We start from the raw sequence: 106,879 nt of genomic DNA, 5'->3' as shown, positions 1-106,879 counted from the left end.
AAATATCAAATTAGAGAGGGAAGAAAACAAAAGGTGGTAAACTCGGTAAATATTTATACTAACCCTATGAACTAGAACGTTTGAAAGATTAGAACATATCTTGAGTAAACAAATCAATCAAAACGCTTCCTGACATCCGTTGTTCTTGCTTTTTTGTCTTGACCTGTCTTATTGTGTCTCACTTCCATGTGTGCAGAGCGGAGTACAAATAAACATGGGTTTAATTGGTCCTATACCTATTTATGTACATTTCTATATTATTAAAATTGAGATACATTTTTGTACTGTTTGAAAACATTAATAATAGTATAAATAGAAATTGTTCCGGAAACATCTATATTATTAAAATTGAATTAACTTTGGTACTTTTTAAAAATATAAAATAATAATATATATGAGAATTATTTGGAAATATGAATAGCAAACTAAATATTTTATTTTATTTACACATTTAACCATTGCATTTATAATAATTTAAATATATTTTTTATTTTTATTTTTATTTACAGATTATGCTATTATAGTTAAAATCAATTTAAATTAATTAATTATAAGGGTTATTGTTTCTTTGTGATAAAAATAAAAACACAAACTGAAATATATAGTATAACTAGTGGTATTTCCGCGTTTCGGCGCGGGGTATTAGTTTAGACTTGTGGTGTGTTAGTAATTTTTGTTCTGTCGGTAATGTCATGCCCGATGCCTTTATTATGTGTTCATAAAGCAGTGATTGTTATTAGGGTTTCCATTTAAGGATCGCTAGCACCACTGCCATGAGTTCACATCCGTAGACAGGTTTGAGCTGTTCCCTTGGTGTCAGCCCATGACTGAAGTACGTAATAGGACAGTAATTCACTCGGTTTGGATGGACGTAATTATTTTTCTCATATTTTGGCCTACCCTCGTGCTAATAGTATTCACGGTACATGACTGCTTGATTTCGACCCGTCAATTTGTTTTTTCTTTCATGGCTAGGGATAGACTGGCTGTGTCTCTTGTTCCTATACAAGGTTGTCATTGGTTGCGTCTGTTATTTATATTTGAGTGTAGTATATGTCTAGGTGGGCTGTAATTTAAATTGTCTTATGTGTTATTTATATTTGAGTGTAGTATATGTCTAGGTGGGTTGTAATTTAAATTGTCTTACGTGCAGTCATTGCTCATCTAGTTCTGAAAAAGTCTTAGCACTGTCTTGAAATTTAAAACCTTTGCATTTAACTAATTTTCTTTTTCTTTTTAATGCTGAAACTGGTGGTACTATCTTATTCTCCACTACTCTGTCAATTGGAGTTCTAAATGTATCAGTTCTTGTAGCATAGGTGTTTCAGGGTGTTCTCTCATCAAGGTCATCGTACGTCCATCTAAGGCTGCTAGCAATTTAAAGGTTCTCAGACACGGAACTCCTCATCATTGTTCCACATGTTTTTGAAAATCTCTACATGTTTAAAGACTATAATGAGTGCAAAGTATGATACACAACTATATGTACCATGTTAGAGTATCATCAACTTTTTGCTAATACCTGGTTAGAACCGAGGCTTTACATAGCTGCTCAGTATCCTGTAAAGGTGTTTCACTAACTCGGCTTGAATCATCTATGTACTTGATGAAATGTTTGTTCTGCACCTGAAATATGCCCAACCCGGGAAGTTATGCTGAGTTCTTATTAAAACGATACCAATATATTCTAGCAGCCACCTATAGATAGTGGCCAAGTGTGAATCATTAGCTTTCTGAAGCTTTAGGTAAGCACATGTTACGGCAATTTGTAGACTATAGAATTGTATACTGACAGAAAATAAGCTGAAGACAATAGTACTAAAAACTTAAGAGTCTAAGGTTTCACCTCCAACTAACTTTGGGTTAACATTGGTGGCTAATAACACCTTAGGTTTCTACACCAGAGGCATACGAATTTTCATCCAAGAGCTTGGCTAAATAGATTACAACTGGAGCGTCATGAAGCTTTGGCTGCATCATGTAACATCAAAAACGCTGAACTCATATACGGAGCCTTCTTTTAGGATATGTTTGAAAGTGTTCAAACGGTGAATATTGATTGACCCCTGGGTGAACTTTGACTGAGGAGAAATCAGAAAATTGACAACATGAAAAGCTCTATGCGTTGAAGTAATAATTGGAATAAGCAAACGTCGAACCTTCCCATCAATGATCTTTACTAATTTCTTGTTATCATAATCTCTAAATCACAATCCTAAATCTACTATCTATCTATATATATAAAGAAGAGTTGTTTCTCTCCTGTTCCTGTTGACACGTCACACGCCATGTCACAAATTCGGTCGCTGAGCATCTGACACGTGTCCAGATTAATGAAACGCGGAGTAATGGGTTTTGTCTTTTGGACTTGGGTCACGCTTAGAAAATACCCTGGAGTCGGCGTACACAGCGCATCTTCGTGTTCTTCACTCTCTTCGGATCGGAGGACTCGACGATTCCGATTCTGTAACGGTATGAGGTGTGATTTATTCGTCTTAAATCGTAAGCGCAGTACGAAACCTTCGATTGCCATTCCCGTAGGGGAATAAATATGATACAATCCCTCCGTGAAATTATCAGTTCTCATCGTTCTCATATGTTTGACGATGTTGTTGTTATTACGATTAGGGATGTTCATTGTTGATCGAAGCTTAAAGAAGTTTGTTCATTTTTAATCTCAACACTTTCCTCTGTTATGTTCAGTGTATATCTCTTTTTGCTTCTTTTTAATTCACTCATGTGTGCATAAAAAGACTTTCTCATGTTCACGATTCTTGATGTTAATACTTGATTTTCTCTTTTGAATTCGACGGAACCAAAAGGTGGTGGTGGCGGAATGGTCGGTGTTGGTGGAACTACTTCCTCCTCCGCCGCCGGGTACGCTTCTCCAAACGACGCCGTTGGCTACTACCTCAAGTCCCGCGGCTTCAACAGCCTCTTCTCTCAGATCTGAGTTCCTTTTTTATTACCTTCTTCTTCTTTTTTGAAACCAAGATTTGAATTCTCAAACTTCCATTGTTTTGTTTCTTCGCTTGCTCGCAGTTATCGTTCTCTGTTTCCAATTTACGAGACCGCGACTTGATGTCAAAGGTTCGTTCTACTAAATGGTCATAGCTTTGATTGAAGGATCTTTCTTGAAACCTTATTATGTACTTTTGGTTGGGTGATATGATGTAGAGCGATGAAATGGTTGTTGTGTATACTAAAAAAGAAAGAGATGGAACACTTTCTGAACTCTTCCGCAGTGAAGTTGTTTTGAATTCTCTGAATCATAAATGGATAAAGCTCACACTCTCTTATCAGTTCGAGATTTTCCAGACATTGCTGTAAGTTGCTTTTAAAAACATCAACCTTAATATAAATTTTCTCACTTTATGACCATTCCTCTTCTCTCTGCGCAGGTTTCGTGTGTATGATATTGACACTCAGTTTTAAAACTTAAGGGATGAGGTATATTCAGATTATCTCATTATGTGTTCTCATGTTCCATTCTCCTACTTATAAAATGTGTTACAAATTCATGATTGGGGGAGTTTCATTTCAGATACTTAAGCTCGATGAGCAGCAGTTCCTCGGCGAGGCAACATGTACATTGTCTGAGGTATCTATCTATTTATTCACTGCTGAACATGTACATTGATAAACTGAACTGTGTCCTTATTATGTTTGAACATATTTTATAATAATAAATATTGTTTGCTCTCCATTTCTCACAGGTGCAACTACAAAATGCTTCTTAACCTTCTCATTGAAGTGACTTTACATGTTATATACAGGCTCATCGATCTCTTATAATTTGCTTGGACCCTCACAAACAGAGGTTCAAGTCTTTATGTATATTCCTAGAATTGTTAGATCTCAACTGCATTATCAGCTGCGAGGGAATGGCAAAACGGTCAAGTAACACTCCCACAAAAACAGAGGACTGTATCTGTGCCACCGGTAAGTTTATATAACGTTACCGTGATGAGATCTGATGCCTCTTGGAAGGAGAACCGCAATATTGCAGGTTTGGGATGGGTCATCTACAGAGAATATGGACCGATGAAGTTCTCAGTAGTGGAAGAGCATGTCTCCACGTCTTTGATGGCAGAGAGTATAGCAATGAGAGGAGCACTCGCCAACTGCAAGGAATTCGCCGTGTCAGATGTGAAGCAGACCCTAAACAGCTTATTGCATGCATCATGAAGGAATAACCAGTTCCAGAGGTTTATGGAATTGCATCAGATATTGTAGTTTAAGCTTCAGATTTGAGGCCATCTCTTTTGGATGGATCTCCCGTTTGGAAAATTTTGTTGCAGACTGTTTTGCTTGACAAGGCATTGTAGTAAATGAAGATGTTAATTCTCTCACCTAAAGCTAGGTATTAATGATGTTTGTTGTTTGTTTTCAAAAAAAAATTTAAGTCATAGCAAAGTTATTATACTCCGCTCCGAAATTTCTAAATCCTAACCATAGATTAATTTGGTTAGCAGTTAATTTAATTATAAATAGTTACCGTAAGTCTAACCACAATTATATATAGAGATATAACCAATGTAAAAAAACTTATACTACGAAAGGAAATAAAGATAATAATATAATCACTAATTATACCTTGAATACTAAACAATAATATTTTTTATAAATAATTCTTAAAGGATAATATGGTTTATTTGATCATTTATAAAAATAGATACATATATCTTTAAATAGTAATGTGGTAAGTAATCAAGTTAAAAATGATAGTTAAATTGTACGTTTTGCATAATTAAAAAAACAAATTTCACAGAAAATGTGTAACATATATTCAGAAAAAAAAATTATATTTGAGAAAAAATTATGTGATTCAGTTGAATCACAACTGAAAATCTGAATAATTTTATTATATCTATTATTATAATAGACCAGTATTGAAAATTTAAAATAATTGCATGATTACAATGAAAATTTTCTTATTAGTTAGATAAAACTATAATATTAAATAATAATAAAAAATGGGGGAATATATAATAAAATATCACTTTCAATTGAGAATAAACGAAATATTATTTTATTTCTTCATTTTTAGTTATGTTTTGCTTCACTGTAACTTCTTCTAATAAATTATTTGATATGAAGTGGTATGTACCTAAAGTAAAAATCTGCTACAGAATAATACTATTCATTGATATATAAAATGCTATTCTAAAACAGTATTTCAAAATATCATGAGAAAATTTTCTAACAAATAATTTTGTTACGAAACACAGTTCAACATAACTATAGTAAGTTACGAACATAACGAAACACAGTTCAACAAAACTAAAATAACTTTATCTATTTTAAACATTTACTTTTGACTATTTGCATATATTTTTCGAGTATTTTGGAAAATTTAAAGGTATATTATATATTTTTAATATACATTATATATAAAAGATATATATATTTAAGTATATAAATTTATTTCGGATACATTCGGGTACCCAAAATACTTCGGTTCAGATCGGGTTCGGTTTCGGTTTTTTAAATACCAAAATTTTGAACCCGTTCGGATGTAATCAATTTTGGTTCGGGTTTGGTGCTACTTTTTCGGATCGGGTTCGGTTCGATTTTTCGGATTCGGATTTTTTGCCCAGCCCTAAACATAACCAGTAAAACACTAAAGTTTCACTAATATTTCATTGCAGACATAATTATTATCTGTAACAAATATATTCTAAAACATCATTTTCTGTTAAATTAGAAAACATTAATTATTATTAGTGATGTTATTAAAATATATATATAGAGTTTTTTTAAATTGAGATTTAATTATTTTATCAATTATCTTATATTTTAAATAATTTAGTTTCGAGATATACTAATTTATTATCATGAAAGAAATAATTTGTGTAAAAGTTTTCTAAACTTAAATATTCTTAAAAAAAATTAGTATTACTTATTTAAACTATACATTTTACTATGTCAAATTGAAATATAAATAATAATAATAATATAAATTATAATAATATAGATCTTATTAAAAAATTTGAATTATTTTTTGCTAATTTTATATTCTCTAAAAAATAGAAAATAGCGACAGTAACGAAGGTCATTGTCATTTTAATTCAAACCAAAAATATTACAACAATATGATCTCAGAATTATTTTTATTATTTTTTCGTCTATGATATCATTTTAAATCTAAAATAATTATATCAAACTTATTGATTTAACTCCCGAATACTTATCAAGTCACCAGAAAAATACAATAATATTAAAACAAAATGAATATTATGCATATAGATTATTGCTATAAATTATTTCAAAAAATCACATCCTGCCCGTAGGGCGGGCCGGTACTAGTATTTCTCTATAAAATGAAAAATTTCCAAATAACTGTTTTTCAAAAAAATGCAACCTATTGATGAAAATTTCTGAAAGAGTACTCATCTGTCAACAAAAATTCATGTTATCCTAATTTTTAAATCACAATCCTAAATCTACAATATTTCTCTTAAAAAAAAATTTACAAAAATAACAGTTTTTCAAAAAAAAAAAAAAAAAATACAACCTAGTGATGAAAAATTCTGAAAGAATACTCATTTTTCAACAAAAATTCATGTTATCATTATTTTTAAATCACAATCCCAAATCTGCAATAGTTATCAACAAAATAAAAACTTTCCAAAAATAGCAGTTTTTTCAAAATAATATTTAAAAATACAACATATTGATGAAAAATTCTGAATGAATATTTATATCTCAACAAAAATTCCTGTTATCATAATCTCTCAATCAAAATTCTAAATCTACTATATTTCTCTTTAAAATGCAGATTTTCAAAAATAGCAGATTTTCAAAAAAATAGCAGATTTTCAAAACAATATTTAAAAATATAACTTATTGATGAAAAATTCTGAAAGAATAGTTATCTATCAACAAAAATTATTGTTATCATAATCTTAAATCACAATCCTAAATCTACTATATTTCTCTATAAAATAAAAACTTTCCAAAAATATCAGTTTTCCAAAAACAATATTTAAAAAATACAACTTGTTGATGAAAATTATGAAAGAATACTCATCTATCAACAAAAATTCATGTTTTCCTAATTTTAAATCACAATATCAAATCTACTATATTTCTCTATAAAATGAAAAATTTCCAAAATAGCAGTTTTTCAGAAAAAATATTTAAAAATACAACATAGTGATGAAAAATTCTGAAAGAATATTCATCTTTCAACGAAAATTCATGTTATCATTATTTTTAAATCAAAATCCTAAATCTACAATAGTTATCTATAAAATAAAAAAATTCCAAAAATAGCAAATTTTTCAAAACAATATTTAAAAATATAACCTATTGATGAAAAATTATGAATGAATACTAATTTGTCAACAAAAATTCTTGTTATCATAATCTCTAAATCAAAATCCCAAATCTACTATATTTCTCTTTAAAATGAAAACTTTCAAAAAATAACAGTTTTTCAAAAAAATATTTAAAAATATAACTATTGATGAAAAATTCTGAAAGAATAGTTATCTATCAACAAAAATTTTTGTTATCATAATCTTAAATCACAATCCTAAATCTACTATATTTCTCTATAAAATAAAAACTTTCCAAAAATAGCAGTTTTCCAAAACAATATTTAAAAATACAACTTGTCGATGAAAAAATCTGAAAGAATACTCATATATCAACAAAATTCATGTTTTCCTAATTTTTAAATCACAATATCAAATCTACTATATTTCTCTATAAAATGAAAACTTTACAAAATAGCAGTTTTTCAAAAAAAATATTTAAAAATACAACCTATTGATGAAAAATTCTGAAAGAATGCTCATCTATCAACAAAAATTCATATTATCCTAATTTTTAAATCACAATTCTAAAACTACAATATTGATGAAAAATTCTGAACTAATACTCAATTATCAAAAAAAAAAATTTGTTATCATAATCTCTAAATCACAATCCTAATTGTCCTATATTTCTCGACAAAATGAAAACTTTCCGAAAATAGCATTTACTTAAAAACTATTCAAAAATACAACCCATTCATGAAACTATCAACAAAAAATTCATGTTATCATATCTAAATCACAATCCTAAATATACTATATTTCACTATAAAATTAAAACTTTCAAAACATAGTAGTTTTAAAAATTATTTAAAAATACAACATATTGATGAAAAATTCTAAATGAATATTTATCTGTCAACAAAATTCTTGTTATCATAATCTCTAAATCACAATCCTAATTCTACTATATTTCTCTTGAAAATGAAAACTTTCCAAAAATAGCAGTTTTTGAAAAAAATATTAAAAAATATAACCTATTGATGAAAAATTCTGAAAGAATAGTTATCTATCAACAAAAATTCTTGTTATCATAATCTCAAACCACAATCCTAAATCTACTATATTTCTCTATAAAATGAAAACTTTCCAAAAACAGAAGTTTTCCAAACAATATTTAAAAATACAACTTGTTGATGAAAAATTCTGAAAGAATACTCATCCATCAACAAAATTCATGTTTTCCTAATTTTTAAATCACAATATCAAATATACTATATTTCTCTATAAAATGAAAACTTTCCAAAAATAGCAGTTTAAAAAAAAAAGTTTAAAAATACAACTCATTGATGAAAAATTCCAAAAGAATACTCATATATCAACAAAAATTCATGTTATCCTAATTTTTAAATCACAATTCTAAAACTACAATATTTCTCTATAAAATGATTATTTCAAAAAAAGCAGTTTAAAAAAAATTATAAATACAACATATTGATAAACAATTCTGACTTAAAACTATTTAAAAATACAACCTATTCATGAAACTATCAACAAAAATTCATGTTATCATAATCTCTAAATCACAATCCTAAATCTATTATATTTCACTATAAAATTAAAACTTTTAAAAAATAGTAGATTTAAAAATTATTTAAAAATACAACACATTGATGAAAATTTCTGAATGAATATTTATCTGTCAACAAAAATTCTTGTTATCATAATCTCTAAATCACAATCCTAAATCTACTATATTTCTCTTTAAAATAAAAATTTTCCAAAATGACGGTTTTTCAAAAAAATATTTAAAAATATAACCTATTGATGAAAATTTATGAAAGAATAGTTATCTATCAACAAAATTTTTTGTTATCATAATCTTAAATCACAATCTTAAATCTACTATATTTATCAATAAAATGAAAACTTTCCAAAAATAGCAGTTTTCCAAAACAACATTTAAAAATACAACTTATTGATGAAAAATTCTGAAAAATACTCGTTTATCAACAAAAATTCATGTTTCCTAATTTTGAAATCACAATATCAAATCTACTATATTTCTCTATAAAATGAAAACTTTCCAAAAAATAGCAGTTTTTCAGAAAAAAAATATTTTAAAATACAAACTAGTGATGAAAAATTCTGAAAAAAATACTCATCTTCCAACAAAAATTCATGTTATCATTATTTTTAAATCACAATCCCAAATCTACAATAGTTATCTTTAAAATAAAAACTTTCCAAAAATAACAGTTTTTTTCAAAACAATATTTAAAAATACAACATATTAATGAAAAATTCTGAATGAATATTTATCTGTCAACAAAAATTCTTGTTATCAAAATCTCAAATCACAATCCTAGATCTACTATATTTCTCTAAAAATGAAAACTTTCCAAAACAGAAGTTTTCCAAAACAATATTTAAAAATACAGCTTGTTGATGAAAAATTCTAAAAGAATAATCATCTATCAACAAAAATTCATGTTTCCTAATTTTTAAATCACAATATCAAATATACTATATTTCTCTATAAAATAAAAACTTCCAAAATAGCAGTTTTTCAGAAAAAATATTTAAAAATAATACAAACTAGTGATGAAAAATTCTGAAAGAATACTCATCTTCCAACAAAAATTCATGTTATCATTATTTTTAAACCACAATCCCAAATCTACAATAGTTATTTATACAATAAAAAATTTCCAAAAATAGCAGTTTTTTCAAAACAATATTTAAAAATACAACATATTGATGAAAAATTATGAATGAATGCTTATCTGTCAAAAGAATTCTTGTTATCATAATCTCTAAATCACAATCCTAAATCTACTATGTTTCTCTTTAAAATGAAAACTTTCCAAAATAGCATTTTTCAAAAAAAATATTTAAAAATAAATTATTGACGAAAAATTCTGAAAGAATAGTATCTATCAACAAAAATTCTTGTTATCATAATCTTAAATCACAATCCTAAATCTACTATATTTCATCTATCAACAAAAATTCATGTTTCTTAATTTTTAAATCATAATATCAAATCTACTATATTTCTCTATAAAATGAAAACTTTCCAAAAATAGCAGTTTTCCAAAAAAATATATTTAAAAATACAACTTATTGATGAAAAATTTTCAAAGAATACTCATATTTCAACAAAAATTCATGTTATCGTAGTTTTAAAATCACAATCCCAAATCTACAATAGTTATCTATAAAATAAAAGCGTTCCAAAAAAATAGCAGTCTTTTCAAAAAGTTATTCACAAATACAACTTATTGATAAAAAATTCTAAATGAATATTTATCTGTCACCAAAAATTCTTGTTATCATAATCTCTAAATCACAATCCCAAATCTAATATAATTTCTATAAAAGGAAAACTTTTCAAAATAGCAGTTTTTACAAAAATATATATTTTAAAATACAACCTATTGATGAAAATTTCTGAAAGAATACTCATCTATCAACAAAAATTGTTGTTATCATAATATCTAAATCACAAACCTAAATCTACTATATTTCACTATAAAATTAAAACTTCCAAAAATAGTAGTTTTAAAAAAATATTTAAAAATACAACATATTGATAAAAATTCTGAAAGAATACTTATCTATCAACAAAAATTCTTGTTATCATAATCTCTAAATCACAATTCCAAATCTACTATATTTCTCTATAAAATGAAAACTTTCCAATAATAGCATTTTTTTAGAAAAATATTTAAAAATACAACTTATTGATGAAAAATTCTGAAAGAATACTCATATTTTAACAAAAATTCATGTTATCCTAGTTTTCAAATCACAATCCCAAATCTACAATAGTTATCTATAAAAAAAAAAACTTTCCAAAAATAGAAGTTTTTCAAAAAGTTATTTAAAAATACAACCTATTGATGAAAATCTTGAAAGAATATTTATCTATCAAACACAATTCTTTTTTCATAATCTCTAAATCAAAATCCTAAATCTACTATATTTCTCTATAAAATGAAAATTTTCCAAAAATAGCAGTATTTTCAAAAAATATTTAAAAATACAACCTATTGATGAAAAATTCTGAAAGAATACTCATCTTGTGTTTCAAAAAAAAGAAAGAATACTCATCTATCAACATAAATTCTTGTTATCATAATCTATAAATCACAATCCTAAATCTACTATATTTCTCTATAAAATGAAACTTTCCAATAATAGCAGTTTTTCAGGAAAATATTTTAAAATACAACATATTGATGAAAAAATATGAAAAAATACTAATCTATCAACAAAAATTCTTGTTATCATAATTTCTAAATCACAGTCCAAAATCTACTATATTTCTCTATAAAATGAAAACTTTCCCAAATAGCAGTTTTAAAAAAATATATTTAAAAATACAACATATTGATGAAAAATTCTGAAAGAATGCTCATCTATCAACAAAAGTTCTTGTCATCATAATCTCTAAATCAAAATCCTAAATCCACTATAATTCTCTATTAAAATGAAAACTTTCCAAAAATAGAAGTTTTTCAAAAAATATATTTTAAAATATAACATATTGATGAAAAATTCTGAAAGAATACTCATCTCTCAACTAAAATTCATGTTATCTTAACTTTTAAATCACAATCCCAAATCTACAATAGTTATCTATAAAATAAAAACTTTTCAAAAATAGTAGTTTTTTCAAAAAAATATTTAAAAATACAACCTATTGATGAAAAATTCTGAATGAATATTTATCTATCAACAAAAATTATTGTCATCATAATCTCTAAATCACAATCCTAAATATACTATATTTTCTATAAAATGAAAAACTTTCCAAAAATAACAGTTTTTCAAAAAAAAATAAAAATACAACCTATTCATGAAAAATTCTGAAAGAATAGACTATGCAATTACTTGCAGATAAAGCTAGGTTTCAAGTTCCGGAAAGAGCGGTTTATTAAACAATTATGTAGACTACGGAAAAAATGTTTACAAGAGATCAACAACATGTTGCAAGTTAATCTCGTCAGGCGTGGATCTTCGTAGGATGGCTCAGATGATGCAGTTAGGCGTAGATCTCACTAGGCAAGTAGTATTGTCGGTTGTCTAATCGTCTATGTAATCTTTCTCATATCATAATTGTAATATCATAATAAATCAGCGTTAAAAAACCACTTTTAACTTCAAATATAGAGTTTTAGAAACTTCATAATAGAGTGTCTTTTTAGATGAATAAATAGCTTAGAGCATCTGCAAAAAGATTTTCTATTTTAGAGTTTGTAAAAGTCTAAATTTGAAGTTACAAAATGTTCTTTTCCAAAAACAAAACTTTAAATTTAACTTCAAAATTATTTATATTTTACACTACGATACTTATATTTGTTATAGTTAATATAAATTCATAAAACATTTTAAATAACTAACACATACAAAAATATTACACTAATATTAATTAATAAAATCTTACATTAAATACATAAAATTATAAATGGAACTACATAATCAAATATTAAACTATAAATAAAATACCACATTATTCCCTAAAATTATTTTCATAATGCTTCATTTTTGGTTATACAAAAAATATTTGGACAGTATTTTAGAAATTTTGGAGGTTCGAGAGAAAATTTATAGACTGTTAGTGTTGGTGTAGTATTTAATTTTTTATAATAGTTATGTCTTCATATGTCTTATTGAAGAGTTTTATTAGGTTTCTTTTGTAATATTCTTGTTTTCTAATTATATTCTTAAAATATTATAAATATTATTTTAAAATTGCATTAATTTTATGTGTAAAATTTAAATTTATAAAACTAAATTTGAAATATTTATGATATATAAAATTTTTAAGGATTAAAATGATAAATGAGAAAAATACTTGATGTGTAATTAATTATGTGGATCAAAATGAAAATAAAAAGATGAAACTCCAAATTTGAAGTTTTGATTAATGAAACTTTAGTTTCATTACTCAAAACTCTAAATTTGAAGTTTTAAATTTTCTTTTTAAGAGTAAAAAAAATTTATATTTAACATTATAGAATTTTTGTTGGAGATTCATGTCCTCGTCACCACTATGGTTTTCCTTTTCTAAAATCATTCTTTCTGATTTTTTGTTTATTGGACCGAGAATTTTAGTTCCATCACTAATAGCAACTTTTATATAAAATTCCCTAGACATTGTCTGAGAAGTGATTTGCCACATGTCTTCTCTACAATCGTTTTCACAAAAATAATTGTGATGTGACTATTAAGATTGATGACATGTCATATGGTTAAATATGACATGGACAATTACATTTAATGCTGATATATATTTTTGGAAATCTTTTTAGAATATGGCAATAACTCATATATTACATTTAATATTGATTTATATTTTTGGTAAACTTTGTATAATATGGTAATAACTCATAAATCATCACTAAAATAAATATATTTAAATAAGACATTTTGAATTTCGAAATATTATATAATTTTACTTTTATAATTATAAGATTTTTATTATCTAAAATTTTCTAAATTTTCTGAATTTAAAAAAAAAATTAAATTGTAATATCATTAGTTTCTTTTAGATATCTACAAATTATATAAATATTATTTAGTTTTAATTTTTGATAACTATACAATTTATATGACTTTTAGTAATTTTGTTCAAGTTGATTTAATACATTTAACCAAATGAAATAAATAATTTTCTATCTAAGATTTTAACTTTATATATATACATATATATTCTTAAATATAATTTAAAATAAAAAAAATATTTTCTCTTAATTTTATGCTTAATTAATTATATTTATATTAATTATTGGTCAAAATAATAAAATATATAATATTAATAAATTATATTTTAAAATATAAAATTTAACTTTTAAAAAATTTATCACTACACATGGTGCAGGAAAACACCTAGATTAATAATTGTGACATGTCTATTAAAATTGATAACATGTCTTATAGATTAATATGACATGAACAATTATATTTAATGTTAATTTATATTTTTGGTAAATATTTTAAATATGGTTATAATTCATATATTATATTTATTGTCGATTTATATTTTTGGACTTTTAAAAATATGGTAATAAATCATAAATCATCATTAAAATAAATATATTCAATTATGCATTTCAAATTTTGAAATATCATCTAAATTAAAAATATTTCAAAATATATACATATTTTTAGAAAATTATAAAATTAAATCATAAAATCAAATTAAATCGTAAAATCATTAGTTTCTTATATATATCTACAGATTTTATAAATATTATTTAATTTTAATTTTTGACAATTATGCAATTTTACATATTTATTTAATATATTTAATTAAAATAAATAGATAGAAAAATATACCTAAGATTATAATTTTAAATATATACATGCACATTCTTAAATATAATTCAAAATAAACAAAATTATTTTTATCTTAATTTTAATGTTCAGTTAAATCAAATTTATATTAAAATATTGATAAGAAGAAAGAAAATTTATAATATTAATAAAAAATTAATATAATTTATATTTTTGGTAAACTTTTTAAAATATGGTAATAAGTAATAACTCATATATTATATTTATTGTCGATTTATATTTTGGACTTTTAAAAATTTGGAAATAACTCATAAATCATCATTAAAATAAATATATATATTCAATTATGGCATTTCAAATTTCGAAATATCATTTAAATTAAAAATATTTCAAAAATATATACATATTTTTAGAAAAATTATAAAATTAAATCATATAATCAAATTAAATCGTAAAATCATTAGTTTCTTATATATATCTACAGATTTTATAAATATCGTTTAATTTTAATTTTTGACAATTATGAATTTTTACATATTTATTTAATATATTTAATTAAACTAAATAGATAGAAAAATCTACTTAAGATTATAATTTTAAATATATACATGACATTCTTAAATATAATTCAAAATAAACAAAATTATTTTTATTTTAATTTTAGTATTCAATTAAACCAAATTTATATTAAAATATTGATAAGTAAAAGAAAATTTATAATATTAATAAAAAATTAAGTATATTTTATATTTATCTATTAAAAATATTTTAGAACTTTTTTACTGCACCTGGTGCAGAAAAACACCTAGTAGCAAGATAAAAAGATATATGGTAATGTATTTTATATTTATGTATATTGATAATTATGTTATATGAAACTTGTCCGGCTTCAAAGTTCAAACCACTTAGTAAAAAAAAAGTTAAACCTAGGATTCGTTTCTTCTCTGTTGCGTAAACCTCGCTAGGATACAAAGCGCGCGCAGTCAAAATCGCCATGGTAAACAAAAACATGGTGAAACAGAGGAGGCTCAATGAGCTACCAGATGAGGTGGTCTTGAAGATACTCTCAATGATTCCCCCGTTTAAACAGAGTGTTGCGAAGGGTCTCATATCAAAACAACGCGAGGATCCTTATAAACTTGTGCCGGACGTCACGTTCGAAGATGATAATGAGGAGAGTCTCGTGACTTTCATGAGTTTTATATACGGATCTTTATTGTCTGACGGTGATCAGAGCCTACAAAGATTGCATCTCAAGCTTGTCCGATACTATTCGGCTTCAAAAATAAACTTTTGGGTTCAAGTCGCTGTTAATAGATCTGTAAGAAAGCTGAAATTCGACGTGTATCACGAAACCCTAGAATTGCCGAGGTGCTTGAGTAGTTGCACAACCCTAAAATCATTGATACTCCGTGATGTTTATCTCGATTATGTTCCGCTAGAGTTTTCTTTGCCATCTCTCAAAAGTCTCCACCTTTTCTCCGTTGGCTTCTCCCACCAGAACCCTATTGCAAGGCTGTTACTAAGTTGCCCGAATCTTGAATATTTGGTTATATACAAAACCTATTATTACTATGCGGAGAATGTTTGCTTGTGGTTGTGGTCACTCAAAAGTCTGCACCTTTTATCGGCTTGGAGTACAACCTGTACTACTCTTACACGTCTTCTACAAAGTTGCCCAGCTCTTGAATATCTGGTCGTAAGTAAAACCCAACTGCCAATGTACAGTCTTGTCCCACCTGAATCTTGTTGTCATCAATCAAAAGTCTTCACCTTTCATCGGTTCAATTCTGGGAGGATGAATATGTTGCAAGGCTTTTGAAAAGGTGTGCAGCTCTTGAAGATTTGGTTATAACCGTACGGTAGAGGACAATGTGAGCTTATATAATATCAATGTGCCTACTTTGAAGAGTTTAACTATCAATAACTCAATCGAGACACGCGCCGCTGCCGACAACAAGGAGAATCATGGGTTTTGGATAAATGCTCCTGCTTTGGAGACATTGAACATTAAGGATACAGTCAGTAACTTTCTAACGCTTGAATTTATGCCAGAGGTGACTAAGGCCAATATCCAGGTTACTTGTGACCAATCTGAGAAGTTCATTGGATCTCTTACCTCAATCAAACATCTGTCTCTATGTTCTCCAACTTCCGAGGTAGGAAAACTTTGTTACCCCCAGTATTGTTTCTTCTATGTTTGGTTATATAACATACTTTATTTGCAGACTCCATATCGAAGTGGCTTTGTCTTTCCCTATCTTGAACATCTAGAGCTATGTACATGTTCTCCGGAATGGGCCAATCTTCTTGCTTCTATACTCAATGGCGCTCCAAGACTCCAATCTCTCAAGCTTAAGTCGGTATGTAGTATTCACTAGTTACATTTATAAGGATAGACATACATGAATGCAAAGAAAACTAGTTAGAAGAATGAAATTGGCAGCTAGTTCTTACAAAGGACTGGACTAATGATAAACACTAATGCACGTAATGTTTTTTTTTTTACTTTTGGTCTCAGAATCATAGTGCTCCTTCTAATGATCCGAAGAAATTTTGGGAAACACCAGCAGTTGTTCCGGAATGTTTATTGACGCATCTAGAGATCTTTGAATGGAGACAATATGAAGACACAGTGCAGCATAGGAAAGTGGCTGCGTATATACTAGCAAACGCTACTTGTCTAAAGATGGCTACATTTTCAACAAGAAGTAGAGACAAAGATCAGCTCATGCCCATGCAGATAAAGACACTGAACAGAACTTCAGAGACATGTCAGTTAGTTTTTGAGTAAACTCTTTATGTAATGGTGTATGTCTCTAGAAGACAGACAAGTTTCTTAGGTTTCTTCTTCCTTTTTTTCTTCCTTGACTCTACTTTTGATATTTGTGTGTTTCTTTCCTGTATCTTCTTTATATTGTGAAAACTTTAAAACGGGCACACTCTTTTTGCATCTCATGAAGATACTCAGAACAAAGATATTTGCAGAAGTAAAATTATAAAATAGATGGGGGCTTTTCCAGATTGTAGGAAATATGAAATATTTATCCATGACTCATCTCCTTGGATAGGATCTATCAAGTTCTCATGTCAAGACTATATGTTATATAGTTAGCCTTTGATTTAGTCTTTATGAAAAGGTCATAATTCTGGAAAACAAATATAAGTGTTACAATTTAGGATTTAGTTTCAGTCCTTCCCGGAGAGAGAGAAAAGCGATAGAGAGAGAAAAGCGAAAGTGAGATCTGTAAATCCGGCCGACGGTGGGGCTTCCACAGTCGCCGTCGGTCCGGCCCTTGATCTATACCATCCTTCAGTCCCTGTAAGCTATTTCCGTAAGTTTCCGGCGTCGCACCAAACTCGCGGTGGGTGTTCGGCTTTTGCTCCCGGCGCCGCATCATTCAAGCGGTGGACGTTCGGCTTTTGTTTCCGGCGTGGTTTTTTCCGTTAAAAGAGAACGGCCGGCTCTAGCGTTTGTGCCGTTTAGTCCTACTATAGTCAACGGCGGTTGTATTAGGTTTTGGTTATTTTCTTTCTTTTTATGGATCTGTGTGTTTGGGAGTTCGATGGCTTTGGGTGGTGTGAGATCTCGAGAGACCTTCGATGAAGCTCTCCGCTAAAGCTCAGACGAAGCAAATATGATTGTAGCTACGGCCTCCGACGTTATCCGAGAAGAAGATCAGGCGTGCGCCGACGAACAAGAGGTTCCGGCGCGGCTGTTTGACGGTGAGGCGTAGTGGTGTTGATCGGGATGGCGAGGGCGTGACGCGTGTCTCCGCGATGCGGGAGATTGAAACGCGTGGACGACTCGCCTCGATTGTGTCGGTAATGGAGTGGGCCTGGAAGTATGGGCTTTAGGTCCATCTTTGTTGTTTGTATTTTTAGCCCTTTTGTTTATTGGGCTTGCGGATTTAGAGATGTAATGGTTTATGGCCTTTGGGCTTTGATGGGAAAAAAAAAGTGTTACAATTTACTCGGTCTACTGAATCACGTATTCAACCAAACCCTGAATATTGGATCATATTAAAGAAGACAATCAATAATAAAATCTCATTCGATATTTGTTCATTAAGTAATAATAATCTTTCCGCAGACTCGGACACATTTCACATCATGTATCTTACACCATATCATACACCAAATGCAGAAGAAGAAAAGAGGACTTGCTTATCTAAGGCAGTTAACAGGTGGTTCCAGAGTGCCAACAAGTATCCCGAGATCAATATCCATGTCCTCAAACTTTTTTATGAATGGGTGACTCTGGCAGCATTAACAAAAACCGAACGTTTCATCAAAGATCTTCTTAAATGTTGTTACCAAGAGAAAAAAAAAGAGAGTCGTGAGTAAGAATTACTTACCAATAGGTCCAATGACGATGCTCTTGCTGGAGGATCCTTTTGTAAGCTGTTTGAAACGTAAAGAAGAACCCATTTTAACCAGTACGATATTGCAAAGTATACAAAAAAAAAAGCATATAATGAGTTACCACTAACCAGGCTGATACAAAGGAGCAGAATTCAGGTGAGAACTGATCAGAAGGAGCAGTTGGTGGTGGACTCTCCACGATTGCTGCCAAAAGCTCATAAAAGCTGGGCGGGTTTTGCTGATCTTCAGATTCCAAGTATGGGAATCTTCCTATTGCACATTCTAACACTGACATCCCCAAACTCCAAATGTCGCTGCTGTAGTCGTATGTGCTTCCACTGATCCTCTCAGGCTGTGCAGTGAAGAAGTAAAAAAAAAAAGTATACATGGTTATGTATGTTAACAAACAAGAGCTACTAGACAATGGAATGGAAGGAATTTGTATAGGGAACGTTTTCGTACCGACATATAGTTGTAGGTTCCAACGAACGTGTCTCTCTGTCCGATGGAGCTAGCAAGACTTGCACTGACACCAAAATCAGAGATTTTCACTTCTCCTTTATGGTTCACAAGAAGGTTTGATGGTTTAATGTCTCTGTGTATGACATGTCTTTCGTTGTGGAGGTACACAAGGCCCTGCAAAACCTGTTTACAAGAGGAAACAACTTAAGATCCATAAACTCTTTTAGGAATGGTTTGAATCAATTGATGGAGAGAGTAGAGGAAGTTTCAGTGGACCTGTTTACAGACAACAGCAAGGTAAGGCTCGAGAATAGTCTTCACTTGTCTAATCACATCGACAAGAGATCCACGGTCCATGTATTCGAGCACAAGGGAAAATGCACCGTTGTGATAGAAAGAATGGTAACAGACAACAACATGTGGACACTGAGACGATGCTTGGTTTATTTTGAGCTCCTGGACAATTTGCTTGCGGATTTCTTCTTGTATGTTCATCTGTATGACCTGTAACTCATAAAAAAAATGAACAAACTAAAACCCCAGATGCTCTTACACAACAATAACCAATTACATGTGGATCTTTTAATCAGTTGGTAGCAAAGAGCAAAACTTGTTCTACTTGCTATGTTATGAATCAATGAGGGCTAAAATAATGCCACATACATTGCAAACTCTTGCAGATTCAAAGAAGAGAACAATTACTAATCTATTAATCCAAAAAGGTACCTTCATAGCAAATAACTTGCCAACCCATTTGTGTCGAACCAATTGTACAACTCCACCGCTGCCTTTACCGATGACTCTCACAGTCTCTAAGTCTTCAGCAGTGATTTCGAAATCAAGCTCTTTGCTATCAGAAGGCTATAATAACCAAAGACAAACACAAAAACATTGATTCTTCTCTATAACATTGATTGGTCTCTTAATAAAGGATTAGGGTAAGTGAAATTACCCTTGATTGCTTCTCATCTGACGTCAGCTTTAGCCCCTTCTGGTTTAAAAGAAAATCTCCATCGTGAAACGTTCCACTTGCAGTCCTGTACGCATTTACCAATTTAACCCCAAACACGTTTACACTAATGAGATCAAAGACTGATTTCAAATCGATTTATCAGATGCAGGACTCATTCGAATCCAAGAAAACGGTTCATAATCAAATTAACCTTTGTTCGCAAATCAGAAATTCAGAATCCAATAGATCCTCGAGGGAAGTGATAAACAATAAGAGATGTGTGCGAGATTGAGAATCGGAGGCGGAAACTTACAAGAAGGAAGAGATTGGGGTTTGTTGAGCTGGAACGGAGAGCTTAAGCTGCTTCAAGTTCGATTTCAGCTTCATCCTTTTTTGGGCCTATCTTGGGATTATCGCTCTTCTCTCTCTCTTTCAATAAGGGTTTCTAAATAAACAAAACTTTTAAGAAAGAGAAGACGACGATTCTCTCAGTGGTAACGGACATAATTTTGAACGCGTAAGACCGGGAAAAAATAATTATTATATTAATTAATAAAATGAATGTAATGGGCTGTTAAAATAAGATTTAAATGGGCCCTGAGTCGGCTCATTGCCAATGAGTCATTGGTGTGAAGACGGTCGAAATAATTCCCTATGCCACTTCATCGGTTATCTCCGCCCGGTATGTTGGATAGCTGGTGAATAATTGATGTATTTGCTTTTTTTTTTTTTTTTTTTTGGAAATCGAAAGAAAAGTTAGTTGTAATCTTACATTTATGGAATATTTTTCTGCAAGATAAGCATATATTTATGATCGAATTTATCATCTTATTTCGAGAGCGTATAAAACATAAATTGTACATGGGACCGGTCTCTTTTTCTTTCTGGGTCATAAGGGACCGGTTTTGCTTTATAATGGGGTTGTTTTTTGAGAATACACAAATAATGGGGGAGAGAAACAAAAAAGTTGTGGAATACTCTCAAAGCTAAGCTAAGCGGATTCGAGAGAACTCTATCAAATCGAGTTTATTTTACAGCCTGGGGCCCGGTTTTGTTTCCGACCAGAGTTCATCTTCTGACAAGAAAAAAACAATATAGAAAAAAAACTTAACTTAGTTTTCTACTCTCGGCGGAGAGAGAGAGACAGCTATTTGTAGAGAGAGAAAAAGCTTTAAACTAAACTTTATTCACAAAAGATAGAAGAAGCTCGAAGAAGAAGAAGAAGAAGCTTCCTTGTTTCGAGGAAAGGAAGCAAGATTGTGCATTTGTTCACCAATGGGGAAGCTCATCTTCTCCATTTCTCTCCTGCTTCTGCTTCTGGGTTTGCCTCTCTCTCTCCCTCTACTATTCACTTAGCCATTGAACCAAATGATTCTCCACTTCATTGAACTTTATAATACTTGTTCTGCTACATGTTCATTAGTTTCCAGAGCTTCGATTCACATTAAGTAAAAAAAAAAAATTGATAGATTCCATTATTTTCTTGCCATCTACTGTAAAACCTTGAGCAGCTTTTGTACACAATTGCAGTTCTTGGAACATTCGTTAATCGAGTCTCAAATACAAATTTGGTCGGAGAAAAAAAAATCAGTTGACTCTGTCTTTACTTTCCACGATTGTTTTTTTATTTCCTGGCAGACTGTTGCCACGGTGGCAAGGTCGGAGTATGTTACGGAAGAAGCGCCGACGATCTCCCGACACCATCAAAAGTAGTCCAGCTGATAAAACAGCACAACATCAAATACGTCAGAATCTACGACTACAACTCCCAAGTCCTCAAAGCATTCGCCAACACAACCATCGAGCTCATTATCGGAGTCCCAAACTCCGACCTCAAACCTTTCACCCAATCCCAATCAAACGCAGACACGTGGCTAAAGAACAGCGTCTTGCCATTCTATCCAACCACCAAGATCACTCACATAACAGTCGGAGCCGAATCCACCGACGATCCACACACCACCAACGCCTCGTCTCTCGTCGTCCCGGCGATGCAGAACGTGTTAACCGCTCTCAAGAAAGTCGGCTTGAGCAGAAGGATCAAAGTCTCCACGACTCTCTCCCTCGGCGTCCTCTCTAGATCTTTCCCTCCTTCAGCCGGAGCCTTCAACAGCAGCTACGCGTATTTCTTGAGACCCATGCTCGAGTTCTTGGCGGAGAATCAGTCTCCCTTCATGGTCGATCTCTATCCTTACTACGCTTACAGAGATTCCCCCAGCAACGTGTCTTTGGACTACGTTCTGTTCGAGTCCTCCTCCGAAGTGATTGATCCCAACACCGGTTTGCTCTACAAGAACATGTTCGACGCTCAAGTAGACGCGCTCTATTACGCGCTCACAGCTCTAAACTTCAGGACGATCAAGATCATGGTCACCGAGACCGGATGGCCGACCAAAGGCTCGCCAAAGGAGAAAGGTGCTGCGTCTCCTGACAACGCGGAGACGTATAACGCTAACATTATACGCCACGCGGTTACAAACCAAGGCACACCTTCAAAGCCAGGAGAGGCCGTGGACGTTTATATATTCTCGTTGTTCAACGAGAACAGGAAAACTGGTTTGGACTCGGAGAGGAACTGGGGGCTGTTCTATCCCGACCAGACGAGTGTTTACCAGCTGGATTTCACGGGGAAGAACGGCGGGTTTAGGTCGAATTCGAGCGGTGGGAACTCGAGAGGGAGGAGTGAGAGCTGGTGCATCGCTTCTTCTAAAGCTTCGGAGATAGAGCTGAGAGGTGCTCTGGACTGGGCGTGTGGTCCTGGGAACGTTGATTGCACGGCTATTCAACCGAGCCAGCCTTGTTTCCAGCCGGATACTTTGGTTTCTCATGCTTCTTTTGTGTTCAATAGCTACTTCCAGCAGAACGGAGGTACGGATGTTGCTTGTAGCTTTGGAGGAGTTGGTGTTAAGGTCAACAAAGACCCTAGTAAGTTAAACAAAAGTTCGTTTCTGCAGAATCACGAATCAACAGTCTTGGTTTAACGTTAAATCTGGTTTAATGTTGTTGCAGGTTATGACAAATGCATATATATAACCGCAGGAGGGTATGTCACTAAAGAGAAACTTTGTTTTTAGATTTGCAAACAATGCATACACATTCTTACTCATGTTCTTTAAAAATTTCTACAGGAACAACACCAAGGCAAGGAATGCATCTGCATTGAGTTCCTCTGCTTCAACTTCACATGGAAACGAGTCTCTAGTGTGGATTTTGAGTCTCTGGCTCGTGATCTCTTTGTTGTTCAGTTTGCAAACTATGAATTTGCTGGCATTGTAACCCAGAATCTGAAAGAGAAGTGAGTCATTGTTCTAGCGGGAATGTAGCAATAGTAAGAAAATGTAAGATTTGGTTTGGTCTAGGAATTGTTACCATCTAAGATTTTGTCCATCTTCCTGAAGTGGAATTTGTTTGTATAGACATTTTATCGGAAAATGTGTAATGCAATCTATGATTATGTGATCTGAATCTATCTTTGTTCCAATTCACAAAAATTTCAATCTCAACCAATCATAAAACACCAAACAAGTTATGGTACCACACTTTCATTCACTAAAAACTTTTAAGTCAACCACAAATGAAGACAATACCATATTGTATTATAATCAAACAACCCCAAGATCCATCACATGGTAGGTAATACACAGTTGGACATAAAGTGATTGATCACATTTGATATATAAATAGTTTTCCTCTCAGAATTGAGACAACATGGAGCATAGCAAACAGCTTGGATTTCAGAGCCCTGATTCAATAAGGTAGTCACCGAGCCTCTCAACAACCATATTGCACTGTCCAGGAGTCATTGGTTCTTCATAGATACCAAAGACCAAGGCTTGGGTGGTCTTCTTGATGGTAACACCACCAGCTCCCTGCAATGTAAACCAAAAAGTAGCACTGGTTCATAAAACTAAACTGTTTTGGGAGAAAAAGAAAAGATTCATGGAAACAAAAAGTAAAGTTACCTTCTTCCCACGAATGACAGCATTAGGCTCTCCTTGGATGACCATGTACTTTGTGCCACCGATGAACAATCCCGTTGGGGCAAGCGTTCCAGGCTCCGCAAAATCGTTGTTGATGCCAGTGATCTCCTCAGGCTTCAACTAAAACAAAAGCCAACACTAAAAGGTAATGCAAACTACAAACCAGATAATCAACACTAATACCAGTGAACACTTCACTCACATAAAACCCCATGAACATGTGAATCAAGAAACAAAGCTCAAACACTTGCCCAGTTCCGAAGTCAAAAACTTTGTGCTTAGAAAGAAAAAAAGCTATAAACTTGTGAATTCGAACTTCTTCTCCTAAATCAAACACCATATGAACCAGACAACCAAAATCACGATAACGTATATCAAGAGGGCCCAGAAAGGGGATAGAGGTATCTAACACAGATCGAACTAGAAACATCAAAGTCTGGAATAATCAAACGCGCGCGTAGCTAATAAGAATGAGCTCTGGGTGATGAAGTATAAGTAAACCCTAACCTGAGGGAAATTAGCGCTCTGAGCCCAGACGCTACCGTCTTGACCGAGAATTGCGGCGGCGGTGAGGCGGCTGCCTTCGACGTCGCACATCAAGTGATCGTCAACATAAGTCTGCCACGACATCTTCTTCCTCGGCTCTGCTTCTTCAGTGCTTAATCGGAATGTTCTAGAGATAGCGTCGAAGTGTAGCAGCAGTGGCATGTACGCAAATATATATACAGAGAGAGAGAGAGAGAGAGAGATACCGTGAACGACACGTGCCGGTATGTTGTTAGTAAAATGGGTCTTAATATGTCAGATCTCTCCTTCTATAGGCCCAATACTTCGTAATTTACGCAAATGGGCCTTAATATGTCAACTCGCGTGGAGGGTGGTTTTGTAAATACGTCTGACGTTGAAGAACACTTTGTTCTTTCTAGTTTTGACTTTGAATTCCGGCGATGATCGATGAAACGGAGGAAGATGACGAGACGCAGCGATCATCCAAAAACAAAGTCGTTTCGAAAAATCACAAGAAGAAGAAGAAAGGTATAGGTTTTAAGGGTGACAAAGCAAAGAGAGCTTTAATCGGAGCGGGTGGTCGGATCCTGTTCTACCCGACTCTTATGTACAACCTCCTCCGCTTTAAACTCCAGTCTCAGTTTCGTTGGTGGGATCAAATCGACGAGGTTTCCTTTTTGTTTGTCATTAAATATTATTTCTCAGTACTTTTGTTTGGTTATGGAGAAATTTTTTTTTTTCTTTTAATGTAGTATCTTCTGATGGGAGCGGTTCCATTTCGTAAGGACGTTCCACGACTAAAGCAACTAGGCGTTGGTGGTGTAATCACTCTTAATGAACCTTTTGAGACTTTGGTTCCATCTTCTTTGTACAATGTTGGTCAACAACTTCCCCCCAATCTCGTGTTTCTAAATCTTTTTTTTTTGTCTATTTGTGGAGTGTTTGATGGTTGCAGATTTTTGTTTTTAGGCTTATGAAATGGAGCATCTAGTGATACCAACACGAGATTACCTCTTTGCTCCTTCCATTGCAGACATAACCCAAGCTGTTGACTTCATTCACAGTGAGTAAATAATGTTTGTGCTCTCTTTAATTTTTTTTTTTACCTTTTGTCTGTTGCTTATCATTTTCCATTCTCTTTCATGTAAACAGAGAATGCTTTGCTCGGTAAAACCACTTACGTCCATTGCAAAGCTGGCCGTGGAAGAAGTACTACCGTTGTTCTCTGCTATCTGGTAACTCATTTTCTTATGGATTTAATCAGCTTAGAGGTTTGTTGGTTTGTTAAGGAGTTTGCTCTCGCTGTTTCTCTTTAGATTGAGCACAAGAGTATGACCGTAACTGCAGCTTTTGAACATGTCCGCTCAATAAGACCGCGGGTTTTGCTTCATCCTTCGCAGAGGAAGGTAATGAGACAGATCATAAAGCTTACAAAAAAAAACATGATCTACTTGTGTGTTTCTTTAATACAAAGTCTAGGCTGTTTGTTTCTGAAAGATTGTCATATTTGGTATAGGTTGTTGAGGAATTTAAAAGGCTACAAACTCTAGAAACCTCTGATGCCGTAAGTTAAATCAATGGCAGAGATTATAAGCTCTCAGCATTTCCAGCAGCTATGGCCATTGTTTGCAAGACTTCTCTGCTTCCTTTTGGTTCGGTTAAAATCTCCGATTCTGACTATCTGACTCGGTTTGGCTCCTGCGAAGTTGTGACCGGTCTAATGGTTAATTTATCTATCCATTGTCTCAATTCTCCCCAAGAAAGAAAAGACAGTTACATGATTGACCTCTCGTTGATTAACAATTGTTTGTAATATAGTTCTACTTACGATATATGTTAATATCCATCATTTTAATAAACACGGTCTTACCAGAAGGGTGGAAACGTTAACCAGTCTGCACTTTGCTGTGGAATTGCTTCTGAATTTTCCTGCAAGTTTACACTTTTGTAAGTGGCATTTTTTTGTAGTATGCCAAACATGTATCAACGATCACATGGCATATTACAAAAAGTATGTAGATGTGCAAGTATATCAAATTTACTTTTTTTAATAGAAACTTACCTCTTCTGTGCAAGTAGATGTGCAACCCATGATTAAGTCTTCTAATCCCGAACCACATGATCGACCCCTTAATTGCTGCTGCTGTCATTATTAAAAAAAAAAAAGAAAAAGATACCAAGTAACATTACTTTATAATAGTTTTTTGAAAAACATTACTTTATAACAAAAAGAAACTATTCACATCTCACCAATGACAATATAGCAATTTAAAGATTGCATACGTATGTGGTGGTTTAAAATTATGTGCTATATATATTATATATATTATATATACATTTTTACTACTCATGTATACTTTACGTGTTACTTTTGCAAGATAATTTACTTTTATACCATATGAACAAGATTGAGTTTGTGATATACTGCATGATTTTCTTTTTGCATGAGCCTGTATATCCAAAATCATTAGCTTTTATTTAAATAATTTGTCATGATTAAATGTCCAAGAAGACAAGAAAAACTTCTTAACATGTTTACCCAAGAAAGACAAGAAACACTATACTATGTTTATCCATGCAAGTTAGAGTAATACATACGAAACATATTTGGAATTTAATTTTGGGTTTCATCACCGTAAAATTTTAAAGTAACTGGAACTTTACCTGAAATGGCGCATTACTTGTGATATTGAAGATCGTTTCATGTTGATACGATGACGAAGATGGTATGTGAAATTCTCTTATTTCTCCGATTTGATGATGTTGATTATGATCATGGATCATATGATATGATGTTGATGATGATGATCTTATGACCCCATCATGTACTTCCTCACACGTGCCGGCCACACGCTGGTTTTCTCTTCCCTTCGAAGCTTCGGCTGTCCCCTTAATTATATACACATGTTAATTACCACACACACACAAAATGTTGTTAAACTCTCACTGCTGCGCATTAAAACACCACAAGATATCTCTATTTTTTTACGTAAAACTTGAGCATTGGAGAATAAATATACATGATATATCATATACCTCACCGAAGGCTCTTGTAAAGGGATTCGTATTAACCCTGGAAACGACATCACCGGAGCCAAGACTCTGCAAGGCGGCAGCAACGCCGCATATCTCGTCTCCGGCACCAATTCCTATCAAGTCCTTGGAACTAACTTTATGTTCCGACCAATTAATATTACCAACACATTGTCTAGGTTGTGTCTGATAAAAGATCTTGGAGACTACAAGCTCTCCTTCTCTTTCTTCTTCGTTAATCCCTAGATGATATTGATGCATCACCCAGTTTGTTTTTTCTGGTCGTCGATTCTTGCCGAAGTTTGTGTAAAGTACTAGTATCTTCTTGCACCCTCTTTGTCGTCCGTTTATCATAACCGGTCTTGTTTTGCCGGTTTTGTGCCATCTCGTTTCGGATGGTGATCCGGTTAACTCGGAGTCGTGATCCGTTTGGATTATTTTGCGTCTTTTTCTTGTTCCGGTTGTGTAAGCTCTTGATGGTTTGTGGAAGAAGTGTTTGCTTAAACCATCTTTTGTTACCCCTAATATAAAAACATGAAATATTTAAATTCAAGTCAGTTAGAAGTCTGGAGAACTAATGTGAGAGTAACAAGTTACTACGAATAATGTGGAATTTCTTTCCAAACTTATTAGTTTACTTTTGAAAAATCTTTGCAAAAAAAAAAACTTATTAGGTTACCAAACATTATCCAAGAGCCTTATACGAGACCACTTGCACATTCATTGCAATATATATACATATTTTTCTTCATGTATTTATAATATGAATAACTCAGAAGTTATAAGAAAATTAATCTGCAAGGCTCATTAAATTAGATCACCTATGTTGATAATTTAAAATTAGTTAAAATGTATCACATTATTTTATTTCAGAATACCTTTTCTTTTGAAAGTTTTTTAACCATGTTCAATGTAGATGTTTCAAAGAAATATTTATGCTTTTCAATTAATTATTTAAAATCTATATATTTAGCAAAAATACCAGAAGGAAATTTATTTTTATATATCATATATAACACGGAGAACATGAGAAAAATCCATAAATTCCATAGTAATAGTTAAGAATGATTAGGAATATACTATATATATCAATAAAATGAATTTCAAAATTAATTCATAGTTTTATTGAAAATTAAGGCTGTTGACAAAATAAAGTAAAGCTTTGTGTTAAACAAAAACAAAACATAAAAAGAAGCCTAAGAACTAAAGGAGTAGTGATTCTAGATTGATTTATAGTACAAGAAATATATGTCACCTCTAAAGTATATAAATATCAAATCAGTTCATACTGTTTTGTGCTGATCATACATACAGATCAAACTTCTGCACTTTGTTTTAATATAACTTCTAAACTTTGTTGCATCAAAAAGATAACTGAACCTGGAAGCTTCTGTGGGTGAGTGTAACAGATCCCATCTTCTCCATCAATGGTTGGGATGAACTCATCTATAAGTGGATGAGACGGAAACCATTTATTGTTTTCTTCTTTTCCCTTCACTTTTGCTTCTAAATGCTCAACAAGTTCTTGATCCGTCGGATCAAATTTCACTCCCGCCGGCAGTCCAAACCAATTCTGAAAAAGAAGAGAGAGAAAAAGGAAAGAGGATAAATCATGAAGAGCACAGTTAAAGAAATAAAAAAGTTAAAGAGAATATCTTTTATTTATATTTCTGGTTTCTGATGAGTATACGTGTTATGGAATAGGAATATTACTGGTTTTGTAGCAGCTTGAATCATGCGGCCACATCCAGGACAATGCTTTGATCCGCAGAGATAATGATGTTCTTCTAGCTTTGAATCTATGAGGTTACATGTGTTCTTCATTTCCGTGGTCGAAAGCTAAGATGATTGATCTAATTCAGTACGAGAGATTGATCTGCAAGTTCATCAAAAATAGAGCTTCGACTCAATACATTGCTTGAAGAATAAAAACACACGCATATAAATAAATATTCAACTCATAACAGTTACAAAATAGTAAATATATATCCAGATGACCAGATTTACACGAGATCTACTGAAACTAAAAATGGAAAGAGAAAGACATCTGATCAGCTGAGATTGATCTTAACATGTAGAGCTGGAGATTAATTAATGATCTCAGATTTTTATTTTTTTAAAACATGACCCAAAAAGTGAAAAACAAATATCAAAGGTACCCGAGTTATATCAGATCGACTGAACTAAAAGTGGAAGAGAAGAAGAAGAATTTGATAAAGACGGGAGTGATCTCAATATATATAACTAGATCGAGATTATAATATAGGTTTTTATATGAACAGCTTATTGAAAGAGTATATTTATTTATTTATTTAACATTTGCACCAAAAAAAAAAAAGAAAGAGTATATTTATGATTTGAACAAAGTTTAATTATTATAACTATTTCTTTTTGGTTGCAGAAGAGACACAGAAACACATGTGGATACGACTTTAAGTACTGGAAAAATCTATGTCAAGTAGATAAAGAAAAGAAGAAGAAAGAGGAAGAAGAAGAGTAAAGGAATAAAAGGAGTTGAGACTGAAAAGGTTAAACCCTAATTTTACTCTGTCTTGTCGTCTGCGAGTCTTCAATGACTTGACCATACCTATTTATGTATTTATTTCTGTTTTTATTTCCATTTTCTTAATTAATACGTAAAGTGTACGTATATATACATTCTACAGCGGTATATATATGCATAGTAGCTTTTGCGCAAACAATATAAATTGAGGATATTGCGAATAAAATAACATTTTATGAACTGATTACGATGTAATTATGTTTTCAACATTCTATTTTTAAAAATCGCTATTTTCTACAATCTCTACCATCGTACACAAAAGGATGTACTTGTTTCTCATAATATTCTGCTTGAGAATTCCTATATTTTCTGTATCAGAACAATAAACGAAAGAGATTTTGATGAATAGGGGACCTTCGGAGATTCCATCTCGTTTTAGTGTCTAAGTTAAGTTTGATTTAGGACATTTTGATTAGTTAATTGATTAAATCATTTGACGTGACCAACTTTTGAGCTTAATTACGGATTAATTAACAAAACAGCATGTTATATAAAAAAATACTATAATCTAAAGAATGCAGATAAAGAACATAGGAAAAAGCATTTAAGGATAATCTCTTTGGATTATAAGGCAAACACATGTTTTACGAATCTTTTTTTTTTTTTAACTTTCGTCACGTTATTTGATATACTGTATATATATAGGAGGTAATTAGTTTTGGGTTCTTTGGATTTCCCACACTAACGTGGGTCCAATGATAATGTCGGGAGATGGGGCCTATCCGCAGATTTGTTTGAACAACATATACAACGGTTATGATTTATTTGATATTATGATTATTAGGTTTCACATTTTGCTTCCCTTTGTAAAAGAGAAAGAAAAAAGAAGAAGAAAGAAAAAATCCGCTAGAGTTATCCGCGAGACATGAATAAAACTATTTATTAGCTGTAGTTCAATAAGATTAGTTAAGATTATTTCGTTTATAAATTTAATCTTCTCTGAAAGCACATGTACTCCCCCCATCACTTTAATAGATTTTGATTACGTTTCCGGTTCTCATATCGTAATTTTTTATCGTACGCTGTTCCAAATAATGTCTTCGGTGTTATTGTATGAAAATATTATCGGAAAAAGACTTATTAAATGTAACATAGCTATGCATGAAGTGGTGTGTCGTAGATAATATATACATCAACAATGATATGTCACCTGATCGACCATCTACCAGATATTCAAAATTCATAGTTGATCATCAAAGGACTAAAAATTAATAAATCCACCAAACATTATACGATTTTAATTAAACATTTCAATCACACTTGGCATTTTTCAACTTATGCTTTTATAAATTGACTATTGGCCAAAAGAATGAATGAAACTAGTTCTCAGTGGTTTCAACGTTCGTTTTTTCATCCTTCGTTGTCACCTTTACTTTCACTTTCTAGCATACATACACGAGAATATTGTATAGGCTGTCCCAATACATAAATATACATGTAAATTTGTGACAGTGAGAGTTTATGTATCTATGTATGTATATTCCTCTCTTTATGTAAGCTTCTCTAAAGGGAAACTGATTAGATTTCAAATTTTTATTCTTCTTTCCGGAAAGGGAAAAAGAAAAAGAAGTAGAATTTCCGCAAGCAATCTGACAGACGAGCATGAATTCTTAGCTATTTAAGAACTTTTTTTTGTGAAACAAAAAAAAAAGAACATTTTTTTTAACAAAGTAATTGATTTATTAATTTGATATGAAAACACATAAATAATACGCAATCATGAAGCAACAAAATTACTATTTCTCATTGTGCCTTCCGATTTGTTTTTCATATCATACTTTTGTTAAATGTGTCTATCAAAGTCCATGACTATTTTTTCTGAACATCTCAGTTAGGGATGGCAATCAAGGACCTGGACCGCGGGCCTACCCTGTAAAGACTTACTGTATGGCGGGATTGGACCTCCATTTGATAAACCCGCAAAATTACGGGCCTCGCGGGACGGACTTAAAGCGGGATGGACTCAAAGCGGGACGGGCCAAAAGCAGGATGGGTTAAACCGCGAGATTTTGAAGACCCACAATCCCTAAATCTTCATTTTTGTTTCACCTGAGAGAGAGAGAGAGAGAGAGAGAGAGAGAGAGAGAGAGAGAGAGAGAGAGAGAGAGAGAGAGAGAGAGAGAGAGAGAGAGAGAGAGAGAGAGAGAGAGAGAGAGAGAGAGAGAGAGAGAGAGCTCCGTTGATGGTGGTTTCAGGGTCGATGATGGTCTCCCAAACGTCTCTGATCTGCATCGGTGGAGCTTCTTCAAACCAACATAAATGATAATAAAAACATTTGTTTTGTATAAGCTTAATGTATTGATCTTGTAAGAGTATGTTCGATCATGTGTAAGCTCAAACTCAATTCTTGTCTATGTTTGTTTATGCATGTAGAAGTAAGCAGTGTAATATTCGATGTCCTGCGGGACGGCCTGCGAAAACCTGCATATTTTACGATACGGGATTGGGTAGCTAGTTTGAAGACCGCATTCCGCAGGACAGGTCCGCTGTGTACCGCCAGAAACCAAATCCGCAGCGGTTCGGGACGGGGGAACCCAATTACCATCCCTAATCTCAGTCCAGACTTAATTGATTCGTACGCATGTTTCAACTTTGGAAAGTGGGCATTGAAATCTGCTTCATGGACCTTATCGTGGCCCATATGTCATCCTTTAATTAATGCTCCTTTCGCAATAGCCCATTTAATTTTGTTTTCGTTTCTAATTCTAACTCACGTGTCACGTCAGATCATTAAACAAATTATAATGCTCTACATCGATCTACCGTCTAACTTGCATTATTTTCCTTGACCGTCGATCAACAGATATGATTGGCTGCTCTCGTCAATTCCAGAACACTCGAAGAATCAGGCGATTACACGTGTATTAGCTTTACTTAACACGACGCGAGTTGTTTCCAAAAATAAAATATTTTATGATAAAAACGAATAAGCAAGTATGTCATCTGATAGCATTATGCACTTATATAGGCTTTTTGTCAACTCTCATTGTGCATTTTGAAAATATTAAAACCATATTCTCTCTTCGCAACCAGCAAATAGATTAAGAAAAAGAACTATTAAAAAAAATACAAACACATAAAATTGATATAACCGACGCACAAATTGGACTTGTCTTTCTATATCTTTCAAGAGATCCTTTGTTTTTGGTTATAATTATTTAAACATCGGAATATTGTTCAAGATATGAAATATGATACGTAAAAATCTGAAAGGAGCCAAATTTTAGCAAAAAAAAAAAAAAAAAAATCTGAAAGGAAATGCATTTTTAAAAAATTGAAAGGAAACACCGAAATAGAGGTAAAAATCATTTCAAAATAATCATTTTCTTTTGACCAAAAGGTCCAAAACATTAAAAACAATAATTTATAAATTACTTGTTACCCAAGGCCCAAATCAATAAACGGAAAGTTAAAATGATCGTAGAATAATACGAATCATCTTCTCCAAGTTTCAACGTTCTTTTATTTTCTTTTCTTCCACCATTATTTTCATATATATACCCGAGAATCATGTAGGGAAGTGCGTATACATACACATGTATATATGTGTATGTATATTATATTCTCTTTCGTTGTTTTCTTGTCTTTTCTTAATTTAAGTATAAATCGTTGATGCCTACCACCTGTTCGATTAAATTCCCCATCTAAAAAAAAAGAGGGAGAAAGTTCTTCGTCTTTATTGGGTCTCTCACTATCTTACCACTCCTTCAAAAACGGGCTCTCTTTTATAGGATTGACTTGTTTTTTGATTCAACCTCTCTCTCTCTCTCATTTTTCCTCCTTCGTTTCAAAGTAGTTTCTGTCTGATTTGATCGTTCGTTATGTCTAGTCCTAAAAGTAACAAGCCGAAGATCGTCAACGGTCCTGGTGGTTATATACTACAGGACGTTCCTCATCTCGTTGATTACCTTCCTGATCTTCCTGTACGTTTTGTTGATCTCTGATTGTTTCCTAGTCTGATTTGAAATGTTTGAAAGATCTAGAATCTGTTGGCGTTTATTGACAAAGGTGGAACCTTTTTAATGTTTTTGATCTGTTTCGTGGTTTATGTTGTTTGCAGACTTACCCAAATCCATTACAAGACAACCCAGCTTACTCTGTTGTTAAGTAAGTATCTTTCAACCAACGCTCTTCAGACGTTTGCCATTTGTCTAAAAGGTTGGTTAATAGGATGTTTTCGTTTTTTGGTTTTATCAGGCAGTACTTTGTTGATGCGGATGATAGTGTCCCTGAGAAGGTAAATAAACATCATCAAGCTTAATCCTTTTTTTCTTCCCTCTCCTTGAATTGTTAGATGATTATGTTTATTTTTTTTTTTGTTTCCTTTTGGTTTATTCAGATTGTAGTCCACAAGGATGGTCCAAGAGGAGTCCATTTCAGACGCGCTGGTCCACGCCAAAAGGTTTACTTTGAGTCAGACGAAGTCCATGCTTGCATCGTTACATGTGGAGGTCTCTGTCCTGGTCTCAACACCGTGATTAGAGAAATCGTTAGCAGCTTATCGTGCATGTACGGAGTAAAGAGAATCCTTGGAATCGATGTAAGTTTTAATGAAATCTCTTTCATTTTTTACAGTTTTCAGTTTTTGGCTTGACTATTGTCCTAATGATCCTCATTTTTGTTACAGGGCGGATACAGGGGATTCTACGCCAAGAACACTATCCCCTTAAACTCCAAAGTCGTGAACGACATCCATAAACGCGGAGGAACGATCCTGGGAACCTCACGAGGTGGACATGATACAACGAAGATTGTTGATAGCATCCAAGACCGAGGAATCAATCAGGTTTACATCATTGGTGGAGATGGAACACAGAGAGGAGCTTCGGTTATATTTGAGGTAACGCCACTAATATAAGTTCTTAACAATGAATAGTTTAAAACTTAGATTTATATAAGAAACATGTAGGAAATTAGAAGGCGTGGACTTAAAGTTGCTGTGGTTGGAATCCCGAAAACGATCGATAACGATATACCGGTGATAGATAAGTCTTTTGGGTTTGATACTGCTGTGGAGGAGGCTCAGCGAGCCATCAACGCAGCACATGTTGAAGCTGAGAGTAATGAGAATGGTATCGGTTTTGTCAAGCTTATGGGTCGCTACAGTGGTAAGTTTTTTTATCTTCTTTGTATGTTTTGCTTTGAAAAACCTTTCGAGCTGTTGTTACTGAATTAAAGGCTGCTATTGGATGGTGTACTACAGGATTCATAGCGATGTATGCTACATTAGCTAGCAGAGATGTCGATTGCTGTTTGATTCCGGAGTCGCCATTTTACCTGGAAGGAGAAGGTGGGCTCCTGGAGTTCATAGAGAAACGGATCAAGGAGAATGGTCACATGGTGATTGTTCTTGCTGAAGGAGCAGGGCAAGAGCTGATGTCCAAAAGCATGGAATCTAGCACTGACGCCTCTGGTAACAAGCTTCTTAAAGATGTCGGCTTATGGCTATCACAAAGCATCAAGGTAAACAAAAAAAATTACAAAAAGAATTCTTTATGCCATTTCAGAGAACTCATCACAGTGTTTTTACTTCTTGTTTTTTTTACTCTGGTGATAGGATTATTTTAAGAAGATTAATATGGTGATGAATCTCAAATACATAGGTAACAAAATTCATAACGCTTTCTCCCATTTTTCAATTTTTTTTTGGAAGTCGTTTCTTTTAAATCCATTTTTTTTTGTTTGTAGATCCTACATACATGATCCGGGCTGTTCCAAGCAATGCATCAGACAATGTATACTGTACACTTCTAGCTCAGAGCGCGGTTCATGGTGCAATGGCTGGTTACACTGGCTACACTAGTGGTCTTGTCCATGGAAGACAAACATACATTCCTTTCTACGTAAGTTGACACGTATCAAATGCCTTTTTTTTTTGGCTTTCAATCCTGAGTTTTGACCATGGATGTTGCAATGTAATAATCCTGTCAAAGACCTGATAGAATGTGGATGTTGTTGTTGCAGAGGATAACAGAGAAACAGAACAATGTGGTGATTACGGATAGAATGTGGGCAAGGCTGTTGTCTTCTACGAATCAGCCAAGTTTCTTGGGCCCTAAGGATGTAGCTGCTGAGGAGAAGAAAGAGATGCCGGAGAAGCCAACTCTTGACGGTGGAAACTGTGATGGAGTTGTTGATATTCCTCCGGTGACTAAAGAGATCACTAAGTGAACGTCAAGAAAGCTTTGTTTAAAGAAACTTCCGAAGCATATATATATATATTCCTGAAACGATATTGTTTCATGCGAAAGTGAAATAATTGTTTATTCTGACGATTTCGCCTCTCTGTTTGGCAAACGCAATGTTTTTTGGTGTCTTTTAGATGTTTAGTTTTGTAACCTTTTTTGCACCTTCCACCATATCATATGATTATGAATGTACGAAGTTATCTTTTTTTTTTTCTTGGTTTAAATGTTGAGATTTTTATCATTTCCCGACTTTTGTTTGATTTATAATACATTTTGTCATTGCCCTAAACCATGAATTGAAGAGATACAACCTAAGTAGAATGTGAGGCAGCCGGAATATGATGGAGATCTCAAAAACATAATTTGTTTACATGCAAGTCAAGGCAGCGGAGTGTGTAGTTATAAGCCTAACCGTCAACGTTACCGCCAATACCATACACTGTCCTGGAAAATGTGAATACCAAATATACAATTTTTTTTATGAAGATTGCGATAGACTCCCCTGAAAATTCAAATGCCAAAATAAGTCTTGATCATCAAGTTTCATAGTGTCTCTATTGTATCAAGAGTGAAGATTATTGTTTTGCATAGTGCGGAAACCAAACTGCAATAGACTTGGCTCAGCCTGTTATGATCCAAGTTCATTGGAGTACTTCAATGCAAAGAGTAATGTAGAATTTAGTCTACTCCCAGATTCTGACCTTTTAGAACAATTGTATATTATTCTTCTTTTTTTATATATGTAAAAAAAAACAATTGTATAATATTAGTCGGTCTCATATCGGCTACTAGTGCTAGAGACTTTACTTGGATTCAAACAACTATGTTTTCTATTCAATTCTCACAAATAGTCTTTTGTACCGAGATCATAGACTCTACAGAAAAGTCTTTGAGTAAATAAATATGTATAGCGATAGATTGTGCACAAGACTGGGATTGAGATTTGAAGACATAAAACATTTTTAGATTAATATTAGTAAATAAAAAAATTTGAGAGGATTTGGAAACTGTACAACCTAACTTACGTATAATATTTTTTTAGAAAATTGAGCAGCTTTAAAATGGAAAACCCCTGGTTGACTGTTACGCTCTCTTCTCCCTTGAATCCATCGATTCCGGTCGGCAATCTCAGCCACTCGCCGCCCATCCCCGATCCCCCAGACCCGCCTGATCCTCTCCAATTTCCTCCTCTCCCTTCTCCTCTCTCAGGTGGCCAGAAACCACCAAAAAAACTACGTTTCTATCGCTCCTTCCCTAATCCTACTGTTCCCTCTCCTCCTATCCCCTCCCCCCCTACTACCTCTGTGGCTGCAGTGCCTGTCTCCTCCTCCGGAGCTGCAACTTCAGCACCATCTACTGCCGATCTGTTGGCTTCTTTCATCTCCCTTCCTCCTCTACTGTTCCAAAACCGAGATCTGGATTGGCTACAGTAAATGTGAGCCCACCAAAAAACCCCCTCTCCCGACTCTCAACTCTGTTCCTCCTACCCTTCCCACTGGATTGGGTATCCTCCCTCTTCCGTTAAACCATGCCTCATCACCCCCTACCCCCTCCCAAACTGCCCCTCCTCCCCCCACTACTGATCTCCCCCCAAAGCCTTCCTACGCCACGAAAACAAAAACCACCATTGACAGATCCCTTCGCCGACTCTCTCCAAAATTCTTATCTTCTGAAGGGATTCCTCGCGTTATCATTCCTAATGAAGTCTACCAAAAAGGCGCCGAACTACACAAGGATTTCCTTGTCTGCCGGTTTTTTGGTAGGATCCCAGCCTACAGCCTCATTCAAAACGTCTTGAACTACTTATGGGGCAAGGGAAAACACCTGGAAATTCATATGCTCCCCCAGTCAAACTCTGTGTTGGTGAGGCTCCCGAATGAGTTCATTAGAGAAAAAGTTCTTCAGAAGCGCTACTGATACGTTGATACCTCCATGTTCTATGCATTTCAGCGATCTGCTCACACTGAAGACTTTACCCCATCACTTCAGAAGATACAGCTTTGGGCTCACCTTAAAGGCGTCCCCTTCGACCTCATATATGATGCAGGCTTGAGTCATATTGCAGGTCAAATAGGTGAACCGAAAGAAACTGATGACTGGACCCTAAGCCTTTCTAGCATCAGTGTTGCTCATGTTAAGGTGGAAATAGATACTACTGTCCCCCTCCCTTCGAAAGTGGAAGTTGGAAGGATGAATGGTACGTTTGTCACGGTCGAAGTCGAATACCCTTGGATCCCTCCCTCTTGTGCTCACTGCAAGGAGGTTGGCCACATCCAACGCCACTGCCCCCTGCTCCCTCCGCCCTCTCCCCTATTCCAAAGCAAAAGCCACCGCCCCCTGCTAAACCTCAAAAATTCCGGTCCCCGAAACCAACCTTCTCCCTCCCAATCATCAAAGAAACCACCCCCAGCCAATAAATTCTGTTTCTCTTGTCGTGCTACTGGCCACCTAATGAACAACTGCCCAAAAGGCCCTGCGGATTGGACTCTGGTCAATAGGCAAATATCGCATCCGTCTACCTCAACTATCCCCTCCTCTGTCACACCTTTTTCTCCTCCTCCCCTTAGCTCTTCTCAACCTAAACCCACCCTACCTCAACCCCCCTTCCTCCCACCGTTTCCGGTGAAGCTCCCTCATCCTCCATCTCCCCTCCCTCCTTAACCCCTCCGATTGATGCTGGCTCTGACCAAGGCTCAATGGAAATAGATACCTCTCCTCAACCTAAAGATCCCAGCTTTGTTTGTTCCGATGGTGAACCTGAAACTCTAATCCTTGTCCTCCCAGCTGTTTTCAAAGACCGTCCTATCCATATCTCAACCAGCGATCCCCCTGCCAAATCACCATCTATTCTTTCCTTAAACCCCTTCCATGTCATCAGCCCTACCCTTGATACCTCCCCTATCCCTGTTCTGTCTCCCCAAACTCCTCCTGTAGCACCTAATCCCGAGTCTTCCCCTTCTGGTGAGACTCAACCCCAATCTTAACCATGTGTACAAACATCTTTTTTTGGAACGTCCGCGGTATTAATGAGCAGGACAAGTTCAGACCTTTTTGTAATTGGCTAGCTACTCATAAGCCACTATTAGGAGCCCTTTTGGAAACACACATAAAGGAACCCAATCTACCCTCTATGATGAGTCGTCTCTGTCCCGGATGGAGCTATGTTTCGAACCACGATACTGATTTTGATGGGAGAATAATCATCATCTGGAAATTCCCGGCGAGAGTGGAGGTGCTGCACCAAACCCGCCAATCATTGACGTGCAATGTCTCCCTTCCAGGTGGGAAAAAGTTCACCTTCACTGCCGTGTATGCCTCAAATCTGAGAAAGGAAAGGAAAACTCTATGGGATGACTTGTTGGAGGTGCAGACAACCTTATTCCTCGAAAACAAAAGCTGGTTGATTGGAGGTGATCTAAACCAAATACTGCACCACCAAGAGAACTCGTCATCTACGGTGGACCACCTCACACCTGATATGCTGGAGCTGAGGGACAACCTAAACCAGATAGGTGTCTCTGATCTTAGATTTCAAGGTTGCGATCACACATGGACAAACAAGTGCCCCTCTTCACCTGTAACAAAGAAGCTTGACCGTGCGCTTATCAATGACATGTGGCTTGAAACTTTCCCCCACAGTGTAGCCTCCTTCTTAGCCCATGAGTTTTCTGACCATTCCCCTTGCCTCATTGATTTAGCCAGCCCTCTCCCCCAAGCCGGTACTAGACCTTTCAAGTTCCAAAACTTCCTAGCCCAGCACCCTTCATTCCTGCAAGTGGTTGAGAGTTCATGGATTCAGAGTGGAAGAATTGCGACAAATCTTTCAACCTTGGGTTTTAAAATCAAATCACTAAAAAGAGCGTTAAAAACACTTGCGAGAGAAAATTATTCAGATATCCAAAAGAGAGTGCTTTCTACTAACAGTTTGTTGAAAGATGTGCAGGTTAAATGTTTGAATGAAGCTACTGAAGAAAATTTTCAAGCAGAAAGGGACTTACTATCTCACTGGACGTTCTTGAGAGGGGTAGAGGAAGCTTTTTTCAAGCAAAAATCGAGGATAAATTGGTTGCGGCTTGGTGATCAGAACACTCTATTCTTCATGAGAGTCGCGGCTTCCCGTAACTCCTACAACTCCATCCGCTCTCTACAGCTCCCATGCGGTCTCCTTGTAACTGATTCAGTAGAGCTGTGTGAAATTGCTCTGGCGCATTTCCAGAGTGTCCTCTCTCCGGAGTCCTTGCCCCAGCTGGTGTCGCCTTTCCAGTGGTTCCTTGATCTCCTCCCATTTAGATGTTCCGCCGCCCAGCAACAACAACTAGCTATTTTGCCAGACAGCTTGGAGATCACACGCACTTTGCTCAAACTAAATCCCAACAAAGCGCCTGGTCCCGACGGATTCACATCATCATTTTTCAAAGCTGCTTGGTCACTTGTTGGAGAGGAAACAACAAACTCAATTCAAAACTTCTTCATATTAGGATTCCTCCCCTCCTCCACCAATGCAACTCTCCTCACCCTAGTTCCCAAGCGGCCAGGAGCTTCAAAGATCACAGACTACAGGCCGATCAGTTGTTGCAACACAACTTACAAAGCAATCTCAAAAATATTGGTTAAACGCCTCAAAGTAATCTTACCTGAGGTGATTCTCCCCAATCAAACGCTTTCGTTCAAGGTCGCCTGCTAATAGAAAACACACTACTTGCATCGGAGGTAGTTCAAGGATACCACAAGGAAGGTGGGACACCGAGGGTTACCATTAAAGTGGACATCACAAAGGCGTTTGATACAATCCGATGGGAATTCATCTTCCAGTGCCTGAGAAGTATCTCTGTCCCGAAACTTTTGATCCGATGGATAGAGGCTTGCGTTTGCTCAGCTACTTTCTCTCTGGGTTTCAACGGATCGTCTCACGGCTATTTCAAGGGATCAAGGGGCTTGAGACAGGGAGATCCCCTCTCCCCGTACCTTTTCGTCCTAGCTATGAACTGCCTCTCTCATTCCCTAAATAAGGCAGCAAAGGACGGAAAATTCAGCTACCATTCCAAATGCAAAAGAACAGAACTAACACACCTTTCTTTTGCAGATGACCTCCTAATTTTTTCAGATGGCTCTGCGCACTCGGTAAACAACATCTTGGGGGTTCTTCGTGACTTTGAGGCGCGATCGGGTCTTGGAATCAGCATGGAAAAAACATCTCTCTTTGCGGCAGGATTGAAGCCTCATGAATTGGATCAGCTAAAAAATGCTACTGATTTGTCTCTTGGCCTACTCCCGGTGAGATATTTAGGAGTCCCTCTCGGCACCAAGAAGCTCACTATGCTCCACTGCGCTCCCCTTCTCCTCTCAATCAAGTCCAGGTTACACACCTGGACAGCGAAGTCGCTTTCTCTTGCTGGCAGATTCCAATTACTCTCCACGGTGATTGCTGGAATTACCAACTTTTGGTCTTGTGCGTTTATCCTACCCCAAGCCTGTATTGACGAGATAGACTCCATCTGTGGCAAGTTTCTTTGGAAGGGTAAAACTGAGGGACCAACAACAGCAAAGGTATCATGGGAAAATATCACAACTCCACGCGAGCAGGGCGGGCTTGGATTACGAAAGCTGGGGATTTGGAACATAGCCTCTGTTCTCAAGCTAGTCTGGATCCTTTTCTTTAAACAACATTCGATATGGTCCAACTGGTACATAACAGAAGTCTTGGATGGGGACCCGAGCAATTTCTGGGTCATTAACACGAAACAGAAAAACTCTTGGTTAGCTAACAAGCTCCTACTACTAAGGGATAATGCTTACAACTTCATCAAGCATGTGGTGGGCAATGGTGAGACCACTTACTTCTGGACATCGAATTGGTCTCCCTTTGGAAAGATCAGGGACTACTTGAGAGAAGAGAACACCGTATCAATGGGAATCAGTTCCTCATCCACGCTAGCGGATCTATGGGACACTGACCACTGGATCCTGCCACCAGCAAGATCGGAGAAACAGGTTCAAATCTACTCCTTCCTCACATCGCTTCAGATCAACGATCACGCCGATGAACTACTCTGGTCACCTGAGGGCAAATCGGAGTCCAACTACTCAACCAGAAAGATGTATGATCGCTTGTGCAACACGGAACCATCGGTCACCTGGCACAAAGAAGTCTGGTTCAGCAGTGGTATACCCAAGCATAAGGTCAGAACCTGGTTAATGGTACTAAATCGCAGCCCTACTAGGGATCGTATCCTTCGTTGGGGACTCCAGACAGATGATCACTGCCTACTGTGCAACTCCTGCCCTGAGACCCGAGCTCATCTCTTCTTTGACTGTGGCTTCTCTTGGGATGTATGGACTGAAATAGCGCGCCGCTGTGGTTTCTCACCAACTAGGGACTGGGAAGGAACTCTACGGGATCTCCAAGCTTATAGAGGCAACAAACACTCAAGGAAACTTCTACTTCTCGCGTGGCAAGGGACAATCTATTTCATCTGGTCGGAGAGGAACAACTGACTCCACCGGAACACGTCACGATCTCCAAACTCGATCATCTCGGAAATTGATCGCACCATCAGGAGGAAGCTTGCTTCTTTTCGTCTGGAAAACCCGTCACTCTCCTCTGATCTCCTGCAACTATGGTTCTCAAATCAGTAATCGCTTTGGTGGTATCGATTGACTCATCCGTTTCAACTTCATGATGTAATCAGATTGGGCTTTTTAATGTGTATGGGCCACTTGGCCCACTAGCTCCTTGCTTGTAACATTTTGTTTTTTTGCATTTTAAATAGACAAGTCTTTATTAAAAAAAAAGAAAATTTTTTTTTTTAGAAAATTTAGGAACCAAGATGAATGTTTGATCTGACTATGCTTAAAACCGACTCTAATTGTGCACATGTGGCATCTTCGGAATCTGTCTTGAGAAAGTATTATTTAAATCTGAATAACGTGTGTAATAGCTTTTCAGCTAGAAACTAAATATGTGGAAGTGACGAAATGTGTTACTACATTTTAATTTTACTAAACTAAATCGTTATCCTGATGTTATAATTCACAAGTGTCCAAACTACTACTATTTTTCTTGTAGTTGATCTAAGTCTAAAAACAAGATCCACTATACTAGTATTCCACTACAGATGATTCCAGTGAATAAAAATAATGTTAAAGGGCTTTAATTTAAAATATGAGGCCCATTAGTATCATAGTCTCCTCCATCTACATTGATCGAGTGGCGTCGTCAACAGTTAAATCAGAAGTCGCTGTCTTCTTCTACTACCTCACATGGCTATTCTCAACAACCTTTTGCTCTTCACTTTGACTTCCCAACTTCTCTTTCTACTTCGCGTTTCATCTGAATCTTCGCAATCCACCGGAGATGCGTCTCAGTTCCCGAAGAAGTTCCTCGAACTCGCCAAGAGCCAGGAGGTTTTCGATTGGATGGTGAGAATCAGAAGGAAAATCCACGAGAATCCGGAGCTAGGTTACGAGGAATTCGAGACCAGTAAACTCGTCCGATCAGAGCTGGACCTCATCGGAGTCAAGTACAGGTACCCCGTCGCTGTCACCGGCGTTATTGGTTATATCGGCACCGGAGAACCGCCGTTCGTCGCGCTGAGAGCTGACATGGACGCGTTATCTATGCAGGTCTACTATCGTGTTGATTCGAAAACGTTTTTGTGTATATTATAATCTCTAAGGCAGTGATGATAAGGAGTATTCTTTTTTTTGAATTATATAGGGTATCCTGGTTCCATTAAAATGGTCCATACTAGTCACGTGATGATAAGAAGTATTGTAATAGCATATCTGAATTGATTTCTTGAAATTCAGGAAGGTGTTGAGTGGGAGCATAAGAGCAAAGTTGCTGGTAAAATGCACGCTTGTGGACACGACGGCCATGTTGCTATGCTTCTTGGTGCTGCCAAGCTTCTTCAAGAACATCGCCACGTTTTGCAGGTTTTTTTTTATGTACACACTCACTCTTTACACATTGGCCTTTTGCTTAAAGCTTTTGTTTGGTAGGGCACTGTGGTGCTTGTCTTCCAGCCAGCTGAAGAAGGTTTGGCGGGAGCCAAGAAGATGATTGAAGAAGGAGCTTTGAAGCATGTCGAAGCCATTTTCGGGATTCATTTTACCAACCGTGTTCCCCTTGGCAAAGCTGCTTCACGTCCCGGTTCCATGCTCGCTGGTTCTGGGTTCTTTGAAGCTGTAATCACCGGGAAAGGAGGTCATGCTGCCATCCCACAACATACAGTGGACCCAGTTATTGCAGCTTCAAGCGTAGTTGTCAGTCTTCAGCATTTGGTTTCACGTGAAACCGATCCTCTGGATTCGAAGGTAACCTTTCCTGTACATGGCCTAGGCTTTTCTTGTAATGCAGCTCATTAGCGAATTGCTTCTGTAGGTGGTTACAGTTTCTAAGGTTAACGGAGGCAATGCCTTCAATGTCATCCCTGATTCAGTTACAATAGGAGGAACTCTCCGGGCCTTCACCGGTTTCTCTCAGCTTCAGCAAAGAGTCAAAGAGGTAATGTGATTCAAGATTGACACTATTATCATTACTTCTTTCTATGTAAACCAAACCCACTGTTATTTCATCCTTCGGTTCCAGGTTATTACCAAGCAAGCAACAGTTCACAGGTGCAACGCATCCGTGAATCTAACACCAAACGGCAAAGAACCACTCCCACCGACTGTGAACGACGTCGGCTTATACAAGCAGTTCAAGAACATGGTCAGAGATTTGTTGGGTGAAGATTCTTTTGAGGAAGCATCAGCTATTATGGGAGGAGAAGACTTCTCGTACTTTGCGCAAGCAATCCCTGGCCATTTCGCTTTCCTTGGAATGCAAGACGAGACCAAAAGTTATGCCTCGGCTCATTCGTCGCTCTATAGAGTCAACGAGGATGCGCTTCCGTACGGCGCTGCAATCCATGCGTCCATGGCCGTACAGTACCTTAAAGACAAGGAATCTAGAGGATCTAAATCACCCAAAGGCTTTCATGACGAACTTTGAAGCAACCTACCTTCTGGTAGGCGTGACTAAATCACATAGTTTCTTGGATATAAATCTATGTTTCTTGGCAAAACCCTTTGTAGGTAAATAGTGTTTAAATGTAAGAAAAGACATAAATTCAAAAGATTATGGTTATTTTATAGTTAACTTGAGGTAAAAGTATCTTTTGGGATTCAAATTGAGAATCAGATGGAAAAGTAAACGGTCCTATTTCATTGCATAGAGTTACAACACAAGTTCCAGAGAAACATGACTTAAAACAAACAAAGAAAACATCCCGAAGGATTCAAAATAGCAAAGAAGAAAGAGTTTCTTTCAAGCAAATTTATCCTTCTACTTCTCGGAAGAGTTGGGTCCTCTCTTCTTACCGAAACCAACAACTGCAAAAAGATCAATTACAGAACACATAAAATCAATGTATATATTAAAACTTCAGTGTTGCAACTAAGCACTCGAGTATATTAACCAATCCGAGATTATCTGCTAATCAAAGAGCTAACACCTAAAAACATCTAACACAAGTATAATAAATATTCGTCCAACTCAAATATTTCTGTGATTATTACAAATAAAACCTAATTAAGAGCTAAACTGAACAATGTTAAAAGAGTGTTAATGTCCCAAAAGTTCAATCATTTCAATTACCGGCGGTAACGAAACGGCGATTGTGCTGAAGACGCTTGTGAGCACGTCCTCTGGGTTTCTTCTTCTTATCTTGCTTCGCTACCTTCGGAGTCTGCCCTCTCACCTTACCGGCACGCGCCAGTGACCCGTGAACTTTGCCTGAAGATCAACAAACACATCCAAATGTCTCAAAAATTCCAACGATTTTATTTCTCAGTAATGCTATAGAAAGCTCCGAGGAGATTACCCATAGCTGATTCGCTTCTCTGCTCCTGACGGCTGCAACAACTAGCTAAAACAAAAGCGTAGCTTTAGGGTTTTCGGTATGACGATAATATTTATTTATACCTGACCTCGAACTTTTGTTTGGGCCTTAACATTTTAAAAAGCCTTTTACTAATGAGCCTAGAGCGATAAGGCCCATTTTTAACTTGTCCATAATATACCTTATTTAGGGTTTTAACAATCTGTGGAGATTCTTCTAATCAGACGAACAAAACAATGGGTGATGAGATTCCGCCGCCGGTAGATCAACTAGCCGCCGTCTCCTTGACCAGCGACGAATCCTCCTCCTCAACAGTGCAGAAAGCGCGGTTTTCAGATCGAATCCGGATCCAATCGATTCTGGTTCGACCCGACGGCGGAGCGGGTCTCGCGGGTCAAAAAGTCCGGATCAGCGGGTGGGTCAAAACCGGAAGGGAGCAAGGGAAAGGAGCATTCGCGTTCCTCGAGGTGAACGATGGTTCGTGCCCAGCTAACCTCCAGGTTATGGTGGACTCCTCCGTATCGGATCTCTCTAAGCTGATCGCGACGGGGACTTGCGTGACCGTCGATGGGGTTTTGAAGCTTCCTCCGGAAGGTAAAGGGACGAAGCAGAAGATCGAGCTTAGCGTTGTGGAGGTGGTTGATGTTGGTACGGTGGATCCGGGTAAATACCCGATTCCTAAGACGAAGCTTACTCTTGAGAGGTTGAGAGAGTTTCTTCATCTTCGTGCAAGGACCAACTCGGTGAGCATAAAAAAAATCCTAATCGAAAAAACTATTACTTGATTAGAAAGTTACTGACTTTAATTAGGTTTGTGTAAAGTATGATCCTTTAGGGTTTGAGATCCGTGTAGCTTGCTTAGCCTCAGTGACAATGATTACAGATTCTTTACAACCCTAATGGGAAAAAACTATTACTTGATAAGAAAGTTACTAACTTTAATTAGGTTTGTTAAAGTATAATCCTTTAGGGTTTGAGATCCCTGTAGCTTGCTTAGCCTCAGTGACAATGATTACAGATTCTTTACAACCCTAATGGGGAAAAAAACTATTACTTGATAAGAAAGTTAATTGATTTTTCAGTTAGGGCTGAGTGTGGTTTTCTAATTTTTGTTTCAGATCTCAGCTATTGCAAGAATCAGACATGCGCTTGCTATGGCTACACACACCTTCTTTGATGAAGAAGGTTTCCTTTACGTTCAGACTCCGATTATCACCACAAGTGACTGCGAAGGAGCTGGTGAGATGTTCCAGGTGACTACTCTGATCAGTACAACCGAGAAGCTTGAGAGGGAACTCATTGAGAACCCTCCTCCTACGGAGGCCGACGTCGAAGCTGCCAGAGTCGTCGTCAAGGAGAGAGGCGGAGCTGTGGCGGAGCTCAAAGCTGCTAAAGCGAGCAAGGAAGCGATCGCTGCTTCAGTTGCTGAGCTCAACGATGCGAAGACTCATTTAGCTAGGACTGAAGAGAGGTCGAGGCTCAAGCCTGGTTTGCCTAAAGTCGATGGGAAGATTGATTACTCTCAAGATTTCTTTGGTCGTCAAGCTTTCTTGACGGTTTCTGGGCAGTTGCAAGTGGAGACTTATGCTTGTGGTCTTAGCGATGTGTACACGTTTGGTCCCACTTTCAGGGCGGAGAACTCTCACACCTCAAGGCATCTTGCTGAGTTCTGGATGGTTGAGCCTGAGCTTGCTTTCGCTGATCTTGAGGTAATAATAATGAAGCATTACATTCTTATTCTTTCTCTACAATGTATAGCAAGTGGTATCTTAAAAAAGGGGCTTTAAAAATTTGTTGTGTAGGATGATATGAACTGCGCAGAGGCATATGTGAAATACATGTGCAAGTGGCTGCTTGAGAAGCGTTATGATGATATGGAACTGATGGCTAAGAACTTCGACAAAGGCTGCATTGACAGGCTGAAACTCGTTGCCTCGACCCCGTTTGGTCGTCTAACATACACGGAAGCGATAAAGATACTTGAGGAAGCTGTGGCTAAAGGAAAGAAATTTGATAACGACGTGGAATGGGGTATCGACTTAGCATCTGAGCACGAAAGGTTTTGTTTTTTTTCTGTAACCCTTTACTACAGTTTCTTGAAAACACTTGGAATAAAGACGTTACTAATGTTGTGTCTCCTTTCTTGTAATTTGACAGATACTTGACAGAGGTTGTGTTTCAGAAGCCACTTATTGTCTACAACTACCCGAAAGGAATCAAAGCTTTCTACATGAGACTTAACGATGATGGAAAGACTGTTGCTGCCATGGATGTCCTCGTTCCGAAGGTAATAAAGATCATCATCATCCTTTTTGTTTGATACCCAATGGAAGAATACACGTGAATTGCATCTTTTGCCGTCGTTTTTAGGTGGGAGAACTGATTGGTGGAAGCCAAAGAGAAGAACGTATTGACGTCATCATGGAAAGGTTCGTGAAAGTGAAACCAAGTCTGTTTATTTGGCTAATTTTTGGTTCTTTCCATCTCTCTCATGTGTTTGTTTTTGTGTTAACAGGCTCGAGGAGATTGGTCTACCAGTGGAGCCATACGAGTGGTACTTGGACTTGAGACGTTACGGAACAGCGAAGCATTCAGGATTTGGACTTGGGTTCGAGCGTATGGTTCTGTTTGCTACAGGGATGGACAACATCAGAGACGTTATTCCCTTCCCTCGTTATCCTGGAAGAGCTGATCTTTGAGATCACCTCTGCACCAAAATTGCAAACATACTTTTATTGCTTTTATGTTGCTGGGTCCGGTTTATATTACCGGTTTCGGTTAGCTATACTTTTTTTAAAGTTTTTACCTTGTAATGTTTGAAATGTTACTTTATAGATCTACATATGGAACTGGTTTTGTTGGGTTATCTAGAGAAATCAATTTTCAGCTAATCCAAAATGTTGGTTACGTAATCATACCACAGACCGGACTGTTGGTTGTATTGTTAGTTATAGCTTTTAGACAATCGTTGGCAGCATGTAAGCACAGTTCAAACAACTGCCTATGTGATAATTCCTGTAAAAGTAGCTTATGAAACAAGATGTCGATATGTCCGAGTGGTTAAGGAGATTGACTCGAAATCAATTGGGCTTTGCCCGCGCAGGTTCGAATCCTGCTGTCGACGTTTTTTATTTTGTTCTGTTATTTTCTTAGAACGAATAATAACAAACTGAAATCGTTTTAGGCGATGTCCATGTGGTAACATTCGTATAATAACCTATGATATCCTCTAGCATTTACATGTCATTATTGTTTGTAAGAAGCCGTCATTGCACACCAATATGGTTTGGGTGTTGCTCTTTTTTTTTCCCCACCGATTTGATTGATTCTCTTTTGACTTTTTGTTCTTACTGGAAAATGCAGATAAAACTGAACTTACCAGGAAGCATCTCTCTACACACAAGAAATGATCTATAATAGCGTTTACACATTAATTATTACATTCGCTAATACGAGGATTGACATCCTCTTGAGATAACGTTTACTATATAACTAAGTAACTAACATAAAAGACTGAGGATAATGAACAATAAGTACTTACGTTGTCTCATCTTCCCATAACATTATACTGCACTTCAAAGGAGTACTGTTACAAAAGCTTTAGCTACCAAAAAGGAATCAAAACCTTTTATAATACGATGATGGAAGACAGTGACTGCCAAGATGTCCTCGTTCCAAAACTATTAATGGATGTTGAGTAACAGAAAACTCATTGCACATATTTACAAGTTTCTTAGTATTTTTCTCAGATAATAAATCCCATACGATTTTCATTGCATAAGCAAGTCAGATTCACCTTGGTTATCATTAATAACTAAGAACCATCTTAGAAAGCAGAAGATTCAAACAAACTATAGAAGATAAGAACATAAAGCAGATTCATCTTTAGGTCTTGGAGAAGAAAATGAGTCTTTCCAATAAACTGCATCGTCAACACTACCAAGAAAGACAAAAACTCCTTTTGAAATGAAAACAACAAGAAATACGAAAAAAAAAACCACAAAACTAGTCTCTCAGTGACTAAACGGATCTTCAATCCTCCTCGTCAATGACCTTAGTGCCAAGTCCACTGAGTCCTTCGGCAGGGATTTCAGCAACAGTGACGAGTGAGAAAAACTCTTCCTTTGCGTCCTCATCGTCGTTTCTCTTACGTGCAACACGCACCCTAATCCTCCTTGGAGGACCTCTGATTCCTTTGCTCCATATCTGCTTGTTCAACTTCACGTCTACCCTTACGTCCTTTGTTCCCATGGCTTTCTCTGCAAACTTCCTTATCTCCTTGATTGCCTTTGGTGCCTTCTTCTTAAAGGTACTGTGATAAAAAGTACATTATGTTATTAGCACTAGACCTTAAATCTCACAATACCAAACCTAAAGATCCGAATCAAAACAAGATTTAACTCTTCGTAGAAAAGCTTAAACACAACGGTAAACAAGAAGATGTCATTTTAAGGCTGGACGTGTAATTTCATTTTTAAAAATATATAATTGAGAGACACTAATCATATAAACCCACGACAGTATACGACGATTGCTACAACACTATGGGAGGAAGAGACTACCATTTTCATTTACAACACTATGAAACTGAACACTTCCACACTTCAAAGAAGAAACTAATGATTTAGAGAAGCTAACCAGCTGTGGAGGCGTCTGTGGAGGTTGATGGTGTACTCTCTGGTCACCACTTCCTCTTTCCTTCCCTTCTTCTCAGACATCTTCTCTATTTGGTCTGTGATGCACTTCTTCAAACTCTTACCTGCGCTTTTCCATAACCAAGAAACAACTTAGAACACAAGATCCTCTTTACGGGAAAACTAGACAGATCTGGCCATTAACCAAAGAAACAGAGAATTAAGCTATGAAGAGAGTACCTTTGGCTCGAAGAACGTCGAGAGACAAGAAGGCGACGAGAGAGGATAAGTTAGCTTATATATGTGACACTGAATTAACCCTAGATCTTTTATTTGGGCTTTATTGGGCTGAACGCTTCTGAAAGGCCTAATATTACCCCCTATAATTGGATATATTTTGGAAAAGAAAAGAAACCAAAATGGTTTAAGCTGAAACCAAACCGATCGGTTTCATTAGTGGAAAACTGAAAACCAGAAACGAAACGTCTAATTCTCTCTGTATCACTTTAGTGGTTTTTGCATATTAGATTAAGGAAATACAAACTTCTGTACAATTATCTTGGTTTTATAAAAAAATCATTAAATAAAACTAATTCAATCAATAAAAAAACCTTAATATTTTTTAATTGGTTAAAAAAAATGATATTAAATTCTATTTAGAATAATAAAAATATCAAATATTTTGAAATAATTTTTTTTTTCTAAACACTTCTTAAAGTGATACAGAGGTAGTATAATTTATAATATACCCAAACCATAATGTTACATGTACAAAAATCGAATTAAGCCAAAAAAGTTAATTTAGAAAATCGAGCCAAAATCAATATACATATGGGATTGCCGTGGGATTGCCCACCTTTGACGACGACTAGTAAACTTATCATTTTCGACATTTTTTTAAAAAAAGGGTACAACACATTTCACCTATTAAACGTCTAAGTATGAACCAAGAAATAATGTTATTATGAAGAATTAAAAAGTTTGAGGATCTTTACTCGGCAACGTTTCTTTCTATAGATTCATTGCCTTTGATGTATGACTTAGGTTTTGTTTTTAAGGCGAAGTTTTGTATCAGGTTAGTTATGTCCTCTTTCTAAGCTTTCATAGATTCTTCTCTCTTTCTTGGTTTCTTTAGCCTTTATAAATTAAACTTTGGAAACACATCAACACCCATTCGTTGCTTGATTACATTTTACTTGTTTTAAAAAATGGAGGTCGTCGGAGGAGAAGTTGATTACACTTTTGTGATTCAGAAAACTCTGGTTCTATTGTTATGTGTTGGGTTGGCATGGAAAATGATTGTATACATGTGCAATTTGTTAAAGATTGAGAAAGAACCTATAAGGGTTCTGGTCACTGGTGCAGCAGGTAAACTCAACTCAACTAAGCTTATGTTTCTTTTATGCTCTTGACTCATAGTAAACTCTATTTTGAATTATTATTATTGAACAGGGAACATAGGATATGCAATTGCTCCAATGATTGCAAGAGGTATTATGCTAGGTCCAGACCAACCCATGATTCTCCATTTACTTGATATAGAACCAGCTTCAAAATCACTAGAAGCTGTGAAGATGGAGCTTCAAGATTCAGCCTTCCCTCTTCTCCAAGGCGTTATCGCGACAACAAACATTGACGACGCCTGTAACGGTGTGAACATCGCCATACTGATCGGCGGATTCGCAAGAAAAGAAGGCATGGAAAGAAAAGACGTGATGTTGAAAAATGCAGTGATATGTAAAGCTCAAGCTTCGGCGTTAGAGCGATATGCATCAGATGATTGCAAGGTTCTCGTTGTAGCCAACCCTGCGAACACAAATGCTCTGATTCTGAAAGAGTTTGCACCGTCGATCCCGGAAGAAAACATCACTTGCCTGACACGGCTCGATCATAACCGGGCTCAAGCTCGCCTTGCGGAGAAGCTAAGTGTTCCCGTTAGCAGCGTGAAGAATGTGATCGTCTGGGGAAACCATTCTTCAACTCAGTATCCAGACACCAGTCATGCAACGGTCTCTACAAAGACCGGAGATCAACCGGCGAAAGAACTACTTGTCGCTGATCAGAAGTGGCTGAAGAATGAGTTTATTACAGAAGTTCAGCAACGTGGTGCAGAGATTATAAGAGCACGGAAACAGTCGAGTGCTTTGTCCGCTGCTAGCGCAGCTTGTGACCATATTCATGACTGGTTTCTTGGAACACCTAAAGGAAGTTGGGTTTCTATGGGTGTTTGTTCGGATGGCTCTTACGGTATACCGTCTGGTCTGGTTTACTCGTTTCCGGTTATCTGTGAGAAAGGAAGTTGGAAGATCGTACAAGGACTCAGTATTGACGAGTTCTCCAGAGAGAAAATGGATGACTCTGCAAGAGAGCTAGCTGAAGAGAAGGCTTTAGCTTATTCATGTCTCAATGTATAGACGAAATTAAAAAAAAAATCTAGAGCCATGGCACATAAAAAAATGTAGCAACAAATAAGTTTGTGGTTCGAAATCTCTTGTAAAAATATATAAGAACTTGAATAATAAACGCTGAGGTTCACTAAAAAGAGAGAGAGAAAGAGAGAGACTAGACTTCACTTTACTTGCGAGAGTATCTCCAGATGCTGAAAACAAGAACAGCTAGACCAGCAATGCCCGCCAAAATCTGGAAACAGAAATGTCATATATTAATGATTGGTTTGTTGTTAACTTGTTATATTTACGTAGACAACACAAAGAGCCAAGACAAAGACTGACCTTGGTGTCACGGATGTAAGAGGTCTGGGGGCGAGAAGCAAATATAGAGGAAAGAAAACCAAAACGTGATTTCTGAGGCATGAGAATGACAGCAGTATACTGTTTCTTGCAAGGGTGAGGAAGGATTCGCTGTAATGCAGCTTGTGCTGTTTGTGGAGCAAGTGACTCTCTCATTCGCAAACGCCCTTCTTCTAGAATCTAATCAACCACAGTACATGTCCTTCCTTTAAATAAAACTGTATTTCTCTAGTACAATCAGAAACCTGACTAGTAAAAAGTTATTTATTCAACTGACCTGGCATGAAGCGCCCAAATCGCCAGCGTAGACCCTTGACTGGTATCCACGTAGAATCCTGTCTAACCAGTAATAGTTTTCCTGAACAAGACAGAAAAAGAAAACCGTTTTGTTTCCTCAATAAAATATATTTTATTGGCTGTGATGTATTTGTAACTGTGAATTATAGGGCAAAAAAACAAAAAAAAACAAACCTGCAGGCCATTTTCATGAGCTCTTTGTTCGATTTCAAGGATGGCTGAAATGTCTTCCTGCGAAGGGCCTTCCTCTTGAAGCCGTACAATTTCTTCCAAAGCTAGATCAACCTGAAAGACAAAGAGGTGACTTTGGTAGAACCAAATGGCAGCGATAACAGATAGATAAAGCGTTGTAGGATTATGTGAGAACAATGAACGTACCAGTTTAGATGAGATTTCTGGATCACATGAAAAATTCACACTGATGTCACCACGCAAATCCGCAGTTCTAGAAGGTTTATTTCCGCCAAGAAACACTGAGACCTCAGCGGAATATATCTGCTCAAATAGGAAAGTTAGGTCCACTAAAGGTTGGTAATCACACGAATGGCAGAATATACCTGCCCATGCGTGAACCTGAGAAATTGGATTATCTTGGTCTCTAGAAGTTTTCCTAAAAAGCCAATACAGTGAATTTCTTCGATCTATCAATAAAAAAACAGAGGTATGAAGTAACAGCATTAGACAGTTTCTTAGTAAAGGCAAAAGGAATATATCATCAACGTGAGTTGCGTGGGTTATGGTTCAGATGAGAAAGCAGAGTCACTCACCATTGTTCCATTTGTTAACTGCACAGGAAAGCACAACTGGACTGAACACTGGGCCTCAACCATTGGACTTCGTACAAATTCTCTGTAATATTCACACATATAAGGTCAATATATAACTATCAAGAAAAACACAGTATCATCGTCTCTGTATAGTCAATGGTGGAATAATTTTATCAGAAATCTAACCAGAGTTTAACTTGTATATTTGGATTATGATTTTGGAAAAGCATCTACTTTATACAGTGTCTGAAGCTAAATAAAGATTCATTACGTTGTTGAACTTCAATAATGACAAGATTAATATACAGCTTACCTTGTTATCTTCGTAGGGAAAGTGAATGGTAAGCCCTTGAGGTCATCACGGTTGAAGTTGAGAATTGGTTGAGGAGGCTTAGGTATTCCACCCTGCATGGAGCGAATGCAAGATAGCAGTCAAGTCCGAGCTAACTTATTTTCTTGTATCACCAGTGATGTGATCCAACTTACCAAATACTGTAGAATTAGAGGAAGGGCGATACTAGGATCAAGGTTCCCTACAATCACAACTGTGAAAGTTGATGGATCCCTAAAGCAACTGTTAAAGTATTCGCAGGCCTTCACCGGGTCAACTTTTCGAAGTTCATTTATCCGAATAGGCTGCACATTAGAGACTAAATTAGAAAGGTGGCTGGGTATTCACCGATAAATAATCAGTCGTTTAGCAAACAGAATATTACCCTAAAGAAATAAGAGTTTCCATAGTTGAGTTCCTTCACCCTGTTGGCGAAGACAGTGTAAGGGTCTCTCTCTCGAGCACGGACTGCTTCTTCTGCCATTTGCATCACTATTCCAACCTCTTCTTCTTGTGGCATCACGTTCGTAGTAAATAGTTGATATACAAGCTAGAAAGAAGTATTGATAAGTTCAAGCGAGTTAAAAACTACGGGATGAAAAGAGAAGAGACAGGCGAAGAGATGTTAAATTTCCATCATTCAGATGTTAGCAAAGCTATAAGTCAAAAAGGTTGTTGAAACAATCAAGAGACACCTAAGTGCTTATATTCACGAGGAAAAAGGCGAACCTGCAAAGCAGTTTCAAGGTCTGTGGGTGAACAATCACAAGAAAACGTTCTCATGTATGGCCCGAGTCTTGCGCTAACTTCAACTCTCTTACCAGCAAGCATATCCATAAGCATTGATGGTTTATAACCAAACATACCAATTTCACCAGCAATCGTTGATCCCATCGAACATGAAATGTAATCACTCTCAGGGAGTTCGGAAAGTCCTCCATATGCGAACCCTGTAAAAAGAACCTGTACGGAAAACAAACAAAGGACAATCATAAAGTTACCGAACACAGTATACAAATAAGCTTAAAGCTTGATACATTGGCAACACACACATGTAGATTTTCAAAGTATCGTAGCTTTCAGTTAATATGGCACCTGATCGTCCAAGAAGTCTGTGGACTTGTAGCAAACTTGCATTCCATTTGACAATGTCAATTCTGTAACCCCAACTTCTGGATATTCAAGCTGGTGGGTAACATTCCTTCATTGAACATTAGTCATGGATGAGAAATAGGAAATGGAATATATATAGGCACGTCGCCTGAGCCGTTTAGTTTAGTAAAAGACTACAAGATAGGATCAGTCTGAAAACTTAAGCCATACATCCAAAATTGAGAAGGCTATTAAGAGCGGTTGACCTATAGTTAAATCAGAGCTTACCCAGGAGTTGGCTTCTCATTGACAACTTCTTCTGGAATTTTTTCCTCATCCCACGGAGCAATCTTCATTTCTTCCTCAAGGCTATTAACCTTTAAGACAACATTTCTCATGTCATCAATTGTCGCAGCAGATCTAGGTTCCATTGTCTTGATCACACAACCGCATGATGTTCTTAACTTATCAGAGTATCTGGATACATCTAAAGCTGATATTTCTGCACGAGCGGAACCAGTATAATTTAGATGAGTTTAATAACAAAAAATTGAAATGGACTAAACTATAAGCAAAGTATGCATGTTCTCACGGGGTAGAAGACTCTTCTGAAGTTGCGCCTCGTATTCAATCCCAATAACAGGTTCCTTGTGAAGGAAATGCTGCAAGATAAAACACAAATATAAACAAGATTTTTGTCGAGGGTAAAGACAGATGGCAGGACAAGAACGTTCATCACAGAATCTACCTGTATATATTCATCCCGCAAACTAGTTGATTGGATTTGATCACGTTCCAGATAAGCAGATTCAATCTCAGACATCATGAGAGCTCGAACGACAGATATTTCACGCTCTGAGAACCCGTGAAGGCGTACCCTAGCAACCTAAAACACAAGGGAACCAATGAATGGGGAGGGAGGAGACAATGGAAAAAAACTTGAGCGAGTGATGAAAGCAGAAGAGACCTCGAGAAGCATAGACTCTAGGGATGCCAGAGTTCCTTTCTCTTTACAAGAAGAACTCATTATATAGGCCTTCAATGGGCTAACCAGGACATCAGCAGCAACAGAGCACGCAAAAAATGGAGGGTCCTTTCTACGAGATATTTTGAAGAGTCTCTGGTTAAGAGCATGTAGAAACATTGACTCTGCAAGCATATCCCTATAATCTTTCACCGTCTTCAGATCACTTACGGGCATCTTATAGCTAATCATGACTGCAGACTACAAGACAAGACCACGAAAGAAGCTTAGGAGTATGGAAATGAGTATCAGGATAATGTCTGTAAGAAGTTTTGGATCTTTAAAATTGACTAACCCCAGCTGCTTCAGACTCAACAAAGCAAGAGAACCGCGTATCTTCATGAGAAGGAACAGGATAGAATGGTATCACTGGAGGATTACTACTTGATCTTTTATCCTCGAAGTGTGTCTTAATCAAATCAACTACAGTCTAGAAAGAAATCAAGGAGGGTTACAAACAAAGCCTGACCGAAACTCATAAATTCTTTAATCATTAAAAATAAATAAAATAGTAAGTGTACTTTTGTGTCTGGAAAATCACCAACAGCCACAACTGCCATATTGCATAAATGATACCACTTCTGGTAGAATTTCTTCACAGTTGCAGCAGGAACAGACCGAATCACTTTCTCCAACCCAATAGGTAAACGTTCAGCATACTGCAGTCAAATGAAAGTCTCATAAGACCACACTGCAAATATGATTTAAGAAAAAAAAAAGCCTCACAATACCTTAGAACCTTCCATCATCAGCTGCCAATGCGAATCCTGCATCCTTCCAGTAGCATTACGGTTCCCTCGGTACTCTTCCATAACAGCACCTCTTTCTTTTTCCAAATCTTCCTTGGAAACTCGAATCTAAAACAAACAGATCTCTTACGAACTAAACGCAAAAGAAAAAAAAAAGGGGATGAAACAGAGTCATATAGACATAACTACCTCGGAGCTGAACTCCGCTAAAATAGAGATAGCCTGAGATAGCAACTCAGGCTTATCAACGGGGACAAACAATTCGTATATAGTCTCATCCGCGGTAGTCATTGCGTTTTGACAGGGCCCAAACTCAGCTCCGATGCTCTCTAAGAACTTGACGATATCATGATTCGTGTATCTCGTTGTAGCACTAAACGCAAGATGCTCCACGATATGAGCAACTCCACGCTGATCCTCGTCTTCCAGAACTGAACTGCCAATGAAATCAAAATGGCGTCTCAGCAACAGATTGTGTAAATTCAAATCTATACATAGCATTTTTTTTTACCAGATCAAAATCAAAGTAGGATCAATACATCAGAGAACAGATTAACCATCACCGATTCGACTCCAGAACGATCATTACCCGACTTTGACGGCGAGAGCAAGAGCGGCTCTCATTCTAGGTTTTGAGTTTCGGCGAACGTAGTAGACGAGGCCATTGTCGAGTCTTCCGTAGTCGGCACCGAAAGGCTCAGGCTCGTTTCCGAGTTCTTGTTCCATATCCACACTCATCAGTTTCAGCGATCTGAATCCTTGTTTCCTCAGTACCTTCGTGCTCTCTCCCGCTATCAAATCCATCTCTCTTTCTCTCTCGCTCTCACTCTCTCAAATCAAAATCGATTCTCAACAGAAGACGGATTACAAATTCTTTCTCCCTCTGGTGACGCACAAGAGTCCCCACCTTCTAGATTTGTTCTCCTTTTTTTTTTTTTCCTTCTAAATTTCATTAAAAAAATGGGACTAGCCCAACCAAATACATAAACAAAGAAAGCCCAAAAAACAATCAGGCTAACAAACAAACAAACCAAATTACAAATTCGACCCAAAGGCCCAAATTTGGAAACCCTAGCAGCAGAGAGAGCTGCCGCCGCATGCCTCTCTCTTCCGAGCCCCTGACCTCACCGTCATGACTCTCCGGAGACTCACCGCTCCACCCTTACTTCACCGCAAACGACTTGGCTCAGATGAATCCTTTATCGAAGAGATCAATCGTGTATACGAAATATCCTTCATCATTAATAAAAGCCCACCGAGATAAAGCTTTGCGTGAAACCATATTTCTTCACCGTCGGAGAGTTTCACTACTCTGCCGACTACAGAACCAACACTTACACCCAAAATCACTTTCCCTCCGCGCCTCCATCTCGTCGGAACCCTACCGTACGAACCTAGAGCACAGATCGAAGAAAAACGATCAAGAACCGAAAGTTAATCATAAAAAAAAACCAGGGCCGCCGTCGACCGAGGAGACTGGCGACGCGGAAGCTAAAGCCGACCGTCCTCCTTTACCGAAACAGGAGCGACGACGGATACTCGAGCCGACCGGCCACCGAGAAGGCGATGCACCGACGGAGACCAAAAGGAAACCAAAAGAAATAGAATCCACAAGCTGAAACAACTAGAAACCAATCCCGACCGACGACCGACGTGACTGAGAAAGCTCACCGCCGTCGGCCGGAGAACCCGCAACTTTCGATCTACTTTATCTCTCTACTCTCTCTTACCACTGATGGTTGAAACTTCTCGGATTTGTTCTCCTTATGTTTTTTCTTCTTCTTTGCCTTGATAATTAATTTTCCCGGTCCGTGGTTCGACCGGTATCGGTTTTCTTAAAAATAATCTAAATTCGTAATATCGAATGTGCTAATATTGTCATAACCGGAAGAAACCGCTAAACCGGAACTACATTAGTTTTACTCAAACCTCCGTAACAGAGAGAGGGGTACGAAGCGGATACAAACGGATTTGTCTTTTTTAAGATCACATCACTCAATTTAAAAAAAAAAAAAAAAAGAAGCTTCTGACAAAAATCTTTCACAAAGTTTTTATTCGAATCAGATCCCTAACTTTGAGACTTTCTCAGCAACCGACTTAATCTCACGAATCCTTTCTTCAACCAATTGCTTCAGCTGCTGCTCTTGGTCCGGTTTGTTTTCATCAACTTGAACATTGTTGCCACCACCACTATTAACTTCTTCTCCACTGAGAGTATACTTGAAAACCACAAACGATGCTTCAGCTGCATACGAGGTTGGAACATCCACAACCTGTTTCTTTGGAGCTTCTATATCTTTCCCAAGAATGTCAGCTCTCACGTGGTTCGTGATGACACACGTGTAATCCTCCATGTACTTGTCGATTGGATCAAGCGCGAGGTATATCAAGATCTCCCAGCATTTGAGGAACTGTTTCTTGTTGATCTTCAGCGTCTCACGGACTTTCTCAATGGCACTCGAAGGCGGGGTGAACCGAGGTATCTGAGCTTTCTTCGATAGCTTAACTTTTGTGAGAGTCTGAGCAGCTGAATCAATGTCTGGCTTGATGGGGTCGAAAGCACGCAAGCGGTTTATGTCTATGCAAGTGCGAATGTGTTGGAACTTCTCGGATGGCTCTTCCACTGTCAGATCGTATACGTTTTCTGCTACGGCCACTTTGTTTACAACCTCCACGAGGTAGCTTCCAAATCCTTTTCCTTGGAAGGATGGCAGGACCAAGATCTGAAATCAAAGCATAAACAGTCAAATCAAAAAGAATGCAAGAATATCTGAGGTATATATTTATATGTGTACCTGGCTGAGTCGCATCCTTAACCTGTCAGGGTAACGATAGAATTTGTAAACTGCAGTAAAGCCCACAATTTGATACAAAGGCTCCTCTTTATGCTCCTTCTTTTGAATTAAGAGATATAAATGCCAGTCAGGATCAGTGACATCAATAGGGTTGCTGCCTGATGTAATGGACCAACGTCTGGTTAAAATACTAACAAGAGAACATAAAAAAAATCAAGAGTAAGGGTGAGTGGGTGCGTACCATCGACAAAAAGAAGAACAAGCGGAACCAATCGGCTATAGAGGAGTCCAGCATTTGGAGAGCCAATTTCCATCCGTAGAACCTGATGAAAATAGAGACCATTATGTTTTTTTTCTCTTATACAGATCTGCAGCTCTACTGCTGATAAAAGCATCCCTTGCTTCATTAAGATTATAAGTTACCTGGAGATCTGAAGGAGCCACTAGAGCATTAATGCTGCTTCCATCTATCCCTCCAGAATGCACTACCTCTCCGTTTGAGACCATATTTCTAAAACATCCAAACGATAAAGTTAAAACAGAAGCACGTATAAGAAAACACAGGAACAGTTTGGGGGTAAGTATGAGTAGGTGTGAATGTACCTGATAAAATCTTTCTCTGTTGAAAAAGTTTTCAGGAATTCATCCTTGTTATCAACAATAGTCTCAGCAAATATGTTCTGAGTGGAATGAAAAAAGTCAATTCGTAAGAATAAGAAAAAAATGCTGGGTCATTAGATACTATGATGAGACATTGAAGTTGAGAGACTATATTACCTGTAAAGCAGATTTGAGGTCCGTGATGCCCTTGTGTCCCTTGAAAGAATAAACCAAAAAAAGACAATAGAAAATGATGCTCCAAGATACATATATATTTTCAGTCTAAACAAGTCCAACGGAATAAAAAAAAAGTAAGCGAAAACACTTACATTGGTTGTGCTCTTGTATGTAATATCAGCATATGAATGAAATGAGATGCTGTTAATCCATACACTTATCTGAAATTGACAGCAAACATTCAATGACAAAACCAGAAACTTTAACATGTAAATGCAAAAGAACAAAAACTATACCTTCAAACCATGGTAGCCATATATTTTTCCATCTCCATCAAAAAAATCATTTAAATCAACTGGAGTAACACAGGGAACTTCAGGAGAACCCACTTCCTCTTTGCTGGAAACTAGAAAATCAACCCACCACGACAAGAGAAGTCAACATTACGTCAGAACAACAACAACAACAACCAAGAAACACAATACAGAAGACACTTGTCACACTCCTACGAGACTCATCCGAAAGATAAATAATACAAAAAAAAATTAAATAAAGAAACATCGAAATCAGAGACGTACCGAGATGAATTCTGATGCACTCGTTAGCCTCCACACCAGTATCTGCTACGAATAAAAATACCAGATTAGAAGAAAAGGGGGGCAATTGCGAGCGTGGAATAGGAGAAGAGATGATTTACCGGCGGGAGAGAATCCGACACGGCGGCGCTTCTTGGGCTCGGGGCCTGGACCGGCGGCGGATAGCTGCTTCTGAACCATGGAGAGTCAAGGCGGGAAGAGAGAGTGAGGCAAAGGCGGGAAAATTGGAGGGTTTATGGAAATGAGATGCGATAGCGATACTCAGTAAGAAGAGATGGATCTCTTTTTATGTACAGTTTTCTCTTCTTCAGAAGAACAGACACCGCCCGCACGTGACTTCTTCTATCATGGCTGTAGCTAGGCCCGTTAACAGCCCAGTATAGATTTAGTAAATCTAATAATACATTAAGCTGGTTAACAACAAGGGCGTTTGGTCTAGTGGTATGATTCTCGCTTTGGGTGCGAGAGGTCCCGAGTTCGATTATCGGAACGCCCCTTTCTTTCACTACTGTTGTCAAATAACTACCCCCACCATTTTTTCGCACACTACTAGGCTTATTTCAAAATGTGCCTAATGTTAAGTCCATTCTATACAAAAGGTCAACTTGTTCGAATTATAATTTTGCTTTTATTCGATTCTGTTTCTTCACTCAACTGTTCTCATAATGCTTTTAACCATTTTTTTATACATTCATATTGATTTTAAAAGATCTAAAAATATTCGCCAAAACAGAATAAAAAAATGTTTTTCCTTTTTTTGACAGTTCGAGTATGTCATGTTACAAGTACCGGCGTCTATGGAGAAATCACCGCACAAAAATTTAAAGAAGAGAGAGAGTGAGTGAAGGAAGACAAAATAAAGAAAAGAAAGAAAAAAAAACTAAAAATCGTTTCTTTTTCCAGAGAGGTCTTAATAGGAGAGAGAAGGGAGGAATCGCTTTGTATATAAGCTAAGAAAAGCCAAAAAACATTCTAGAGGTAGCGAGAGGAAGAGGACGAAGAGGAGAGCCTTTCTCTTGTTATCTCGCGGCATCATAGATAAGGCAACGACGGCGGAAACGGAGGAGCTTTTATTGCCAATGGCTGAGTCAAACGACTCCGTTTCCGTCGACCTTGGAACGATCTATCTTGGTGGCAAGGTCCTTTCCTTTTTACCTCTCGTTTTTTTTTTTTAAATTGCAATTCTAGTTTCTTGAAATTATAAAGCTGCAGTCTTTTGTTTCTGGGTGTATCTTAATCTTGCTTGAATCTAATTGAGATTTTGTGGGAAAATGTTATGGTTTTGTTATTCATTTGCAAGGCATTGTAATTGATTTGTAAATAATAAAATCTCATTTTCTTTTTTGAAGAATGTTATGGTTTCTTGGACAATTCTTTGCTTGTGGATTATTCTTGGGATCTTTTCTTCTTCTTCTTTTGTATTCCTTATTCTTTGTCTTATTTTCTTTTCATTTTTTTGGGTTTAAAAGAAGAAAGCTCCAGCTGTTTTTGTCTACCTTTAAACCTTTGTTTATTTAATGATGATTAGGCCTAATGCTTCTATATTATCTTGTAACACTCGTATTTTTGCTCCTCTTTTTACACTGTCGTTCCCTTTTTTTTATTAAAAAGAAAAATTCACAATGATTAGAATTAGGCCATTCTTTGGATGATGATGAAGTTTTGATTCTGTTTATTGCCCCTTAAAGTAGAAAGCTGCACATGGAATAGTTCTAACCGAGATTTTTCATTTGTTTTCTTTTATTTCTTCCTATATATTATTTACCCACCTAAAGTAAGTTGTCATATTCTCAACTTTGGTATACAAATACAAAAGAGAAGTTTGATGAATTGTTTTACTGCAGATAATGGTAAAGAGACGATGGTTAAAAGTTTTCTTGCTGTTGCATTTTGTTAAAACTTGCTGGTTTTTCTTGTGTTCAGGAGCATCGTGTTAAAACTGCGTGTGGTGTTGTGTCTGTCATTGTCTATGGAGATCGAGAAAAGCCAGCATTGATTACTTATCCTGATCTGGCCCTTAACCGTAAGTCTTAAAAGAGTGTCTTTACAGGATCCGCTTGTCTGTTTTGCTGAATGTCTTTTTTTCTTCAGATATGTCATGCTTCCAAGGATTATTCTTCTGCCCTGAAGCAGCTTCGTTGCTACTTCATAACTTCTGCATTTATCATATCAGTCCACCCGGTCATGAGGTCCATATTTCTGTTTCTCCCTTTTTAGCTAAGTTTGCCATATGCTGTTCTTGGCGTGATTACTCACATCACATGATTCCCTCTCTTTCCACGAAGAGTTCTTGCAGTTAGGAGCTGCTCCCATCTTTCCTACTGATTCAGTCCCTTCTGCTGATGATTTAGCAGATCAGATCCTTGAAGTGCTCAACTTTTTCAGGTAATGATTGAATGAAAGCCCTTATTGAAGTTAACAGACATGTAAACTAATGACATATAAGCTTTTTTTTTTTGGTTCAGCCTTGGAGCTGTGATGTGTATGGGAGTGACTGCAGGTGCTTACATCCTCACATTATTCGCAGTATGTTCCTATTTTATCTTTTAGTTTTCTCACAATCTTTTTCCTCAGACAGACATTGTTTTTTAATGATCTGTTCTGTCTCTTAAAACTTTTCAGATGAAACATAGAGAAAGGGTTCTGGGTTTGATTCTTATCTCACCGCTATGCAAGGCGCCGTCTTGGTCTGAATGGTTTTACAACAGAGTTGTCTCAAACTTGTTGTACTTCTACGGAATGTGTGGAGTGGTAAAAGAGTTTTTACTTCAGAGATATTTCAGTAAGGTGCGTTTACTGCAGTTACCACTTACTAGTTCTGATCTAATTAAAAACTGGCTGTGAAAAAAAAAATGATTCTACTTGCAACAGGAAGTTCGTGGTAACATCGAGATTCCAGAGTCAGATATCGCACAAGCTTGCAGAAGAGTCAGTCTTCTCATTAACCTTTCTTTCTTTTTTTTTCATTTTATATATCTCTCTGTATATCAAGTAGTTGACATCCTTACTCTTTTGGTAATCTCCTTAGCTGCTTGATGAGAGGAAAAGTGTAAATGTCATGCGGTTTCTTGATGCCATTGATAGGTAAAATAACAAACACCTTTTGAATCCTTTTTTGTCTAAGCAGCATTCATGGTGTCAAAGATTGACTTAGAGAACCAAACATTTGCTTGCTGTTGCAGGAGACCTGACATCTCAAGTGGACTGAAGAAACTAAAATGCAGGACACTTATCTTCATCGGTGATCAATCTCCCTTCTATTCAGAAGCTGTTCACATGGCAGCAAATTTGGATAGAGGATACTGTGCTTTGGTTGAGGTTCAGGCTTGTGGTTCAATGGTAACGGAGGAGCAACCGCATGCAATGTTGGTTCCGATGGAATATTTCTTGATGGGTTATGGATTGTATCGACCGTCTTATTTCACAGAGAGCCCTAGGAGTCCTCTTAGCCCTTGTTGCATTTCACCTGAGCTTCTCTCTCCTGAAAGCATGGGATTAAAGCTTAAGCCTATCAAAACCCGAGTTTCGACTTGCTGACAGGTGAAATCTCGTAGGGCTGTTTGTAGATATAGAACAAAACACTAGGGGAGATCTGAGGAGAAGACGAAGACAAAGACGGATCATTCAAGCCAGCCATTCTTATAACACAAATTCTTTTGTAGTCAGCCATGATAAAGAGACGACTGTTCTTTTGTTAAGAAGCCACAAAATGTTGTTTTATTATTTCATTTTTTATGCATATATGTAAAATGTTCTGTTGTTGTGACATTGTAACAATTGTTTTTTGTGATGGGACACTGCAGATTCTGTAATCTATTTCAATAATAATATATTCATGTTGCATATGAATCTTTCCACCTCTACAAGAATTTGATTTTATCACATCACTAAAGCTTCTCTGAAAGTTTCTTCACCCTCGTCAATGAATTATTGTTATTTCTTTTTTTTTTTGAAACACACCTTCATCAATTAATTCATTGGTTTCTTATTAGAGTAAAACAGCTAGAAATGTATGTGAGAAGGTTGATAACTCCTTGTTTGCTCATCAGTTCTAACAAAAAAAAAATGGAAACACCGGAACATGGGAATGGATTCAATACCTATGGTCCTATGCAGGCTACTTTTTCAGTTGTTGTGCTTTTCCAAATTGCATACATACAAGGCTCAAATTTCAATTGATATCTGCGGTCCCATAAACAAAAGTTTTGGTTCTTTGTAACGACTAGTAAGCCTATATTTCCACTTGTCCGTGTACCAGTAGAAGATTCAGCAGCTACCACAGCCCCTTCTTGAGATGGAACTCAGAGTTGTGGAGTTACTCGGATTGGTAGTTAACAAATAAATTGCATAGAGAAAAGCCCTTAGATGACTAATGATCAAATAACAAGATCAAACTCAAACCCCTTAGGCCTTATTATTGCATTGAACATATTAATAGTTTATAAATCCAACAAAATTCAGTCTGATGGAATCCTTACAAAGCTCGATCACACAACCGAGCAATCAACGAGGTTGTCTCTCTAAAAAAAAACACATTAACAATTATAAATTGATAATATTACTTCAAATGATGTAATCCGACCATTCCGAGATGAACGAAGTGTGATCCATCGATTCTCCAGGACACTCCTCATCATGAATCGTCGGTTTCTCTTTCCCTCCGACAAGCCTCGCCGGGTTCCCGACCGCCGTCGCTCGCGGAGGGATATCAATCAGAACAACAGAGCCAGCCCCTACTTTAGCTCCTGCCCCGATCTTGACGTTCCCGAGAATAGTCGCTCCAGCTCCGATCAAGCAGCCGTCACCAATCTTGGGGTGCCTGTCCCCACAAGCTTTCCCCGTCCCACCGAGCGTCACGTGGTGGAGGATCGAGACGTTGTTCCCTATCACAGCTGTTTCTCCGATCACGACCCCGGTCGCGTGGTCGAGAAGTATCCCTTTCCCGATCCTCGCCGCTGGATGGATATCGACGGCGAACACGTCGGAGACTCGTGAGTGGAGAGCTAAAGCTAACGGTTTACGCGACTGAGTCCATAGCTTGTGCGAGACACGATGCGCCTAAAAATAAAACAAATCAAAACTCATTTAAGTCGTACGGTGCAGATTCATTCACTAGATTGAATTAAGTAAAACCGGTTAACCGGACGATCTAGGTTCACCTGAATTGCGCCTAAAATTAAAACAAATCAAAACACATTTAAATCGTACGGTGCAGATTCATTCACCAGATTGAATTAAAACCAATCGGACGATCAAGATTCACCTGTATTGCTAGGAAGCCTTTGTAATTGAGAAGGCACTGAGAGAAGGAGATACAAGCGGGATCACGAACGCGAGCAGCGCGTAGATCCGCGACGGTGGCGTTGCGGAGAGAAGGATCGGAGGTGAAGGTGTTTAGGAAGAGATCGTAGAGAAGCGTCGAGAGGAGCGTCGAGGAGCAGAGCTTGTTTCCTAAATGGAACGAGATGGATCGCTCGAGAGAGGAATGAGAGAGAATCGTGGAGTATAGGTAGCTGGCTAACGCCGGCTCCTCCTCGGCGTCGTGGCGAGCCTCCGCTTTGATCTGTGTCCATAATCCCGCTGCCTCCGCATCCGCCGCGGCTGCGAGAATTGCTGCGGCAGCTTCTGCTTCGGAAGGTTGAGTGTTTGGTGATTGTTTCCCCGGTGAATGTTGGAGTTCTCCGGCCGGTGGCATTTTAACGACGGCGATATAAAATAACGATTTGATTCTCAACGTGCGGGATCGATTAAATATAGTGAACGTCCACGTGGCGCATGGTTAAGGTAAACAAATCTGAGCCGTTGATTATTATCCGTTAGATTAGATTCATCCTTCCAAAAGTTTGACGGTGGTGATCCACTGTAGGACAGCACACCCCATTGATTTATTACTTAAATAATAAAAATAACGATTGATTCGGTACAAATACAATAAACAAACAAAACCGGTTCGGTACAAACAATTCTGGTTAGGTGACAGCGAGCTTAACCAAGTCATGAAGGGATGATGATGACTCTCATTCCCTTATGCTCTTCACATCTTTTACGTCCTTTCACCGGAGACCTCTCACAGACCGATCCATTACACAACTGAACACCGCATCTTACTTGTGTTCCGGCCACCGGATGAACCTTTACCGGCAAGTCATCCCCAGAGGTTTTCTCCTTATGTTGCCAACACCTTTTGCTTCCTTTAGGTGAACATCTTGTGCAAGGTACACCACTCTTTGTTGTAGCTTCACAGAAGCGAGACAAACTTTCTTCTTCGGTTATGTGTCTAGTAGGCGGTTCAGGATCAGGTTTCTCGTCTTTGACGGTTTTCTCAAGATCCGTCCGGTTAAGAAGGAAGAGGAAAGCGTTGATCCTCATGCCTTTATGATCCTCGCATCGTTTTCTTCCTGGTACAGGTCTCTTACTGCAAGGTTCCATGTTTGGTAAGATCACTCCACATGTGACATCAGAGTCTTCGTGTTTGTAATCTTGTCCGATGAAACTCTCGGGCTGTGGTTTTACCGGTGAAACACGGCAAACTCTCTGCCCTTTATGCTCTTCGCATCTCTTTCTTCCTTTAACCGGACATCTACTACAACAACCACCACTTTCAAGTATAACTCCACAAACAGAACCAGAACTATTAATCTCATCAGGTCTGTCTGAAACCGGCTGAGGTCTAGATCGGGAGAGTTTGATAATGGAAGCAAGGAAACTGATACTCTTCTTCTTCTTCATCTCTTCACCAACATCAGAGCTTAGCTTTCTCTCTTCTTCAAGCACATGCTTCTCCCCTTTGATTCTGATACCAACTTGGTTCCTGAGAAAAGGAAACAGTACACGCGATATTATTCCAGACTTTCTGCTCCTCATAAACTCGCGATCACCGAGCTTCATAAGCAGATCAAGCTGGCGTCGCTCCCCGTTGCTTCCTTTGTTCCACGCATAGTCAAACGTGCTCAACAGCATCCCTTCTGTTGCCTCAGCTTCCCTCTTAGACCCCATCTGATACACGTTACAAGAGTTAGCCTCAAAGTTATATAACACAGAAGTAAAAGAGATAAGATAAATACCGGGGCCCATCTATACAGAACCGAGCCATCTTTGAAGAATACGTCCTCAAACAAACTCGTGGTCACAGCCTTCTTATCAGGAGACTCGATGGTGAGGTTGTTGTTAACATTGCGCAAATGAGCACCGGATCTTCCGTAACTCTGAAGCCTAGATCTAACGCTTTCAGCTTGTCCTAGATAAGCAGCGAGGACATCATCGGAGTCAAGCTTCCGGGCTTGGTCGTGGTGACCGATGACTGCTACACCGAGCTCATAGAGACCAGGGCAAGATCTACGAGGCAAGTTCTGGACTCTGTATCTAGCTACACCGTCTTTCCCGTTTTTGAAATCCTCCCAATCGTTGGATCCTATCAGAACCTGTGTATATTAAATTCTAAAGCTTATTTTATAAACAGACAAGACTAAGATCAAACTAGTTAGGTGTAATGAAGTGAGAAACTTAAACAAAAAAACAAAGATGATTTATTTCAATTAGATTAAAAATCAGAGGATACAACACAAGATTGAGCAAAAGCCCCAAAACTCAGAAACTTCGATATTTCAAAATTGAGAGGAGAGGGAGAGAGAGAGGACCTTCCACTTGGAGAAAACGGCGTCGTGTTTGGTTCGTTTATAGTCTTCTCTCTTGTATACAGTGGGGACGACGGCGAAGGAATGGCCATCGCCGAAGTTCATTCCGATGATAATAAACAATAAGTTAAGGTCTGTTTTTTTTTTCTTTTGTTCTTTTTTTCTGAAACCTTTGTTTTATTTTTATAGTTCCCAAGTCACCCAACTGATAAAGAAAGATAAGAAAGTCTTCCCTCCGAAAAGAGAATGGTTTAATTTTATACTTCTTTCTTTTTTTCTGTGTCATGTTACCGTTCGAACGGTGAAGCTTTCTCTGTACGTTTTCAAGGATTCGGTTTATCGTTATCTCGCAGTCAATGCTGAGAACGTATAATTAGCATAAATGTAGCGTACCATTACTATCCTATGATCAAATTAAAAAAATTATTGGTTAAATTGTCTTCTATGTTTGTGATATTTTTACCATCAAAGGAATAATACTCGTCTAGTCTCGTCTCCAAATCCTCCAAGCCTCCAAGGGGCTCATCCAGTTTTCGAATCTCCTCTCTACCAACTCCAGTTTTCTCAAGTGAAAATATTGTATCGATTCGAGATCACTTTTATTTTTATATGGTTTCCTCTCTCTAAGCGAGTAGGAAACTCATTGGGCCTTTTCTCTACATACTTGCTTCAGTTTTTTTTTTTTTTGGGCTTTGTTTATTATAATGGGCTGTCTTGCTTTTTGTCAACACTCAACAGTGAACTGTCTTGCTACATTTGAAATAATGCAAAAATTCAAAAAAAAAGAAAAAAGAATAACGAATAAAATGCAGGGTAAAGCCTAGACCCAAATGTGAATTTCATCTTATGTTGGCTTAGTCAATAACAATAGGCCACACCTTTGCAATTCCATTAGCCAACATGTTTCTCATAATATTAGAACTAGAATGCACAAAAATTAACAACTTACATCTAAAAGCAGTTAGTTAGTTTATTAGTGTACTTTTTCATGCTGCCATTAAATCCAAACTATTTTTTTTTTCACCTGGGTAACAATATATGTTTATATAAATAAACCATAAGATAATAAAACTAACTCAATTCTAATATGACACATGATATATTCGATTACATCACTAGAGTTGATTTATCGGAGCACCTTTCATGCTTTAATAAAGTACAAATCATCTTTACCCAACTTTCTTTTGTCACTTTCTCCACTGAAATAAATAAAGCAACATGATGAAAAAAGCATGCAAGTGCAACGTTCATCTCCTTAAAGTTATTTAACATATCATTTTCTTCTTTCTCTTTGATAAGTAGTACTATTTGTGTTTGAATTAATTATGAGAATCGATTCGATAATGTTATTCTTTGTCATAAAGAATGAAAACTTGGGGCCATAACTTGACAATGAAGAAATAAACGGTCTTATTTTTAAAAATTAAGAGAATAAGTATTATCCTTTGACACAGCTCTATTGGATTCCTTTTGCTCTTCTTTAGAATAAAGCAGAGTCCTTTGTGAACATTTCTTTATTTTTTTCCTCTGTCCTTTTTATTAGAATAAAAAAAAAAATGCAGAGAAAATAAGGTAAGAGAGAAAGAAAGAAACTCCAATCATATAATAATAATTAGCCATTGTCTCTTCCTTCAAACACATCCTTATTACAAATCCTAAATACTTCTTATTTGTCTTTTACTCAGATTTTTTTTCTTCTCCAAATCTTCCTTTTGGAGCTTTCCTGTTCTCTCTTACCAAGTTCCTCTGTTTTTGTCTAAGAAATTAGTTGTTGAAAATAGAAAATCTGACTTACATCAATCCAGCTTTTGACCCACCCACCAATCAACCAACAAAGGATGAGCAAAGTCTTCTTGTTCTCTACAGCAAAGCAATGCTCACACCGTTTTCACGGAGCTTAAAAGTCTTCAAAGCTCAACCAAAGCTTTGAAATTCCTGTGTTAGAGAGAGAGAGAGTGAAAGAGTGAGTGAGAGAGATCTACTTTTAGAGTATAGGGATTGGCTCTGTTTAGAGAGAGAGAAAGTACTGTTGGTTCTTGTGCTGTTGTGTTTTGTGCATCTGTTGGTCTTGGGTTTCTCAAATTAAAAAAAAAAATAGTTTATAGAGACATTGAATCTCACACACTTCTACACACTCACACACGCGTAAATTTCTCAACTTTTATTTTAGTTTCTTGAGCTTTTGGGGGAAAGCATCTTGGATTGCGTGATACTTCCACTTTCTCATTTCAGGGGAATAGATTTAAGTGGGAAGTGCTAAAAGCGTGTGTAAGCAGGTTGAAGAAGAGGAAGTTTAGGGTCTATTTGGATTTATCTAATCTAATCTAGAGAATGAAGCAGAAGGGTCTTAGGGAGAGAGGTGTAGTAGTGGGGAAGAAAGTAATGGTTGCTGTTAAAGCTTCAAAGGAGATCCCTAAAGCAGCTCTTCTATGGACTTTAACTCATGTTGTTCAACCTGGAGATCGTGTTAGGCTTCTTGTTGTTGTTCCTTCCAATTACACAAGTAAAATCATCTCTCTTTTTCTCTCTTTCATTCTTTGTCCCTTAATTCACAATCTTGTCGTTTTGCAAACTTGTTTGTCTCATTGGTGGTGTGGTATGTAGTTAGAAAGACACTGGTTTTGTCTGGTTATATTTGATTCTTAATGTAAAGATTTCATCTTTTTTTTTTGGTCTTGGTCTTTGCAGGTAAAAAGATTTGGGGGTTTTCAAGATTCACCAGCGACTGTGCTTCAGGTTATGGTAGATTTCTAGCTGGAACTGATACAGATCGGAAAGATGATATTCATGAGTCTTGCTCTCAGATGATGTTCCAGTTACACAATGTTTATGATGCAGAAAAGGTAAAAGGACTCACTTTCTAAAAAAGATAATAATAGCTTTTGGTTAATCAGATCCATTAAAGAGTTTCATTTGCTTATTTTTTATAATTAATGCAGATAAATGTCAGAATCAAAATTGTTTTAGCTTCACCTGATGGAATCATTGCTACTGAAGCCAAGAAATCTAACTCAAACTGGGTCATTTTAGACAGGTAAACACTATACATACATACATACATACATACATAAATGCATACATGTGTCATGTGTGTGTTAGAGTGATTCTTGACCTGGCAAAGATCTTAAAACAGGGGACTGAAGTATGAGAAAAAATGCTGTATGGAGCAGCTAGAGTGCAACCTTGTGGTGATCAAGAAGTCACAGCCAAAGGTTATTCGTCTCAACTTGGTGAAAAATGCAGATACAGAGCATCCACAAACTATCTCTAGCTTAACTTCAAAACCTGCGAGAAGCTCAAGACATGGAAAGAAGCTGAGGGAACCGTTTGTGACTCCATCTAGCAGTCCAGACCAAGAAGGTTCTTCACAGACTACAACCGATATGGGAACAACTTCATCAATATCTAGCTCCGATGCAGGAGCTTCGCCGTTTCTTGCCTCTCAAGTCTTTGAGAGCCTCAATCCATGGGTCAGCGATGGAAACAAGAGCTTCTTCGAATCTGATTCTGACTCTGATGGTGATAAGTGGAGTCCTTTATCAGTAGCATCTGTTGTCGTGAGTCCTAGTGGGGATTTGCCTAAACCTCATACGGAAACTCCAAGAAAATCAAGATTTGCTTCGGTTCTGAGGCTCGGTTCATCGAAGAAAGAGCCTGAAGCGGGAAAGGAGATCCGCAAGACTGATACTTGTTTAAACAAAAGCGTGAGAGAAGTGGTTTCTTTATCAAGAAAGCCAGCTCCTGGACCTCCTCCGCTCTGTTCAAAATGCCAACACAAGGCACCTAAATTCGGAAACCCTCCAAGATGGTTCACTTATGGAGAGTTGGAGACAGCAACAAAGGGTTTCTCTAAAGGGAGTTTCTTGGCTGAAGGTGGGTTTGGTTCTGTTCACAGAGGAACTTTACCAGATGGTCAGATCATTGCTGTGAAACAATATAAGATTGCTAGTACGCAAGGTGACAGAGAGTTCTGCTCTGAAGTTGAGGTCTTGAGCTGTGCTCAGCATCGAAACGTTGTGATGCTCATTGGACTATGCGTGGAAGATGGGAAGAGGCTTCTTGTTTATGAGTATATATGCAATGGGTCGTTGCATTCTCATCTTTATGGTAAAAGCTTTCTACTTTTGGAATAACAAAGAAGGTTCTTGTTTTTCGAAATGGCTAATAAAGGAAAGTTTTATAGGTTTGGGGAAAGAGCCGTTAGGATGGTCAGCGCGTCAAAAGGTTGCGGTTGGAGCAGCTCGTGGGTTGAGATACCTTCATGAAGAATGCAGAGTAGGTTGCATCGTTCATAGGGACATGCGTCCCAACAATATTCTCCTCACTCATGATTTTGAGCCTTTGGTACTTTTACCTTTTCCCCATGCTCTCTCTCTTCTGTTTTGAGTGTGTCCAAAGCTTGAAGCCTAATAATGTTTTCTAGGTTGGAGATTTCGGGCTTGCGAGATGGCAACCAGAAGGAGATAAAGGAGTTGAAACTAGAGTGATTGGAACTTTCGGGTACTATAGTCTTCTTCTTGATTTACTTGTTGAACACGTTAATGAAGCTTGAAGTATTATGTTTTTTTTTCCAGGTACTTAGCACCTGAATATGCACAAAGTGGACAGATCACAGAGAAAGCAGATGTTTACTCTTTTGGGGTTGTTTTAGTTGAGCTTATAACAGGAAGAAAAGCTATGGACATTAAACGTCCTAAAGGTCAACAATGTCTCACCGAATGGGTAAAACCAAACAATAAACTATGAATATTAAGGTTTCAGTCTTTAAGGATATGCGATGCTTACAAAGAAGAAACATTTTTTTTTTCAGGCAAGACCGTTGTTGCAGAAACAAGCTATTAAAGAGCTTCTTGATCCACGTCTAATGAATTGTTACTCTGAGCAAGAAGTTTACTGTATGGCGCTATGTGCTTACCTATGCATTCGACGTGACCCTAACTCTAGGCCACGAATGTCTCAGGTTTGTTGCAGTAGCTCATCTGATAAATACTTTAAAGTTGATAACATTTTGTCAATTTATGTGCTACGTGCTTACTTATGTCTCAGGTGTTACGGATGTTAGAAGGAGACGTTGTGATGAACCCAATGTAAAAGCTTCCCAGGGGAAAGGGTTTTCTCATGGAGTTTGTAGACTACTTATAGCTTTCTTGTTTAAGAGTTCTGTATTTGTAAAATGTAAAAGTCAAAGATTCAAGCCAGGTCTGTTTGTTGAGAATTTTGTGTAGGTGAAGTTTGTAATGTAATATGCATCTGTTTTATAAGATTTTTGCTTGGATTCTTGATTGATAGGGATATTTGTTATGTTTTTTTTTTTTGAAACACAAACTTTCGTTAATTCAAAATTCAGAGATTACAAAGCGAAGAGGGAATATTAAACATCCTCTTGAGAACAATTCAGGAGTTGTTGAGGGATAACAAGAACAAGTTTAATCTCGTGATCAGCGATGTTGACATGCCATACATGGATGGTTTCAAGCTGCTTGAGCTTCTTGGTCTTGAAATGGACTTACCTATCTTTCATATGTTTCTGTTTAATTCTTTTCATGTTTCTTAGAGTGAATGTTTTGATCTTTTCAAATAAAGTTTTGATCTTTTAATTGTTTCTTGCAGTGCTATCTATCTGCCGCAGATAATCTGCGCATAGCCATCCAAAGTATGTGATGGAAGGAGTCAAGCACGGTGCCTGCGACTATCTACTTAAATCAGCTCGAATTGAGGAGCTCAAGAACATATGGCAAGATGTGGTGGGGAAAAGCATGTTTAAGAAGATGAAGAGCATTTTGACTAACGGGGAATCCCAAGGAAACTCTGATCATAACGGCGTGAAAGCAAACAGAAAACGTAAAGATCAGCTTGAAGAGGAAATGAAAACGGCAAAGAAACCTCGTGTTATTCAGACGCGAGAGCTGCAGTACAAGTTCATAGCAGCTGCTAATCATGTGGGCATTGAGAGTAACGTTTCTTGATCTCTCGTATACTACACCAAGCCTTCAATAATTCATATATGATTTTCAAAATTGAGAGTAACGTTTCTTGCTTCCATTTTTAAATCAATCCGATATATGAGAGTAACGTTTCTTGCTTCCATTTTTAAAAGCAATCTAAGAGTCTAAACTAGAATTTAAAGCGTTCCTTCTGATGATCTTATAGGTCTACAAATTCTCAAGATCGTAATCAAAAACATGTTTGTCAATTTATCCCTACGAAGTTATGTTGCATGAAGCGTATATGTTGCAAGATGCGCTACACATGTACAAACGTAATCCATAATAAATAAATAAAACATACAACACGATAACTCAAAAAGCATAACTCACTCTCTCAACTACACAAACACATATAATAAAACAAACAAATGTATAACAAATAATTTAAAACAAAACAGACAAACCATTAGAAAGATCTTGAAAAAACCTCTTCTTCTCACGGTTTGTTTCAAGAACTCAACTTCTCTTGGAAAACAAAGCCCAAATCAAAGTATCTCAAACCATGCAACCAAACGTCCAAACGGGTGATCTAACACATAGCTTGCCCCATTAAAAAAAGCCCTTAAAACACCCCCAAACTATAAAACTTCGGACCGAAGCTTAAACAAAAGTCCACCTGAAAATATGATCAAACCAGTAGACACAAATGGAACAAATTAAACTCAAAACAATTGCAGAACCTGATTTATTTGAACCTGATTTATTTGAACCAGTGAGAACAATTAGAACAAATAACTGTTTCCAAGAAAAGAAAAACATAAAGTGGAACAGACGCCAATAGTCAAACCATATCGTTACCAATCAACTGACTATCCATTAGTTATTTACTAGTAGGAGCAACTTATTAAAACAATAGAGGATTTACATTATTAATCAACATATCTCATGCGTCACTCAACATTTTTTCATGACTTTATTTTATGTTTAAATGCAACTATATTTATTTTGATGCAACTATCAGCTATTTATTCTATTTATATTACACTAATCTATGAAAACCACTTATGATATTTCTATTTAACCTAAACAACTACAAAATAAAGTAATACACTAATATCACTAACTAACATCAAATGGATCAAAAAGACTATTCTGAACTCATTAGAGAACAAAACATATGAACCTAACGCGTATCATCAGAATACCACTAGTAGATAATAATAAAAAAATACTCATTATTTGATTACAACAGATTTTTGATTGACATATCTAAATATAAATATTTAAAATACTAAATCATAAATAATAAATAGTTATATTGATATTTGTCAGTTTTGGTGAATATTTAAATGAATATTAAAATTTATTTTAAAAATTATGCAACCATATTCGGTTAGCCAATTTGTGTAGATTAGTCAAAATATATAAAATATACTATTTTTTTGATATTATGCACTTGTGTAGGAATGTTGAATCACTATTTAATATTAACTATTCCTTTTAATGCAATTTATTAAATATGTGTATCATTCTATCCCAAAAAATATTATGCCTCCAATTTATACATGTGAAAAAGATAGAATGATATGTTTAATGCTACTGTTTTTTCTAGATCTTTATAAAATTGACATATAATGATGTTTATGCAGCTATCATCATACATTTTACTTTTATTTTCTGCATTCATGTTGATAAATAGCTATGTTTACTATGTATGTAACACCATTGAAATACTTAGCAATATATATTTTTGTTGATATTTATAAAGTTGATGTATATTGATGTTTTGAAGACAACAATATACTTTTTATTTTTATCGTTTTCATTCATGTTGCTAAATAGTCATCGCTTATCATGTTATTAAACGCCACTAAAATACTTTAAGACATCAATATATGCTTTTGTTGATCTTTATAAAATTGGCATATAATGATGTTCTATGAAAACATCAATGTTTTTAATTTTATTTTCTTTATTCATGTTGCTAAATAGCCAAGCTTACCATTTAGTATTCATCATTTAAATGCTAAAAGACAGTACAATTTTTGTGCTGATCTTTTCAAACGAAGATATTCATCTTGAATGCATACCTTTTCCAGATTCATAATTTATTTTTATTAAAAACATGTCTTTTTCTTTATTTATTACTTTAACTTATATTGAAATAAAGTTAAATAATGAATTAGCTGGCATGAACATTTGTTGTTGACTGCAAGGAGGCTGACCAAAGAGGAAATACCCAGTGCTAAGGATAGTATATCCAAACACTTCTTGAACCAAAACCAAATATATGGAATAGATAGCTCATACAATTTGAAGCTTAAGTAGAGGACAAACAGCACTCCGAACACGAAGAATCTTATAGTGGGCCTATCACATGGTTTGTTGAATGTGTCAAATTGTCATTTGAAACTGCAATCGAGGTGAACACCAATAAGATGAGAAGGGAATTCACCAATAAAGCATGAAGAGCATCAAAAACTGTTTTGTGCCTGAAACAACTTAAAACAATGTTTTGTGTCCGAAACAAATTAAAACAACATCAAGATCTTGTTACTAACAACAAAATATGAGAAAAATAGATTGACAAAATGAGAAAGAAAAATTGTTCACGCTTTTAATAAAAAAAGTAAGACTGGAAAACGCATGCATTGTCAAGACATAAGTTTAGATATTTGATTGCTCTTCCGGTTGTAGTTAACTACTAGTTTCATGCCTCTTACTTGGAACTCAGTCACTAGAACATGTTCTTGATCTTATCCTTCCTCTCACAACCACATCCTTAATAGTCATTCATGTTCCCTTGAACATGTTGCTAAGCATAAGGTTTGGTCTTGGGAAATACTAAAAACCTGAACATGTTTCCAAAATGATGCACCATAGAAAAGGGGTTTGCTTGTGATTGTAGAATTTAAAGATTTAAGAGTGTAACAACTTTATTTTATTACAATGGGACAACTGATATTTGTAAAAATAATAAGAATAAGAATTAATATTACAATATTGAAACAAACGAATAAAGAAGAATTGCAGAGTCGAGATGGTTAATCTCTTTGCTTAAACTTTAAACGTTCCGTAATGCGACGCTTTCATAGCGCTTAGATTCTTAGAATACAACTGCATAAATCTTCTAATATGTGTCATTCCATTAAAAGCGAACAACACTAGGTTTGTTCAGACTAAAAAAAAAAACACAAAAATAAAGAATCAAATATTCAAGTGGGAGAATTATTTTTGCTATAATTGATCGTATATACAAAATGAGAACACACACAACTTGTTTATACCTCCACAAAGTGTAAACGTATAATGTGTATTGATGGAACATTACTTGATAAATTAATTAGGATTAAGGAGAGTAACTTATCCATGACCAAATTAAAGTCACTTTACAAAGACATTTATTTTTCTTTCGAACTATAAATCAAACTGAACAATATATTCGTTGTGGGTTTATATTTTATATTTAAACAATTATAAAATAATATTATGAATAAGATCTATAAAAAATAATCTAATTGACATAATAACCAATTAACAAATTTAAATCTAAATTCAAACTCAAATATTCAAAATGAGACATTTGCTAATTTTTTTATACTTACCCTTAAAATATTACGAGCTTTATAACACACTCATTTTAAACCTCCATTTCTCATTTAGAATTTACTCTTGTTTTGACATGTGATTTCACTAATTTATAGTGCCAAATAATTATTCCGATGAACGTTTTTGTCCAGAAACTTACAGAGAAATAGTTCCAACAGAAAATTGAAGTATTTGGGAGATAGAACCCACTTCAAAATGAAATCCTAAAAAGGGAAAAGATGTGGCTATAAGCCTATAATCACTAATACAAAGATTGTGAAATAAAACTCTCAGGGGCCTAGGTTTCAAATCTCAAATTCTAGTTCCATGATTCAAAATCCATGAGAAATTAAAAAAAAAACGATATAAAAGTAAAGTAGCCTATGAAATCACTTTGTTGTAGAGAATGACACCAGAAGAGGGTATAACGTAGAAATAGCTTAGTACAAGCGAATTGTTTATTATGTTTGCCATCTCTCAGCTTCTCGAAAGCAAAGCAAAGAGATGCGAATCTCGCAATCAATACAGATGTTCGATAGTCACAGACTCACAATACAGCAGCACGCAGGGCCTCCCCGCCCTACTTTCTAAGACGGCCCTGGCAGCACGCAATGAGATGCAGAGATTCCATGGAAACGAAATCTGAAAAATAATGAAAAATATTTCAAAAAACTTTGGTATATTTTTAAAGGGACCCATTTTTAAATTATCGATAAGTATAGTAAACGAAAAATTGAATATTCTTTTTCCATTATTTATGCTGTAAAAGTTGGAACAGAGTGTAATTAGGGTTTGATCTCTACTTCATAACTAACGATCTTGCTCTTTCCAATCTCCACTCTGTTTTGGAGGACACGAAAGCTGCAAAACTAAGAACCAAAGATGTTACATCCTCAGATATTATCGGCCGTTTACCTGACGATGTACTCTTCAGAATCCTCTCACTAATTCCAATAAATGATGCAATGAATACAAGCTTACTCTCTAAACGGTGGAAATCTCTATGGAAGATGATGCCAACGCTTGAGTACCACAAAGAATCTTGTCCCAAGATTGGTTCCCTTGGATTTGAAAAACTTTGTAAGAGGTCGTTGCAATTACATGAAGTTCCTGTTCTCAGAACCCTAACTCCCAAACTAAACCAACAGAGATCTCTGAATCTCCCAAGTAGTTTCCCAAAAACATGTTTCTATTGAAGAAATCATTGCTGTTTAACTGTTGAAGGATCTCGTTTATCGCTGATCTTCTGTACGTGTTCTAGGGCTTTGAATCGACTTGCGCAAGTAAAACTCGAGGATGAAGTGGGCCTAAATTGATGAAGTCCTGGCCCAACTCCAAGTATCCTGCATGCAAACATGAAATTCGGTTATTTCCTTTTGTCAAGTGTCGGTCACTATTTAAAATTAGGAAAGTATATGACGTAAGTCACTAGGGGAAAGGAATATGTGGTCTGTTATAAATAAGGAGGTATGCTTAAGGTTTTGAATCATCCGAAAAAAAAGAGAGACGCGAGCAATACGAGAGATAAAGAGAGAGGTTTAGGTTTGGTTATTATCTTGTGATATTTATTTTGTTTTTGTGAAACATTATTTTTTTAAGAGTGAATAAGAGATAAGTTTTGGTATCAAATTTATTCGAAATCTACATCAAAAGGTAGGTTAAAAACCTAACATGAAGAGTGGGAGAGAAGTTAAGAACGGTGGTGTCGAGGAAGAGAGAGCTGCAAAGCGGAAGAGAGTGATAAACGGAGCTGCGAAAGTAGAGGAGGAGAAGAGAATCGGAGAAGCTCAAGGGGAGCTCGATGACGACGATGTTGATGCCTCCTCTAAGGTTCTTCGGGGGAAACATTCATCACGCCATGTTGAAGTTGGTCGAGATTGCCCTTATCTTGATACCGTCAATCGTCAGGTCTTGGATTTTGATTTCGAGAGGTGTTGCTCGGCCACCATGTTGAATTTGAACGTGTATGCGTGTCTTGTATGCGGGAAGTACTTCCAAGGAAGAAGCCGTAAGTCACCTGCTTATACACACAGCTTGGAATCAGGGCACCACGTTTATATCAACCTTGTCACGGAGAAGGCGTATTGTCTTCCTGATGGTTACGAGATCAACGACCCTTGTTTGGATGACATTCGTCATGTTTTAAACCCAAGGTTTAGTAGAGCACAAGTAGAAGAGTTTGATAGGAATAAGGAGTGGTCTAGGGCTCTTGACGGCTCTCATTATCTTCCGGGGATGGTGGGGTTGAACGACGTACAAAAGAGTACAGAGTTTGTGAACGTTACAATCCAATCGTTGATGAGAGTTACTCCTCTACGTAACTTTTTCCTTATTCCCGACAACTATCAGCATTGCAAGTCTCCTCTTGTTCACCGCTTTGGGGAACTCACTCGAAAGATTTGGCATGCTCGCAACTTCAAAGGACACGTCAGTCCACATGAGTTCGTGCAAGCTGTCATGAAAGGCAAGAAACGATTCAGGATAGGCCAACAGTCAGATCCAGTAGAGTTTATGTCTTGGCTCCTCAACACTTTGCACGTGGATCTTCGAACTTCAAAGGACGCCAGCAGTATTATCCACCAGTGCTTCCAGGGTGAGTTAGAAGAGGTGAGAGAGTATCAAGAAGGTATTGAAAAGAAAGAAATCTCCAGGATGCCTTTCCTGATGCTTGGGCTAGATCTGCCACCGCCTCCTCTTTTCAAAGATGTCATGGAGAAAAACATCATTCCGCAGGTTGCTCTATTCGATCTGTTGAAGAAGTTTGATGGAGAAACGGTGACAGAGGAAAGGCTAGCCAGAATGAGATATCGAGTAACGAAATCTCCTCCCTACTTGATGTTCCATATGGTACGGTTCAAGAAGAACAACTTCTTCAAGGAGAAGAACCCTACCTTGGTTAGCTTCCCAATGAAAGACATGGATCTGAGGGATTGCATACCATCATTGCCTACTACAAAGTATAATTTAATCGCCAACATTGTACATGATTCGAAGCCAGAGGATGGGTATTTCAGAGTGTTTGTGCAGCGCAAGTCGCAAGAACTGTGGTACGAGATGCAGGATCTGCATGTTGCAGAGACGCTTCCACAGATGGTAGAACTATCGGAAGCATACATGCAGATATATGAGCTGCAGGAGGAATAGAGCAGGCAGGAAACAAAGCTTTTACTCCTCGGCGTTTTAAGAGTTAGTTTCCAGGTTTTATTTCTTGAATTGAGGATAGAGAAGAGATTAAACATTTGTTCTTCAATAACTCCTTTAGGTGATAGATAATCTTGAACCTCTTAAATATCCAGGCTAGATGTCATATAATTCGGTATTGAAAGACCCAAGAAAAAACGAATATATGGAACAGCCATTTGAATCATTTTGAGGTTTTCTTTATAAATCTACTTGGGTAAGCGCGGGATTTTGACGTAATTATGTGTTTTGTCGAAATATTTTTTTTTTAGTTTGAAAAGAATAATTATCTATTTTGGTGACAAATTATTTAAATGTGATCTTTTTTATATAACATGTTATGATACCGAGAGCTGAATTAGTTGTTGTTAACCAAATTGCATAATTATACTGTTGTAATTTTTGAAATGATATAATATTTTATTTTTATTAACACGGTGTATTTATTTTTTTTGTTTGAGTTATTTCAGGTAATCTATTATCATATGTTTTTTTTGTATATTTGCTATGTATTTAGGTTTGTCAAAACTTTACAATTATTTTTTAAATCTAAAGTGTTAGAGATGATGATACGATGCCATTTTGCTTTTTTAAGTGTCGATATTTGGGTGCTAGTAATATGTATGTTATTTGTATTTTATTTTATTTATTAGATAGTTAACTCTTTTTAACTATATGTTTGATTATGTATAACTGAGAATTGTGTTTTTTCATCAATTGTCATATTAATTTTCCGAATTTTGAGTTTGGCAAGCACGGATGAAAAAATATTTATGAGATTAGAGACCTTTTCGTTAGTTTGAGCTTATGAAAACATGAGGAATAAGATTTTCTTCTTTTTGTTGTTAAATAATAAAAAATAGCTATATTAATAACCTATAAAAAAAATTTATTGATAGATTAATGTCAAATTTTGTTTGGACTAATATATTTGGTATATAAGATAATAAAATAAAATTTTGGTATTAAATGTAAAAATATAGGCTATTAACTGTTTTATTAATATATTTAAAGATAATAAAATAAAAATTTGGAGTAGTTATAAATTTTAAAAGTTACTCTGTTAAAGAAATACTTTCCATTGGTATGAACTTTTTGTTGCCACATATGCAAAGTGACGTAGCAACTACTCATTTGATGGCATCTTTTTTATGACAAATGTTATTTTTGTTATTTTTTGTTATGCAAGAAAACGATGGTGCAAATATATATCGGTTTGTCATGACAAAATGAAGAAAAAAAATTAAAGCCGGCAGAATAAACATGAATCATATCATAACGATGAGTATGATTAATAAACATGAATCACATCATTACGATGAGTATGATTTCAATTCATTTCTGACATTTCTTTGATTTAGCAAATAAGATAATTTAGCTAAACAAAAGCATAAAAAAAAGATTTTAATTTCTCTGTTTCACATATAAAAAAGAGAGAAGAAGTGTTGTGTTTCATCTCTCTTACTTGGTCCCACACATCCTTCATGTTCATGAGATCATGGAAGTTTGAGATAAAAAAAAAGATACATACAGATAGCAATAGAAGAGGAATAGAGTGATGTTCTCTCCTTTAAGTTTTGTGTCTTCAATTTGTAGTCTTAAACTCAATGCTAGCTGAATCATTTTTTTGGTCTCAGGCTCTCAACAGGATTGGAGCTCACACCGAGACTTCAGCTGCAACAGTTCGGAGTCACCATTTGTTGTGGTTTTGAGTTAAATGGAGCTCAAAGAGTGAAGCTCTCTGCATTTTCATTCAGGATGATGATGATGATGATGATGTTCCGAGCAATAAGGACTCAAGAGGATAAGGCGGGAGGGGCATGTCAGGGAGTGAAGAAACGGACGACCTGTAGCTTAGTGAAGAAGAAGAGCTCATGGAGTGGTCAAATTTGCAGCAGGTTGAAACTTGCAAACCAAAATTGCACAAAATGGTGGCATCGTGATGTGCCCGCCCTGCAAGTGATATTATTATTAGTTTTCTCTTTGTTAAACATGCATTACTGAATACACAGAAAAATTAGCTACCAAGCAAAAATATGAATGAAGGATAGAAAAATAGAGCTTCATATCCAAAAAAAATTCTAACTTATCATTGTTTCATTACGAAATATTATAGTAGGAACATTCTTTTTTTCCTATGTCAAGAGGGCATGTGTATGACCTTGGTGTGGCTTGTGATGGCTTTGATATATGGTGATTGGGTCAGAAACTCATGACAACATCCAGTTATATGTCACACACACAATCAATTCAGTGTTCTAGTTAAGCTTGGTAGAGAAGAATTGATACATTACCAGAAGCTACGGTGCATTTTCATTCCATACGGACAGGGAAAGGGTCACAACATGGAGTTAGATAATCATTTCCTCGCCAGCTTCATACTCTGAAATCCACAAATGAGCAAAAATAAAAGTCAGATCTTAAGAGTTTTTTTTAATCACAGTAGCTAAAAAGTTTCTTAACGGATCTTGATAATGCTCATTACAGGAAGACAGATGAAAGGATAAGGGACTGGATGGCCTTGTGGCTGATCAGTGGTTGGGTTCAAGATTTCCTCGAGCCAGTTCCGGTGCCATGAGCCAGCAACCATCAATGGTGTCGATCTAAAACCAAAGAATGATGTACTTAACAAACTTTTTCATTGGATTTTGCAAGCAAAGAAACAGAGAGGAAATATAAGCCGTTAGAGTTTACGGAAGCCAGAGAGACACCCTAAACAATGCTTTTCAGAAAGATTATCTAGATAAGCAAAGTATATACGTACATATACCCGGAAGACTGATATCAACTTTCTCAGAATATGCAGCACCTTCGTTTCCGGAGCATCATGTATACGCAACATTGCTCCATCCTGAAAATTGAAAGATTTTTCAAATAATTTATTATATGGAGGAGAAACAATGTAAAACAGATAAAGCAGACAGCTATTAGCTTAAAAAAAACGCATGACAGGCGACAACTTTTATAGAGTTGTGAAGCACTCATAACAATTATGATGCATACGGATGGAAAGACTCACTTTGTAACGTCAAACTCATGAATTTTGATGTCGATCGCGTCTTGTGTGTAGGCACAGCCGCAAAGCCAACGATCATCTATCTGCTTTTGAATCCAGTAAGAACGTATCAACCCACATGAGTTCCCCACTGCGCTTCACATTCATGGCCTCTCAGAACCGCAACAATCTAACCTCTCAATGGAACAACACATAGACTTCAAATCAGAAAGTAAAACTTTGGATATATCATTTTCGGAGAAGAGCTGTTTGAACAGATTGAGAGGATGATTTTGAGAGGAGGAAGGCTCACCTATTTATACTGGCAGATACACCGCCTTGCAGAAGAGAAAATCACATTGAAAGCTTGATTGTGGTTGATGTAGTTATGAAGGGATCAAACGCCACGAATCTGTAACTGAGACATTTTTGTAGATGGAAAAGAATCTCAAACGACGCAATCAAAAATCAAGAAACGAATTCATCACATCGACTTCAGCAACACAATCACTCGAACGGCAGAGAAGAAATCATGAGAAAAACCCTTAAATTCGATCTGACGCTGGCAGAGAGGATTACGGTTGTTCATTACTGGACTCGGTTCTCCAGCAAAGCCTTGAGCCCAAAAAAAAAAAACCATATGTCGTTGATTACTTAATGAAACGCAGAGTTTAGAGAGACGTGACACGTGTTGCGCTGAGAATGAGCGATTTGATGACGTGTCTCTCTAAGAAGAGAGTCACGTTCTACTTTATAGTATTAAGATTGATGATTTATTAAAAAAACAAATAATTCTTACTAGGTGGCCGGTTCGCACCCTGGGCGGACATTGTACAGATTCAAATTATACGGGTAGAGCTGGGTCTGCGGATCGACCCACCCGGTCCGTCCCGCCAACCCGCGGGTCACCTAGTTTTTTGACTCATAATTTCAATCCGCATGACCCGCAATGAAAGATTCAAAATACCTGCACCTGCCCCGTCCAAATTTGCAGGTAATTCGCGGGTCCCGCGGGTTAAACACTAAATCTCTCTCTCTCTCTCTCTCTCTCTCTCTCTCTCTCTCTCTCTCTCTCTCTCTCTCTCTCTCTCTCTCTCTCTCTCCCTCTCATCGTAAACCTTTTTTTTTTGAAAAATATAAAAATGTTAACATTCTTTTAATTCACCGATTATTTTTTTAACTACCACAATTTTGATTTATATAGGAATGTTTCCTAGTTTAATATTTTATCATGAATTTTTCTTGGGTGAATTACCAACTGTTTCCTAGTTTGCCAATTAATGTACAACTTTTTTTAAAGATAATAATAAAATAATAATAATTTGTGTTAAGTTTTTTAAAATAAATGAAAAATATTACTAGCTCCCAAAAGATGATTTTTTTTTAACAATTTTAAAACCGTCACAAAAGAGTAAATCATAAACACTAAACACTATACCCTAAACCCTTGGACAAAGCTTAAACAGTTGGGTAAAAATCCAAACACTAAACTCTAAATTCTTGGATATACCCTAAACCTTTGGATAAATCCTAAACACTAAACTGTAAACTCTTGGGTATACCCAATACACAAAATCTCTCTCTCTCTCTCTCTCTCTCTCTCTCTCTCTCTCTCTCTCTCTCTCTCTCTCTCTCTCTCTCTCTCTCTCTCTCCTTCTCTCTCTCTCTCCTTCTCTCTCTTCCCCTCATCGTAAACCTTTTTTTCTGAAAAATATAAAAATGTAATTCTTTTAATTCACTGATTATCTTTTAACTACCACAATTTTGATTTATATGGGAATGTTTCCTAGTTTAATATTTTATCATGAATTTTTCTTGGGTGAATTATCAACTAATCATAGTTTGCCAATTAATGTACAGCTTTTTTTAAAGATAATAAATAAAATAATAATAATTTGTGTTAGGTTTTTAAAATAAATGAAAAATATTAGTAGCTGCCAAAAGATGAATATTTTAAAAAAAATTAAAACCGTCACAAAAGAGTAAATCATAAACATTAAACACTATACCCTAAACCCTTGGACAAAGCTTAAAACCCTTGGGTAAAAATCCAAACACTAAACCCTAAATTCTTGGATATACCCTAAACCCTAAATTCTTGGATATACCCTAAACTCTTGGGTAAATCCTAAACACTAAACTGTAAATCCTTGGGTATACCCAAAACACTAAATCTCTCTCTCTCTCTCTCGCCCCCTCGTCGTAAACCTTTTTTTTTGAAAAATATAAAAATGTAAACATTCTTTTAATTCACCGAATTATCTTTTAACTACCACGATTTTGATTTATATAGGAATGTTTCCTAGTTTAATATTTTATCATGAATTTTTCTTGGGTGAATTACCAAATAATCATAGTTTGCCAAATAATGTACAACTTTTTTAAAGATAATAAATAAAATAATAATAATTTGTGTTAAGTTTTAAAATAAATGAAAATATTAGTAGCTGCCAAAAGATAATTTTTTTTTAACAATTTTAAAACCCTCACAAAAGAGTAAAATCATAAACACTAAACATTATAGCCTCTACCATTGGACAAAACTTAAACCCTTGTGTAAAAATCCAAACACTAAACTCTAAATTCTTGGATATACCCTAAACCCTTGGATAAATCTTAACCACTAAACTGTAAACCCTTGGGTATACCCAAAACACTAAATCTCTCTCTCTCTCTCTCTCTCTCTCTCTCTCTCTCTCTCTCTCTCTCTCTCTCTCACACTCATCGTAAACACTAAACAATATTCCCTAATCCCTTGGACAAAGCTTAAACCCTTGGGTAAAAATCCAAACACTAAACTCTAATTTCTTGGATATACCATAAACCCTAAATCCTAAACACTAAACTGTAAACCCTTGGGTATACCCAAAACACTAAATCTCGCTCTCTCTCTCTCCCCCTTATCGTAAACATTTTTTTTTTGAAAAATATAAAAATGTAAACATTCTTTTAATTCACCGATTATCTTTTAACTACCACAATTTTGATTTATATAGGAATGTTTCTTAGTTTAATATTTTATCATGAATTTTTCTTGGGTGAATTACCAACTAATCATAGTTTGCCAATTAATGTACAGCTTTTTTTAAAGATAATAAATAAAATAATAATATGGTGCAACTTGGTATCATAAATATTTTATTAACTTACCTTACATTTGTTTACTTGGAAGTGAATGTTCTCATATTAATGACACGAAAGTAATATTTATATAATAAATAATGAAACCGTTTAAGGAAATATATTAAATTTGTATTGTCATAAAATTATATACATATGAAATGATGTGAAACTTGCGCAAGTAATCAATATTAGTAAGGTAAGTTAATAAAATTAAGTTCCTAATTAAATACAAATCGTTAAATTGGTTGCGCAATGTAATAAATATGATATCAAGAATGAATAGTTTACTATATTTGTAATAAGGAAACTTATTAATACACGTATTTATTAATATTCTTGCGCAAGTAAGAATTTATGAGGTTAGTAATTAGTGTTACTTTCATATTAGGTTTTCATATTAGGTTGTAGATGATAAAAATAAATTAAAAAAGAAATTCTAAAAATCAACCAATAAGAAGTATATGTGTATAAATTACGACAGGAGGTTTGATATGTAGGGACCCTCTTAGAAATGTGTATAAATTATATGTGCATTTTCATAATTTTTATGCGTATTTTCTTTTGTGATAGACATGAAATTTCATGTAATTATATAAAGTTCAAATTCTAGAGTAAGTTTTGATATAAAAGTCAGTCACACTATCATAAGATTTTATGTTAAGAACCAGTGGTATTATCTCAATTGCCTTGTGTCTTAGCAAACAACAGAAAAATACCTACTACAGCAGAAACAAAAATTGTTGCACAAAAAAGGAAGCACCAAACTAATATTGAAGTTACTTAAAGTTTCAAGTTAATCAATAATAGCACATGAAAATCTAACAATTTCATATTTATTTCATTTCGAAATTAAGGACCCATATAATAATGAGGTGGAATCATACATTTTGCAGAAATTTTAGATTACAACAGCAAAGATATCTTGAGGTTAAAATCATATATCTTACAACAAATTTTATAAATAGATAAAATGCCAGATTTTGATCACACGGACTTTCATCAGTGAAGAACAAAATGACAAAATAAGATTCGGTTCTTTAGGGGGAAGACCAAACTAAACCGGAGGGAATAGAAAAAAAAATCATTTCTGAACCGGTTAAAGAATCACAAATGTGAACCGGATGATGATCCGTCATGGCTGCTCATATCCCAGTTATGTTTCTTCTTGTGCTCCAAATTCTGAAAGCAAGTCAACGGCCTCATCTGATATTAAACATGTGAAAGAAGAAACAGGTTAACAGGTAAACATAATCTAGAAACCTAAATAACAAAAGGACAAACTCAGTAGTACCCCCCATTGTCGTTTGTGACCCATATGATGAAGAATAGACTCGAGCCGTTTAATGATCTCTCTGAAAGTAGGTCGCTTGGCTGGTTTATTTTGCCAGCATTCTTCTATCAACCTATGGGATACAAAAAAAAAAATAGACCGAACCTAACCGGTTATTGACATGAACTTAAACCAATCAACGATGCAAAACTGTCCCTTCTTTTTTGTTTAATGGTGAAGAGAAAGAGTAAGACTAACGTTTTAAGTCCATGAGGGTAAAGCAATTTGATGGAGCTTTGAACAGTGGCTGCTCTTTGCTGGCATAAGCTTCTGAAGCTTCACTGTCTTCCTTTTCAGCAAATGGCATTCGTCCTTCTATCATCTAAAAAAGTTCCAACATTTAAAAGGAATCAACAACATGAACAAAGAAACAGCAAAAACCATAAGGAAAAAAAAGGTTTTAACTTACCTCTTGAACGATCAAAGCAAAGGAGAAAACATCAGCTTTTGTGTCATATTCTTCGCTGCATCGCGGTGAAATCGTCAGAATAGGGTATCTGCATATAAACCAAAAGAAAAGTCAGCTCCGATAAAATATGTATATATAAAAATAGAAGAATGATTATGTTGCTTCATCGCCACTTTGTACTCTATATATAGTCCTTTGATGGTGAAGAGTATTAACGACGCAAATAATATTACTTGCAAGACTTGCGCAAGTAATTGGTTATAATAAGGTATGTAAATTAAATGACGTTTGATTAAAGGAAACATAATAAATTTGTAAAATTAAAAACGAATATGCATATTATATGATGCGAGACTTGCGCAAGTAATCAATATAAATAAGGTATGTTGATAATAATTAGTTTCCTAATTAGATATAAAACATATTTCTCATTAAGACATTTAATGATTAGTCGATATTTATTAAAATTGTTCTGCAAGCTATGATTAATGGTCGACATTTATTACGATTCTTGCGCAAGAAATAATTAGTGCGATTAACAATTAATGTGACTTTCCAAATTTAAAGTTTGAGTAGAAAAATAAATCAAAAAGAAAAAATAGAAAAATCCGACCAATAGAATCGCGAGAATTTTCGTCAGAAGAGCTGTGTGAGCGCCACGTGTCCAATGTACTTCTCTTTTAATATATAGGAGGATATTAATAATTAGCATGATTTCATTTTTTAACATGATTTCATTTCATTATGACTTACAATGATTTTCATGTCCGGAATTGTAATAATTATTATGTTTCATTTTTTACACATATTATGATTTGATTAGATTTCAATAACAATTTTTTTACTATAATAATTATGATCTCGTGATTGGTTAATAATAACATATTATGGTTTTTTTCTAATTTCTTTTCTCATAAATTATAGTTTCTGAGACATTTTAAATTTTTTAAAATTACCAATACTCTAAACATATTATGCTTTTTTTTTAAATTACCAATACTCTAATATATTTGCCTTGTCACTTAAATATGTCATTATTAAGTTACCATAATAGTACCTTTGAAATATATATCGATTAGTTAAGAACGTATATAAATATATTAATTAAATGGTATGTGTTTTTGGCAAGGTTTGGCCGATGGAAAAAAATAATTCAAAAAGAAATTAAAAAAATACCGACCAATAAGATTATAAGAATTAATCCGAGAGTGTCTTGTATGATCGCCACGTAAGCAGAAATCACTAAAGTGACTTCTCTTTTAATGTATAGGGAGATACCCTTCTTTTATAGATACCGGTATGGAACCTAAGCGATACTCATTTTATAAGTAATTATATTATGTTGTAATTTATATTTTATATAAAAAAATATTTTATTTTTGAATTTTTTTTCATTTTACAACGTAGCAAATATGTATTTTACGTTTATTTATAGATAGTATTATAAATGTATATTTTATAGTTTTAAATTACAACTAAAATACAACACATCAATAACAATATATATATATATATATATATATATATATATATATAATTAATTAATTTAGGTATGTTACTCTAAAATTTTAAATTATATCACTTTATAAATAAAAATCTCTTTTTTAAACATAAAAATATTTTAAATAAAAAATATACCGTTTACGTCGTCAGACGATTATATCCCGAAAAAGTATGAATGCCTCATAACCTAATAGGTACGAACACGTCGTAACTTGCAGCCTTTCAGTCACGACCTGTTACACATTTTTGTTCATAATATATTCACATACTTTTAGTCACAACACTTTCTATCCCTAGATCAACACATTTGTACTTGGATCACAGCATATTCGTACCTCTTATATCATGACGGGTTGATATCTCTTAAATCACAACACATTTGTTCTATAAATATTTATAACTTTTTAATCAGTTTTAATATGAAAAGTCGCGTCTCTTAAGTTTTATATGAAAAATTGTATTTGTTTGTATTCTGATGGAATTTCTGTCTTTCTATTTTTATTTTACTTATATATAAATATATATATATATATATATATATATATATATATATATATATATTAATACTTCATAAATATTTTGCAATTTCTTTTGAATAGAGTTCTGTGGTGGCTAGGAATAGTCATACTTGTATATCACCAACACCTTGGTTGACCTTTAACATTCTATCGATGTTGTCTCATTCGCACATTTTCAGTCACGATCCATTCTTATCTTTTCGATCATGATTCGTTGGCACCCTTTTGGTTACGACTCGTTCGCATCCTTTCAGTCACGATCCATTCAGACTCTTTCGGTTACAATCCTTTCACATCCTTTCGGTTACACTCCTTTCACACCCTTTCGGTTACACTCCTTTCACACTCTTTCGATTACGATTTGTTCACACTTTTTTTGTCACGACCCGTTTGCATTTTTACGGTCACAACCCATTCGTAACCTTTTGGGTCATGACCATTTGCACCCTTTAGCCATGACCCGTTTGCATTTTTCGGTCAGAAAACCATTCGCAACCTTTCGGTCACAATCATTTGCAATCTTTCGATCATGATCATATGCACCCTTTCAGTCATAACCCTTTTTTACCCTTTCGGTCACGATCTTGATCTGTTTGCACCCTTTCAGTCAAGATATGTTTCATATCTTTTCGGTTAAGATCCATTTGCACCATTTCATTTATGATTATTCACAGCCTTTCGGTCACGACTCTTTTGCACATTTTCGGTCACAATATATTCACATCCTTTCAGTCACACCATGTTTGTACCCCCTTGAATCATGACACATTTATACCTCTTGGATCATAATACGTTCGTACTTTTTAGATTATGATGTGTTCATATCTCTTAGATCACAAGACTTTGTACCTCTTCATTGATGATACCACATAAATATTTATATTTTTTAATCAGTGTTATATAAAAATTGTGTCTCTTAAGTTCTTATATGAAAAGTTGTTTTAATTAGTACTGAGATGAAAATTTATGTTTTCTTTTATTTTACTCATATATATACACTAATATTTCATAAATATTTGCAGTTATTTTATATCTAAAATTTTGTGTGTTAATATGAAATTTGAATCTCTTAAGTTTATACATGAAAGTTTCATCACTTAAATTTATTTACATGAAATTTTTATTTATTATTTTTGTGATGAAAAGTTGTGTCTTTCACTTTTATTTTGCTCATATCTATTAATTAATATTTTACATAAATATTTATAGTTTTTAATAACTAAAAATAAGTGTGTTATTTCAGAAAATGGAGTCTCCTGAGTTTTTTTATATGAAAAGTTGCATTTATAGTTTTTAAAATAAAAGGTTGCATCTATTGCTATGAATAGACACAGTTCTTAAAACTAATACATTTACAGAAAATGAAAAGATACAACCTTTGAGATTATAATGAATAGTCACATATTTTCAATTTAAAGGTAATTATTTTGAAATATGATACTTATATGAATAGTCACAACTTTTCAATTTAAATTATCACATTTTTTAAAAATTTAATTAGTTATTTTGATGATACATATATGAATAGTCACAAATTTTCGTTTAAATAATATTTTTTTTCAATTTAAATACTAATTAATACACAACTCTAGAATCAAATAATGAAAAAATACATCTTAATGTATAATGAATATACAAATATTTTAACAAGAAATAAAATTCATATAGAAACACACAACTTTTCAACATGGTTTGGGTTGGCTATAACTAATAGATATAAATATAAACAAATAAATTAAAAACTTATAATTTTGAATTATATGTTTTCAAATTCGACATTTTTATCATTTTTTGGATTTCTATTTTAATTTTTTCTTTTGAAATTAAAAAAAAACTATTTAAAATTTTATTTATTTTTATTATTTTTATTTTATTTTTAATATTTTTTTTAAAAGTTCTCGCGCCTTAACTCTCAACTTACCATTTAATAAAAAGATTTGGTTATTTTTTCTTTAAGGCTATTTTGTGAAAAAAACTATAAAAAATAATATCTGAAAAACACTAAAAAGTCATCTTAAAGAATTTCTCTAGTGGAAGCCCCTTTGGTCTAGTGGTTTGACTAAAAGTTCATTAATGCTTCTACACCAAGAGGTCTGGGTTTCGAGTCCCACTGAAGACGGAATTATGCGAATCGTCTGTAACATTTTCATAGTTTGTAATAGCATAATTATTATGCGAATCGTCTGTAACATTTTCATAGTTTGTAATAGCATAATTATCCAGAGTTAAAAAAAAAAATTTCTCTAAACATAAAGCCTTTCTTTTTTATAAAAAGGTTGATGCTATGATTCACAAAGTTTAGTTAGGGTTTTATCTTGCCTTTATAACTCACGATCTTGCTCTTTCCAATCTCTAGTCTAGTCCCATAGTTTTTTTTTCTGGAGGCCATGAAAACTGCAAAACTAAGAACCGAAGATGTTTACATCCTCAGATATTATCAGCCATTTACCTGACGATTTGCTCTTCTCAATCCTCTCATTAATCCCAATAAATGATGCCATGAATACAAGCTTACTCTCTAAACGTTGGAAATCTCTATGGAAGATGATGCCAACGCTAGAGTAGAGTACGATCAAAGTTCTTGTGCCATCGTTGGTTCCCATGGATTTAACAAATTATGTGAGAGGTTGTTACAATTACATGAAGCTCCTGTTCTCAAAACCCTAACTCTCAAACTGAGTCGACACTGGAGCACTCTGGAATTCCTATTTAGTTTCCCAAATACATTCTTCCAAAAACTAGTCGTCCTGAAACTCCAGGAAATTACTCATTATGTTGCTGATTCACCACCACCAACGGTTTGTCTCCAGTCCTTGAAAAGTTTGCACCTCACACGTGTGAGGTTCCTTGGGGGAAAATCTCTCTGCAGACTAATGTCGGCTTGCCCTGTTCTTGAAGATCTTTTCTTGGATAATGTTAGCAGTGGCTTCCACTTTTACCAGCCTGCTTATTTCACCATATCTCGGCCCCTTCTCTACAGAGACTCAAGATCAAAAAAGATAATACTTCTATGGTTCGCAGTCGCAGTAAATATCAGTCTGGATTCAAGATAAATACTCCTTCTTTGAAGTACTTATGTATCAAAGCTTTCACGGGCAGTTTCATCTTCTATGAAGATATGCCTAACTTGGTGGAGGCTCGTCTCGGTGTTGATCGTTATCAAGCTTGTGTGTTTCTCAGATTTCTTACCTTAGTCGAGTTACTTACGATACGTATATGTGCTAAAAAGGTAACTCCCACATTTCGCAAGCCAAATAGGCTGCATGCATAAAATGTTTTGTTTTTCTTTTCGTGATTTTCAATAAGGGTTTTCGCAGTACTACAACTCCTCCATTCATCTAGGCCCTATTTTATTTGGAACACTGTTTAATTTGGTAACACTTTATAATGTTATAACTAGCAGGTCCTGCTTCTTGCGGAGAAAATTTCTCATCGGCTTCTTCATCTAGAGCTACTTATTTTCGGCAAATGTACGCGTAATCTGCTTCTGGTTTTGCTTAAACATGCCCCTAAACTACAATTTCTCAAGCTTCAAGAGACACAAAGGATGTCCAGACAAATCATTAGACGGGGGCATAAATTTAAAATTTAAATAAATAATATATTATAAGTAGAATTATTATAAATTGTAAATATAAAATGTAACATCCCGAGTTGTGATATGTGAAAAGACTTAAGAGAAATGATTTGGCTACCTATGTCACCAAAATTGACTTACCTTTTCCGTCACACTTCCGTTTAGAACTCTGGAGTTAAGCGTGCTTGGGCTGGAGTAGTGAAAGGATGAGTGACCTACCGGGAAGTTATTCGCGATACCGTGTAAATGAGGCCAAAGAACGGGAAAAGGTCGGGTGGTGATTGCAGGGTCAGTAAACAATGATTTCGAGCTTTGGAAAATTAACGACCGACCATCGGATGGGATGAGAACCACAGGCCAGCCATCTGAGTTCTGACCTGAGAGGCGTCTTGAGACCTGTCGTGGGGCTGTAACGAGGACGTTGCGTTCTTTGAGAGATGGTGAATTATAACATCCTGAGTTGTGATATGTGAAAAGGCTAAAGAGAATTGATTTGGCTACCTATGTTATCAAAGTTGACTTACCTTTTCCGTCACACATCTGTTTAGAACTCCAGAGTTAAGCGTGCTTGGGCTGGAGTAGTAAAAGGATGGGTGACCTATCGGGAAGTGATTCGTGATACCGTGTAAGTGAGGCCAAAGTACGGGAAAAGGTCGGATGGTGATTGTAGGGTCAGTAGACAATGATTTCGAGCCTTGAAAAATTAACGACCGACCGTCGGATGGGATGGAGCCCACGGGCCGAAATAGCGGGCGTGGGTGGCCCATTAGCTGTGGACGGTCGGGGCGTTACAATAAAACTATAAATTAATTCAACTCATAAACTTATATTTACATATACATATAATTTTAGAAATTTTTTTACTAATATTATTAATCATAATAGCACATTATAAAAAAAAAATAAAATATATAAAAGTAGTATATGTAATATTAAGTCATTTTATATTATATAGTTTTCCTTATCATATCACAAAGAACTTAATTTCCAGTTACAAAAAAGGAAAAAAAGAAGTAAATTCTAGAGGCTCTAACTGGTTACCATTGAATTAGGAATATGAATGAGTATGAAAGGAATGAATATGAATAAAATTAATGGAAGTAAAAGGAATATTTATTATTTTTGTTCCATATTAATTTTGATAAGGAATGCTTTTGTTCTATGGTTCCTTAAAATTTAAAGAATGACAAGGAATCAGAGGGAATACAAATTTCCTATAAATGGTGTAATTTTTAAGAATGAGTGGGAATTGATCATTTTCCTTGGTTCCCTATGTCACCCTGAGTGTTAATAAAAAATGAATATATTGTTTAATATCACAGTTAAATGAATCTAAAATTTTGGGGAAAAAAAATCTTAAGATGGAAATATAATGGAAAGAAGTAAAGAAAGATGGATAGAAAATGAAATAGGTATGGTAAAAGAAAAAGAGGTAAAAAGGATAAATACGTGTCTCTATGTTGTGTGCAATGGGTATGGTAAAACCAAATGTTGTGGCATACCCAACAAATATAATATGTGTGGCATCGAACTCTCAACAAGTCAAACCAGGCACTCTTACCAACTTTAACTACAAAAGATTAACAAAAGATTAACAAAAGAACTTATAAATTGGAGCATCCACAATGGTGGCATTGTTGGATTAGTCCTTAAGATTAGTTTAATAATTTTTTTTTTTTACTTTTTGAATAGTTAAGGATTTTAAACCAAATGTTGTGTGCAATGGTGTTACCCTAATAAGTCTTTGTGTTTTCTTGTTACACACAAACGTTTCTCTATTTTCTTTTCTTTGAACAAGATCAAAAAACAGAATAAAAAAAGATGAACCCTATGGAGACATATACTTGCAGAACAGAGAAAAAATCTATCTCGACCACAACATGAACATCAACACACTGTAATTAATAATGATATGACTCAGGAGAATTACGCAAAAACCAAAACATATAGCAAGACCCAAGAATGGTTTTAAAAAATTGTCATGGTATATGATCTTTCTAACTTCACAAAAGAAACCTGCAATTTTCATATGATCATATGCAGATACGCTTCTTCCTAACCCACCAGGTGGAACCATATATTCAGGGGATCTCATTAGACTTGACTGATGAGGAAAACCTGATACTTGGCCGAGGTAGCTACTCACAAGAGCTGATATTTCATCGGCGTCTCCGTCTCTGTGACTAGGGAAGCTTCGGTCACGGTATACAGGAGAATTAGATGAGGAAGCTGTTGGTGGCATCTCCATGTCTGACAACCTTGGACGTTTCATCTGTTGGCTATACAATCTCTTGTTAAGTGCCGCTTCCTCCATTAGACTGATAGATCTCGCTTCCTCCATTAGGCTGATGGATCTCGCTTCCTCCATATGTTTGTCGAGCTGCACAATGTCTTTCTCCAGCTTCGCCATTTGCTCTTTGATCTGCCACCCTGGACTTCTTTCACTGGGTCTAGCTTGCGAGCCTCCAAACACTTCATCACTGATAATAGCCCTGTTCGTTTGGTTGTCACCGGTTTCAGCGTCAGCGTCGGCGTCGGCGTCAGCGTCAGCGGCTGCGTCAAACTCGTTTATCTGATGTTCGTTTGGTTGCCGCCGACGCTGACGCTGACGCCGACGCCGACGCCGATTGTTGTTCGTTTCGAAAACGCAGGAAATTGACGCAGCCGTAGGACGCCGACGCATGACGCTGTTTTGGGTTGTTCGTTTGGTTGACGCTGCGACTATTTTCATTTATTTATATTTTATTTTTAAAAATTTGTAAAATTGTATTTTAAATAAATAAAATGTAGTTTAAATATATTTACATCCATAAGAATATTATGTTTAATTGGTAATAATTTTTTGGTCAAATATAAAATATTTGATGTCATAAATCATAAACTAAATAAAAATAAAAATAATACATCAAACTACATTATAATCATAATCAATCATATTAAAAAAAATTGTACTGAAGTAAATATGATAAAATCATACATTTAATTTTTGAAATTATCACTTCAAACAAATAAGGCAAATATGTTTTACAGATAAAAGAAACATGAAATTAAGTTGGTTGATAAAAAATTACGATAAAATTCACAAAAGTGTACACAGAAAACTTTTTCTAGAACCTTCTGCAAACTGTCATTGCTGCTAAATGGAGAGCGCAAAGGAGAGCTTCTCCGGGTATATGTCCTTGGGCTGTTAGCTTCAGATGGTGTCCCATCACTTCTTGATTCAGTCCTCCTATTTCTTTGATGGTAACGCGAAATCAAGGCTTTAAGACCACTAAACCACACTTCAGCCTCATCTTTATCCTTGCAGATCTACCAAAGAAAATCCTACCACCATATTAATAACCTTAACCTTGAAAACGACAGTGATATTTCGAATGACAGGGTGGTTGTTTTATAGCAGAAGCGAATAAAAAAAAAAGTAAATGACTAAATGGTTAAAGAAAATCTCACCACATCCAAAGACCTCTCGCTATATATAAGTGAAAAAGACTGTTATTCCTTCTCGGGACGAGGATACCTTTGAAAAATAGGCTACAAAAGAGCCACAAATGCTAGATATCAGAATAATATCACCGTAAGGCACAAATATGCACTCTCCTCAGACTAAGGAAACTGTCACATGAAAAGTTGCATAAAAGAGGGCAAGAAAGAAACACGGCTCTCAGCTTACAGTGCGTTGTCCAGAAATGATCCTAGAAACATGGCTTAGCTTCAGATGTTTCTCCTCCTTACCGGAGAACCATATCAAAACAGTTTCATCCTGAAAGTAACAGGCAACAATCTCTTAAACAATGTAAACTAAGTTACGAAAGAAAAAAAAAATCACCATAGAGCACTCTGCTGGCAATAAGTTTGAAGGAAAATGGAAGCAAAAAAAGGCTTACATTAGAAAGGCGAAAAGGGCAGAACTTAAGCTTCCCTCTTCTTCCATACTTAAGCAAGTAAGCTCCCTTTTTCAGGGCAATGATTGCCTGATTCAACCAAATAACAGAGAATCCATAAGGTGAATCATTTGACATCAGCTCAGCAATAACAGACATAGAAAGAAATAGAGGATACATAATATAAACAAGCAATGCTATCTCCATGATAATTGTATCTAAGCTTGATGGAGAGAGGGTCGAGAGGTGGAGAGCCTGAGACAAAGCAAGTTCGTGAGGCTATAATCTCATTCAAGTTCTGCAACAGTGACAAACCCATATACACAGATGCATCAAAATCTCAAACACACACACAACACATTGCAGAGATGGAAGAGAGTCTCACCTGGGTTTGAGATCGAGAGAGAGAGCTCTGGAGATGGTGTGAGAGACGAGACGAAGCTTGATGGAGAGAGGGTCGAGAGATGGAGAGCGAGCTTGAGATGCGTTGGAGATGAAGAGCTCGAGCGAGCTTGAGATGCGTTGGAGATGGAGAGCGAGCTTGAGAGAGGTTGGAGATGGAGAGCTCGAGATCGTGCGAGATGGAGAGAGGGTCGAGAGTTTGAGAGAGATGGAGAGCGAACTTGAGAGAGGTTGGAGATGGAGAGAGCTCCAGATGCGTCTGTAGAGAAAGCTCAAAGGAGAAGAGAAGAGAGCGGCGTCGATGGAGAAGAAGCGGCGTCAATAGATTTAGGTGATGGCAAATTTTTGTAAATATTAAATTAGGTTAGGGGTAAAATTGTAATTGCAGTAATTAGACGCGGATTTATGTCGCGGACGCCGGATTTTATGGCGTCAGACGCAGGCCTGCTGCGTTTGGCCGCAGACGCAGACGCCGATACCCGCGTCAATGAAACGAACAAGCGTCTAAAGAAAACATTGACGCAGCCGCAGCCGCAGGTAGGTGCGGCGACCAAACGAACAGCGCTAATAACGCAGCTAACTGCTTTTCGTTCGCCTTTTTCTGTTGAGGAATAACAGCAAAACAATGATAAGAATCAAAACATCAAAAAGAGTTAATAATAAGGTAATAACGTGTAACGAATGGTCATCATACAAATGCCATGGGTGCTTGTGCTTTCCGTTTTGCCCTCTCAAAAGACTCCTTGCTCATCCTTAGGAATGAAGTTAGAATTGAAGAAGCTGAAAACCTATCCTCCATCCCAAAGGTATAAACCATCTCAAGAGCTTCAATATGCATTCCACGCTTGATACTCGAATCAACTATACCTACAGTCCATAGAGAAACCCTTTTATTCAACATTGCTCAAGACTTGATTAGAGTATGCAGCACCAAAGTCACATGATTTTCACTTGCAATATCCAAAACCTTCTAACAAATTACAATTTCGTGGATGTGCAGCTTTATAACGTATCACTCAACTCTAAAATGCTATGCTCTGTGTCCTATTTCATACTCGCAAGATCATAAGATGAAAACTTGATTCTTTCTAAACTCATTCTACACCAAAAGAAACCACCTTTTATAACGTAAATTCATCAACTAAATAAAAAGAACAAGTTACCTGACATCATAGGGACAAGAAACGGTGACCGTTTAAGAGCACCACCACTCCCATCAACACCACTCCGCCTAGCCAAATCCAACAGATCCACACTCTTAAAACTCTCCGCCTCGCCTCTTTTTCCTCCACGCAACACCAGGTGGAACCATATCATCAGTCAACCTTAGAACGCTGGACGCCTAACCAGAGCTTGACAAATCCGACGACCGGTCCGAAAGTGCGTTTAGCCATCTCCTCTTGGATCTGATCGAATCCCATGATGGAGAAATCAGGAGGCGGATCGAACTCACGCGTCGTAGAAGAAGAAAAAGGAGGATTGTTCTGTTCTGTTCATGACCACTCATGCATTGCCACGTTTTAAAGGATTTGATCCTTAGAGCATGATTATCCCTAAAGGATCTTAATATTTTTTTTTCTTTTTGTCAGAAGTAAAAAAGAAAGAAGAAAAAACTTTTAAAACTGACCAATCATAGGCACGTGGGACCCACGAATGGGCTAAGAGTTGTCCTGTTTCGCCTCTTGCGTAAGAGGAAAAAGATGCGAGATTTTAAAACTTTGTGGGACCCACAATTAATTTATAATTTCTTTTTGTTAAACCCTTGTCTAAGAGTCAGCGTTAATTATGCTCTTAAACACCTTTAGTAAGGATCAATCCTTCCATTATCAATTTTTTATTTTATTTACCTAGGTAAACGTGTTAAGGATTGGTCTTGGACCTCCGTTGCACATGCCCTTATAACTGAACAAATTTTCAAAAGTAGTTGGGGGCATGTGCCCCCATAGCTTATACTGTACATCCACCCCTGATGACACGGCCTACTGCTCGTGTCAGAAAGTTCAAGGATCCACAACCTTCAATCTGCTCGGTTCCTGAATGTGTGTCCTTCCATCTTAAAACTTTTCAATGGCTTTTCTATAGAGGAAGAGCGGAAGATAAACAAATTGTTCTCTACATCCTGCAGAACGCTCTTTGTTTAAAAACCGCTGCCATCTCTTTATCTTCAGATGGTCCGCGGCGCGGGGAAGAGCAACTGATGATCAAGGAGTTGGAATCTATGCCTAAGGCTTCAATTTCTTGCAAGCTTGTAGTTCGGCCTAGGTAATTTTGTTAACGTTTCCTAGAAAATTTGTTTCAAGTCTCACTCAAAAATACAATTTGATGCAAATCTAAGGATGCAATTATTGTTCTTATGTTTGGTCTCAGTTTGTTTGTGTTGGTTTAATTAGTACTTCAAAAAAAAACTCATCCCGCGCATAGCGCATATCTCATACTAGTATGTTATTAGTCCGAAGACCCATTGTCTCAAATCAGGCAAGAAGAAATAAGCACAGACCCTAAAACATAAGAGACATTAAATCATATATCTTTGAATACATATTATCCCAAGTTCTATGTTTTTGTATAAGAAACTTGAGTTGCAAGGCAGACAAATGGATATACATGAACATATACAATATTTTTGTGAACATATACAATATTGTAAGCATATATAAATGTATTAATTAAACTATCCCCACAAGTAAAAGATTATGCCTAAACATGGATTCCAATTCCTTCATGCACGTAAAAAGCAAAGCGATAAAGCACTCTTTTAAACGACTAGTTTTTTTTTCAAAATGTAAATGGAAGCTTCTTCTCTTCTCCTGTTTTCATATCCGACATAGCGTATCCACTGAAGAGTATCGAGATGGAAGCTCAAGCACTCAGGAACAGAGCTCGGTTCAGAGAGAAAACACGGGTGTTCCTTAAGTAGTATATCCAAACAAAACCCAATGTCTTTGAGAAAGGTAGAAAAAGGCATTCATTTATTTAGAAGCTCGAAAACAGCTTACTGATAAGGGGAAATGGTGAATGTGTAGTTGCAGTTTAGAGGAATCTTGGAGTACACGCAAAAGCAGAGTTGACCGAAAACTCTGGTGAATGTGTAGTGCCAGATGAGGAATGGACTGATATGATTAAAGAGGTTTTTTTTAATGATTAAAGAGGTTTCATCATACTTGAACGATCTGCATCATCTTCTTCACAGATCAAGTTGACAATACACCATGAAATACTTACAATTCTTCCTCTCTTTTTTGTTTGTTGTTCTGAAAAAATCATAAGTCTCTAACTTAAAGGTTTGAACCATGAACAAGACAAAACACAAGATCAAACTGAGACCAAACATAAAGCCAACACTACATGAAGTACTAATTAAACCAACACAAACAATATTAATGGAGACTAAGAAGCAACATACATTAAAGAAGCATAATGCTAATGGCTCAAAATAACTTCTGCGTATATTATTCAGCATTTTTAGGGTATTCACGCAGCGATTCCGCAACCCTCCTAGAAAACTCTTCATGGAAAGCTAGTGTTTCCATCTTCCGGAAGCACGCATCGTAGATTGGCTTCGGTTTGTACTACGGTTCTCCCCTTCCATGGGTCACGTTACATGGGCACCTAAAGATTTCCACATAATAGTCAATATCCTTTCAACATAGAGTACTGGAGGCAATCTGTTGTACCACCCCCCCCCCCCCTTGAAAATGCTTGAACAAATTTCCTAGAGATATTAACCAAAGCACCATTGAAAACCACGCCGGAGAACATGATCCTTGTGAGGAAAGTATAGGTGTAGAACGCCAAATCATACCCCCTCTCAGCAGCGAGTTGAATGATGAGGAGTCATTCTTCCATTTTATCAATCCGGAAGAAATCTCAAGTCCCGAGAATGAAGAGACCAGAAGGGTTTTCATAATCGACACAAGTCCGATTAAAAGTTACTTCGCTATGGATGTTTGGCCAAGGCGTATCCATGGTGAAAAGATCAACGCTCCTGTAGAATGTCTATGTTTGAACCACATCCCGCATAGCCACACAAACCTTCTTGCAGCGGACAAGATCGGTGTATGAGCGATTGGCGACCTTAAGCAATATGGTTTCAAGGACCTTAAGATCATATTGCTTAAGGTCGCCAATCGCTCATACACCGATCTTGTCCGCTGCAAGAAGGTTTGTGTGGCTATGCGGGATGTGGTTCTAACAGAGACATCTACAGGAGCATCGATCTTTTCACCATATATACGCCTTGGCCAAACATCCGTAGCGAAGTAACTTTCAATCGGGCTTATGTCGACTATGAAAACCCTTCCGTTCTCTTCATTCTCGGGACTTCAGATTTCTTCAGGACTGATAACATGGAAGAAGGACTCCTCATCATTCAAATTGCTGCTGAGAGGGGGTATGGTTTGGCGCTCTACACCTATACTTTCCTCACAAGGATCATGTTCTCCAGCGTGGTATTCAATGGTGCTTTGGTTAATATCTCTAGGGAATTTGTTCGATCAGCGAAGCGGAAGGTCCACGCATCTTCAAGGAGGGGGGTGGTACAACAGATTGCCTCCAGTACTCTATATTAAAAGGGTCTCTAAACTCGATGACTATTATGTGGAAATCTTTAGGTGTCTGCGTAACGTGACCCATTGAAGGGGAAAACCGTGGTACAAACCGAAGCCAATCTGCGATGCGTGCTTCTGGAAGATGGAAACACTAGCTTTCCAAGAAGAGTTTCCTAGGAGGGCGGAATTGCTGCTTGAATGCCCTGAAGATGCTTGTAGATCCTAAAATCTACACTAAGTATTTGATAGTGTTTGTGAGGTAAACCGGAACGATGTAATCAAAAATCGGTTGACAAAAACACTTTTATTGATCAGGTAAACTATTTGAAGTTTTTTGGTTAATATTTTTTTAACAAAAAATTATTAAAATTTAAATTTAATTAATTATAAGAAAAATAAGATTACTTTTACATTTTTATTTCATTTAGATTTTTTAAATGAAAATTAATTATTTTGTAATTAGTTTTTCTTTAATATTTTCCATACAACTATTTTATTATTAATAGAAAATTTTCTGTTTAATTATTTATATATTTTTTCTTATACATACTAATACATATTCACACATACTCATGTACGACAACAACATCATAATTAAAAGTTATGTTAGCATCATAAGATGTAGTAAGGATGATAAAAATTTGAGTTGTATCAAGAAATTAAAAGAAAACATTCAGGTAATACTTTTCATGTAAATACTATTGTTTTATGTGGAAGCTTAAACCTTAATATAGATGTGAAATATTTGTAGCTAGTTTGGTCATAATTTTTTAACATACAGTTAACTGGAGTATTAAATAAGGAAAGTTAGTCACTTATAAGAAAATAGTAAGAGTACTTTTAAAATTTCTTTTGTTTAGGCTTTTTTTTTGTCGACAACTTTTGTTTAGGCTTTTAAAAAAGAAATATTATTTATTTTAAAGTTTGTTTTTCCTCATGATTTTATTAAATAATTTATTGTACTTGTAGGATTTTACTATTCATTTTTGTTTAATATTTTTTCTTAAAAGTTAATATTTATCTTTTGTAATTCTCTTTCTTTAGTATTTTAAAATTCTTTTGTTTAGGGTTTTAAAAAAGGAATATTATTTATTTTAAAGTTTGTTTTTCCTCATGATTTTTTATTAAATAATTTATTGTACTTGTAGGATTTTACCATTCATTTTTGTTTAACATTTTTTTCCTTAAAAGTTAATATTTATCTTTTGAAATTCTCTTTCTTTAGTATCTTTAAAAATTGTATATATTTTAAAACTAATTACTTTCTAATAGTTTTTTACAGTTATGTTTTGTTTAGACTTTAGAAAAAAAATTCTATCAAATATTTTAACAGTATATTTGTAAAAGACTATGTAATAGTAATTTTTCTTTTCTAAAATTTTAAAAAGAACTATAAAAGACTATTTTTGTAATGAGTTTTTTGCTTTTCTAAATCTCTTTTAAATCAACAAAGAGAATTGTATCATATTTTTTACACATGTGACCATTTTCTTTAAAAACAAATAACAAAGAAAAAATTATTTTCAAATAGCCTTTTTTACAATTATTTTTTGCTTATATTTAAAAAATATGAAAGTTACTATCAAATATTTTTAACAATAGATAATGTAACAGACTATTTAATAGTAATCTTCCTTTCCTAAAATTTTAAAAAGAACCTTAAAATAATATTTTCAGTAACAAATTTTTTTTCTAAATATTTTTAAAATTCTAAACAAAAGTGACACATGTCACAATCTTAAAAATATATTGACACATATCGCAATTATGTTAATTACTAACTTTGAAGAACCAAAATTTATATAATAAGATATATATATATATATATATATATATATATAAATCATCATTTATTTTTATTTCCAAGAAACTTTATCATATGTGGATTAGTTAGTAATTATTTGAAATTATCATATTAGAAAATTAACATTTTATATTATAAAATAAAAAAT

The 106,879-nt window shown here is 35.8% G+C and overlaps 21 protein-coding genes, 3 long non-coding RNA genes and 1 other non-coding gene across 40 annotated transcripts; 13 read left to right on the top strand and 12 right to left on the bottom strand.

Moving 5' to 3' along the window:
• The first annotated feature begins 2,317 nt into the window (after positions 1-2,317).
• On the top strand, positions 2,318-4,352 carry LOC108833574 (uncharacterized). 12 transcript variants are annotated; one of them, XR_008938963.1, is made up of 7 exons: positions 2,381-2,472; positions 2,629-2,659; positions 2,823-3,090; positions 3,178-3,326; positions 3,402-3,450; positions 3,545-3,601; positions 3,717-4,352. XR_008938963.1 is itself a non-coding variant. In XM_056995308.1 (5 exons), the coding sequence occupies exons 1-5, from the start codon at positions 2,334-2,336 to the stop codon at positions 3,183-3,185; spliced, it is 387 nt and encodes a 128-aa protein (XP_056851288.1). In that variant the 5' UTR covers positions 2,319-2,333; the 3' UTR covers positions 3,186-3,394. The 12 variants fall into 12 exon arrangements, 1 of the variants encoding a protein (XP_056851288.1); XR_008938962.1 differs by having other exon boundaries at positions 2,397-2,502; positions 2,629-2,704; XR_008938966.1 differs by having other exon boundaries at positions 2,400-2,479.
• An 11,102-nt stretch (positions 4,353-15,454) lies between these two features.
• LOC108826985 (putative FBD-associated F-box protein At5g56560) lies at positions 15,455-17,396 on the top strand. The gene is made up of 4 exons (XM_018600326.2): positions 15,455-16,152; positions 16,436-16,726; positions 16,796-16,930; positions 17,089-17,396. Exons 1-4 carry the CDS (start codon positions 15,562-15,564, stop codon positions 17,359-17,361), a joined length of 1,290 nt encoding a protein of 429 aa, XP_018455828.2. The 5' UTR covers positions 15,455-15,561; the 3' UTR covers positions 17,362-17,396.
• Positions 17,397-18,605: 1,209 nt separating this feature from the next.
• On the bottom strand, positions 18,606-20,818 carry LOC108825599 (mitogen-activated protein kinase kinase 6). Its single transcript, XM_018598924.2, has 8 exons — positions 20,660-20,818; positions 20,347-20,431; positions 20,121-20,255; positions 19,671-19,898; positions 19,395-19,577; positions 19,061-19,284; positions 18,926-18,971; positions 18,606-18,827 (listed from the first exon to the last, which is right to left on the bottom strand). Exons 1-8 carry the CDS (start codon positions 20,731-20,733, stop codon positions 18,735-18,737), a joined length of 1,068 nt encoding a protein of 355 aa, XP_018454426.2. The 5' UTR covers positions 20,734-20,818; the 3' UTR covers positions 18,606-18,734.
• Positions 20,819-21,394: 576 nt separating this feature from the next.
• Positions 21,395-23,805, top strand: LOC108827813 (glucan endo-1,3-beta-glucosidase 13). The gene is made up of 4 exons (XM_018601306.2): positions 21,395-21,667; positions 21,985-23,271; positions 23,356-23,389; positions 23,475-23,805. Exons 1-4 carry the CDS (start codon positions 21,622-21,624, stop codon positions 23,620-23,622), a joined length of 1,515 nt encoding a protein of 504 aa, XP_018456808.1. The 5' UTR covers positions 21,395-21,621; the 3' UTR covers positions 23,623-23,805.
• Positions 23,806-23,921: 116 nt separating this feature from the next.
• On the bottom strand, positions 23,922-25,029 carry LOC108827817 (profilin-3). The gene is made up of 3 exons (XM_018601311.2): positions 24,834-25,029; positions 24,309-24,446; positions 23,922-24,215 (listed from the first exon to the last, which is right to left on the bottom strand). Exons 1-3 carry the CDS (start codon positions 24,954-24,956, stop codon positions 24,081-24,083), a joined length of 396 nt encoding a protein of 131 aa, XP_018456813.1. The 5' UTR covers positions 24,957-25,029; the 3' UTR covers positions 23,922-24,080.
• A 189-nt stretch (positions 25,030-25,218) lies between these two features.
• On the top strand, positions 25,219-26,746 carry LOC108827816 (phosphatidylglycerophosphate phosphatase PTPMT2). The gene is made up of 6 exons (XM_018601310.2): positions 25,219-25,501; positions 25,586-25,708; positions 25,803-25,896; positions 25,986-26,068; positions 26,150-26,239; positions 26,350-26,746. Exons 1-6 carry the CDS (start codon positions 25,274-25,276, stop codon positions 26,404-26,406), a joined length of 675 nt encoding a protein of 224 aa, XP_018456812.2. The 5' UTR covers positions 25,219-25,273; the 3' UTR covers positions 26,407-26,746.
• LOC108827814 (NAC domain-containing protein 75) lies at positions 26,258-30,418 on the bottom strand. Of its 3 annotated transcripts, none has more exons than XM_018601307.2 (8): positions 30,026-30,418; positions 29,580-29,742; positions 29,247-29,439; positions 27,870-28,387; positions 27,498-27,722; positions 26,896-26,976; positions 26,704-26,762; positions 26,258-26,531 (listed from the first exon to the last, which is right to left on the bottom strand). In XM_018601307.2, the coding sequence occupies exons 2-8, from the start codon at positions 29,688-29,690 to the stop codon at positions 26,492-26,494; spliced, it is 1,227 nt and encodes a 408-aa protein (XP_018456809.2). In that variant the 5' UTR covers positions 29,691-29,742; positions 30,026-30,418; the 3' UTR covers positions 26,258-26,491. The 3 variants fall into 3 exon arrangements, with proteins under 3 accessions (XP_018456809.2, XP_018456811.2, XP_056849993.1); XM_018601309.2 differs by having other exon boundaries at positions 26,896-26,973; XM_056994013.1 differs by having other exon boundaries at positions 29,580-30,418.
• Positions 30,419-33,853: 3,435 nt separating this feature from the next.
• Positions 33,854-36,858, top strand: LOC108823438 (ATP-dependent 6-phosphofructokinase 7). Its single transcript, XM_018596639.2, has 10 exons — positions 33,854-34,352; positions 34,490-34,536; positions 34,627-34,666; positions 34,769-34,969; positions 35,057-35,269; positions 35,339-35,537; positions 35,633-35,892; positions 35,987-36,032; positions 36,118-36,272; positions 36,394-36,858. The coding sequence occupies exons 1-10, from the start codon at positions 34,251-34,253 to the stop codon at positions 36,598-36,600; spliced, it is 1,470 nt and encodes a 489-aa protein (XP_018452141.1). The 5' UTR covers positions 33,854-34,250; the 3' UTR covers positions 36,601-36,858.
• Positions 36,859-37,678: 820 nt separating this feature from the next.
• On the top strand, positions 37,679-39,278 carry LOC130500009 (uncharacterized). The gene is made up of 3 exons (XM_056994696.1): positions 37,679-38,046; positions 38,381-38,480; positions 38,568-39,278. Exons 1-3 carry the CDS (start codon positions 37,679-37,681, stop codon positions 39,276-39,278), a joined length of 1,179 nt encoding a protein of 392 aa, XP_056850676.1.
• Positions 39,279-43,840: 4,562 nt separating this feature from the next.
• Positions 43,841-45,784, top strand: LOC108828580 (IAA-amino acid hydrolase ILR1-like 2). The gene is made up of 5 exons (XM_018602317.2): positions 43,841-44,240; positions 44,427-44,552; positions 44,619-44,933; positions 45,001-45,123; positions 45,208-45,784. Exons 1-5 carry the CDS (start codon positions 43,878-43,880, stop codon positions 45,610-45,612), a joined length of 1,332 nt encoding a protein of 443 aa, XP_018457819.2. The 5' UTR covers positions 43,841-43,877; the 3' UTR covers positions 45,613-45,784.
• A 20-nt stretch (positions 45,785-45,804) lies between these two features.
• LOC108828581 (40S ribosomal protein S30) lies at positions 45,805-46,596 on the bottom strand. The gene is made up of 3 exons (XM_018602318.2): positions 46,484-46,596; positions 46,258-46,395; positions 45,805-45,992 (listed from the first exon to the last, which is right to left on the bottom strand). The coding sequence occupies exons 1-3, from the start codon at positions 46,485-46,487 to the stop codon at positions 45,946-45,948; spliced, it is 189 nt and encodes a 62-aa protein (XP_018457820.1). The 5' UTR covers positions 46,488-46,596; the 3' UTR covers positions 45,805-45,945.
• Positions 46,597-46,705: 109 nt separating this feature from the next.
• LOC108828261 (asparagine--tRNA ligase, cytoplasmic 1) lies at positions 46,706-49,367 on the top strand. Its single transcript, XM_018601893.2, has 6 exons — positions 46,706-47,244; positions 47,620-48,210; positions 48,304-48,560; positions 48,659-48,788; positions 48,872-48,930; positions 49,017-49,367. Exons 1-6 carry the CDS (start codon positions 46,738-46,740, stop codon positions 49,198-49,200), a joined length of 1,728 nt encoding a protein of 575 aa, XP_018457395.2. The 5' UTR covers positions 46,706-46,737; the 3' UTR covers positions 49,201-49,367.
• Positions 49,368-49,543: 176 nt separating this feature from the next.
• On the top strand, positions 49,544-49,625 carry TRNAS-CGA (transfer RNA serine (anticodon CGA)). The gene has a single exon. It is a non-coding gene; the product is annotated as a tRNA-Ser (tRNA).
• Positions 49,626-50,362: 737 nt separating this feature from the next.
• LOC108823834 (60S ribosomal protein L31-3) lies at positions 50,363-51,496 on the bottom strand. The gene is made up of 3 exons (XM_018597117.2): positions 51,376-51,496; positions 51,140-51,260; positions 50,363-50,813 (listed from the first exon to the last, which is right to left on the bottom strand). Exons 2-3 carry the CDS (start codon positions 51,217-51,219, stop codon positions 50,534-50,536), a joined length of 360 nt encoding a protein of 119 aa, XP_018452619.1. The 5' UTR covers positions 51,220-51,260; positions 51,376-51,496; the 3' UTR covers positions 50,363-50,533.
• An 802-nt stretch (positions 51,497-52,298) lies between these two features.
• Positions 52,299-53,677, top strand: LOC108828185 (malate dehydrogenase 3, cytoplasmic). The gene is made up of 2 exons (XM_018601786.2): positions 52,299-52,503; positions 52,588-53,677. Exons 1-2 carry the CDS (start codon positions 52,344-52,346, stop codon positions 53,547-53,549), a joined length of 1,122 nt encoding a protein of 373 aa, XP_018457288.1. The 5' UTR covers positions 52,299-52,343; the 3' UTR covers positions 53,550-53,677.
• Positions 53,506-59,073, bottom strand: LOC108828184 (zinc protease PQQL-like). Of its 3 annotated transcripts, none has more exons than XM_018601784.2 (21): positions 58,735-59,073; positions 58,335-58,581; positions 58,128-58,253; positions 57,918-58,055; positions 57,692-57,826; positions 57,340-57,597; positions 57,121-57,258; positions 56,965-57,034; positions 56,661-56,874; positions 56,376-56,481; positions 56,010-56,243; positions 55,666-55,830; positions 55,436-55,585; positions 55,263-55,354; positions 54,950-55,031; positions 54,740-54,823; positions 54,561-54,677; positions 54,357-54,467; positions 54,163-54,243; positions 53,868-54,065; positions 53,506-53,775 (listed from the first exon to the last, which is right to left on the bottom strand). In XM_018601784.2, the coding sequence occupies exons 1-21, from the start codon at positions 58,947-58,949 to the stop codon at positions 53,710-53,712; spliced, it is 3,027 nt and encodes a 1,008-aa protein (XP_018457286.2). In that variant the 5' UTR covers positions 58,950-59,073; the 3' UTR covers positions 53,506-53,709. The 3 variants fall into 3 exon arrangements, with proteins under 3 accessions (XP_018457286.2, XP_018457287.2, XP_056850410.1); XM_018601785.2 differs by having other exon boundaries at positions 58,335-58,576; positions 58,735-58,875; XM_056994430.1 differs by having other exon boundaries at positions 58,657-58,797.
• Positions 59,074-60,045: 972 nt separating this feature from the next.
• LOC108824419 (histone acetyltransferase type B catalytic subunit) lies at positions 60,046-62,584 on the bottom strand. Its single transcript, XM_018597844.2, has 10 exons — positions 62,415-62,584; positions 62,296-62,337; positions 62,014-62,123; positions 61,870-61,938; positions 61,718-61,756; positions 61,544-61,620; positions 61,364-61,451; positions 61,182-61,263; positions 60,941-61,098; positions 60,046-60,868 (listed from the first exon to the last, which is right to left on the bottom strand). Exons 1-10 carry the CDS (start codon positions 62,491-62,493, stop codon positions 60,206-60,208), a joined length of 1,407 nt encoding a protein of 468 aa, XP_018453346.1. The 5' UTR covers positions 62,494-62,584; the 3' UTR covers positions 60,046-60,205.
• Positions 62,585-63,091: 507 nt separating this feature from the next.
• Positions 63,092-66,162, top strand: LOC108823999 (protein NDL1). Its single transcript, XM_018597324.2, has 9 exons — positions 63,092-63,452; positions 64,237-64,336; positions 64,405-64,502; positions 64,610-64,698; positions 64,779-64,839; positions 64,936-65,100; positions 65,185-65,241; positions 65,342-65,397; positions 65,496-66,162. Exons 1-9 carry the CDS (start codon positions 63,393-63,395, stop codon positions 65,848-65,850), a joined length of 1,041 nt encoding a protein of 346 aa, XP_018452826.1. The 5' UTR covers positions 63,092-63,392; the 3' UTR covers positions 65,851-66,162.
• Positions 66,163-66,702: 540 nt separating this feature from the next.
• LOC108828608 (serine acetyltransferase 5) lies at positions 66,703-68,041 on the bottom strand. Its single transcript, XM_018602350.2, has 2 exons — positions 67,577-68,041; positions 66,703-67,371 (listed from the first exon to the last, which is right to left on the bottom strand). Exons 1-2 carry the CDS (start codon positions 68,006-68,008, stop codon positions 66,877-66,879), a joined length of 927 nt encoding a protein of 308 aa, XP_018457852.1. The 5' UTR covers positions 68,009-68,041; the 3' UTR covers positions 66,703-66,876.
• A 105-nt stretch (positions 68,042-68,146) lies between these two features.
• Positions 68,147-70,158, bottom strand: LOC108828607 (protein EFFECTOR OF TRANSCRIPTION 2). Its single transcript, XM_018602349.2, has 3 exons — positions 69,951-70,158; positions 69,378-69,734; positions 68,147-69,309 (listed from the first exon to the last, which is right to left on the bottom strand). The coding sequence occupies exons 1-3, from the start codon at positions 70,050-70,052 to the stop codon at positions 68,308-68,310; spliced, it is 1,461 nt and encodes a 486-aa protein (XP_018457851.2). The 5' UTR covers positions 70,053-70,158; the 3' UTR covers positions 68,147-68,307.
• A 1,322-nt stretch (positions 70,159-71,480) lies between these two features.
• Positions 71,481-75,229, top strand: LOC108828543 (inactive protein kinase SELMODRAFT_444075). Its single transcript, XM_018602270.2, has 9 exons — positions 71,481-72,450; positions 72,636-72,790; positions 72,887-72,981; positions 73,081-74,054; positions 74,131-74,291; positions 74,371-74,447; positions 74,522-74,669; positions 74,758-74,907; positions 74,994-75,229. The coding sequence occupies exons 1-9, from the start codon at positions 72,279-72,281 to the stop codon at positions 75,036-75,038; spliced, it is 1,977 nt and encodes a 658-aa protein (XP_018457772.1). The 5' UTR covers positions 71,481-72,278; the 3' UTR covers positions 75,039-75,229.
• A 3,520-nt stretch (positions 75,230-78,749) lies between these two features.
• On the bottom strand, positions 78,750-80,736 carry LOC130499992 (uncharacterized). Its single transcript, XR_008938852.1, has 3 exons — positions 80,444-80,736; positions 80,266-80,331; positions 78,750-80,104 (listed from the first exon to the last, which is right to left on the bottom strand). It is a non-coding gene; the product is annotated as an uncharacterized LOC130499992 (long non-coding RNA).
• Positions 80,737-80,936: 200 nt separating this feature from the next.
• LOC108823671 (uncharacterized) lies at positions 80,937-83,075 on the top strand. Its single transcript, XM_056994670.1, has one exon. The coding sequence runs from the start codon at positions 81,134-81,136 to the stop codon at positions 82,604-82,606; it is 1,473 nt and encodes a 490-aa protein (XP_056850650.1). The 5' UTR covers positions 80,937-81,133; the 3' UTR covers positions 82,607-83,075.
• Positions 83,076-84,029: 954 nt separating this feature from the next.
• Positions 84,030-86,249, bottom strand: LOC130499991 (uncharacterized). The gene is made up of 6 exons (XR_008938851.1): positions 85,951-86,249; positions 85,662-85,827; positions 85,407-85,493; positions 85,128-85,245; positions 84,937-85,025; positions 84,030-84,595 (listed from the first exon to the last, which is right to left on the bottom strand). It is a non-coding gene; the product is annotated as an uncharacterized LOC130499991 (long non-coding RNA).
• Positions 86,250-90,051: 3,802 nt separating this feature from the next.
• LOC108823675 (uncharacterized) lies at positions 90,052-90,556 on the bottom strand. The gene is made up of 3 exons (XR_008938853.1): positions 90,500-90,556; positions 90,289-90,412; positions 90,052-90,163 (listed from the first exon to the last, which is right to left on the bottom strand). It is a non-coding gene; the product is annotated as an uncharacterized LOC108823675 (long non-coding RNA).
• Positions 90,557-106,879: the final 16,323 nt, after the last annotated feature.

This window comes from Raphanus sativus, chromosome 9 (assembly GCF_000801105.2).
Source record: "Raphanus sativus cultivar WK10039 chromosome 9, ASM80110v3, whole genome shotgun sequence".
Lineage (NCBI taxonomy): Eukaryota > Viridiplantae > Streptophyta > Magnoliopsida > Brassicales > Brassicaceae > Raphanus > Raphanus sativus.
Note: the sequence above shows the minus strand (reverse complement) of the source record. Positions and strands in the feature narration are given on the sequence as shown.

Bases quoted from the DNA above. Each gene is read 5' to 3' on its own strand.
- LOC108828607 (XM_018602349.2), bottom strand. From the start codon at position 70,052: ATGAACTTCGGCGATGGCCATTCCTTCGCCGTCGTCCCCACTGTATAC. The intron at 69,735-69,950 runs GTCCTCTCTCTC...TAATATACACAG, and splicing joins CCGTTTTCTCCAAGTGGAAG to GTTCTGATAGGATCCAACGA. The intron at 69,310-69,377 runs GTATTTATCTTA...AACGTGTATCAG, and splicing joins TTCTGTATAGATGGGCCCCG to ATGGGGTCTAAGAGGGAAGC.
- LOC108833574 (XM_056995308.1), top strand. From the start codon at position 2,334: ATGAAACGCGGAGTAATGGGTTTTGTCTTTTGGACTTGGGTCACGCTT. The intron at 2,503-2,628 runs GTAAGCGCAGTA...TATTACGATTAG, and splicing joins TGATTTATTCGTCTTAAATC to GGATGTTCATTGTTGATCGA. The intron at 2,954-3,042 runs GTTCCTTTTTTA...GCTTGCTCGCAG, and splicing joins GCCTCTTCTCTCAGATCTGA to TTATCGTTCTCTGTTTCCAA.
- LOC108823999 (XM_018597324.2), top strand. From the start codon at position 63,393: ATGGCTGAGTCAAACGACTCCGTTTCCGTCGACCTTGGAACGATCTAT. The intron at 64,503-64,609 runs GTCCATATTTCT...GAGTTCTTGCAG, and splicing joins TCAGTCCACCCGGTCATGAG to TTAGGAGCTGCTCCCATCTT. The intron at 64,699-64,778 runs GTAATGATTGAA...TTTTTGGTTCAG, and splicing joins GAAGTGCTCAACTTTTTCAG to CCTTGGAGCTGTGATGTGTA.
- LOC108827816 (XM_018601310.2), top strand. From the start codon at position 25,274: ATGATCGATGAAACGGAGGAAGATGACGAGACGCAGCGATCATCCAAA. The intron at 25,897-25,985 runs GTGAGTAAATAA...TCATGTAAACAG, and splicing joins AGCTGTTGACTTCATTCACA to AGAATGCTTTGCTCGGTAAA. The intron at 26,069-26,149 runs GTAACTCATTTT...GTTTCTCTTTAG, and splicing joins CCGTTGTTCTCTGCTATCTG to ATTGAGCACAAGAGTATGAC.
- LOC108828543 (XM_018602270.2), top strand. From the start codon at position 72,279: ATGAAGCAGAAGGGTCTTAGGGAGAGAGGTGTAGTAGTGGGGAAGAAA. The intron at 72,791-72,886 runs GTAAAAGGACTC...TAATTAATGCAG, and splicing joins ATGTTTATGATGCAGAAAAG to ATAAATGTCAGAATCAAAAT. The intron at 74,055-74,130 runs GTAAAAGCTTTC...AAAGTTTTATAG, and splicing joins GTTGCATTCTCATCTTTATG to GTTTGGGGAAAGAGCCGTTA.
- LOC108827813 (XM_018601306.2), top strand. From the start codon at position 21,622: ATGGGGAAGCTCATCTTCTCCATTTCTCTCCTGCTTCTGCTTCTGG. The intron at 21,668-21,984 runs GTTTGCCTCTCT...ATTTCCTGGCAG, and splicing joins TCTCCTGCTTCTGCTTCTGG to ACTGTTGCCACGGTGGCAAG. The intron at 23,390-23,474 runs GTATGTCACTAA...AAATTTCTACAG, and splicing joins ATATATATAACCGCAGGAGG to GAACAACACCAAGGCAAGGA.
- LOC108828261 (XM_018601893.2), top strand. From the start codon at position 46,738: ATGGGTGATGAGATTCCGCCGCCGGTAGATCAACTAGCCGCCGTCTCC. The intron at 48,211-48,303 runs GTAATAATAATG...TTTGTTGTGTAG, and splicing joins TTGCTTTCGCTGATCTTGAG to GATGATATGAACTGCGCAGA. The intron at 48,931-49,016 runs GTTCGTGAAAGT...TTGTGTTAACAG, and splicing joins ATTGACGTCATCATGGAAAG to GCTCGAGGAGATTGGTCTAC.
- LOC108823438 (XM_018596639.2), top strand. From the start codon at position 34,251: ATGTCTAGTCCTAAAAGTAACAAGCCGAAGATCGTCAACGGTCCTGGT. The intron at 34,353-34,489 runs GTACGTTTTGTT...TGTTGTTTGCAG, and splicing joins ATTACCTTCCTGATCTTCCT to ACTTACCCAAATCCATTACA. The intron at 35,270-35,338 runs GTAACGCCACTA...AGAAACATGTAG, and splicing joins GAGCTTCGGTTATATTTGAG to GAAATTAGAAGGCGTGGACT.
- LOC108823671 (XM_056994670.1), top strand. From the start codon at position 81,134: ATGAAGAGTGGGAGAGAAGTTAAGAACGGTGGTGTCGAGGAAGAGAGA.
- LOC108827814 (XM_056994013.1), bottom strand. From the start codon at position 29,690: ATGAAGAACACATGTAACCTCATAGATTCAAAGCTAGAAGAACATCAT. The intron at 26,977-27,497 runs GTAAAGTTCCAG...TAATAATGACAG, and splicing joins CAAGTAATGCGCCATTTCAG to CAGCAGCAATTAAGGGGTCG. The intron at 26,532-26,703 runs GTAAGACCGTGT...ACAACTTCGCAG, and splicing joins TTAACGTTTCCACCCTTCTG to GAGCCAAACCGAGTCAGATA.
- LOC108828581 (XM_018602318.2), bottom strand. The intron at 45,993-46,257 runs GTAATTGAAATG...ATCTTTTTGCAG, and splicing joins TCGCCGTTTCGTTACCGCCG to TTGTTGGTTTCGGTAAGAAG.
- LOC108828184 (XM_018601784.2), bottom strand. From the start codon at position 58,949: ATGGATTTGATAGCGGGAGAGAGCACGAAGGTACTGAGGAAACAAGGA. The intron at 57,259-57,339 runs GTCTCTTCTGCT...CTTGTGTTTTAG, and splicing joins TAGAGTCTATGCTTCTCGAG to GTTGCTAGGGTACGCCTTCA. The intron at 56,875-56,964 runs GTGAGAACATGC...CCGCTCGTGCAG, and splicing joins TCAGAAGAGTCTTCTACCCC to AAATATCAGCTTTAGATGTA.
- LOC108828580 (XM_018602317.2), top strand. From the start codon at position 43,878: ATGGCTATTCTCAACAACCTTTTGCTCTTCACTTTGACTTCCCAACTT. The intron at 44,934-45,000 runs GTAACCTTTCCT...TTGCTTCTGTAG, and splicing joins CCGATCCTCTGGATTCGAAG to GTGGTTACAGTTTCTAAGGT. The intron at 45,124-45,207 runs GTAATGTGATTC...CTTCGGTTCCAG, and splicing joins TTCAGCAAAGAGTCAAAGAG to GTTATTACCAAGCAAGCAAC.
- LOC108828185 (XM_018601786.2), top strand. From the start codon at position 52,344: ATGGAGGTCGTCGGAGGAGAAGTTGATTACACTTTTGTGATTCAGAAA. The intron at 52,504-52,587 runs GTAAACTCAACT...ATTATTGAACAG, and splicing joins TCTGGTCACTGGTGCAGCAG to GGAACATAGGATATGCAATT.
- LOC108823834 (XM_018597117.2), bottom strand. From the start codon at position 51,219: ATGTCTGAGAAGAAGGGAAGGAAAGAGGAAGTGGTGACCAGAGAGTAC. The intron at 50,814-51,139 runs GTTAGCTTCTCT...TTTTTATCACAG, and splicing joins CACAGACGCCTCCACAGCTG to TACCTTTAAGAAGAAGGCAC.
- LOC130500009 (XM_056994696.1), top strand. From the start codon at position 37,679: ATGGAAAACCCCTGGTTGACTGTTACGCTCTCTTCTCCCTTGAATCCA. The intron at 38,047-38,380 runs GTAAATGTGAGC...GTTTTTTGGTAG, and splicing joins CGAGATCTGGATTGGCTACA to GATCCCAGCCTACAGCCTCA. The intron at 38,481-38,567 runs GTGAGGCTCCCG...TATGCATTTCAG, and splicing joins CCCAGTCAAACTCTGTGTTG to CGATCTGCTCACACTGAAGA.
- LOC108825599 (XM_018598924.2), bottom strand. From the start codon at position 20,733: ATGAAGCTGAAATCGAACTTGAAGCAGCTTAAGCTCTCCGTTCCAGCT. The intron at 19,899-20,120 runs GTACCTTTTTGG...TATGAGTTACAG, and splicing joins GCAAGTTATTTGCTATGAAG to GTCATACAGATGAACATACA. The intron at 19,285-19,394 runs GTACGAAAACGT...TTCACTGCACAG, and splicing joins GAACCTACAACTATATGTCG to CCTGAGAGGATCAGTGGAAG.
- LOC108827817 (XM_018601311.2), bottom strand. From the start codon at position 24,956: ATGTCGTGGCAGACTTATGTTGACGATCACTTGATGTGCGACGTCGAA. The intron at 24,447-24,833 runs GTTAGGGTTTAC...CTTTTGTTTTAG, and splicing joins AGAGCGCTAATTTCCCTCAG to TTGAAGCCTGAGGAGATCAC. The intron at 24,216-24,308 runs GTAACTTTACTT...TTTACATTGCAG, and splicing joins CTGTCATTCGTGGGAAGAAG to GGAGCTGGTGGTGTTACCAT.
- LOC108826985 (XM_018600326.2), top strand. From the start codon at position 15,562: ATGGTAAACAAAAACATGGTGAAACAGAGGAGGCTCAATGAGCTACCA. The intron at 16,153-16,435 runs GTTTGCTTGTGG...CGTACGGTAGAG, and splicing joins ATTATTACTATGCGGAGAAT to GACAATGTGAGCTTATATAA. The intron at 16,931-17,088 runs GTATGTAGTATT...TTTTGGTCTCAG, and splicing joins AATCTCTCAAGCTTAAGTCG to AATCATAGTGCTCCTTCTAA.
- LOC108828608 (XM_018602350.2), bottom strand. From the start codon at position 68,008: ATGCCACCGGCCGGAGAACTCCAACATTCACCGGGGAAACAATCACCA. The intron at 67,372-67,576 runs GTGAATCTTGAT...TTTTATTTTTAG, and splicing joins AAGGCTTCCTAGCAATACAG to GCGCATCGTGTCTCGCACAA.
- LOC108824419 (XM_018597844.2), bottom strand. From the start codon at position 62,493: ATGGTTCAGAAGCAGCTATCCGCCGCCGGTCCAGGCCCCGAGCCCAAG. The intron at 61,621-61,717 runs GTAATATAGTCT...CATTCCACTCAG, and splicing joins ACCTCAAATCTGCTTTACAG to AACATATTTGCTGAGACTAT. The intron at 61,099-61,181 runs GTACGCACCCAC...CCATTACATCAG, and splicing joins TGTTCTTCTTTTTGTCGATG to GCAGCAACCCTATTGATGTC.